Source organism: Adiantum capillus-veneris, chromosome 22, assembly GCF_014529385.1.
Source record: "Adiantum capillus-veneris isolate H3 chromosome 22, ASM1452938v2, whole genome shotgun sequence".
In the NCBI taxonomy this organism is placed as follows: Eukaryota; Viridiplantae; Streptophyta; class Polypodiopsida; order Polypodiales; family Pteridaceae; genus Adiantum; species Adiantum capillus-veneris.
Window position 1 is genome coordinate 108,743,604 of NC_140952.1, and position 144,179 is coordinate 108,887,782.

At 41.0% G+C, this 144,179-nt stretch overlaps 1 protein-coding gene across 11 annotated transcripts; it reads left to right on the forward strand.

The window, feature by feature from the left end:
• The first annotated feature begins 28,676 nt into the window (after window positions 1-28,676).
• On the forward strand, window positions 28,677-114,616 carry LOC147430000 (pentatricopeptide repeat-containing protein At3g09040, mitochondrial-like). Of its 11 annotated transcripts, none has more exons than XM_086496195.1 (3): window positions 28,677-32,197; window positions 59,317-59,497; window positions 114,321-114,616. In XM_086496195.1, exon 1 carries the CDS (start codon window positions 29,411-29,413, stop codon window positions 31,820-31,822), a length of 2,412 nt encoding a protein of 803 aa, XP_086352321.1. In that variant the 5' UTR covers window positions 28,677-29,410; the 3' UTR covers window positions 31,823-32,197; window positions 59,317-59,497; window positions 114,321-114,616. The 11 variants fall into 11 exon arrangements, with proteins under 11 accessions (XP_086352321.1, XP_086352313.1, XP_086352319.1 ...); XM_086496187.1 differs by having other exon boundaries at window positions 59,363-59,497; window positions 114,321-114,615; XM_086496193.1 differs by lacking the exon at window positions 114,321-114,616 and adding an exon at window positions 111,457-111,788 and having other exon boundaries at window positions 59,363-59,497.
• The last annotated feature ends 29,563 nt before the right edge of the window (window positions 114,617-144,179 follow it).

The window sequence follows — 144,179 nt, forward strand, 5'->3', positions numbered from 1 at the left end:
TCAATGCACCGCCTGAGCTGAGGAATGATAGGACTTTTTTCCCAACACCCCGAACTTATACTTACAGCCAACATAAAGCCTTACAAAGCAGAAATCCTACATGGCTGAACTATCCAGTATTGCAAGGGCCTGTCGAAGGAGAGAAAATATCCGGTTCTTACATGGTGAAAACCCTTCAGGGTGCCATCGCAGAATTCGGAGGCTCTCCCGACCTATCCTGCAAGATGCTATGTAAAATAGCTCGGACTTTTTTGGCCTGTCTCACAGTGTTCTCAGAAAACTGGACTTCAGAGTACATGAATACAGAAAGAAGCATATTAGAGCTATCATATGATCTAAGTGGGCCACCTACAGAGCCAGTTTTGTATGCCTACTTCAGACGGCTAATGTTTTTGCCCAGCTCCCATCTCCAAACATTCGAAGAAGCATTTTACACCGGCTTCTTCATGTACAAATCCAAAAAATTTGTCCCATTAATGGCGAGCGAGTCTATGCGATATGATATGTTTCTACATCAAATCAACCAGGAAGGAAGACATCGACATTGAAGACAAAGACAGTCATGTCGTGGTAGACATGAACTAGGAGGGGGGGAGTGTTGGAGCCCAACTTGTCCAACTGTTGTAATGAGCCCACCTTGTAAAGCCTATCAAATTCCCATTTTTATGTCAAAGACGTCTTATCATTTTGATCCACTTGTATGGGTTATGTAAAGATTAATCAGTCAGTCAGGACCCAGATGTGTTTCCACATTGTAATTATGATTAAGAGAATCCCATGTACATTTTTGAGCTAAGGTGACTAAAGTATAAAAGTCACCTTAGAACCATTTTTTGAACAAAATTTAAATATTAATCCTGTGCCGTACGAGTCTGAGAGAGAGAGAGAGAGAGTGTGTGTGTGTGTGTGTGTCTTATCCTCTTCGGTACGCGCTTCTCCCTCACCGGATTCATGACGTGACCACACCATTGCAGTAGCCTCTCCGAGAGCTACGCGCCCACGCCACGCATTCACATTTTCGAGCTGTTCGCAAGCAATCCTTCCTCAAGCTTGTTTTGCTTGTAAGTAGCACAAAGAGTGTCTGTTTTCAACAATCAAGTACTTTATGGAATGAGAGAGAGATTAGCTACACATAGATACTCATATACTTAGGTTTCTCACACTTGTAGATTATGAACTGGGAGTCTATCGCGACTGTATTCGAGATAACTAGGGTTAAAATCTGGTGAGATTAGACTTATAGGTAAATATATCCTATTGAGAGGATGGTGCCTAGCAAGTTTGATGTGATTCCGAGTTCATTTGATGTGTAAATGGTGTTGTGAGCGTTTCGGGATAGAGTGAGTTGCATTCAACAAGGGTTAATGATTGATGCATCATAGAAGTACGTATGTGTAGATTGGTCTCAACCTGACAAGCTAATGAGATTGCCTCTGAGCACCTACGAGTTAGTCGTGTCACCTGATGATAAGTATGTTGTCTGTGTCTTGCTTGTGAGCATGAACAAGGGAGTAGTTTGCCCCCAAAACACCGTGTCACCCAAGAGCAACAGGTCATACAACTTTTTGAAGTCTCCCATGACCTCTCTATTAGAGCCTTGACCATGTAGTTGTAATTTGAGGTCCAAAACAAATGCCTCCCCATGCTAATGTGTATGCATTTGGGCCCAACGTCTTTCCACAACTGTTTCTACTTGTGCCTTCTCTCTAGTAGTAAATTCGTTTAATTCTTTCGTTTGTCTGATAGCTTCAGACATCAACCAGCACATCAATTTTTTAGTGTTGAAAATAATTAGGAGCTCCACATATGGCTTCCTAATACCACGCACCTTCTCTTTATTGTGACCAAAAATAGGCGATTGGACAAGAGACACACATCTTTGGGCAACAACTTGATAACTTGGACACTTTGAGAGAGCCATCCCCTCCATCTTCGATCAATGACTATCTTTGTCAATGCTCTTTTAAGAGTTTGCAAACCATCCAAAACATAGTACACAATTGCAAAGCGGGTTTCATAGAAGATTTGGAGGGCCTTATTGATTGATTTCGTTCAAAATAGGACGTAGGTGAACTGATGCTCAAAGATAAATTTTACCACATTGTTTTCATCTTGCAAAACCTTCTTTGTAATTGGAATTTCTCAATGCCTTTCAAGAGAAAGTTCAATGTATGGGCCGCACATGGTACCCACATAAGCACATGGCACTTCTCTACACCCTGGAGAGGTTGTCAATAATAATTACTCTACAACTTTGGGGCCTCTTATGCAGTTGATGGCACACTCATACACCTTTGTTAAGAAGTTCATTGTCTTGTTTTTTTAGAGAGACATTGAGTCCAAAAACATTGAGCCTTGGCGCAAATTATCATATTGTTGATCAATGGTTTTTTCTAGCATCTGATCCACCCATAGAAAACTATGGTACAAACCAAACATGGTACAAAATCAAGCATTCTTTGCTTAAGTATTTCCTCTAGGGTGACCTTAGCCTTATCCACATATTCTATGCACATTTTGTAATTGGGTAAGACAAACCCTTTTTTGCAATGGACATCAAAGCATCGGTGCAAAGAAAGTTTCTACTAACGTTGAATGAAATTACACATGCCATGAAAACCTTTGTCCACTTTAGGTGCACTATGTATAGGTCCTGCTTTTGGAATTTGTCTGCAATGTTTGCAGGATGGTGGACTACTTCCTACACTTGGGCTTGGTTGTGTTAATCCTTTGACACTTGAAAAAGGATCCTCCAAACACTGGTCTCGTTGCCCTAGCATACTTATGTTGTCGTCTTTAGTGTCCTTGGATGCTTTCATCGAGGCTTAGTTAGAGGGTCCAGTTGTATTTGACCCAACTTTGCCCTAGCATAAGTTGTTATCATCTTCAGTGTCCTTGGATACTTCCATCGAGGCTTAGTTAGAGGGTCTAGTTGTATTTGAACCTTACATTTTTTAGGAAGCAATCCTTTCTCTCTGCACTGTTTTACGTATTCTGCAAAGTGATCCCAAATATCAACAGGAAATGCTCCATAATACAACACATTTGTGCCAACACCAACGAAGTGTTCCCTGATGCAAGTTGCATTGTCATTGAAACATGGTCACAAGTGTTGCATTAAAGCTCGATATACTTTTGCGAGGGTGAAGCTCTTGCACATATCTCCACTCCTTTCCTCGCACCATATTCTTTGAGTTTTACTACTCTTTGAGTTTTATTGATGCTCCCTACAATGTTTAGGGACCGTACAATTAATTTTTCCATCTATCAATGTGCTATAAGTAACCAAATACATGTAAAATTATAAAAGTACAATGCAATTTAGGGATACTAGAGTTTAGAGTTTAAACAAATTTCACCAATGGACATTGACATATGAGGCTAACAGCCTACTTGGAGATAAAAAGAGCTAACTCATGAACAACCAAGTAACACAAATTGACAATCCACTATCTATGTCTCTTCAAAGTAAGAGTGCAAATTTCAAAACACCCACAGACCCTAAAGACATAATTTTACGTGAATAAGAAGGTAAGAACCAAAGTTCAAACACAACCAAGTTACGCCTAATTTCACAGAGAGCAATTATTGCATTCTTGTTATTACAAAATCATTCTAAGGGAGTTAACTAACTTTCTTTCCTAATCCACAAAAGCTATTAAAATTTACTATCCTAATCCATGACACCCTAAACCTATATGATGTATTGACCTCTACCCCTAACACATGACCCTAATGCTTCAGTTATTATCAAAAATCAAGGGATTGTCTATGCCACAATTTATAACTCTAAAGAAAAAACCTTAAAATTTTACAGTTTATATGATGATGCACATATACACTAAAGATAGCAAAGCCATTGGTTATCAAATGAACATAAACTATTTTGATGTATTAAAAAGAAATGGAGGTATAAAAAAGTTTAGAGCTCATTTACTATTAACTCAAAGGCCAAAACCAATGTATCTTTTATTCACACTACATTTAAGCAACCTATTTAGGATCTTGCTATAAAAAACAATTTAAGGATATTTTTGGAATTAAACTCTACACCTTTCAATGCTTAGGTTAACCTTGCAATTTAGAGAAGATGAGAGAGGTTTAACCAACTAAAATCTAGGGTTTTTATACTCATTCATATCAATTAATACTTTTAACAATCAATATGTTTATTGATCGATAAACCTATCGCTCGATAATTGTATCGATCACTATGTAAGAGCATATACGAGATATTGAAAAATAATGACATGTCATCGTATAATACATTTGAATAATATGGCTAAACGTATTCTTCACGTTTAAAACGTTTCACAAATAACATATAATGCAACCTAACTTGTCAACCTTTGCAAGAATTACCGACAGTGGATTTGTCCAAAGACCATAGGCAAAGAGAATCCGAGAGCAAGTGTTTTGATCCAGCCAATTACTTGGGAGGACTTTGTTTTTAGACTATGTAGGTGTTTTTTTCTAAATAGACTACTTAAACACAAAAGAACATCATCTTCAAAAGACAGCCGGCTTTAGACATTAGGAAATTATTTGCACAAATATTCGAAACATCCTTAAATTTTTTAATCAAAGTGAAAATTAATTCCATGTATTCTATACATCAAGACAAGAAGTAATTCTATAGATGAATTAGGTTTCCCATCTTCAAGGTCGGACTATATCTATCCTTAACACCTTTAAGCAAGAATATGATCCTAACTGCAATCATATAACAAAACGATATATTTTTTAAGCCTTGAATACGCATCATAGGTGTCAAAGAACCTAGTAATTGTTATTCATGTCAAAATTAAAAAATTATTAGATTAACTACAATCCTGCTTAGTTCAAACTTAAGACTTAGTTCAAACTTAATGAGTTTAAAGCAAAACTCCAAAGTTGTCAAAGAAAAAATATGATATACAATTGTTGCGACACAGAGGTAGTGACATTCTTGATGGATCCCAAATTCCTTCTTTCTTGTTATGAAAAGGCCTTTTTTGCTAAGTGTTATGCTCAAGACTATGAAAGAGATTGATTGTAACTTGTATAAGTACATGTGTGTGTGTGTGTGTGTGTGTGTGTGTGTGTGTGAGAGAGAGAGAGAGAGAGAGAGAGAACATCAAAGAGAACATGATAGAAAAGAGCAGGCATGCCAAAGCTAGGCTATGGAAGTTGCAAGGCAACAAGGTGCCAATGCAAGAACGAGAGGGAGAGAGCAAAAGCGAGATGGACTTTGGAAATAACAAGGCATGGTGCCTTGTGTGTGTGTGTGTGTGTGTGTGTGTGTGTGTGTGTGTGTGTGTGTGTGTGTGTGTGAGAGAGAGAGAGAGAGAGAGAGAGAAGCTCGTGTCACGTTATGTTGTAATCGTCATAGGCCTCTTCCTACTTTTGATCTCATGGTGAAAGTATCGGAGAGTTTGAGTGGTGGACAATAATCATCATGCATGTTCTCAAGTGGGTGAGCATACCTACCCATATGTAAGTGTGTGTGTGTGTGTGTGTGTGTGTGTGTGTGTGTGTGTGTGTGTGTGGGTGTGTTATAGAGCTCGTCTATATACATGCACATCTTCGGGTAGAGATATTATTGTGTGTTAGCCTTTTAAAGTACACATTGGGTGAGCATGTGTGTGCGATGTGCATGTACGCACACACACACATCAATTTGTGTGTCCGTGTGTGTGTGTGGGTGTGTGGGTGTCGACATTCAAGTGTGCATTTGTGTGGATGCACAATAGAGCACTAGATGTAGTTTTGTGAGAGTCCATGCGTTGATTTCATTGCGTATGTGTTTGCATTTGGATTTCTGCACAATTTGTGGTTGCATTGCGCATTATTGAAAGTACATAAATGTGTATTTCATCGTTATATGCACATTTTTGCATGTGTATATGCATTTTTGTATGCATGTAGCATAAATTGTAGTATACAAAGCTATCTTATTTTCAATAAATTCAAAAAGAAGGACATCTCAACACCTCGTGTATAAGACATACCAACCATTCATGATTATTCACGCCATCTACTTTTTGACAGAGCTTATATTCATCATGCTCTTGTTTGTCAGTATGTGTATCTGACGATGCTTTTAAGAAGCTTGGGCACCGACAATGATTAAACTCCTACAAAACTCACAAACAAGAGCTATGAGTGACATGTGCACTATGTGCACACACAAACCAACACACATATTGTAGAGCTCTGTTTCAAATGGAAGAGAAAGGCTAGGTTGACACTCCAAAAGAGCTAGAGAGAGTAGGTGAGAGGGTGGACTAGAGCTGCAATATGAGAGGGAGGGAGTTGGTGAAGAAGAGAAAGATTGTTGCAAGAAAGCACTACAAAAGAACCCACAACCCAAAATTTATAAGCTTTGTAGATTGGCTACCAAAGGTTTCAATTGATGAATTCTTGTCTTCCACTATAAAAGAGCCAAGTATATGCATCTACATGGACACTGATATAAGCACCAAGAATCTAATGTTTAAATTTTTAGTCTTTTGCTCTTCCCTCTCTAAAAGTCAGCATACTTAGTGATGGATTTCCAGGTTAGATTAACCTTGCCAATGCACGATATGGTGGGAAGTTAAGTTCATATTCTATGCCATATTTGAGAGAGATTGCATGGGTGGGTGTCCCAAATCAAGAACATTTTAGCTTCCTTTGAACTTGCTTAGAAGTTGAGGTCTTTAGCACAATAAATTTATATTTGATAGGGAAATAGGCATAATGTCACTTAAGTGTGGCCATTTCTATCAATTAGTAAGTCACTATACATGTGGTCATGTGGCTCTCTACTTCATTAATTAATACAATATCCATTAGGAAAAATTGAAGTGCTTCATTAGGTGTCTGCACCTTGAATTTAGTACTTAGAAAGAAAGAAGAAGGGGGGGTGATATAATAATTGTCCTCGGAGGTCAAATATGTCCATTGTCACCAACTGTCTTTGGACTATGCATTCATCGATGGGAACAAATGGTGTTTGAGTTTATGCAACAAGAAGGCATTGAAGAGGTTACAAATTTCAATGTGGTAATCATCCTTTCGTTGTATACAGATGATGTAGTGCTTCTAGGGCATACTTTAGAGGATGCACAAACATATTATTGTTATCCTTAAAAACTTTGATTGTGAATGAATGCAAAACAAAGGTTATACTTGAAGTGGTTGAGAGCTTAAGCTCCTTGGCCTTGAGGTTTTGGCCGATCACAAGTGGCATGAATGTGCTATGTGTCGTTTGGAAGGAGGGAAAATAGCGCACAATACATTCAAGAACATGTGTAATGCGGGGGATGTCAAATGTTGGGTTCTCAAGAAGTACCTTTTTGACACATTGGTGACACCAGCTCTTCTTTATGGAGTTGAAGTGCGGAGTAAGAGAATCTCCAAGTCTACTAGGAAGGAGTTTGAGAATGTTCAAAAGTGCTTTTTCTACAAACTCTCTCCACATTGAGACACAAACACCATATATGCTCTTACTTAAGTCATTATCTCTTCCGATTGAGGATATGGACATGGACAAGATTGTGAATACATGATAAAGATGCATCAAAACCCCTCATATTGACTTCCTACAATTGCATGGGAAGCAAGCAAAACAATTCAAAAGGCATATGAAAGCAAGATCTTGAGCACGGGCTCAGCACAAGATGGATGGAAGACATACAGAAGTGGTTTGGGAGATGGATTCATTACACTTTCTACATGGTGTCTCAATAGGCTCCTAAGTGAATGAATCTTTTCTACAATGCCAACATATTATGGCTTGGAAGAAATTATATGGTTCATGCTTCATACATTACAGCACCCATATTGCCCCCAATTACAGTAGCATTTTGACGAAACTACAAAACCATGTTCTTCTCTAAAAGAGGAAATCGTACTCAGCCCTTACATGCTTGAGACATACCAATGACCATCCCTACAAGACGGTATATTCACAAAGCATGCATGTGCACAAATGCTAATCCACTGTGGCTTTGAATCTACATTCACATAGGTCACACTAAACTTAGATGCAAACAACAAAACCAGTCAACTCATCTAATCGAGAACTATTGATGCACATATATCAATATTGAGCCAGTTCATCCTCTCAAAAATTTTGATGCACTAAGATCAGTATCCAATCATTTCATCCAAATATAAGTCTTTGATGCACTAGGATCACATTCACAAATCATGTTTGCATTTTTGTCCACAACAACACCTAAGACATAAACTGTGAATTCAATATATCATTTAGTCATCACATCCAGATATCACTTAGCCAAATACCTATGGACCAGCTTACCCTTCACTTTCCTTTCCTTATCACTAGGACCCAATCATGTATAAGGATATCTTTAATTTCTTATGGCTCCGGTTGCTCTTCTGGCTCCTTGTCCTTTGGTACGTCACCTTTGAAAGGTCTCAACAAACTCACATGAAAAACATTGTGAATCTTCCAAGTATTTGGTAACCTCAATCTGAAGGACTCGTCATCTATCTTCTCCAAAACCTAGAAGGACCCATAGTATTGCATACTTAGCATTGAGGAAAACCTCTCCTTCTGCTTCCTCTTCTAAGGCATTGCCTTCTCACAATGAAGCACCCAATCATTCTCCCTAAACTGCAAGTCCTGTAGATGCTTGTCTGCCACCTTCTCCTACCAGGTCCAAGACTTCTGCAAAGCCTCCTTGAGCTTGGAAAATGTAGTTTCAATATCCTATACAACATAGTTTGCTTCAAAAAACTCCTTTGTCACAAATTACCCACACAAGAACAGAGCCCACCAACTTCTCTCTAAGATTTTTGGGGTGCTAACATGCTGGAAATAGTCTGCCAAGTGACTTTATGATATGTACATAGAAAGTTGATGTAAGTTGTGGGCTTGTGGTTGGGAATTCCTCAAGAACTTAAATGAAACATGTCCTCTTTCACTACTTGTTTTTGTTTATTTGCTAAAGATGAAATGACTACAACATTTTTTCTTATTGACGTGAATCCAGAGTGACAAGATTTAGTGCATCAAGATAGTTGTAAAAGATCAATGTGGCCTGGAATAAGTCATAAGTCATCACGATTCATGTCTAGGATCCCAACGTGGATGTTGAGGTGAACATGTGTAATAGACTAACAAAAGATCTACAACAACACGTGCGGAAACTGCAAACAATTGAACTGAACTCAGACGTGCGCACGCATGAGAGAGAGAGAGAGAGAGGGAGGGAGAGAGAGTTCCGCTTCTAGATGCACTAGCCCCAAAGATTGACGCCCCTTCTTGATATTTCTGTATTATTGATGCTTCACACGGTACAATGTTCAAGGGTCCTCTCTCTGCAATGCTCTCAAGCTAACCTGCTGAGAGAGAGGCCTTGGCTTTGCATTTAAAGGTACAAGGGTCCCAAAAGCTATTGCTCTCAAAAGTTGTTGCTCTCAAAAGATGTAGTTCAAAACGTTCTACACCCAAAAGCTCCTATTCTCAAAAGTTAGCACCCAACATGGTTGTTCATTAATCATCAAAAATCCATACAACGGCCATGTCAATAGCCTCCGCATATTACGGGTCGTCCATACGACACCCACGTGAGGAAAATTTGTGCATTGCTTTATTTGAAGGGTTTAGGCCCCTCGAATGGGCTGTGTAAGTTGGGTAGGTTTAGGTTTTAAAACTCTAATCCTCAAGTCTTCTCGTCCAAACTTTGTAAGTTGGGCATGCCACATCACCAAGTTGTGTCATACCCCCCTCGTGAAAGAATAGTAATTGCCCTCAATTACACTTGCAAAATAGACAACGGAAAATGACTAGCTTAGTACATAGTCAACGTAGATAGTGCTGATGTCCTAGACTGCACACATCCAACACTTGCACAAAGACGACAATCACTAAACATTCATATCATTATCCTTGTCAAGATCTGAGATGGGAATTATGATCATTTTAACTTATTTAGCAATCAAATTTAGACCGTGCTGATATTTTTATGGATGTCTTGAATTTTGATCTACTAAATACGATTTCTATCACATTCATATCACTCGCCGTCAAATGAACAAAGAAAATGTTGTAATCATTTCATCTCTCCACCATGTATTCAAACAATACACACATGAGAGAGAAAATGTAACAAATTCATTTTAGAAATTCCCATTTCAAATGTACATCTTTTCATAAATTCATTCAACAAAACATTTTCAGCCAGTCAGTATCCCTGATATCTCAAAGAGAAATTAGTGACTTTATTCCCATCAAGGTAACCTATGGCCAAGGAGTGGAGTGGCTTCCCTCTTGTGCAGTCCGCACCCACTAGATTCAACCTGCTGATTCATCAATGTCACAAAGTGATGTGGTGTGCCCAACTAGAAGAGAAATAACCGAGGGGACAAGAGGAACTGAACCTAGAAGATGGGTCGAGGGGCCTAAGGGAGGTTAGGGATTAAAAATCCTAACCCCTTTCTACTTAAAGAACTTATGAGCACCAGCCAAGGGGCCTAACCTAAAAATCTTAGGTTGGACCCTTGGGAGTTGTACTTTGTGAAGCATAATAATAAAAAAGTACAAAAAGGGGCACCAATATTTTGGGCCAGTGTGTTTTGGCTCAGCTTTGTCGTGTTGTGTCGACTCTCCTCTTCTCTCTCTCTTCAAGTTCAGTGATTTTGCAGTTTTTGTTTGTGTGTTGCTATTGATTTCTTTCTTGGAGTGTAATAGTTGTATCAGAGCTCAGAACGGTTCTTCTTCTACGTAGGATTCAATCCATTTTGCAATGCACATGGGTTCTCATGGAGAATCCAACAAAGACGACACTCCTTTGACTGTTGGTTGCCGAGGAGATGTAGAAAAGATAAAACCCAACATGGGAATAGAGGAAACCAACAGAGATTTTGGCAAATTTTTGGCAGGGAATCTCGACAAAGCATAGTTAAACGTTAACTACAGGTTGACGCTATGTGAAAAGATTGATCAAGTACTCCAGAGATCCGAAATATGTGAATGGATTACCCAATTGATGAGATTCAATCAAGATGGAAAGAGGCCATTGATTCTCCTCTCAAGAAGGTAAGGAAGCAGGAAGAAAATCCGAGTGCAGCAAAGCAAAAAATTTACTTGCTCTTGAAAAGAAGATGAACCGGTTAATGAAAGGCTTAAAGGACTTTTGGAAGAAGAAGAAAATAGTGGATTTCCACGGTTATTTGGATCAAAAGTCAACTTTGAAGGTGGTAAGCAGATCCAAGAAGCATGTTCGTTTCAAGGATGACCCAGATTTTTCTTTGTCTTCACAGAGTTTCGACAGTTCATCGTCCTCTAGTTCTAAACAGGATAAAAAAAGCTAGAAGAAGCGGAGAAAAAGCAAGAAAAGCGAGAAGAACATATTTTTGAAGAAATCTAGAAGGGACAAGGAGCCATCTAGCAGTCAGAGGAGACTCTGTCCTCTGTTGACATCTCAAACAGTGAGCAAAAGAACAAGAAGACCAAGGAGTTCAATGATGGGGGTAAGCAATCAAGTTTGACATGTTTTCAGGCTATCACGACACTGGTCAAGCCCTTGAGTTCATATAGCAGATTGATGTCGCCTTCTCGAGTCAGTTCTCGGAACGCTCTAAGGTGTGAAGAGCGGCATCTTACTTGAAAAAAAAAAAAGCACAAACACTTTAACAGCCTTGCACACTCCAAGCGAGAATGAAAAGCAACACACGAACAAAAACTTCAAAATCACTGAACTTTGAGAGAGTGAGAGAGAGAGAGAGAGAGAGAGAGAGAGAGAGAGAGAGAGAGAGAGAGAGATTTGTGTTTCTATTGAAACTGGAAAATGTGACTTAGTTGCACGAGTAAACTATATTTTTAATCCTTTTGTTCCATATTGGGGAAAACACTACTTTTCTTTTTGTACATTATTTGGCCTCAAGGGCTCTACCCCTCTCTTTTGGCAATGGAGATATGAGGAAGTTACCCTTTAAAATGCGATTTTCACATGCAATGGACCTTGTGGTCCATGACCCATATAGCTCTCAATATTGTCTTGAAAAAACCACTTTCCCAACCGTACAAAATTCCTTTTCACCAGTTCTCTTAAAGAAATTTCACTATTTTTACTCTATTTGCTGCAAAATATTTGAATGTCTTCGTAAGTCATCACTCAATCATCATAGTCCAGTCATCATCTTGGCTCACCCCCCTTTCCTTTCTTGGCATTTTCTATACGAAGCAAGAAAATACATAACGAACTTGATGTTGCACGCAAGTGGAGTTGGGAATCAACCTGTATCCTCTACATTGGTGGTGATGTGGGTAGCATTTCTTCTGCATTTTTGCTTATCAGTTGATGGACCACCTCAACCTCAGTTTAGACACTATCCTAAATTCTACTTCCAAGGTCGTGTGCCTCCATCTTCATTCCTAAGTTCTATTCCTAGGGTTTTATGTCTCCATCTTCGTTCTTCTAGTCGCATAATAGCTTCTACTAACCCTCAAAACGAGTCATCCACTCTCCCAAAGTGCTACTCACAGGCTTGGTTGCCCCAATATTCATTCCTCTACTTGAATAATAGCTCCTACTACCACTATCTCCCTATCAAACACCTAGCTCTCCTCCTTATGATGATGCATCACTGCATCCAAAATTCACTAATAACGTAGTACCTCCTGAACACATGTTCCAAGTTGTGAGCAATATCCTACTCCAAGTAAACCACATGAACTAGTCACTCATCAACTACTGCAAAGCAAGGGATACATAGAAAAACTATGCAAATAGCAAAGTTGGATTGAAGCCATTCTCTGGATCACTAGCCAAAGACATCCTCATGTGGCTAGATCTATGACAAGTTAGTTGGGTCTCATCAATGGGTTGATAACAAGGTGATGGAGGCTTGCACAATATTGAAGGATGTTTCCACTAGATGGTTTGTGCAACACCCAGAGGAGGTAAAAGCTGACTAGCCATCATTCAAAGCAATTTTGATTCACAAATTTTCTCACCAAAACATCACCCAAAACCAAAACAACATCTAATGAACCAACTGCCCAATTTGACATCAAATTGAATCAACTATTGCTATATGCAATCCTACCATGTTAGAGGAATTGAATCTTCTTTCCATTTGGCATCACCCATGGCACGACCTATCATGTTGGGTGCATGATCAAGACCCAACACTATTCCATACTCCCATTCAACTTGTTTAGTCCTAGCTACAAATGCCTACAAAAGAAATAGTCTCAGAGCTGCAAAGAACTATGGACATTGGTGCCTAGGATGCTCAAAACAACTCACGCCATAATTCAAAACGAGATGCACTGTTACCATATACATGTGGTAGTGATGTGTGTGAACACACTAGGACCGTCGGCGCATCTTTTCCCTCTTTAGGAGGTTTTTTCCCCCGTGCATGATATACACGCCCATCACTCTAGGGCTATCTATCTTTCCATTGCACACCAAGTAACACACTCTCTATTGTGTGCCTTGAGCTTCCTTCGTCTTCTCCAAGCTGTGTATGTTTCTCTGCAACCCTAATTCCAACAATTGGTATTAGAGCAGGTTATGTCCTCTCGGGCTTAGTCACCAGCTGCTCCAGCACTCGCCTGCTCACTTTCTTCGATTATAGTGAGGTTTGGCGAGCATTCGCAGGTCGAAAAATATTTCGGTTGTACTTGTAGAGCTTAGTCTACTCATATTTGTGATTCGGGCTCATTTCGGCCTTCGTTTCCACTACAGGCAGGTATGCACAGGTAATTTTGTCATTTTGTGTAGAATTTTTGTCAGTGCCGTTTTCTGCATAACAGGTGCCTTACAATCTTCTACGATTTGTGCTATATAGCACGTGTTGTTCCCACTCCATTTCTCCTATTTTCAGGCAGTTTTCACATCAGGTGCAGCATTTACCATGGCTGACAACAACACAGATGTCTTCAAGATGTTTGCTGTTGAGGACAGGTTGGATGGGGACAATTACCCTATGTGGGCTTATATGATGCAACACATTCTTGTGTCAAAAGGGCGTCTAGAATATTGTGCAGGGCATTGATATACGTCCTGGTTCTGAGGATGTAGGCGATGTTGAGGATGTTGCAGGTCTTGCTGCAAGGATTGCTGCTATTAGAGTTGTTTTGCCTACGGCAGAACAAGCTTGTTGGGATGTAAAGGATGCGCAGGCTCGTGCATTGATTGCGTTGTCTGTGAAGTGCACCATTGTTCCTCACATCCATTCAGCAAAATTTGAAAAACAGGCTTGGGATATTTTGGCTAGTCTTTATGCAAGTCGCAATGAGGCTAAAATTGTTTTGCTGCGTAAAGAGCGGGAGTCGAAGATTATGCATAAGGCAGATGATATGGACACTTTCCTTGCTAGTGTTAAGGATATCAATGAGCAACTTATTTCTGTAGGTGAAGTCATTTCAGAAAGTTCCCTTTGCAGACTGTTCTTGATGCCTTACCAGATTCTTACCAGACTTTTGCTAGTACTTGGAGACTTATGACCCAAGGAAATCTAGAAGTTGTCAAGTTTGATGCATTATGCACATTGCTGTTGCAAGAGTCACTTTCCACAAAAAAATAGGCCTAGATAGCGTGCAGTTGAGCGGGCTTTTATTGCTTCTCAAAGAAAGGGTGGTAACAGTAATGTAGCCACTTCTTATGGTTCTGCTGTGCGAGTGGCAAAACTTCTGTTCCCAATGCTTCTGCTGGTAGCACATCGTCTGGCAATTCTGGTGATAAGGGCAAAAAGTAGACACGTTGTCATTATTGTAAAGCTAATGATCACTTGATCAAGCAATGTCCTAAGTTAAAGTCCAAAGAGGCTAATAAGAAAGAGGGTGGTGCCACTGCAAATGCTGCTTCCACTACAAATGTAGCCATTGTTGAGTCTTCTGTAAAAGGAGACTGTAATGCTGACGTTGATGCAGAATGGAATTTTAGTGTAGAGTGCACTTACAATCCTGCTGTCCATGATGCATTCATGTCAGTTGCTGCAGATTCACATGTGTGGTATTTTGACAGTGGTGCTACAAAGCACATTACCTCACATCGTGAATTGTTCACCTCTCTCAAGTCTGTCCCTCATGGGAATTCAGTCACTTGTGCCAACAATGCCTCTTATCCGGTTCAGGGAGTTGGAAAGATTGTGCTTACTGCTGCTAATGGCAATTCTTTCACACTTGTTGATGCACTTTATGTACCTAGGATCAAGAAGAATCTTTTGTCTGTATCTGCACTTGCTAGACGTGGACTTGCAGTCAAATTTGTGGATGACAGATGTACAGTTCATGATCTCAGTTTTGGTGATGAAATCGTTGCATCTGGCCTTTTGTGCCATGGGATGTATAAGCTCACTTTGTATGACAAGTGTGGACAAAATTTTGTAAATGCAGTTGCAGATTCAAGGGCTATTTCAGATGCAAAACTTTGGCATGCAATTTTTGGTCATCTGAATTTTGCCAGTTTGCTGCGTTTGTAGAAATCTGATATGGTTGCTTCTTTGCTGCCTCTTGAAGCACCTGTCAAACATGTGTGTGAAGGCTGTATTTTGGATAAGATACAACATTCTAAGTTTCCAAAGGATGGTTCAGTTTGGGCCACATGCAATTTGCAGCTTGTGCATAGTGATGTTTGTGGGCCCTTGCAAACTCCGTCCTTGGGCAATTACCTTTACTTCGTGACTTTCATTGATGATTATTGCAGGCATGCACGGGTATTTCTATTTAAAGCAAAGTCTGAAGTTTTTATGTGCTTCAAACAATTTCTAGCTATGGCTGAAAATGTCTCAAAATGTATGGGCACCCTCCGTTTCGATCGAGGGGGGGAGTATATGTCTCATGAATTCAATGCATTTCTAGCTAGTCGTGGGATAAAACACCAATATACAGTGCCTTATACACCTCAGCAAAATGGTGTTGCTGAGAGGAAAAACAAGTCACTTATGGAAATGACACGATGTATGGTCAAATGTCAAGCTTTGTCGCATTCTTTTTGCCATGAGGCCATCATGTGTGCCACTTATGTACTAAACAAGTGTCCTACGAAAGCTTTGCAGTCTATTACTCCATATGAAGCATGGCATGATAGAAAGCCTTCTATTGAGCACATGCGTGTTTTTGGCTGTTTGACATATGCTTTGGTGCCACAAACACAACGCAGAAAATTGGATGATAAGGCTGTCAAATGTTATTTTGCGGTTATAATGTTGAAAGCAAAGGTTACAGGTTGTATCCCCCGCAAACAAAACGTATTCTGGTTTCACAGAATGTAGTGTTTGTGGAAGATTCTGTTCAGCCCTTGTTGTCATGTACTAGAGACAATAATGTAAGCTCATAGGACATTTATGACACTTTGTTGCCTCTTTTCAGTGGTGGAAATACGAATGTTAGTTCCAATGAGGCAAATGTACAACCTATGGGGGTTTCTGAAAATGTTACAGATCATTACTGATGCAAATGTACATGATGTACTTGATGAGGAAAGGGCTGAAAATGAGCAGGCTAGAGGTATGACAAAATGGATGGTGCACACTTTGCGTGACAGTAAATTGGATGCACCTTTGTCTAGTTAGTTGGGAATGGGATCGTGCTAGCTATGGTGGATGAAAGAGAAACATAGCGTCAATGTGTGAGTGTGTGTGTAAGCAAGGTTATCACTCAAGTGAATTAGGTTCCAAGATAGAATTAGCTTGGACTCATAGACACAATCTTGAGTATTGACTTAGCTTAGCACAAGCTCACCATAGACAAGCATGTAGTGCAAAATAGAGTTGTGTTTATTCATTCATGAAATGAGCTTTATATAGCTCTACATCCTTGCTCCACAGTATGTGGGATAAATCCACTCTCGTCTCCTTGACTCACACTTTACAATCCTCCCCTTGAGGTTTGGACTATGACAAGGTACTGAAGATGCAGAATCCACACAGGATGATAAGTTGCTATCCACAGAGGTTAACAAAATCCACAAAGGATGGTGATATCCACACAAGAAAATAAAATCCACAAAGGATGGTGATATCCACACAACAATGATAAAATCCACACAGGAAAAAGTTCTCCCCTACAAGTAGAGAGGCTGCATCTTCAAAATGGGTCTTCATAAAAGACAATGTTGCTCTCATCTTCATCTTCTTTGTCTTCTACCATGTGAGTTGATCCTTTGATAGGTCTCTTCCCTTCGTGACTTCTGCTACTGCTTCTACTGTTGTTGCTTTCTCCACTGCTACTGCCTCCATTTGAGTAGCACCGAGAAGGAGGGTGTCCCTTCTTACCACATTTGTTGCAAGGTTTGTTTGTGTAGTAGTCTTTCGCTACGTGTCCCATTCTTCCACATTCATAACACTTTCTTCCATTTGGCGATGTCGATGGCGAATACCTTCCCCTTGAGGATGTTGTGATAAAAACTCCTCCTGATGAGGTTAGTGAACCTCTTTGCTTTCTTTCTTTTGCTTGGACTAAGTTGATGACATCTTGGAACGGTGGCGCTGGTTCTTTTTCTTCAAGAATTGTGACTAAGTGGTCATAAGAAGGTGGAAGTGCACTCAATAGTATGGCCACTTTGTTGTCTTCTGGTACTTCGACCTGGATGTAAGTGAGCTGCGTGACAATGCTCTTAAGCCTATTTACTAGGCTAGCAATGTCCTCCCTTCAATCATGGTGATCTTGTAAAGTTGTCTTTTGAAACTAACTTTACTTCTTTTGGCCATGGCTCCAAAATTGCTTTCTAAAACATGCCAGGCATCATGTGCATGCGTACATTCGTCTATGAAATGCACATAATTGTCATGCAAGGAGGTGATGATGATTCCTAACGCTGGTTCGTCTTTGGCCAAATTCTGTGCACTTGCTATGAGTGTACATGCCCTAGTGTGCACTCCATCGGATTCGGCTTGTTGCTCTAAGGCAGTGCTGATGACAAACCATAAGCATTTCTTATAAGATATCCTCTTGATTTTGTTTGCCAGGTGTGAAACCCTTCCCCGTTGAATTTTTATATTCCCTTGTCCCCCATTTGTGCTAATAGAGGGGTCTTAGCTTAGGAGAATCTCCTAGCCAGTGTCTACCTCTTTACACAAGCACAAGTGATGATAGAAAATTTATTTGCAAAATTTTGTGCTTGGTTGCAAATTTTAAGATTTATTGCATGAGAGAGAGAGAGAGAGAGAGAGAGAGAGAGAGAGAGAGAGAGATTTCTTTAATTTTTGTGAAGCTCCTCTTCACAGAGTGAAGTCACTCTTCACAAAAATAAAAAATCTGTTCTTTGACTTCTTGGAAGTCTCGACTCGAAGCTCGATGAAAAGAAAAACCCCCTTTGAACTTCCGAAAGTCCTTTTTGTAGGAATGCTTTGATCATCTGGTGTCACTGCAGGTGGGAAAGGGCTCCAAAAGGAGGACCTTTTGCAAATCCCCTTGTGGTGCTCGGGGCCGTGTGAGCCGGTTCTTGTGCCAACGGGCAAGGCGGGTAGGGTCGGGCAAGTGGGGCAGAATTGGGCAGGCGGGGTCAGGCCGGGCGGCAGGCTTCATGCAGTCCGGGCAAGCGGGGCAGGTGTGGGCAGTCAGGCAGCCAGTCGAGGCAAGCGCCGAGCGACAGGTCGCCGGTCGGAGCGTTTATGCGCGCACGGCCATTCGCCAACAGGCAATAAGGGCCGCCAGACAGTGATTCCGATTTGCAGTCGGTCGTCCGGACCCAAATTCGGCACTTCAATGTAATTGACCGTTGGCCTCAGATCCGCCGTGGGCGCCCCAAGTGTGGCCCCTCAAAGAGCAAGTGTTGACCCTCGTTTATAGGGCGTTCCCACCTTGGTAGGGCCTGCTTGAACTGCTTTGGGGCTTATTTTCTACAATGTTTTGGTGAGCATTAAAGTCCTTTTAGGCACACACACACAATTTGGGCCTTGAATCTGCAGGGAAAACCAGAGAATGAGGGTGTACATGAGAGCAAGATTGAGCAAGCTTTAGAATAGGCAAAAGAGATGCGATTTTAGCATGGGTGAACTTGACGGAAAGCACTTGAAATGGGGCTACGCACACACACCAAATTGCAAATGCCAATTTGCTAAATAATGAGCAGCTATTGAATGCAAGATGCAAGTTCTAAATGGATAAATTAATGAAATCTTATGCTAATTAATCTTCCAATTAGCTAGTGAATAGTGGCCCAAGAGTCTTTAGCTCAAGAACATGCTCATGCTAGCCAATGGAACACTAATCAGGCATGCGGTATGCAATAGAAGAGCAAATCTAATGGATTTATCTAATGATGATAAAGGAATGCTAATTGTACTAACACACAAACGCATAACAACAATCCTAGCTAGCACACCATAGCTCTGATACCGATTGTTGGGAATGGGATCGTGCTAGCTATGGTGGATGAAAGAGAAACATAGAGTCAATGTGTGAGTGTGTGTGTAAGCAAGGTTATCACTCAAGTGAATTAGGTTTCAAGATAGAATTAGCTTGGACTCATAAACACAATCTTGAGTATTTACTTAGCTTAGCACAAGCTCACCATAGACAAGCATGTAGTGCAAAATAGAGTTGTGTTTATTGATTCATGAAATGAGCTTTATATGGTTCTACATCCTTGCTTCATAGTATGTGGGATAAATCCACTCTCCTCTCCTTGACTCACACTTTAGGACAAAGTTCACACTTTACATAGTCGTACTCGTTAAGGCTCTCGCCATGCATCATATTGTTATGCTTTGGCTGTGTCTAGCTTACATGATGTTGAGGAGCCTCTGTCTTTTGATGAAGCACAGAATTCAAAAAATCGGATGGCTGCCATGCAATCAGAATATGATATGCACTTATAGAAAATGACACATGGACTTTATGTGATTTGCCTCCTGGCAAAAAGGCCATGGTACGAAGTGGGTTTACAAGCTGAAATGCAGGCCGGATGGTGAGATCGATCGCCATAAGGCTCGACTTGTTGCAAAGGGTTATGCACAACAAAAAGGCATAGATTATGAAGAGACCTTTGCTCCCACTTCTTGTATGACTATTGTGTGTTTTCTATGTGCATTGGCAGCTCATTTTGGTTGGGATGTACATCAATCAGACATTGCTACTGCTTTCTTGAATGGTGACATATTTGAGGAAGTTTATGTAATGCAGCCTCGCGGTTTTGTCATAAAAGGACAAGAGGACAAAGTGTGCAAATGTAACAAGGCTTTGTATAGGTTGAAGCAATCTCCTCATGCTTGGTATGAGAAAGCTGACACTCATTTGGTCAAACAAGGCTTTCATAACAACCAATAGAAAGCACATTGTATGTAAAGCGTGAGGGTGATGTACTTCTCATTGTGGTTCTTTATGTAGATGATTTGTTGATCACTGGACCAAATGAGAGACATATTGTTGAATTTAAGGTTGATTTGAATGCTACTTTCAAGATGAAAGATTTGGGGTTGTTGCATCATTATTTGGGCATACACTTTAACCAGTGTGATGGTAGTATTGCCTTGTGTCAGAAAATTTACATAGAGACATTGCTATGTAAGTTTGGACTTGAGGATTGCAAACCTATTGCCACTCCCATGGAAACAGGCTTGAAGTTGAGTCTACATGATTCTGGCAATCCCGTTGAGGTCACTCTTTAGCAAACTGTTGTTGGCTGCCTCATTTATGTACGCAACACGAGGCCAGATATTCAATTTGCAGTCTTAGAGGTCAGCAAATTTATGCATAGCCCAGGGTCTAAGCATTGGCAGGCTGTCAAGAGTATTTTTCGCTACCTTAGTGGCACTTTACATCTTGGCTTGTTTTATCCCAAGGGGGGATCATTGCCGCTAGATTTACATGCTTTTTCGGACTCATATTAGGCTGGTTGTTTTGACATGCGAGTGTCCACAAGTTTTTTTGCTTCATGCTTGGCAGTTCATGTATATCATGGTTGAGCAAGAAGCAACCTACTGTGGCCACTTCGAGTTGTGAGACTGAGTACAGGGCAGTCTTCACAGCTACGATTGAGTGTGTATGGCTCAGACGCCTTATGGTTGATTTGGGTGTTGGACAGGACACTGCCAACACTATCTACACTGACAATCATAGCGCATTGGCAATTGCAAGGAACCTAGTTTTTCATGCTCGCTCAAAGCACATTGAGGTGCATTACCACTATGTCAGAGAGAGACTCTCAACATGAGAGATCAGCTTGGCTTGTGTGCCAACACAGGACAACCTTGCAGATCTTTTCACGAAGGCATTGTCTTGTGAGAAGCTCGAAGCTTTCCGCAAAGCTTTGGGCTTACTCCCCTTTGTGGACTGATCATGTCATCAAGGCATGGCACTTCCCTTCACTCATGTGCCAACTCCCGTTCACCGCATCACTCCAAGGGGGATTTGTTACCATATACATGTGGTAGTGATGTGTGTGAACACACTAGGACTGTCGTGGCATTTTTTCCCTCTTTAGGAGGTTTTCCCCCCCGTGCATGGTATATACACCCATCACTCTAGGGCTATCTATCTTTCGATTGCACACCAAGTAACACACTCTCTATTGTGTGCCTTGAGCTTCCTTCGTCTTCTCCAAGCTGTGTGTGTTTCTCTGCAACCCTAATTCCAACATGCACAAGGCCACCTAAAGTGTTTTTATTACCATATTAGAAAGGATTTCAACAACTAAAAGCTAATCAATAGTTGCAGAATACACAAGTCAAGGTTGTCAATGCTGCAAGTCTCGCCACTCTTTTGGCAAATATATGAACAAATAGTATGTGCTAGGCACCACTTGGTAGTGGTCAAGTTTCAGGCTGCTAGCCAATATGTAGGTGGATGTGACCGCGTGTATTGGTTACAAAAATTTATGGGGGGCTAGCAGCTTGTTGGCTCTTATCACCAACACACTATAGTATGCTTGCAAATGTACACATGCAGGTTTAGTGGTAAGGTGTTGGTCTTCGGAGGGGGAGGTTCACGGTTCAAAGCTTGCACGTCGAGACCACGCTGACTTTTTTGGTCAGTTGATGATAGCCGATTGCATTACAAACACGATGCACAAATATTGAAATAGCCACTTGCATGTAAGATATACAAAATTGACCTCAAATTGACTAACACAATTTCCACACATATTTTGAAAACCCCACAAACCATCCACAACAAATCTGCCAACACATCACAACGTAATCTGGTCAAGAAACATGGTGGCTATTATAGGATTTGTATTGACTTCAATCCATTAAACAAGTTACTATCCATGGTGTACACTCGCTACCTCGACAAGATGATCTCCTTGAACAATTAGGGAAGTCCAAATACTTTACCTCACTAGATCTCACATTAGGATATTGGCAAATCCTGTGAATCCCATAGATGCTCATAAAACCACCTTTATAATCCCTATTGGCATGTGTTAATTCAATGCCATTTGGCCTCTCCAGTGTTGGTAGTACTTTTCAATGGATGGCCAACACAATTCTTCAAGGCCTAATAATGCAAGGAGTACTAGTGGTCTATCCAGACATTATACTCATCTACACTTCTCAACACCTCCATGCCCTTGGGGAAGTATTACATAGAGTTCAAATAGTACAAGTTTCAACTCTAGATATGAAAATCCCATTGGGGGTCAGCAAAGTCAAATTCTTGGGCTTCCTCTACTCTTGGGCCTCCTAGTTTCAGTCAACAATAAAGCTGACCCTGCCAAGACCATAGCCACCTATAACTATCCATCAACCTTTACCATTAAGGACTTGCAAAGCTTCTTGGGCATGACCAACTTCTCCCCAACATTCGTGCCAAATCTAGCCTCTTTTACATTCCGTTCTTTGCCAGCTACTCAAGAAGGAGCCCAATATGTTTGGACCTCTACTTGCCAACCAAGCTTCTCACAAATCAAGAAGGTCAACCAAGACACTATACTTCTATCTCACCTAGATTTCCAAAAGTCCCTTTTGTTGCGAAAAAATGCTTCAAAGTATGGTCTACACATCACACTTTTACAGCAAGATAATCTCTCTTAATGTCATCCCATATCCTTCATCAATAGATCCCTCAACCAATTACTCCACCACAAAAAAGGAGCTTCTTGCCATAATGCGGGCTTCTGCAAAATTTCATCCCTACCTTCATGGCTCTAAAGTCTTGGTGGAAATTCACCATCATTCACATTCAATAATCCCCCTGCTACAAAAAAAAATCATCCACTTAGTCATCTCCTCAGATGGGCCCTGGATTTGCAAGGATATACCTTCACGATCCACTATCATAAAGGCATTACTATTGATGGTCTTTCGTGCACTGAAGTTCATGTAACTCAATTCACCACACCTCCGATAGAGGATCTACCAGTTCCATTAAGTAGACCTACAGATCCAAGAGCTCATTATAATTGACCATTTATTGTATTGCCAGGTCGCCGGGACCAATCCCCATCCCCAACCTTATAGACAAGATACTTCGGAGTATTACCTTGTTCAGGGCGGTCATCTTCGATCAACAAAGTTTTACAAAAACTCAAGATTAATGTACTATTGGCTAGGTATGAGGTAGTTGATCCCTCAATTCATACAAAGATGCAAAATTTGTTGAGAAAAAAAAAATCACATAAAAAATAGGTGATTTGTCCACTATTCAAGTATAGGAGCCTTTTGAGTTGGTCGGGTGGGACCTTCTTGGCCCCTTTCCTACCTTTCTCTATGGAAATCGCTACATTTTAGTAATCAGACAATAATAAGCGTGTGCCACAACCTCTATAGGTGCCACATGCATGGATGATGGTCCATGGATGCCCTCGTGTAGCCAACTTTTAAGACAAGTCCCCAGTAACATACCAAACTCTTGCTTCAACTGTCATGCTCAAGGACATCAGATCAAAGACTACCTAGAGATGGAAAAAAAGAAGGCCTCCCCTCAAGAAGCAGGACAAAAGCAGCAATTTCAACAAAGTGCCTAAGAAAAACACTATGAGGAACCCTAAAGCTCCTAAGACTAATGGACCCAAGCTAAACACTAGGTTTGACGCATTATTGGAGGAGGTATTTGACCCTTTGACTAAGCTTGGAGACATTGGTGTACAAAAGAACTCTACTTCCAACCGTGCTCCCTACCAAGATACAACGAATGGTGCTCAAGAAGGACCTTTTGAGGAGGCCATTCCTAATGGGATGCGTCAACCAAGTCAAGCTCCCCCTAGCCCAAATGATCAGACTAGGGGCTTCTCCTCTGAATCAAGCTCCTCGGACAGTGATAAAGAGGTCATCAAAAGTACTCAAGCTAACAAGAAGGAATCAGAAGAGCAAATGTTCATCAGTGAGCTTAACCAGCATGACCATATAGCCAAACAGTTTCTGCCTGCTTCCCCGAAAATGTCCTGCGACACCCATATGACTCAAGCTGAGGAAGAATCCTTGCCAACTCAAGGGACCTCCAAGAGCAAGAGGAAGAAGGAAAAGAACACAGACCCTGGGAGAGAGTCTATCTCTCTAGCCAAGCCATCAAAAACCAGTAAAAAATTAAGTGCCCAAATCTGAAGGGATTTTCTCTTAATTGTAAAGGAATCAATGATCCTTCAAGGGCTGTTTGCATCAAGAAATGGCTCTATGATATTAGTCTAATCCCCGACTTTATTTGTCTCCAGGAGCTCAAAGCTTCCAAGGATTCTTTGGACCGCAATCTAAAGAGAACTAGCACCAACCACCAGTGGTTCCACACTGATCAAACTGCAGGCAGAGGTGGAGCTACCATTGGTATAAAACAGGCTTATGCTTCTTTCATCTGATCCCCAAGGCTCTTGGGTGGCTGTCACTCTTGATGCCCCATTTAACTTCACGCTAGCTAATGTGTATGCCTCAAATTCTTCTACTGAAATGGGCTACTATTGGCAAGACCTATCTTCACTCTCTAATCCACTTGTGCTTGTAGGAGACTTCAACGTAGTAGAAGTTATTAACGATAGGTGGAACAACAGAGGTCAAATCATTTCGGGCAAGGAAAGGAACTTTGGGCTGATATGGCGAGCAAGTTAGATTTGATGGATATCTCAAATATAGTGGCTACACTTAGACCAACAAACAGCATGGGGATAATTTCAAGGCAGCAAGGCTTGACAGGGTGTATATGAGTACTACAGGAGCACTGGCAGATAGACTGTAAGTCTGACTCTTCTCTTCTCTTGTCAGATCACAAACCAATTACTTTTGACTTCAATAGAACAGAAAACTCCTCTAAAGCCGGGTGGATTCATTTGGACCAGTCTCTCTTCAAGCTTAAGTTCATAAGAGAAAAAGTCCATAACAGTTTCAAGCGTGCTTTGAAGATTTGTCACTCTCCTTTCGATGCTTGGGAAAAGGCTGTCAAAGATATTCAGAGAACTCTTACCACCTACAAGAGGATAGCTAAAGACCTTAGGACTAAGAGAAGAATGATGATAAGAGGTCAAATTCTTCTTCTTGAAGAATCCACTCCTAGCTTAGATCCTCCCCCCCTTGATCTCCTCGAGCTTAAGGAAAATCTTAGGCAGGAAGAGCTCCTAGAAGCTAGTAGTGCCCTTGTTTATACTAGGGGGTTTTGGGCTGGCAAGCTGGATAGACCTAATAAAAAAATGTTTGACTTGCTCGACAAGAAAAAGGCGAAGGATTTTGTGCCCTTCCTTAAAGCTTCCAATGGGAAGCTTGCTTCTTCTCACAAAGAAAACTTGAATATTGCTCACCAGTTCTTTGCCAATATCTTCTCCGCCCCCCAAAAGAAGCAAGGAAATCCAGGAGGCTAGGGCACTCATTGCTCTTAAGAGGAAGAAAACTTTGTCCATTCACATTGCTAAAATGATGGACCTTCCTATTTCTAAGGGGGAGCTCAAAGAAGCTATTAACAATTTGAAGCCTGGCAAGTCCCCTGGTCTTGATGATATCCCTAATGAGTTTTTTATTGAGTATCAGGATTCATGGCTCCTTTCATTCTTAAAGTATGGCAAGAAGCTACTAGGAAGGGAGCTCTTCTTGCCTTTGTTAATACTGGAGTCACTAAGCTCATTCATAAAAAAAAGGGGGTAGGGAGGATCTTAGTAATTGGAGACCTAGCACTTGTCTGACTACTCTGTATAAAATGTTTGCCTTGTGTCTAGCTAGAAGAATAAGTCCTCTTATGAATCAAATCATCCTTAAGGAGCAGAAAGGCTTTATCAAAGGCACGTTTATTTTGGATGCAATCATTACTTTGTGGGAATGCTTTTGAATTTACTTTGGAAACACGTCAGGACTTCTTTTCTTCAAGGTGGACTTTGACAAGGTGTATGATAGAATGGAATGGGACTTCATTCCACAATCTTTGGTAGATATTGGCTTTGGAAGAAATTTCGAAGAAAATTCATTAAATATGTCCTTATTCTTTTTGGTAGTGCGTATGCAAGAGTTGTTGTGAATGGTGAACTCTTAGACCCTATTTTGCTTATGAGGTCAATCAGGCAAGGTTGCCCTTTGGCTCCACTGCTCTTTGCAATTGCATTAGATTCTTTAGGTTGGCTCATTCAAGAAATGTTGAATGATGGTAAGATCAAGGGAATGCAGGTACCATGTGCTGACAAACCTTTATGTCTCCAACAATTTGCTAATGACACAAATGCTGTGATGCAGGTAGATCCTAATTCAGCTGACAATTTTCTAAAGTGTTTGAACACATTTTGTCTAGCCAGTGGTTCTTATATCAACCATTCTAAGAGAGGGTTCAAAGCCTCAAATGGTCTTATTCCCCCTATAGTGTTTGCTGCTGGATGCTAGAATATCCATGATGTATATGTCTTCAGGTTGTTGGGAGTCCCAATGGGCTTCAAGATCTCCCTTGAGCAGAGGTGGCAGTGGATACTTGAGAAATTCAAGAAGAAAGTCTTCTCTTGGCAGAATATGCAACCCAACCTGGCTGCTAGAGTCTTTGTACTTAATCACTATCTGCTACCTTCACTAATCTACTTCTTGTCTTGTTGGATGCCCTATAAGAAGAAAATCAATCAAGCAATTCAACTTGCTAGAAGATTTCTATGGGGTGGCAATGATATAGGTACCAAAGTCCCTAACGTTGCTTGGCACATTGCTGTCTACATAAAGCAAGAGGAGGGCTTGGCATTCTCAATCTTCACAAAATGGCACAGAAATTGGCAGCCAAGTGGATAATGAGATCCACCTCAAGCGATGACTTATGGACATGCTTGATCAGAAGAGTGATCCCCAAAGGTTTTCTGAAGGATTATAAAGCTTGGACCTGTCTATCTCAATGGGACCTAATTACCTCACCTCTACAAATCAAACTCCCACCTAACTTCATCTCTGCAAGATTTTGGATAGCCTAGATGGAGACCAAAAAGCAATGGAAGCCATCAAGGAATGTCATTTCTAACCCTCACTTCTATTTGCAGGACTCTATATGGTATGGACATATACCTCACGAAGCTGGCTTGGGACCTACTAAAAGAGGCCACAAGTGCTTCAAGCGAATTAAAACTTGGAAAGATGTTCAGTGCCAAGGGGTCCTTATGTCATTTACAAGAAATATGCAACATGCCAATATTCAAATACAGGTCCTTCAGTGATAAGCACATTGTCATGATCCGTATCAACAGGTTGATGCGGACATACACAATTTCCAAGGACAATATCAGAGAGTTCATCGCCTTCAAGAATCAACAACATCTTTGCTTTCCAACCTGGAAATCCTTGGCCTTGGAAAGGAGGAACAGAACACTGGCCAGAAGGAAAACCGTTGACGAGAATAGTCATAGCCATATCTCGTTATGAGAAGACGTATAAGATAAGATCGTAGAATGTGCACACCATATATGGTGAAGGCTGCAATTGAGGACGAGAGAAATATGACGACTTTGTTCTGTCAATGATAGACACAAGAAGGATGCTCAATAAACGTCAAAATATGTGAGCAACGTCACCCAAAGCATGCAGGATTTCTGTGCTTCAAAATATCCTCCAGTCGAACATTGGATACAGAAGAAGCTCCAATCTCTTGGCTTTGGACTACTATAAGTATCTAGAGCTCACTCCAAAGTTTGAAGACTCTTTGAAGAAAAGACTCAACCAAAAATGGAAAGTATGTTGGAGCAGTAAACAGTGGATTTTCAGATTTAAAAGCTTGTGGAGCTTTTCAATCCCAATTAAGCAGAGCTTTTTGAGCTGGTTACTTCTACATCAAGGTCTTTGGACAGGACACATAACACTTAAAGCAAGAATTGGTGACGATTTATGTCCCAGATGCAAGCAACATGAAGACACAATTCATTTGTTTATGACTTTCCCGAAAGCCCAAGGTCTTCAAAAAATCTTGCACTCTGCTTGTTTGTCACTTCATCCTCAGCCCTTTACCTACTTAGAACTGTTTTGGTGGGCGAATGTAGAAGCCTGGACATTCCCTTGTGGAATCTGTGGAGGAACACCTACATATGGCACACCCAAATTCAAAAAATTAATGCTCTTTTCAACAAGAACTCAGTTTCTACAGAATATATGTTGCTTCATGATCTTAAACAGCTTGCTAAGCTGAGCTTGGATTCAATTAAGGATGCTTCTGATGAATCACTATACATGCTCTAGAGAAGAACTCCATGGAAAACTTGGAGAACCATGCTTCTTAAAATGTATTCTAAGGATAGACACTTCAGATTCAACTCTGTATGAAGTTGTAATTCCTTGTTTGGGACTGCCTCTTTCCCTTCCTTTGACGTGTATTTTTTTATTTCCTTTTTAATTATACAATCTGTTCTTCAAAAAAAAAGACAGGGTCTCCAATTGAAAAGTAAGGGTGTTCGCCATTGCTCCGGGCAAGCTCTTCACCAAACGTGGAATCAGGTCTTTCCGTCTGCTGTGCACGCAAGCTTCCACGTCCTTCAGGGATGTATGGCACACAACCAAGCAAGGTGCCATTGATTGGCTCCACCATACGCAACACATGCGGCGCACCCTGCGCAAAGCTTTCCATTACAAACTGGAACAGTAGAAGCTACACTCTCACACTTACGGATTGCAGCGTCAAAGCAATGGCGCCATTACCGCTGCCCATGTAGTACCCATGAAGCCGTATCATCAGCCCACCCAGTCAGTCGACATCTTGGTTCGCTATCTTGGCATCTGCTATACGAAGCAAGATAAATACAGAACGAACCTGCTGTTGCAGGCAGGTGGAGTTGGGGATCAACCTGTGTACTCTACTATATAGATGGGATTTTCCCTTTCTTGCTGTCAATCAGCACTTTTGTATCTTAAAGGGGCATGATTGTAAGCTGAGACGCGCTTTTCCCAAACGCTGGCTTTTTGCATCACGAACAGTCAGACGAAAGTAGCTCCCCATGACCAGACATCATGTCTTGAAAATGATGTCGCCACTGTTGTGGCCACCTTAAGGACTTGTGCCAAGAAGAAGGATCTGCCCCGAGGCACTAGAGCCCATGCAAATGCTTTGAAATGGGGGCTCCTTGAATGGTGCTCCAATGTGGCCAACACTTTAGTGAGCATGTATTCAAGATGTGGCAATTTTGCGAAGGCACACCAAATGCTTGAGGAGCTTTGTATTGAAGATGTCGTTGGTTGGTCTGCACTCATTGCTGGTTATGCTCAACAGGGACATGGACAAGATGCCTTGAATTGTTATGATAAGATGCAGATGGAGGGCGTCTTCCCCAATGCCGTAACCTTCATCTTTGCTTTGAAAGCTTGTGGTATCATAAGAGCAGAGGGCAGGGGGAAACAAATTCATGAGGAGATTGCCAAACATGGAATCCTAGAAGGAGATCTTATGCTTGGCAATGCTTTGGTGAATATGTATGCCAAATGTGGTGCTTTGTCAAAAGCACGACAAGTGCTTGAGGAGCTCCCTGCACGTAATATCGTCTCGTGGTCTACATTAATCATAGGATATGCCCAGTATGGGCAAGGGCACAATGCTCTTAAATGTTTTAGACAGATGCAGGAGGAAGGCCTAACCCCTAATGATGTCACCTTTATTTGCCTCTTGAAAGCTTGTGCAAGCATGGGAGCAGCTGACAAAGGGCAAGAGATCCATTTTGAGATAGCTAGACATGGGTTATTGGGAAAAAGTATCGTACTTGGCAATGCTTTGGTGGACATGTATGCCAAATGTGGCGCGCTTTCTAAAGCTGAACGGGTGCTCGAAGAACTTCCCACACGAGATGTTGTCTCTTGGTCAGCATTAATTTGTGGTTATGCTGAACATGGGCAAGGTGAAGATGCTTTGAACTGCTTTGAAAAAATGCGGTGTGAAGGCGTACCTCCCAACATTGTCACTTTCATTTGCATTTTGAAAGCATGTGGCACCACAAGTTCAATTCACAAGGGGGAACAAATCCATGATGAGATTGCCAGGCAGGGGCTACTCGAGAAAGATTCTACACTTGGCAATGCTTTGGTGGATATGTATGCAAAATGTGGTGCTCTTGCAAAAGCACGTGGAGTGCTTAATGAGCTTCCTGTACGAGATGTTGTCTCTTGGTCTGCGCTGATTGCAGGGTACGTCCAACGAGGGCAAGGCGAAGATGCTCTTGATTGTCTGAACAGTATGCAACGGGAAGGCCTCTCTCCGGATTATGTCACCTTCGCTTTCGTTTTGAAAGCCTGCAGCAGCATAGGAGACATCAAGAAGGGGGAAGAGATTCATGATGAAATTGTAAGGAAAGGGTTGCTGAAAAAAGATGTTACTCTCGGTAATGCTTTAGTGGACATGTATGCCAAGTGTGGTGCACTTGCAAAAGCCAAACAAGTGCTCAAGGAGCTTCCTGTCAGGGATGTTGTCTCTTGGTCTGCGCTCATTGCGGGGTATGCTGACAAGGGGCAGGGTCAGGATGCTTTGGACTGTCTTGAGCAGATGCAGTCTGAGGGTCTCTCTCCCAACTCTATAACTTACATTTCCATCTTGAAAGCCTGTGGCAGTATAAGAGCAGTTGACAAGGGGGAACAAATACATGCAGAGATTGCAACAAAGGGTTTGCTGAAAGACAACATTAAGTTAGGCAATGCTTTGGTGGACATGTATGCCAAAAGTGGGGCCATTGCTAAGGCACAAGAAATAATGGAGGAGCTCTCAATCTGTGATGCAATTTCATGGAGTGCAATAATCACAGGATACGTGCAGCGGGGCCAAGGTGAGGAGGGGTTGAGGTGTTTTGAAAGGATGCTCTGCAAAGGAAGTCCTCCTGATGAAGTAATCTTTGTGTGTGTATTGAAGGCTTGTGCCAGCATGGGAGCAGCTGATAAGGGGAAGCGCATTCATGATGAGATCAACAGGCAGGGACTCCTAGGGAAGGACTTGGTACTTGGCAATGCTTTGGTGGACATGTATGCCAAATGCGGAGCGCTTGCAAAAGCCCAACAGATCCTAGACGAGCTCCCTGTTGAAGATGTCGTGTCGTGGTCTGCATTGATCACTGCATACGCCCAAGAAGGGCAGTATAGCAATGCTTTAAGCTGTTTTGAGCAAATGCTGCTTAGAGGCATTCTTCCAGATAGAGTCGCATTTTCTTGTGTGCTTAATGCATGCAGTCACTCAGGTCTTGTCGATGAGGGCCAAATGTACTTCACAAGTATGAGTCCTGAACATGGAGTACCTCCAGATTTGGAGCACTTTACTTGCATGGTCGATCTTTTTGGACGGGCAGGACATCTGGATAAAGCGATTTCAATGATTCAAAAGATGCCATCAACCAACTATCCTGCAGCTTGGTCTGCTCTTCTAGGCGCTTGCCAGAAATGCGGCGATGTTATTGCAGGGAAATTTGCTTTTGATCATGCAGTATGTGTTGACAAAAAGGATCCCGCAACTTATGTTGCTATGATCAATATGTACACAGCTGCTGGTATGCATGAGGAATCGCGGAGCATCCAAGCCTTACAAATGAAAAATACAGCTTAGAAGAAGCTGAGTTGCCTAATATGACTTTGCTCTCTATGGGAGCATTTGTTCAGTTCTGTTGACTTGCAAGCAGTAGTCATGCTGGTGTGAAGAGTGAAGATACTTGTTACTTCGTTAGCCTAGAGTCCACGTTCAAATTGGAGGTTGCTCAATGCATCCGCTTGGCAGCTTGCGATCGGTTGTGTGGAAGTGGTGCTCTCTCTCCTCTATCGAAAGTTTAGGTTTGCGATTTCCTACAGCAGCTGTAAATCAAAAGCAGGACAAGAGGAACACAGGGAGTTGACGACAGAGAGTTGGCAGGGAGTCGAGGATGGAGTCTAGAGACATCGGATCGCGCACTTTGTAGCCTTTGCAACAAACGACTTGATAACTGAGGTGCTTTCTCTCTCTCTCTCTCTCTCTCTCTCTCTCTCTCTCTCTCTCTCTCTCGGGATAGTTTCCTACAACGTTATAAATTCTCATCTTCTTCTTCTTCTCTTTCTCTCTCTTTCTCTCTCTACAGTTTCTCTTTTCAAGTGAAGTGAAGTAACCTCGAGTTTGTGCAGAGTACTAGATTTGAGCTAAATCCTTAAACACTTCCCTGCACCTGACAATTTCTCCATTCTCTCATTTCCTTCTTTATTGCCGACATCCTTTTCCCTGTCCTCATGAAGGAGGCTTTGTGGGCGACCAGCTAGGTATGCGTCTTCTTACATGTGGGGGAAGCCATTGGCACTTCTCCGATGCTTCCCATGAGAGAGAGAGAGAGAGAGAGAGAGAGAGAGAGAGAGAGAGGTGGGCGAGTATCTGGCCAATAGCACACCGTATCCCGTGAGATAAGTGGGTGTCCATGTATCTAGGCCTCACTACAAAACCATCTTCAGTGAGTTGGAGAAGATGCTCCCTATAGAAAGCCATCTTCGTGCCTAACTCCTATGTCGGCTGAATCCAAGTCCTTCTGGTAACCAGCTGAGTCATGTCCTGGCGAATGAGCTTGGTGATCTCGGACTGTGTAAGAGTCAGAGAGGGGGCATCCAATGAGTGTTGGAAGGGGGGTAGTCTGTCCATGCTGAATCCATGTAGCTCAAACCATGACGTCATCTCTCCATACCAGTGTCAGAAACTGGTGACGTGGCATGGCCCTGGACACACTTACAAAGTGGGGCAGCAGAGCACACACACACACACACCCCGGCTTGTTGACAATCCCGGAAAAACCGTTGACATGTTGACGTGGCATATCGTACGGTCCTCCGTGAATTGCGGCACGAAAAGCGGGACAGGCTGTACGGAAATTTGCTTTTGCGATGACCAACTGATGACTTGGCAAAAGCGTACGGAATTCCTAAAATTATGCTTGATAGCTTTTTTTGGACCTGTTGCTTTATTATAAGAAGCTTTTAAGTTACAGCTTTTAGGGCTCTGCTTTTGGGCATCCCTTGTAACGTATAAATAAGTGGGCTGGGCCCTCACTTCTCAGAGCATCTCGACGCAGAGTTTGAGAGTGAGAACCCTCCCACTCTCTTGTACTTTGAACACAGATTAATACAAAAGAAATACCGAAAGGGGCGCCAGTCTTTGGGGAAAATATCTTTAGGCACGGAACTCCGTCGGGCCGTGTCGAATCAATTGTGAATTGTGAATTGTTTTGAAGTAAATCTCTGCTGTGTCGCGGTAGAATCTTGACTTGGAGTGTCCAAGTTTGTTACAATGGTATCAGAGCACAGAAAGATTCTTCTTCTATGGAGGATCCGATCCTTTTTGCAGCGCGCACAGCTTTTGGGAAAGAATCTTCGTGGCCCAACCCCGGACTTATTAGCCACTCCCACCCTTCATACATCGTGCATCAGGCGCGCTCCCGTCTTCATCGCTCTGTCTTACAGGGCATAAAGCCATTAAGAATCCCAAATTATACATGGGTTCTCGTGAAGAACCTGACAGAGACGACACCTCTCAGTGGGAAGGCAAAGAAAAGTTGAAAATCCGGCGCGGGAACTGAAGAAAAGAATGAAGATTTGGGCAAAAAAATATTTCAAACAAGTTTGCCAGAAAGGAGTACAAACGTCAACTGCAGATTGGCATATGTGTGGACAGATTGATTAAGTACTCCAAAGACCCGAGATTGGTGAAGCGCCTGAAGAATAACCCGATTGTAAGATTTACTCGAGATGGCGTATAGCCATTGCTTCTTCTCGTAGGTAGGGAGGAAAGCCGAAAAGACAGACGAGTGCAGAAGTGGAACCTGTACTCGTAGAAAGACATGGACAAGCACTCTTGAAAAGAAGCACTTCTACAGAGCCAATACATATGACTTCCTCGAAGACAAGAGCAAGAAAACAACAGAATTTAAAGAAGGTGGACAATCGATTTGAATCCTTTTCTGGGTTCCGTAATGCTCGAACATGGTGGTCCACTCTTCTTCTGACGAAGGAAGCTCCAATTAAATGGTTGAAATTCAAAAGGCTCTTTATTTCTTCTCGGGAGTACGAACGAGATATACGAACCGCTTGGAATCATCTTTGGATGATCAAGGAAGATTCTTTGGACGCTTATTGCGAGAGATTTTGGAGCTCTTTTCTACTAGCTTCTTCATTTAAGGTCTCTTTTAAAGAATAGATTGAGCAGTTTTGCTGTGGACTCCCTACAGAGATCCGAGACAGTAAAGATCCGAGACTACTGTCTGGAACAAAAGTCGAATTCTATTCAAGAATTGATGGGTCTTGCGAAACGGGTTTTTGCGATACATTTCGGAAATTTGACTGACCCCACTGATGAGATCTTGACTCAAAGAACCCAACAGACCTCTCACAATGAAAGTAGAAAGAAGAAGAGTCCCCAAGAAAAGAAAGATAAGGATGCACGACTCCGGCTCACTCTTCGGGAGAGGGCCAGCTACATCAAAGAGGGGAAGTGTTTTGGATGCGGGGAACATGGGTACATCTCCGCGAAGTGTCCTAAAAAGGCACAGAAAGAACAAGATGAAGAAAGGCCAGAGAGTTCGAAAGCTGCTGAGGAACGTGGACGAAAAGGCAAGATGAAAGCAGGACTGGTTCTAGATTGCATGGGTACTGACCCAAGCACGATTAATGAAAGTACAGAACTTTGTCGAGCTTGGGGCAAAGTGAAAGATCAAGAAGCCCTGATTTTCTTTGATGGAGGAGCCAAGGCCAACTTCATTTCACCTGAATTGGCGGCGTGGCTCGAGATTATACCCGATCGGATGGGACCACAAGCAGAGGCAGTTCTAGCAGCACTCGGCAGGTGCATTGTCAGGGGTATTTGGGGCACAAGGACTTCTACATAATGCCCTTGGAAGGTTGTGATGTCCTCTTGGGAGAGTCTTCGTACCATAAGAACAATGCCGTGGTCGATTATCGGGCGAAGAAAGCGACATTGACTTCTGAAAAGGGCCGAAACATTGTGCTTGATGTGAAACTTAAGGGCGAGTCTGTCCCTATTGTATCGGCTTCGGCCGTTTCGAAATTAATGAAATCCAGTTTGTTTGTTTACTCGATTTTTTTGAAAGAGTTAAATGATGAACATAGAACAAATATGTCTGAACTTGATAAAGAACGCCAAGATTTTCTCCACACTCATGCCGATTGCTTTTCTGAGGGCCTGCTAGGCGACTTGCCACCAACTCGTCTTGAGGATCATACCATTGATCTGATACCTAGAAGCACACCACCGAACCGGCCACCTTATTGTGTGAGCCGAGCCTAGAATGAAGAGATTATGGACCAAGTGAAAGACCTCTTGGAAAAGGGTCTTATCTAGTTGAGTACTTCACCAAACTGCTCTCCGGTGTTGTTGGTTATGAAGAAAGACGGATCTTGGAAAATGTGCATTGATTATAGAGCTCTTAACAAAATCACCATCAAGTACATATTTTCGATTCCTAGGATCGATGATATTCTAGACCGACTACACGGATCCTCTTGTTTCAGCAGGATCGATTTGAAGAGCGGATATCATCAAATCCGAATTGCGCCGGGAGATGTCTACAAGACAACTTTTCGGACTACCTTCGGTTTATTTGAATTTTTGGTGATGCCTTTTGACCTTAACAATGCTCTAGCGACCTTTAACCGAATGGTAGACAGGATTTTCAGAGAGTACAGATCTTTTGTTGGCACTTTCTTTGATGACATTATTGTCTTCTTACAAACTTACTCCATTTACCCTACCTACTTTCCAACAAAAGTCACTTAAATTAATAAGTGAAATATGTCAAAAATAGGGAAAATAGGTTAAATGCACTGGAAAATTCCCTTGAAGGATTTTGATGGATTCCGATGGGAATGCTTATGATCATGATGGGTACAACCAGAGGATATGCATCTACACTAAGTGCCTGGGCATGCATGGTCTACGAACAGACTCACAAAAGTGCCAGAACACTCCTAAATCTAGACTGACTGGACTGACTAAACCCTTGTCGTGTTGTAGCTTGTCCACGGACACATAGGGTTGGATGTGTCACGTGACACTTTTCCTTGAGAGTATGAAAGGCTACAATCTCTGACAGTCCTCGAGTGAAAGGAACCCCTTTCTAAGTCAACACATGCAACGGTGAAGCTATCTCTGCAAATTTTCGAATGGACCGTCGATAATAGGAGCAAAGGCATTATGAGATCACAAGTTGGTGATTAATGCAAAGAAGAGTGAATTTTTCCTATCAGAGATACACTTTTTGAGACACATTGTCTTAGCAGCAAGAGTGCAAATGGACCCGGTCAAGATTGAGACTATACGTGATTGGCCCGATTTGAAGAATATCCATGAAGTTAGAAGCTTCTTGGGCTTATGTTCTTACTATTGGCGGTTCATTAGAAAGTTTGCAGAGGGTGCTTCCCCTTTGCATATCTTGACACAAAAAGGAGTCCCTTTCTCGTGGGGACCCACAGAGGTGACTGCCTTTCAGACATTGAAAGAGAAATTGACTTCAGGACCAATTTTGACTTTGTCGGATTTGCAGAAGTCATTCGAAGTATATTGTGATGCTTGTGGTCGTATCTGGGTGCGGTCTTAATGCAAGAAGGCCATGTCATTGCCTATGAGAGCCGATTGTTTTCAAGGCCGGAATTGACAGCACATATATATGAGAAAGAGCTTTTGGCGGTTATCCATGCTCTTACTCAATAACGACATTACCTACTCGGAGCCGATTTTACGGTCTTCACAGATCACCAAAGTTTACACTACTTCTTGTCACAGAAGCAGCTATCGGAAAAGCAGATGCGGTGTGCGAACATCTTGTCACAATTTCACTTCCAGATTGTCCATGTGCAGGGACACAAGAACTTGGTGGCAGATGCTTTCTCTTGGAAGCCGTTGGTTCTGGCTATTTCCGCGATACACCATAGAAGCTTTGAGGGCATGGTTGATCAGTACACCACAGATCGAGATTTTGCAGATGTATTCGGTCGAATACAGAATGGGAAGGTAGTAGCGGGATATTCCATTCATGATGGCTACTTGATGAAGAAAATGGATGTTGTGCGTTACACAGCCGTTGAGAGAAAAGGTTCTAACCGAATGCCACTATCCACCATTTACGGGTCACCGCGGCATTGATACCACCTTGAAAGGTGTGGAGAGATACTGCTTTTGGTCGAGACTCAAGAAGGACGTGGACGATTTTGTACGCAGTTGCTTGGTATGCCAGAAGGTCAAGTTTGACATGCATAAAGCACAGGGATTGTTACAGCCTTCAGCCATTCCCACACGCCCTTGGGAAAGTATTGCTATGGATTTCATTTTTGATCTCCCGAAGACACAGTTGGCATGATGGTATGTGGACTGTTATTGACAGATTTAGCAAGCAAGCTCATTTCATTCCAGTGAAGAAAACAGTCAAGCCGGATCACTTAGCAAGATTGTTCATTACTGAGATGTTCAGATTACATGGCATTCCTGAGACAGTTGCCTCTGAGAGAGATCCCCGATTCACAAGTTTTTTTTGGAAGGCTATTTGGGATAACATTGGGACGCGGTTGTAGCTCTCGTCATCTTTTCACCCGCAGACTGATGGGCAATGTGAGATTGCAAATTCAGTTGTATTGGATTTATTGAAGTCTTACATTTCGGATCAAAAGACTCAATGGAAAAAGTATTTGCCCTTGGTGAAATTTGCCTACAATAACATGATTCACTCTTCGACGGGGTGTAACAATGTCGGACTTTGTAAATAATTAATTTATTTAGGAGGGAATAATTATCTAATAAGTTGTGTGCACATCAGAATAGATCTAGTAGTTCTAGGGCGTCAGGTACGCCCAAATTTGGGCCAGAGCATCTCAGGGAGACCCTAGCAAAAAATACCCTGAAGCCCTAGTAAATCGGGTCTTCAATAAAGGGGCAGATAGTAGCCTCAGATTTCAGGCTCAGACAATTACGTGCGTCAGTGCTAACACAGGAATGAGATGGGGTGCTTAGAACAACAGTAAACCTAAGGCCTGAATTATTTTTACGGCCTTAGGATAAGTCAGTTAAATTATTTTAAATGGTTTGTGCCGGACCAAATGGCCGGACAAGTGCGAACAGGTAATGCCAGAGCAATGTCTGTACGGCATTGTGCTTGGGAGCAGCTAACATTTCATTAGTAGCATCTATGTGTGCAGTTGTGAGTTAATTTGCACATTTCATTAATATCGTAGGGATTTTTTAATGTGAAAGTTGAATGGTTTTAAAGTTATTAAGTAAGTCTGCCACTTGGCACACTTACCAATAATAAGTGGCTCTCTCACTCTCACTCTCACTCTCTCTCTTCTTCTTGCGCCCCCTCTTCCTGCTGGCTTGATAAGAGCACTCCCTCCCCCACTTCTCAGTGTTGGCAGTGCTCCTACCTCCCCTATTGTGAGTATGCTCTACGCATTGGAACCCTCCATGGAAGCTTGAGAGCAACCCCTTGCGACATATGTGGTGGCCTCGTGCTCCCATTGTCGAGAACAAGGGTTCTCATAGCCATAGCCAGCTTTTGGTGAAGTTTCATCGCAAGAAGTTGCAGCAAGCACTCTCTTCGTAGAGTGTGGTGGCTGTAAAATCTCTGTTTTCAGCCCTTAATCACCTCTTTTAGGGTGAATTTCAGCAGAGTACTTATAGAATTTAGTTTTTCTCTACCTACGCTACGCGTACACTAAGTTTGGTGTGATTCCATCGTGAAAAAGGTCTCTATTTCGGCATTGGAACGTGCTCAGGTAATATTTTTAGGTTATGTGCAGAAAATTACAGCAAGCATGCGTGTATGCTTCTTGCGTGTTTCTCCCTTGTTTTTATTGCGGGAATGATTATGCATAAAGGGGCACAGTTAGCGGAAGGTAGACTCTCATTTTTGAGAGCTTCCGTTAAGTTTTGTGGAAGATAGACTCGTTTTCGAGAGTTTCCCAAAAGCTCATAGCAGAGGGAAAGTCCTCTCAGTATTTAGAGAGTAGCTTTCGCACTCTCTTAGTCAGAAGCAGAAAAGAAAGAATAGAGGACGGGCTACCCGTTCCTGTGCTTGTAAAGATTCTACCTTAGTAATAAAGATAAATCTCTTTATGGGGGGGGACCAGCCCATCTTGTGGTCCCCAATGAAGTGTCAAGCTTTCTCTCTCCCTCTCTAATTCTCTTGAGTATTTGAAGTACAATTAAAAGTCAGTTTACGCTTCCGTCTTTTTTGTGACAGTGGTATCAAAGCAAGGTAATCTCTCTCTTTCTTAAGGGATTGACGACTCTTGGCAGACTGTAGAAATGAAAGGATGCGAGATAGAGTTCTCTATCCTTCAGCAGCAGGTGGCAGAGTTGCAAAAAGCTCTCTCCCATCCAGAAGTCCAGAAGATTCTCCATACCCTTGAGAAAGGGAAGGAGAAAGTGTAGATGGGGGCCGGGAGAAATTCCGCAGAATCCAAAGACGCAAGAATCAAAGAAAGATCCTTTAATTGGAACCTCCCGCATGTACGAGAGGCAGAGGAAACCTCCAGAACGTCATGTGCGGTTTAATCCAAAGATTCAAGAGCAGGATCCTCCTGATTCTCCTCAGTTTTCTTTCATGAAGGATCTGGATGACAGTTGCTCCAGAAGACACGTTTCTTGACGATCCGTTGCAGCGGGAAGTGCATTCAAGGGAAAGGACTCCTGTCCACAAGGAGTCTAAGCATAGAAAGAAGGAGCACCATAAGAGGAAGCACCACAAGCAGAAAACATTCAAGTCAGGTGACAAAGATGTAAAATTCGACACCTACAATGGACGGCGTGATAATGACAAAGCTTTGGCTTTCATCCGCCAATTTGAAGTTGCATTTGCAGAAGGGAACTTTAAAGAAAGATCCAAGCTTCGCCATGTCAGTATGTACTTGAAAGGCACCGCCTTCAGTTGATGGTTAACCCTGACCCTAGAAAAACGCAAACTCCAAGATTGGACTGCTTTCAAGAAGGAGTTCTACGCATAGTTCCTTACTCCAAACTATGAAGAAGAGGTAAAGAAAGAATGGGATCGACTCTCACAGTTAGAGAACGAAACTGTTCCACGCTATGTGGATAGGTTTTGGGACGTTCTCTTGAAAGCATAGTAACAGGGGACGCCCTTTTTCGGGCTTCCCGTCCCCACTTTTCCGTCCCCACTTGCCGTCCCGCTCTCTTTTTTACACTAAAAATCCATTTCAGCCCCGTCCCCCGTCCCCCGTTCCCCGTTCCCCCGTCCCGGAATGCGTCCCTTGTGACTGCTTGAAAGTCACCCCATTCAAAAAGATTGAAGATTCGGAAAAGATGCGCAAGTTTGAAGCTGGATTGCATGAAGCCTTGCAAAAGGCTGTGAAGCTTTATCCTTGAGGTAACTTGCAGATACTTATGGAATCAGCTCGCATAGCTGATGGAATACATGACAAGGGTACTCCTAGGAAGATGGAGCAAAGCACCTATCATGCCAAGCAGAAGGCTCTCCATGAACAATCTACCTCTACTTCTTCTTCTCAAAAGAAGAAAAGAACCGCCTCCGATGCAGAAGCAAACCCAAATCAGCCCAAGAAAGGGAAATATCTCTTGTGCTGAATTGAGAACCTACATGAGCGAAGGAAGATGCTTCAAGTGTGGACAAATTGGACATATGAAGGGTGATTGCCCTACCAAAACCCCGCAACCACCTTCTTCCAATGCAGTCCCAGATGTACGGGGAAATACAACCAAGGATAGAAAAGAAAGAGCTCTTCTCAAAGCATGGGGTAGCATCAACAACCAACGGGCTCTTATTCTGTTTGATCCTAGCAGTACAGACAATTTTATCTCTACAAAGCTAGCTGATGACTTGAATTTACAGCCCAACCGTTTTGGAGTTTCTATTCAAGCACAATCTACTTTCAGGTAGAACTCCAGCTCTACTCCAACCATAGGGAAGCTGAATTTAAAGGTTGACAACTACAAAGATCAAGAGTCTTTCTTACTAGCTTCACTTGAAGGGTGTGATGTCATCTTGGGGATGCCTTGGCACTACAAGATGCATCCCATTCCTGACTATGTTCAGAAAACTTTATCCTTTGATCATAAAGGAAAGCAATATCTTGTACTTGCGGATGCAGATGATTGGCGTATCCCCATCGCCAATCACACTGCAATCAAGAAAGTAACGAAAAAGTGTGTTTCAGCGTACTTAATTTTTGCAAGAGAGAGAGAGAGAGAGAGATGTGTCTGTTTCACAACTTTCTTCCTCTTTAGAGCAAAAAAGAATTAAGTTGTTAGAAAAGTTTGCAAATTGTTTTGCAGATGAACTTCCAAATGAACTCCCACCTTCTCGACCTGAGGATCATACAATTGATTTGATTCCAGGAAGTTCTCCTCCAAATCAGCCCCCTTATCGCGTTGTTTAATGCAGCAAGAGGAAATCCTCAAGCAGTTTAATGAACTTTTGGAGAAGGGTCTAATAAGGCTTAATACTTCTCCATATTGTTCACTTGTCTTGCTAGTACAGAAAAAGGATGACACATTCCGTATGTGCATAGACTACAAATCTTTAAACAAGATCACAATCAAGAATCGATTCCCAATTCCTCGGATTGATGACATTCTTGATAAGCTACAAGGAGTAAGTGTCTTTAGTCGTATAGACTTGAAGAGCGGGTATCATCAAATCCGCATAGCTCCTCAGGATGTGCATAAGACTTCATTTGGAACAACCTTCCGATTGTATGAATTCTTAGTGATGCCTTTTGGACTCACTAATGCACCAACCACATTCAACAAAATGATGGATAGAATCTCACTCATATAGAAAATTTACAGGAGTTTTCTTCAATGACATCTTAATCTTCTCAGAGACGGAAGACGAACACTATAAGCATCTCGCATTAGTGTTTGAAGAGTTACGCAAACACAAATTATTTGTGAATGCTAAGAAGAGTGAGTTCTTTCTAAAAGAAATTCACTACTTGGGCCATGTAGTATCTCACAACCAAGTGAGAATGGACCCTGATGAGATTCAAGCAGTTGTAGAATGGCCTACGCCAACTACAGTACATGACGTAGGAAGTTTTCTCGGCCTCTGTCCCTATTATCGGCGTTTCATTCGTGTCACGTGACACATCCAACCCTATGTGTCAGTGGACAAGCTACAACACGATAAGGGTTCAGTCAGTCAGTCAGTCTAGATTAGAAGTGATCTGACACTTTTGTGAGTCTGTTTGCAGACCGTGCATGCCTAGACACATAGTGTAGATGCATATCCTCTGGTTGCACACAGCATGATCATAAGCATTCCCATCAGAATCCATCAGAATCCTTCAAGGGAATTTTCCAGTGTATTTAGCCTATTTTACCTATTTTTGACATTTTTCACTTATTATTTTTAAGTGACTTTTGTTGGAAAGTAGGTAGGGCAAATTGAGTAAGTTTGTATATAAGCAAACCTAGACTAGCACTAAATGACAGAAGAGGCAACAGGAGCTTGGCTCAACAGGCACCTTCTCAGCAAGACCGGCAAGATCCCATAGCGTTTCTAGCCATCAAGACCAAGCTAGCGTTTTCTGCAGCAGACAGGCCTTGGCATTTTTGCAGCAGATCATCTAGCGTTTGCAGAATTCCCAAATCAACCTGGCGTTTTTGCAGACAGCAGACCAGCCTAGCGTTTTTGCAATTGCAAGCCATCCGGCGACAACAGAAGATTTTTCAGCCCTAGCGTTTTTGCATCTGCCAGACACCTCGGCGTATTTGCAGATCTTCGCGACAGAATCAGCCCATAGACCAGCGTTTTTCAGTTTTCAGCAGTCAGTACCCGCAGTAGAACCCCCAAACCTCGCAGATCTCACCTTCCCGCAGCAGATCCTCGCCGCACGGTTAAATCCCGCGAAGTTTGCAGATTCAGCCCGGAAAACGCAGATTTCAGCATCTGCGTTTTCAGTGCGTCGTCGTCGCATCGTCGCCATCGACATCGTCATCGACATAGAGTCAGAATTCAACAGATAGAAGATTTGCAGATTTCAGCCATTAGCGTTTTCAGATTTCAGCCGTCTCATCGTCGTCGACATCGTCGGCAAGTCCAAGCATTGTAGAGATTTGTGCAATCATAAGTAGACCGCTCTCGCCATAGAGAGTGGGGCCTTCGGAGGAGGGTTTTACAATAGTCTCTGGTGTCGTATTCTCTTCTCTCTCTCTCTCTCTCTCTCTCAGTCTCATACACTTGCACGCACAGTGTCCATTCACTTTGTTTGTGATCATTACTCTCTCATTAAGAACGGAAGGCTCTCCCTACCATAAGAACAAAAAGGAACCTTGAGCACAGTTCGGAGCACTCATCTTGAGCAAAGTTCAAACATTCATTCCGCTGCACCTTACAATTCGAGCCTTTGCCGCCATAGCGGGTCCTCTCCATGATTTGACGAAGAAGCGGATTCCATTCCATTGGGGGACCTGGACAAAAACAAGCTTTTGAAAAGCTTAAGTATCTACTTAGTCATGGACCTGTTCTTTCCGTCCCTGATCTTCGCAAACCTTTCGAGGTGTACTGCGATGCATTTGGAGATTGTGTAGGAGCAGTTTTGAACCAAGAGGGTCATGCCATAGCTTATGAAAGTTGGCGACTTAGAGATGCAGAGTTGCATGCTTCCATATATGCGAAAGAGCTAATGGCAGTAATTCATGCTCTTTCCATTTGGAAACATTATGTGCTAGGAGCTGATTTTATAATCAAAACAGATCATCAGAGTCTTCGCTACTTCGCACACAGAGAAAGTTATCAGAAAAGCAGATGAGATGGGCCAACTTTTTTTCAATGTTCCATTTTCAGATTTTACACACTTCTAAAACAAAGAATGCAGTTGCAGACGCTCTATCCAGGCGTCCAAAGATCAATGCAATGACAACTATCTATCATGAGGAACTAGAATCTCTCTGTGAGATATATCCTCAAGATCCAGACTTCGCTACAATTTGGGCAGATCTTCAAGCTGATCACTCAAGGCCACCTTATTCCATTCAAGATGATACACTATATCGTCAACAAGCAATATGCATAGCTCAGTCCTTACGATAGAAGGTGATGGATGAAGCACATAATTCTCCTTATGCCGGGCATCGGGGAATTGTTGCTACCACTAATGCCCTCGAAAGATATTTCTTTTGGCCTACACTCCGGGCGGACATTGAAAAATATGTACGCGAGTGTTTAGTATGCCAAAAAGGGAAATATGACAGACATAAAGTTTATGGCAAGTTTCAGCCACTCCCTGTGCCTAACACGCGATGGGAAAGTATTGCCATGGATTTTATTACGGATCTTCTTAGATCTAAGAACGGAAATGATGCAATCTGGACGGTAGACAGATTCAGCAAGCAAGCACATTTCCTTACAATTAAGAAGACGATCAAGGCTGATCACATGGCTAGAATATTTCTAGCTCAGATTTTTAAACACCATGGATTGCCAAAGACTATCGTCAGGGATAGAGATCCTCGCATGACTAGTTTTTTTGGCAATTGTTTGAGAACTTGGGAAGTAAGCTTGATTTTTCATCAGCTTATTATCCTTAAACAGATGGTCAGAGCGAAATCGCCAATGCCACTGTTTTAGACCTCCTCAAGTGCTATGTTTCGGAAAGACAATCCGAATGGGAAGAGTACTTATCGTTAGTTGAGTTTGCGTATAATAATACCATACATTCCTCAACTGGTAAAGCTCCCTTTGAAATTATTTATGGGAAGCCACTCTTACTTCCTATTATGGTTACCAAAGAAAACATCTTTGCCGCAGATGAATTTGTGCGCAATACTCATACTGCCTACCAACAAGTAAAGCAAGTGATTCTTCGTACTCAAGAGCAACAAAAGAGAAAAGCAGACTAGCACAGAAGGAATCTCAATCTTGAGAAAGGACAATATGTCCTACTTAAGTTCGACAAAGCTAGATCAAAAAAGTGGGTCGGAAAAGGGAAAGTTGTTAAACTTTCCCATAGATGTTACGGCCCTTTCAAGATTATAGATAAAGTCAATGACATTTCTTTTAGATTGGATTTGCCTTCTCATTGGCGCATCCATAATGCTTTTCATGTAAGTCTCCTCCGACCACATGTTTGACCTCCTCCAGTGGCGCCAGTACAAGAAGATCCTCCAGAAGTCGAAGAGACTGAGGAAATCCTTTAACCTGAACAGATAATACACCACTCTGAAAGACAACTAAAGTCTGGGAGTCTACATCGAAAGTATTTAGTTAAGTTCAAGAATTACACCCCTTTAGATGCAAAGTGGATGACTGAGTCCGATCTCAAGGACTACCCAGACATCTTGCACAATTATGTTGACGCTCTACAATTGAGGTCAACTGTTTAGAATCAAGAGGGATGTAACAATGTCAGACTTTGTAAATAATTAATTTATTTACGAGAAAATAATTATCTAATAAGTTGTGTGCACATCAGAATAGATCTAGTAGTTCTGTGGACCTCAGGTGCGCCCAAATTTGGGCCAGAGCATCTCAAGGAGACCCTAGCAAAAATACCTTGAAGCCCTAGTGATTGGGAAATCGGGTCTTCAATAAAGGGGTAGATAGTAGCCTCAGATTTCAGGCTTAGATAATTACGCGCGTCAGTGCGAGCACATGAATGAGATGGGGTCCTTAGAACAACAGTAACCGTAAGGCCTGAATTATTTTTACGGCCTTAGGATAAGCACTTAAATTATTTTAAATGATTTATGTCGGACCAAATGGCCGGACAAGTGCGAACAGGTAATGCCAGAGTGTCCGTACGGCATTGTGATGGGGAGCAGCTAACATTTCATTAGTAGCATTTGTGTGTGCAGTTGTGAGTTAATTTGCACATTTCATTAATAGCCTAGGGACTTTTTAATGTGAATTGAATGGTTTTAAAGTTATTAAGTAAGTGTGCCACTTGGCCCACTTACCAATACTAAGTGGCTCTCTCACTCTCACTCTCACCCTCTCTCTTCTTCTAGCGCCCCCTCTTTTTGCTGGCTTGATAAGAGGCACCCCTCCCCACTTGTCAGTGTTGGCAGTGCTCCTACCCCCCCTATTGTGATTATGCTCTACGCATTGGAGCCCTCCATGGAAGCTTGAGAGCAGTCCCTTCTGACATATGTGGTGGCCTTGTGTGCCCATTGTTTAGAACAAGGGTTCTCATAGCCATAGTGAGCTTCTGGTGAAGTTTCATTGCGAGAAGTTGCAGCAAGCACTCTCTTCGTATAGTATGGTGGCTGTAAATTCTCTGTTTTCAGCCCTTAATCATCTCTTTTAGGGTGAATTTCAGCAAAGTACTCATAGAATTTAGTTCTTCTCTACCTACACTACGCGTACACTAAGTTTGGTGCGATTCCATTACGAAAAAGGTCTCTATTTCGGCATTGGAACGTGCTCAGGTAATATTTTCAGGTTATGTGCAAAAAATTACAGCAAGCATGTGTGTGTGCTTTTTGCGCGTCTCTCCCTTGTTTTTATTGTGCGTGTCACAAAGTGATGACGTGGCGGATAGCAGAAACCCTAATTTCTGCCAGAAACCCTAAAATTCCTGCAAACCCTAATTTTTGCTAGAAACCCTAAATTTCGGAAATCGCGGAGGCGGATTATTATTATTATTATTATTATTATTTTTTTTTGGAAAATGATGAGCGACGCGAATTTTGCTTTTGCTTTTTTTTATAAAAAAAAAAGAGAAAAGACTCTCTAAGAGAGAGAGAGAACTGATGCTTTTGATTTTAAAAGCTTTTGGGGCTCTGCTTTTGGGCATCCCTTGTAACCTTTAAATTAGTGGTGAGGGCCTCACTTCTCAGAGCATTTGGACGCAGAGTCTGAGAGTGAAACCCTAACCGCTCTCTTGTACTTTGATGATTGATTAATATAAAAAGAAATACCGAAAGGGGCGCCAGTCTTTGGGGCCAATATCTCTAGGCACGGAACTCCGCCGGGCTAGTGCAAATCTATTGTGATCTGTGAATTGTTTTGAAGTGGTTATTTGGTGCTGTCGCGGTTGATTCTTGACTTGGAGTGTCCAAGGCTGTTACAGTGGTATCAGAGCACGGCCGATTTCTCTTCTACGGGAAATCCGATTTCCGAATTTTTTTCCGCGGCACCTATGGCTTCAGGCAATGATCAGTCGACTCCCTCTGCATCTGGAGATGCGGGCTGGGATCACAACGAAGATTCAGGCAGAGAGTATGGCCCGCCTTGGTCTACTTAGGCGGAGCGGCGAGAGATAGAGCGTCGCCAGTTGATCGGCGATGCAACAAAGATGATGCTCAATTTTGCCAAAGACCCGAAGATGGCAAAATATATGAACCAGACCTCTTTGGAAGAGGTACAGATGGAGTGGCAGAGAACCACAACACCACTCCCGAAACCAGCTCTCAAGAAACCTTCTGCCTCCAAGAAATATACGGAGAAGGAACTGGAGAACGTGGTTGATGCACGGATTGCTTAGCTTTTTGACACGCAAAAGAAAGCCAAAAAGCACGGCAAAAAGCAGAAGAAAGGGCAAGAGAAAGGCAAAGAAGGCTAAATCTCGCCAGAGACTGACAGTTCTACTGAGGACTCGTCTACAGACAGCTCAGATTCCGATGACGGAAAGTTTTATGCGAACAAGAAGAATTTTTACAAAGCCAACCAGTATGACTTTCTCGAAGATAAAAGCAAGAAAGTCCGAGAGTTTAAGGAAGGTGGCCACTCGATCAAGTTTGATACTTTTCAGGATACTCAGATGTTTCGAAGGCTTTGTCTTTTATACAGCAGTTTGACATCGCTTTCGCGGGAGGACGCTATTCAGAGCACTCCAAGATTCGGAGAGCTGCCTCTTACTCTAAGGGGAATGCTCGTACTTGGTGGTCCACGCTTTTATTAAGCAAGACTGTGCCAGTTACATGGCTGAAATTCAAGAGGCTTTTTATTTCTTCTTGGTTGACTCAAGAGTTTGAGCGAGATATACGAGCTGCTTGGAACCATCTCCGGATGACCAAGAGCGATACAGTGAATTCTTATTGTGAAAGATTCTGGAGCTCTTTTCTACCCGCCTCTTCATTCAAGAAGATCTCGTTCAGAGAACAGATTGAGCGGTTTACCTTGGGTCTACCTATAGAGATTCGAGACCACTGCTTGGAACAGAAGTCAGCTTCTATTCAGGAGTTGATGAGTCATGCGAAGCGGGGCTTTGCAATTCACTCTGACAGTCTGACCTACCCCACAGATGAGGACATGACACAACGAGCCGAACAGACTTCTGGGAATGAAAGTAGAAAGAAAAAGAGCAAGCCAGAGAAAAAGGATGCACAACCCAAGCTTACTCCTGGGGAGAGAGCTCGCTTCATCAGAGAGGGGAAGTGCTTTGGATGCGGGAAACATGGACATATTTCCGCAAAGTGCCCTGATAAGGCACAGAAAGAACAGAATGATAAAAACGACGACAGGTCTGAGAGTTCGAGAGCAGCTGAGGAATGTGGCAGAAAAGGCAGATAGAAAAGCAGAACTGGTACCACATGGCGTGGGACCTGCACCGAATCTAATGAATGAAAGTACAAACTTTGCCGCTTTCGGGGCAAAGCGAAGGATCAGGAAGCTCTTTTGAAGGAGCCAAGGCCAACTTCTTTTCACTTGGAATTGGCGGCTCGATTTGGAACTACGCTCGACAGACTGACGCCATAGGCGGAGGTAGTTCGACTGGCACCCGGATGGGATGTTGCCATTACACCGAGCATTGGCAAACTTCGTTTGCAATGACAGGGGTGTTCAGGGCACGTGAGTGACGTTCTACTCGGGATCCCTTGGTACCACAAGAACTACGCCGTGGTTGACTACCGGGCCGAGAAAGCGACTTTGATAAATGAAGGGCTTAGAGATTGTACTTGATGAACTTCAGTTTTCTTACTCATTCTTTTGGGAGAACTGAACGATGGATAAAGGTTGAATATGTTTTGACCTGAAGAAAAGAACGCCAAGATTTTTTTCTCCACGCTCATGCCGATTGCTTTTGAGAGGGCCTGAAGATCATACCATTGATCTGATATCTGGAAGCATGCCACCGAATCGGCCACCTTATCGTGTGAGCCGAGTACAGAATGAAAAGATTATGAACTCAGTGAAAGACCTCTTGGAAAAGGGTCTTGTCCAGCCTAGTACTTCACCGTATTGCTCTCCAGTGTTGTTGGTTTTGAAGAAAGACGGATCTTGGAGAATGTGCATGGATTATAGCACTCTCAACGAAATCACCATCAAGAACAGATTTCCGATTCCTAGGATCGATGATATACTCGACAGGTTACAGGGATCCTCGTGCTTTAGCAGGATTGACTTGAAGAGTGGATATCATCAGATCAGGATAGCGCCAGGAGATGTCTACAAGACAGCTTTTCGGACGACTTTTGGGTTATTTGAGTTTTTGGTGATGCCTTTTGGCTTAACCAATGCTCCTGCGACATTTAACCGGATGATGGACAGGATTTTTCGAGAGTACAGGCTATTTGTTGGCACTTTCTTTGACGACATCATTGTTTTCTCCAAGAATGAGGCAGAACACAGAGATCATCTGCTTCAAGTCTTTCAGGCATTACGAGATCACACGTTAGTGATTAATGCAAAGAAAAGTGAATTTTTCCTACTAGAGATACACTTTTTGGGACACATTGTGTCAGCAGCAGGAGTGCGAATGGACCCGGCCAAGATAGAGACTATCCGTGATTGGCCCGTTTTGAGGAATGTCCATGAAGTTAGAAGCTTCTTGGGACTGTGTTCGTACTACAGGCGGTTCATATGAAAGTTTGCAGAGGTTGCTTCCCCTTTGCATATCTTGACACAAAAAGGAGTACCTTTTTCGTGGGGACCCACAGAGGTGACTGCCTTTTAGACATTGAAAGAGAAATTCACTACAGGACCAGATTTGACTTTGCCGGACTTGCAAAAGTCATTTGAAGTATTTTGTGATGCTTGTGGTCGTAGTTTGGGTACGGTCTTGATGCAAGAAGGCCATGTCATAGCTTACGAGAGCCGTTTGTTCTCTAGGCCGGAGATGACAGCACAGATCTATGGGAAAGAGCTTTTGGCGGTTATCCACGCTCTTACTCAGTGGCGGCATTACCTACTCGGAGCGGATTTTACTGTCTTTACAGACCATCAGAGTTTGCGCTACTTCTTGTCACAGAAGCAGCTTTCGGAAAAGCAGATGCGGTGGGTGAACATCTTGTCACAGTTCCACTTCCAGATTGTCCATGTGCAGGGACAGAAGAATGTGGTGGCAGATGCTTTGTCTCGAAAACCGTTGGTTCTGGCTATTTCCGCGATACATCATAGGAGCTTCGAGGATATGGTCGATCAGTGTGCCACAGATACAGATTTTGCAGATATTTTCACACGGATACGGGATGGGGAGACAGTAGCTGGATACTCCCTTCGGGAAGGCTACTTGATGAAAAAGACTATGTTGTGCGTTACACAGCCGTTGAGGGAAAAGGTTATGACTGATTGCCACTGTCCACCTTTTACGGGTCACCGCGGCATTGCTACCACCATGAAAGGGGTAGAGAGAGATTTCTTTTGGCGGAGACTGAAGAAGGATGTGGAAGAGTTTGTGCGCAGTTGCTTGGTATGCCAGAAGGTCAAGTTTGACAGGCATAAGGCACAGGGATTGTTACAGCCTTTACCCATACCCACCCGTCCCTGGGAAAATATTGAAATGGATTTCATTTTTTTTGATCTCCCGAGAATACAGAATGATCACGATGATTTTCCGATTACATGGCACGCCTGAGACGATTGTCTCCGACAGAGACCCCAGATTTATGAGTTTGTTTTGGAAGGCAATTTGGGAGAACATTGGCACGCGGTTGCAGTTCTCGTCATCGTTCCACTTGCAGACTGACGGGCAATTTGAGATTGCCAATTCAGTGATTTTAGATTTATTGAAGTCTTGTATCTCGGATCAGAAGACTCAATGGGAAAAGAACTTACCTTTGGTGGAATTTGCCTACAATAACACGATACACTCTTCGACGGGGAAGACGCCATGTGAGATTGTTGAAACTGCTGCGAAGGTTCCATCCTTCCTGAGCACGAAAGATTAGAAATTTGAAGCGGATGAATATTCGCGAGACTTGGATACGGCTTTTGCCAAGGTTCGCGAGACTTTGCAGAAGTCTCAAGAACGACAGAAAAAGGCAGCGGATCGCCATCGTCGCGACATGAAATTGAAGGAGGATGATTGGGTGCTCTTACGTTTTGAGAAGGCACGCCTACGAAAGAACAAGGGAAAGGAGAGGCTTTTTCCAAACCTTAGTATGCGATACTACGGCCCTTTCCAGATTACTGAAAAGATAAATGAAGTCTCCTTCCGACTGAAACTGCCAGATATTGGAGGATTCACAATGCATTTCATGTGAATCTCTTGAAACCTTTTAAAGGTGATGTGCCTGATGATGGGGAGCTTGATGAGCAACCCGAAGTGGAAGAAAACGAGGAGATCCTTGTTCCTGAACAGATTTTGGCACATAAGGATACGAAGAATAAGGGTAAAGTCCGAAGGCGGTTCTTGGTTAAGTTCAAGAATTATCCTGCACTTGATGCGAAGTGGATGGAGGAGGAGGACCTAGCAGATACCCCTCAGATTGTGAAACTTTACCTCGATGCTTTTGGTTTAGCATAGTCTACTCCAAATGAAACCCAGAATTCAGCCTGGCCGAAGATCTGGTGCAGTGGGATGCACAAGAGAGGAGTTACTCCACTCCTTTGTCAACAGATGCCTCGATTTTGATACTAAAGTCACTGAAACATCCTCTTTGAGCTTCAGGGATACTGAGAGCTAACAGTATTCTGCTGGATGACTTTATGAAATGGAATTCCTGATTATGATACTGATTTGTTCTTGACTTCTTGTAAGTGCAAAAACTGATAGCCGAAATGACTGCAGCATTTTGGTCTGATTGATCTCGAATAGACATGGTTGCAATAGGGGTTAGTCAATCGGACATCGATGAGGTCCCGATTGGACCTAGATGTGATTGCTAGCTACATTGCCGATAAATCATGGTCTAAGATCTCAATGAATGTTGAATGTCATGTGATGTCCTGTGATGTCTGGTGATGTCCTGTGATGTCGTGTGATGTGACTATCGATTTTGTACATGTGCTAGATGTGTGTTCCTAGTACGTAGGTACTAACAGTCAGTATCTGCTAAGACGGTTTATGGCTTTTGTCGGTTTTGCAGGCGTAATCGCGGTCGATTACAATGCTTTCAAGAGGGGGGTATGTCACAAAGTGATGACGTGGCGGACAACATAAACCCTAATTTCTGCCAGAAACCCTAAAATTCCTGCAAACCCTAATTTTTGCTAGAAACCCTAAATTCCGAAAATCGCGGAGGCGGATTATTATTATTATTATTATTTATTTTTTTTGGAAAATGATGAGCGACGCGAATTTTGCTTTTGCTTTTTTTTATAAAAAAAAAAGAGAAAAGACTCTCTAAGAGAGAGAGAGAACTGATGCTTTTGATATTAAAAGCTTTTGGGGCTCTGCTTTTGGGCATCCCTTGTAACCTTTAAATTAGTGGTGAGGGCCTCACTTCTCAGAGCATTTGGACGCAGAGTCTGAGAGTGAAACCCTAACCGCTCTCTTGTACTTTGATGATTGATTAATATAAAAAGAAATACCGAAAGGGGCGCCAGTCTTTGGGGCCAATATCTCTAGGCACGGAACTCCGCCGGGCCAGTGCAAATCTATTGTGATCTGTGAATTGTTTTGAAGTGGTTATTTGGTGCTGTCGCGGTTGATTCTTGACTTGGAGTGTCCAAGTCTGTTACAGCGCGAATGATTATGCATAAAGGGACACAGTTAGCGAAAGGTAGACTCTCATTTCAAGAGCTTCCGTTGAGTTTTGTGGAAGATAGACTCTCGTTTTCGATCCCAAAATCTCATAGTAGAGGGAAAATCCTCTCAGTATTCAGAGAGTAGCTTTCGCACTCTCTCAGTCAAAAGCAGAAAAGAAAGAATAGAGGATGGGCTATTGCCCCGTTCCTATGCTTGTAAAGATTCTCCCTTAGTAATAAAGATAATCTCTTTATGGGGGGGACCAGCCCATCTTCTGGTCCTTAATGAAGTGTCAAGCTTTCTCTCTCCCTCTCTAATTCTCTTGAGTATTTGAAGTACAATTAAAAATTAGTTTACGCTTCCGTATTTTTTATGACACGGGGAAGACGCCATTTGAGATTTTTGAAGGTGCTCCGAAGGTTCCACCCTTCTTAAGGACGAAAGATAAGATTTTTGAAGCGGACCAGTACACGAGGGACTTGGACATTGCTTTTGCCAAGGTCCGGGAGGCTTTACAGAAATCTCAAGAAAGATACAAAAAGGAAGCAGATTGACATCGTCGCGATTTGAAATTAAAGGAGAATGATTGGGTGCTCTTACGTTTTGAGAAGGTACGCCTCAGAAAGAAAAAAGGAAAGGAGCGGCTTTTTCCAAAGCTTAGCATGAGATACTGTAACCGGCCTGTTCAATCCAAAAAGGGCGGTAGACTTTACTCTAAACCTTGATTTAGCTTTCACCCATTATTAGTCGTCTATTTTACCTGTACTTTCAAGACACAACCAAGGGGAGAGGGATACAGGCTGCTAGATTGCACCTGTATGAGTAGACGGACACCAGATTGGCCCCTAACTTAGGCGCCCCTTTCGGTATTTCTTTATTATTCAAAAGAGGGAATAAACGCTGTGGTTCCTACAAGCTGCCCCGCACAAACTCGGCTGAATTTCCACTGTTCCAGCCCGATTTCGGCAGCATAACTGTACTAGAACCCTTCACGGTCAGTATTCCCACGCATTGACTGACTTTCCCGACGCATACGGGCACTTTGCAAAACCTGGCGAGAATCTGCAGCACGCTGAATTCTCTGTTTTCAGCCCTGAAAAATGCGCCAGATCGCCTGTACAGCGGTCCCCTTGCGTCCCCGAACCTCCTGGGGGTATTAGGGTCCGTTTAGGGCCAAAACCCTAAACCTGCAAAAATACACAGCAGGCTGTAATTCACTGTTTCGGGCTCCGTTCCGCGTGCCGGTCGCATCCCTAGCAAGTCCTCGAGCTCCCGCACCTGTAGGGCTACTTGCCCTTTGAATCGGACGAGATTTCTGGCGTGAAACCTCTCCGAATTCACCTGTACCTGCGGGGGGATTAGCCGCTAGCTAATCCAGTACCTGTGCAAGAGGCTCTTGCCTCGGCAATCGCGCATGAACCCACACAACTGTACATTGGTCAAATGAAGAGCCCACTAGAGGGGCATAACATACTGCCAAAGGGGAGAGAGAGGGCAGTGCGTAGCGTGCAGGGCATCACTCCTGGCACCGCACTGTGCATAAGAGGGAAAGCAAGCACTCCATAGCTCTTAACCTGTGACCAAAGCTGCAAATGAGCCTCTCCCAGCTTAAAATTCAGCGCCAACTCTCTCTTGCATTAGAAACTGCACCAGAATGTGCCACTTGGCACATTTACAAGCATTTTCCCGTTTCGGGGTTGCCGCCTAAAAATATCCCAACCGGTTGCCCAGTTGACTTCACGGCAGAATAAGAAAATGTTCCCTTTGTCATTCCGGAGGTAATGACGCCAACACATTTTCAGGTCCCAAAATAGCAGTTCCCTAATTTTTAGGAGATGCTGCCATTGTATCTTTCTAGGTCATCCGACCCTCTTTGTACACTGCGGCCACATCCAGAACTGAAATGTAGCCTCTGTAGCAAAGGATTCCACTTTGGCTAGTCAATGACCCCACTTGGCTAACCATAGTCCTTGTCCAACCTTAGTGCTCTCTTGCCCTCAGGCCTGGACTCCCTCTGGACAGTTCCACACTAGCTATGCAATGCAGGGCAGTTAGATTTCCCGAGGGGTGTTTCCAAAAAGTGAAAGTAAATAGATAATAAGAAAGAAATCAACAAAAAGGATAGATAGTAGTCACACGCTGGTGACAGATACTATGGACCTTTCCAAATAAAAGAAAAGATAAATGATGCCTCCTTTAGATTGAAGCTGCCCGATACTTGGAGAATTCACAATGCTTTTCATGTGAGTCTCCTGAAGCCTTTGAAAGGCGATGTGCCCGATGATGGGGAGCGAGATGAGCAACCCGAAGTGGAGGAAAGTGAGGAGATACTCGTTTCAGAACAGATATTGGCACATAAAGATAGAAAGATAAAAGGTAAAGCGATAAGACGGTTCTTGGTTAATTTCAAGAACTATCGCGCATTGGATGCGAAGTGGATGGGGGAGGAGGACCTGGCAGATACTCCTCCGATTGTGAATCTTTACCTTGAAGCATTCGGTTTAACATAGTCTACTTCGATAGAACCCCGATTTCAGCATGGGTGGAATTGGGTGCAACGGGCTTGCATGAGAGGGGAGTCACTCCGCTCCTTTGTCAATAGATTGCCCCGATTTTTGATTATAGAGTCATTGATGTCCCTATTGGGTTTCAGGGATACACAATATTCTGCTGTAATGACTTTAAGATTTGGAATTCCCGATAATATGATACTGATTTGTACTTGACTTGTCTAAGTGCAGGAACTGATAAACAAAATGATTGTAGCATTTCGGTCTGATAAATCTCTATAGACATGATTGCAATAAAGATTAGTTAATAGGGCATTTGATAGGTCCCGACTGGATCTAGATGTGATTGCTAAATACGTTGCCGATTAATCGTGGTCTGAGATTGGAATGATTTTTGAATGTGATTTGTCATGTGATGTCCTGTGATGTGACTGTTGATTGGTACATGTGCTAGATGTGTTGTTCCTAGTGCGTCGGTACTAACAGTCAGTGTATGCTAAGACAGTTTATGGCCTTTGTCTGTTTTGGAGGCGTAATCGAGGGCGATTACAATGCTTTCAAGAGGGGGGTATGCCACAAATTGGTGATGTGGCATAGCCTTGGACACACTTACAAAGTGGGGCAGCAGAGCACACACACACACCTCGGCTGACAGACAGTCCCGGAAAAACTGCTGACATGTTGATGTGGCATACCGTACGGACCTCCGTGAATTGGGCGCAAAAAGCGGGACAGACTGTACGGAAATTTTCTTTTGCGATGACCAGCCGATGACATGGCAAAAGCATACGGAATTCTTGAAATTACGCTGGACAGCTTTTTTTTGACCTATTGCTTTATTTTAAGAAGCTTTTAAGTTACAGCTTTTGGGGCTCTGCTTTTGGGCATCCCTTGTAACATATAAATAAGTGGGCAGGGCCCTCACTTCTCAGAGCATTTGGACGCAGAGTCTGAGAGTGAGAACCCTCCCACTCTCTTGTACTTTGAACACAGATTAATACAAAAAGAAATACCGAAAGGGGCGCCAGACTTTGGGGCCAATATCTCTAGGCACGGAACTCCGCCGGGCCGTGTCGAATCAATTGTGAATTGTTTTGAAGTGAATCTTTGCTGTGTCGCGGTAGAATCTTGACTTGGAGTGTCCAAGTTTGTTACAACCAGCATGTTGTGTCTCCCTGCAAAGCTAACTGTCGAGAGGACTCAAGTGCTAAGCGGGCATATCTGTCTATGGGAAGGTCCCACAAACGGTGTATAAAGAAGAATGATCTGGTAAGCGCCTCAACCGCTTGGGGGGGGGGGGCTAGCTCTGCTCGAATAATGTCATGTGGTACTGAAGCCTTGGCTCTAATAAGCCGTGCAAGTAGAGACCAAAGGCTTCTCCATACCTCCCCATCCATCAGTGCTACTTTTCCTCCCGTGGTGGTCCACGGAAGGCCCCCATATTTGAACTCCGTATAACAATGCAATTCCATCTTTAACCTTGTCCTTGCACAACATTTCACAACCTAAATTGTGTGAAAAAATGGGTCCTGTTTTTGGCTTTTTTCAACTTTTTGCAACTATATCACTCTAGAATTCATGTTTGTGAGGTCTATAATGCTAGAGAACTATCTTTAGTAGTCCTCAACATGTCCTGATGCTTCTAGGGAGAAATAAATGTTAAAGTTGTAAGTTATGACCAAATTACAAAAATTATCAAATCTTGTTTTTAGCCAATTTTAGCTCTTCTATGATTTTTTTGGTGGCTTTCATGATATCCAAATGCAGTTTTGATTTTCTATGTCGCATATTGTAACATAAAGCTAATATTCCTTGAGTTTTGGGGCACCTAATACCCTATTTTGCATAGTAGACAACGATGGTTGATTTTTTCAATTATAGAAGAAAACGAAACATTCTAGTATATCAAGTATAGCTTTTTCAATATTGTTAGTTTCTTGTGACAACTACATGCATTTTGTAGGTAGTAACCATATCTAGTCATAAGGATCAAATTTGATTAGATATTGAATAGTTTCTATGGGATTCTACAACTCATAATGTTGAACCCAGTTTTTTCATGTTTGCTGTATTTAGCACTTCATCTTTGTCCCCAAGATTCCCCTTGGTAAGAGATGTATTATTCTTTTGACATGCTCCATGGCTCCTTATGAACATAAAGGACAATAGGGAACTAAGAAAACATGCATATATTATTTGTATTGAGCGTGGCTATAGAAACTTTGTGATAGGTTTGCAGAATGGTAAAAATTCAACTTTTTTGTACCTATTTCTTTTGGCAAAACAAAAAATAGTGAGTGAGAAGCAATCATATGTTCTGATCACCAACACATTGAAGTTAACTAGGGAATTTATCTCAAGTCCTACAAAAATCCCTAATCTTATTTTTATGCAACAAAATGTAAGAAATGACTGTTTTGATGAAAATGTACTGGTCCATCAACTTTGGAGGCTTGGTGTGACCAAAAGATGAAAAATTTTACAAGTTTCTTATTTTTTCCATGTGTAGTAGGCCTTGAACTATAACCTCATGAAAGGATTTTACAAAATGAGTGGATCTACTATGGTTTTGGAGGTTTTTTTCAAAACCCTGAAAGGACACTTTTATGTCCTGTTAGGTTACCAACCTAGTGTTAAACACCATAACCTTGGTTTTCCAAAGGTTGACAGACAAACCACTATTATGAGCAAACCTGTGCAATGCATCCAATTGATGTTGCATCCCCTCTGGAGAGTCAGAAATCGGGGACATCACTTGATAGAGCTGTCCAGCTAGGACGAGCCAGACGCCCCAAGCGACGAGGATCCTCACATTGCTAGAGATGCATATATAAGCGGATTAGGATCCTCATTAGTCAATATCGAACATGACCTTCTTCTCATCAAGGACATTGACACCCTACAACGAGCCTACAACAAAGACCAATGCTTGATCTCTTGAGATGAGCTATTGTACACCTTGAGCCTCTACCCCCTATTCCCCCACTCCTCCAGTGTATTGATGTATATGATAGTCTCTAGCTCTCATCTGCCCTACCCTATTCACCATGTTTATTGTCCCCTCCCACCTACCCATCGATCTATGAAATACCTAGACTTTAGATTTTCTGTTTAATTTCTATTTTCATAGCTTTCCAAACAGAGTATCAGATTCTATTGGGATGCAACTTTTGGTCTCATAGGTCATTTTTGCCTTTTGAAGACATTTAATATTTTATTTCATTTCATTTCATCTCTCTCTCTCTCTCTCTCTCTCTCTCTCTCTCGTTTGTGCACAGCTGTGTCCTCATGTTTACGAGGATGAAGGCCTTGGTTCATGCTCATGCTCATGCAGGATATGCCCAACAGGTCAGGGCCAGAAAGGTTGGACTGTTTTGAGCAGATGTGACGCAAGGGTATCTCTCCTAATGTACTCTTTGGGGATGTATTTATAGAAGGATATGGCAAATGCTTTGATCAATATGTATGCAACTGGTGGGGTCATTGCTGGTCCCTTGTTGGGCATATCCTACAATCAATGCAGTTCAAGAGACAGCATCCCCAACAGTAAGCATTTGGTGGGGTCATTGCTTGTGGTTCCTGCAGGGAACTTTTTTGGTGGGGTCTTCCCTTCTTGTCTATTATTGGCATAGTTTTCACCATCATCCTCAATGTGGCCTCACCACAAATCCCACTAGTGTAGAATTTGCCTTACAAGAGTTTCGCTTTTCATTACGATCATCACCTCATTTCAGAGTTTTTGATGTAGGTTCAAGTTGCATGGGTGATGGTAAAGAGGCTCTTTCTGTTTGCAGATTGCTTTGTATGAGAGCTTGTTGTCTAGTCTACAACGAATACTATTTACTGAGGAGGCTGATTTTTCCTACGTGCGAGTCATGGGTGCTTGCCTAATTGCACGTGCTGATGAGACTCCTGATCTTTTTATGAAGGTACACTCCCTCTTTATTCTGTCAATTTTGCTATGAAAAAGCACCTTAACTTACACACGAATTTTGAGGGGTTTTTGTTGTGAAAGGGCATTTGGATTAGTTGAGTGCTTCTTCAATGCTTATCCAAGGGAAAAAGTGAGACATTGAAAGGGGGAAATCAAGCAAAATGTTGTTTGTCATGGTTGTTTTGCCCCTAGAAAGCTTACATTCTGACCACTAGTTATCCCAGGCCGAGCAGCATCCCATTACATATTTCACTTCTGACTTCTTTTTTGCAGCTTACGATAACCTTACCGATAGGCCAGCATATGCGCTTTTTCCATGCTCCCATTGAAGAGGGAAGATAGTGCTTGTTTGTGCTCCTGAGCCTACAATTTATTGCTTATTAGAATATGTCGTAGCCAGTTCATGGTTCGTCTTTGTGTTTTAGCACCAGTGTTAAAGTGTGCGTCTTGCTTACAACCTTAGATGAGTGCTTTTTTCTCTTGTGGAAAGTTGATACAATAGAATGCCATTTACAAAGTAGTTCTATTGGCTTTGCCTTGTGGGCACCCTGTGTTACACTATTTGCTAGTTTCTTGTGGCAGAATGTCATAAGTGCAGGAGCTATAATGTGCTTGACTTTTATAGAAGAGCCTATTTTTATAGTTTCAGAGCTACCCTTATTGATATTCGATCGATTGGGCATGATTATATTTGGGTAATGTTAATGGTTTGGTAGCAAATATCTTCTGCTTTGTTTTGTTTCTTTTTGTCTTCAGCCTTCTGGGACAGACTTAGGGTACCTTTGTCTCTAGGATACTTTTGTGGACATGGAGGAGCATTCTTTGCACTCAAAGAGATCTAGAACAGCATGATGCTTACATTGGGGCAATATAAACATCAAACACAACTATTCAAGGACAGGTTACTTTGGTGATTGCTATGATCATGTATGAATCTTAAATGCCCGTGTGGACCATCAAAAGGATCAGGTTTTGTTTTCATGGTAGGCCCCAACTCTTGCTCTTATTACAACAAGATTCTGGTGATGCAATGACTAGTTATTGTTGGAAATGTTACCATATTATGGTAGTGATGTGTGTGAATGTGCTTAGTATGACCAGTGCATTTTTTTTGTCGCCAAGATTTTTTTAAAACCCCAACTTGTATTTACATGGTACACCCATCAATGTAGAGCAAGCCTTATCTTTTGTATTATGATACTCAATACTACTATTTCCTATGTTGTGGGATGTTGAGCTTCTCCTTCATCTTATCCATCTTTGCGTGCATTTCTGCAACGGTATTTTCAACAATTGGTATTAGAGTGGGCTTTGGTATCCTAGGTAGTATCGGTAGCACCTTTCCGGCTCACATTCTTAGATTAAGGCGATTTTTGGTGAGCATTTGTAGGGCGACTTAACCTTCGGGCTCATTTTGGCCTCAGTTTCTATGACTGGCACTTTTGCGTAGGCAATTTTGTCCTTTTGTGTAGGTTTCCTGACATTGCAGATTTATGCAAAATAGACACTTTGTAGTTCTGTATGGATTGGTGCTCTATAGCACATATTAGTTCTGACATTTGTGGAGCTTTTCTTCTACGAAGACAACTTTTACATTATATCTAGCCACCGGCCATGGTTGACAACAATGATGTTTTTTGCATGCCGACTGCTGAGGACAAACTAAAAGGGGACAACTACCCACTTTGAGCATGCATGATGCAACATCTCCTTGTTGCAAAGGGTATTTGGACCACTGTGTGTGGTTATGATGTTATGTGGATATAGGTTCCGTGGATAATGGTGCAAGCTCTAGAAGTTCTACTGCTAGGGTTGCTTTGCCTATTGTTGAGCACGCATGTTTGGATGCTAAGGATGCACAAACTCATGCGTTGATTGCACTTTTTTTAAGTGTTGCGTTCCTCCACATATTCACTCAACACGAGTAACAGAACAAGCATGGGATAGACTAACTTCTTTGTATGCAGTTCTAATTTGGCAAAAATTACTTACTTGCAAAAGGAGCTAGAGTCCAAGGTTATGCACGAGGAGGATCATATGAGTGTATCTCTTACTGTCAAAGTTGACAATGCGGAAGTGATGAACCAAGGAGAGAAGCATGAGAGAGAGAGAGAGAGAGAGAGAGAGAGAGAGAGAGAGAGAGAGAGAGAGAGAGAATTCTGAACCAACCAACCTTGGCAATGAATTAGTATATCTTTACAATGGTGCACCTTAGCAAATTGCCCTACCCAAGATTTGACAAATAAGTAAAATAAATACTTACAAGTCAAAATAAATATTGGGATCACATTATGCTATTTACTTGAGATGCTACAAATTTTAACACCTTCTTTGCAGCTCATAGTGGACATAAATAGTGAGACCAAGTCGATCAATAAGCTACCATAGACACTCCAGCAACAACTGCCATGTTGATACACCTCAACGGATTTGCTATTATCAACGTGTCACTTGAGAAGAATGCCATAACCATGTTCAAGCATTTCCTTTGAAGAAAGATGTAGCCCTCCTAATCTTGGAGTGCTCTGAGTAATGCCCTCTAGAGAAAGCTATGTCAAACTGCAGAATGAAGGCCAAAGCCCTCGGAGCATCTCAGAACCCAGAAAAGGATTCATGTTTAATCGATTGTCCACCTTGTTTGAGTTTATTTTCTTGCTTTTGTTCTCGAGAAAGTCATATTGGTTGGCTTTGTAAAAATGCTTCTTTGCATAAAACATGTAGTCGTCGGAGTCCGAACTGTCAGCAGAAATTGGGCGAAATGTGGGTTTCTTTGCCTTTTTCTTGCCTTTCTGAAGCTTTGCCTTTTGCCTTTTCCATCTTCCTCGCTCGAGTCAAAAGAGCTAGAAGAACTGTCAGAAGAAGAAGAACTGGGTAGTCTTTTAAATCGTAGACACTTCTTTTGCTTTCTTGCCGATGCAAAAGAAGATTGACGACCCAAATAACTCGAGAAGTCAATCCCTTTCTTGTGCTTTTTCTCTTGCTTTTTGGATTTGTTGTTTGTGTCCAAAAGCCGACTGATCTGTGTCTGAACCACCTATTGTAATTCTTGCTCTGTAAACATCCTCGGAGAAGGAGATTTCTTGATTGCCGGTTTGATGGGTGGTTCTGTGGCTTTCTGCACTGTGTGTGCATTTCTACGATGGATTGCTGAGACAATTTTTTTAAAAACTACGGATCCTTTGCAATTTCAATCATCTGCTTTGTGCACTCGTCAACCTGCTGTCGACGTTCCATCTCTTCAAGTTCGTATTGAGTAGGCCGAGGTGGCCTGTACTCTTCCTCTGCTTGATCATCAAAATCTTCTTCGTGATCTCCTCCTGCATTAGCAGATGCAGAAGAAGTCGATTGATTCTTGTCGGAATTCATAAGTGTCGCGGGAAAAGGATCCAATTTTCCAATAGAAGAGAAATCGGTCGTGCTTTGATACCACTGTAACAAACTTGGACATCCCAAGTCAAGATTCTACTACGACACAACAAAGATTTACTTGTGCGTATCTGTCGCACGTGTCAAAGTAAGGGACTTGCTGTACACTGTGTGCGAGCCACAAATGGCTACAAGTATACAACCAGATTAATCTAGCAAGCTCAAGAGAGCAAGGGTGTGTCACTCACCGCCCTACGCTTGCCTTCGTGGATAATCCTCGCCGCGAAGAAGAGGGAGCTACCGCTGTCCCGCGCTCAACCGCCTCGCCGCCGTCGTGCCGTCGCAATGCTCTCTCTCTCTCTCTCTCTCTCTCTCTCTCTCTCTGTGTGACGCGCGCGCGCGCACACACACACCTACACACACACACAAGGAGATGAAGAAGAAGATGGAGATGGAACAAGAGCACTCTTCAATTGCACAAATGAGAGAATGAGTGATTTTTAGGTTTAGGTGACTTTTATATGAGCTCGCTCACTCACACTTGGGCGTCCATGCTTAGCCAACTAACCCTTGAATGTTCCAGTTAGAGTGCGTCTCTTATCGGCGATCATTCTTACCCTTTTCCTATTGGACCAACAAGCCCGGTCTATGACTACTAGAATTGGACAGCGGTGGTTAATATGCGTCCTTTCCTGATGTAGATTCCATCCTCGGAATATAACAGTGCAGCATCAGGATCCACGATAGTATTTGTAGCAAAAGAAAAACAACATTGTGAAAGCTCAACGACGTATGTGTAGGCGTGCAATAAGTGAGATGCATACATGATATTTTAGGAAATGAAAAAAAAAATCATGAATTGTAACATTGTCAACTAGAACAAGCGTAGTACTTGAATAAAATGCAATTGAGTTAAGGTCTATTAGGTTGACTTTAAGAGAGTACACAAGAGCTAGGGCTAAAGTAAGTACTAGATTGACCAACGTTAATTAAAAAATATCGACTAAAGAGTAGTTAACTTTAGGAATGCTCGTCGGTGTCTAAAGACTAGTGATTTTGTCACTTATACGACTTAAGTGTGATCAACTTAAAATATAAGGAAGTTTGTGCTATTTACTTTCTCTTTTTTTTTTTTTCTTTTTTTGTTGTCATAGTTGTTACAAGTAGCTGAGAGACTCGAGGTCTCAAATAGCAGCTTCAACATAAACTAGCCGGGAGACTCGAGGCCTCAAATACCAGCTTAACACATTGACTTCCACAACACAAGTCACACTTAGGTAGAATAAGCTAAAGAAAACTATATCATCTTAGCTTAAAACATTACTAAAGTTACTACAATTAATAAACTATATAAGAATTAAAGTTAGCAATGAAGTGGCTTAGTTTAGCCTAAGGTGCTGATACCTACTTAAAGCCAACTAATGGACAAAATTCAAAGAGAAGAACAAGGTACTAGAAGTTTGGAAAAATTATAGCATCTGAATTGGCAATGTCACAACTTCATAAATTTTATGCATTGTTAGAAACTCAAATGACAAGATGCAAACATGTAACTGTGAAAAGCATAGATAAAAAAAAGTAGTACACATGATATAATAGAGAATATCCGTTGTAACATGTAAACATCCATTGTCGTTGTCCTTCGAAGACATCCTTATGTAGTCACAAACTACACAATAGTCACCACCAAACATCCACCTTCTAGAGACACATCAATGGGGAAAAAGAACTTTGCTAATCACTAAACTCTAAAACAGAAATACTCCTGTCGTAATAATCCTACCTACCCTCCATCACTCGAGTGATGAGGATCAAAGTAAGTGGAGGTTGGAGAGCTCGGTCGGTAGCTCTAAGGCTAAACCGCCATCCTCATCATCAACGTAGGTGTGATCCTTTTTGATAAGGCTGTGTGTCTCGTCTGTCCAATCACCATTATCGTTCTCGTCCTCTTCCATGCAGAATAGTATGAGGAATGTGACGAGGCGTGCATACTCAGCCTGGGCAAAAGGGTAAACTTGGGCAATTGGGCGAACTTCCTAGATAGAATAGAAATCCGTCGTAGTCAAGAGGCGGATCAACCACTCTAACTCCTCAACATTTCTCTCACAAGCGACTTTTTCAATCGAATCTCATTCAAAGGAAATATGAGGATAACATAAATGCATTACTTGGGACAGGTAAAAAGAATATTCGTAAGAATCAGCCATATGTGTAAACACAAATAGAGGATGATTAGGTGTTTGATGACATAGGTTTCTGTTTCAGTGTACCTGATGTGACATGTGTAGGTCTGGGTCAATGATTTTGACTAGTATTGTGCACACTCGTTTGCTAATTGCTCTTGCTCTTTTCTTTTTTATAAAAAAACTAGGGTGGTTAGTTACTATATATCTATATATATACAATCTCTAAAATTGGAAAGCAGGGAAAGAAGGGTAAGAGGGAAATAATTCAATAGGCTGACGTGAATGAAGACTCCCCTTCCTTGGGTAGATCATACTTTAAAAGGATGTCGTCACCTTTTGGAACCATTTACTCTAATTGGTAATATGTGAGGATTTTAGCCAAAAGTTCTCTATTACCTTGGGTGCCTCATGGAGTTGCAAGGGTGGTAATGTACTCGTCCATGATTTTATTTTCAACGTTGTTGTAGGTGGTGAACTTACAACGGGAGGTGTAAATTCTGATTTGTTTGTATGGATATGCACAATGGTAGGTGGAGGTTGTGTCAAAGCTTCTATTTCTGTATATGAACTACATGAAGAGCAAGAAGCTTCATTTCACTTCCTTGTTTTTGAGCTAGGTGGAACAAATCGTTCTTTCTTCAGGACCAAACTAGCTCTGGAGTGGGTGTGTAGCATTCTGTGATTTTTTCCTTTCCACGATCTTCAATTCGTTTTGGAGATACAGGACTGGGCTCACATCGGTCACGTGTTAGGTAAGAGCACAATTTACGTTTTGACACCCATATTTGATCATTTCCTTCATAGTAGCCTTGGGCTTCCAACAATTTTTTAGGAATCCAACGTAGCGTTTCTTTACATTTCTTGGGGCGATTGGAACGTCTCTTACCGGGCTCCTGTCTTTTAGCACTAGCTATGGTCACTAAAGAAGCTTTAGGGACCTACTTGTATGTTTTATTTGTTATATCAGGATGGGTCTTGTGTGTCTCATGCTTTATTTCAACTATAGAAGTTGAAGCTCTAGACAGTTTGGCTATGTGGACATATGGTTCAATCTCCTGGACATGCAATTTTGGGTTTTATTTTCGTAAGAGGCAATATCTAAGGGACTATGGCTTGAGTAACATGCTAAGAGTTGGTTTCTGTGTTGTGACACCCCCAATCTCCCAATCAATAGTGCATTTGGTGGCTATTATCCACGTGTGTCCCAGGTTTATATTACCCTCCATAGTTCCAACAGGCATGACCAAAAAGTCTTGAGTTGAAACCCCGTTGTCATATAGCTAACAGAAGTGTGTCAGATTCCAAAAATCGTGGTTTTTTTCTTGTTGACACCCTTGACTTGGATAATACTCTCAGATAGAGATGGCTTTCCTAACTGACACCACACTCTATATAAGAGCAGATTATACTTAGCACCCGTGTCCAATAAGGCGTTATATAGCACCTTTCCATAGACGTTATTTAGCTCAATAGGGTATTGTAGAGGTGTGTCAGTCAAGCCTTCATCTTGTAGGTCAACATAAGCTATATACATTGCTTCTATCATATTTAAAGGCACGAGTGGTGGCATTTCATCCCCCTCAGGTGTTACCCAAGTCGTCCCCTTGTTTCCCCAAGTGTCTATGGTTGCTGCTAAGTGTTTCAAATCCGCATTGTCCGACAGTCATCCCAGGTAGTACATCCATATAAGGAGAATCTTCCCCAACATTAGTGTCCACTTTACATTTGTAACAAAACTGCAATGGGACCCAGTGAATTGTGCTGTCAGATCTATGATCAATTTTAAACTTGTTTCCTAGAAAATGTGCTCGATCAGTTACAAGATCCACTCAAATGATAGAATCTTGGAACTGCAAGTAGACATGGTTTTTAGACTAGCCATGCATCATTTTTGCTTCCCTCATGAAAGGACGTCCTAAGATCATCTCAGATGTCATAGTGTGTTTGGAGATCCATAACATTGAAGGTATTTCTTATTTATGTCTAAAGACCTTGATCTTGAGATCTTCTAGCATCCCAATAGGTTTAACAATAGACCCATTGACAATCTTTACTACTATGGTTGTGGTCCCAAGATATGAGGTCTTCCCATAGTTTCCCATCAATTTTTAGTCACAATGCTAACCCCAACGCCACCATCAAGAATTCCCTTCACAGTTAAACCCTTGGTAGTGATTGGTATGGTTGCGTTGGCTTCATCGCTCTCAAAGTATTGTTCCAACTTATTAACATGTATTTCTACAACAGGGTTCTCATCTAGGTTGGGTTGTGGATCTAAGTGTTTCTCCTCTATTGGCATCTCCCTCGCTCCATCCATCTGTGCAAATTGTGATAGCCCGACCTTCAGTTCTCCATTGAGGAAAGCTTGAAGAGCTAAGAATAGCTCAGGGTCTCTATATAGTTTGGACATGATGGTGGTTCTAACCTTTGAAGCCATGAAATCCATCAATTTGGCAATATTTAACGGCATTTTTTGGGCTTCAGTTCCTTGACGTGGGAACATTCTTTTCAACAAGAAGTGAGTACGCTCACTTTCCCATGACTTTTAAGTCACTTTCTTCTTGAATGACAATAGGTATGGCTAGGGGTGCATGGACCTTGTGAGGTTGTTGTTGCGTAGGGAACAATGTTTCTCTAATCTGGATCTGCCTAGGTGCTGGCTCTAGATGGTGTACGACGTGGTGGTCCAAAGTTCATAGGTGTGGCCCTAGGCATAGCCGATGCCGGATACGACATGCTATTGCTAAATGGTATGGCCCCACTTGAATAAGAGCTCGGATAATGCCGTTGTGGAGTGTAAGCCCTTGGCATAATTGGGGGTGTGGGAGCTACGTGGGCATGAGGTGCGATAGGTACATGGGCTTGATGCATACCTGTAGGTATTGTTGGGGGCACTGTGCTACTAGGTAGCGGTGCAATGCTAACAAACGAGGTCCAAGGTTCACTGTAGTAGGTATCGTAGCCGTAGTGTCTCCGAGAGAGATGAACTAGATTTGGAAAAGTAAAACTACTACTTGTGGGTTCAAACTGTAGCGAAACTCCAGGCGACACAATATATGAAGGGTCCATTGGACTCACTGAAGGAGTTTCCATCTGTGATAGTGTCGATTGTCTGGCCTTGCACGTATCCAAGAATCTCATAAGGCCCGTTGAAGGAATGTGAATCCCTTGGTTTAACCTCTCTGATTGGATGATGTTATGGGTGATATTGCAGACTATCTGTTGCCGCTCCTCTAGACTTGTGGCGCTAGAAGTAGATTGTACAACTTCTAACCAACCTATATGGTATGTGTAACCCGTATATAGGTCAATCAAGGTTTCAGTTTGTAGGTCATATTCCCAATTTTCGTTGAAAAATAACCCTTCTAGACTTGACGTACTAGAGGTTTCCCTTGAGGTGGAAGCATTGTTGTTCCCCACAGTTTAACTCATGAGCACTCGATTGCTCGATTGCTATGCCTGTTGTCCCAGGGGTCTTTCTCTTCATGGCTCGACGTTGTTCTAGGAAACTGTCCATTTCCTCTCCCTAGCAGCTTGCATATAGCGCTCAACTTCTTGCACGTCCGTAAGACTCCTACCATCGGGTAGTAGAACTTCGGGAGGTGATTGCTTTGCAGGTTCTTCCATGAAAGCAGGGGGCAGGATATCGACGTGGATACTCTTGGGGAGTATAGGCTCTCCCTGAGATACCAAAGGCGAATCTACCTCTCTCTCACCTTTGTTAACTTCACTAGCCGCAGGTTCAGAGTGAGTAGCTCTACTAAAGGTTTCTATAAAGCAACTAAACACACTAGATCCAGGTTGTGGGGTCCAAACAAGTACGTTTTCGATTACTTGCTCTAGGTTTGGTGTAGGATGCCCTTCCATAATATCGTAGTCAGATGAAGAGTCACTAGCCGCTATGTTTGGGTCTTGGGTTATACTACCTTGGGTCCCCGCCGAGGGCTTAGAACCTAAGGTAGGTGGATATTGAGAACCCGTGTAAGTCGAAGTGCTTGCTATTTGCTCGGCCTCTAGCACACGACCAGAGCGCAGATGCATGTGCCTTTGGCACCCTACAACCGTCGACGGATATCCTCGGAGGTTATTCGCTTGATTTTTTGGACGTTTTGCACTCCGTTTTCACTCGTTTTTTGATGTTTTTTAATGTCTTTTTATGATCGGTTTTTGGATTAGAGTGTATGATAGCTCAAAACGAGCGTATCGTTCACGGGGTCATGGTGTGCTTTACAGCACAGGGGTCATGGTGTGCTTTACAACACAACGTTCGGTTACCCGAAGCTCCGATCATCCTCAAAAGGGTCGATTTTTACTTAGGCGTGAGGCTAAAATAAGTAAGTCCAAAGGGTGACTAAGGCATGAGCTTGGGCTTGAGCTTGGGCTTGGAGAATGTCCCGATCCCGGTTCTTCCTTTTAAATAAATAATAATAATAATAATAAATTTTAAAAAAGATAAGGTCGTCACGATCGCGCCGTGCGCGCGCACACCTAATTTACCTACTTGTAACTAACGGAGCTACTGTTATACATTGTTTAACACAATACTACAACAACTAATTAACTAACATATCTACTTATTGTACCTTACAGATCTAACATTATAAATCTAATACCTTATCAATAGAAAATAGTACTTTGCAGCAAAAAAATTTAACACCTTATTAACAGAAAACAATAGTGTAGCAAAAACAAAGTTCATAAATCGTTCTCAACAGCCTCACACCTTCTTTCTCTACCTTTTCTACATCTCACATTGCACCACAAAGCAGCATAGAGTGCTATTCAAGCTTAGTGCAAGGCATCTCGCCGGCAACGGCTCCAAAAATGTGCGCATCTGTTGCACGTGTCAAAGCAAGGGATTTGCCATACACTGTGTGCGAGCCACAAATGGCTGCAAGCACACAACCTGATTAATATAGCAAGCTCAAGAGAGCAAGGATGTGTCACTTACCTCCCTATGCTCGCCTTCCTGGAGGATTCCTCGCCGCGAAGAAGAGGGAGCTACCGCTGTGCTGCGCTCAATTGCCTCGCTGTCGCCGTGCCATCGCAATGCTCGATCACACACACTCTCTCTCTCTCTCTCACCCACACACACACACACACACACGCACAACACACAAGGAGATGAAGAAGAAGATGGAGATGAAGCAAGAGCACTCATCAATTGCACAAATGAGAGAATGAGTGATTTTTAGGTTTAGGTGACTTTTATATAAGCTCCTCCATTCACACTTGGGCGCCTATGCTTAGCCAACTAACCCTTCAATGTTCCAGTTAGAGTGCGCCTCTCATCGGTGATCACACTTGTCCTTTTCCTATTGGATCGACAAGGCCGGTCCGTGGACGTCGGTGGTTAACATTCTCTCATTTGTGCAATTGAAGAGTCCTCTTGCTCCATCTCCATCTTCTTCTTCATCTCCTTGTGTGTGTGTATGCGTGAGAGAGAGAGAGAGAGAGAGAGAGAGAGAGAGAGAGAGAGAGAGAGAGAGAGAGAGAGAGAGAGAGAGAGAGCATTGCGACGGCACGACGGCGGCGAGGTGGTTGAGTGCGGCACTACGGTAGCTCCCTCTTCTTCGCGGCGAGGAATCCTCCACAAAGGCGAGCGTAGTGCGGTGAGTGACACACCCTTGCTCTTTTGAGCTTGCTAGATTAATTTGGCTGTGTGCTTACAGCCATTTGTGGATCGCACACAGTGTACGACGAGTCCCTTGCTTTGACACGTGCGACAGATACGCATATTTTTGGCGCTGCCGGGGAGATGACCTGCACTAAGCTTGAATAACACTTTATGCTGCTTTGTGGTGCAATGCGAGATGTAAGAAAGGTAGAGAAAGAAGGTGTGTTGCTGTTGAGAAGGATTTGTGAACTTTGTTTTTGCTGTAGTGTACTGTTTTCTCTTAATAGAGTGTTAAATTTTTTTGCTGCAATGTACTGTTTTCTGTTGATAAGGTGTTAGATTTAAGGTATTAGATCTATAATGTTAGATCTGTAAGGTGCAGTAAGTAGATATGTTAGTTAATTAGTTGTTGTAGTACTGTGTTAAACAATGTGTAACAGTAGCTCTGTTAGTTGCAAGTAGGTAGGTAGGTGTATGTGTGTGTGCGCGCGCGTGCAGCGTGACTGCGGCGACCTTATCCTAAAAAAAAAGGTTAATTTTTATGTATTTATTTAAAAGGAAGGATCGGGATCAGAAACATTCCCCAAGTCCACGCCCAGGCTCAGGCCTCAGCCACCCTTTGGACTTACTTATTTTAGCCTCACGCCTAAGTAAAAATTGATCCTTTTGAGGACTCGGGTAACCGAACGCCGTGTTGTAAAGCACACCATGATCCCGTGAGCGATACGCTCGTTTCGGGCTAACACACGCTCTAATCCAAAAATCGATCATAAAAAGACATTAACAAACATAAAAAAACGAGTGATGTGCGCTCTGGTCGTGTGCTAGAGGTCGAGCAACTAGCGAGCACTTCGACTTACACGGGTTCTCAATACCCACCTACCTTAGGTTCCGGGCCCTCGACGGGAACCCAAGGTAGTACAACCCAAGACCCAAACATATCGGCTAGTGACTCTTCATTTGACTACAATATTATGGAAGGGCATCTTACACCAAACTCCGAGCAAGTAAACGAAAACGTATCTGTCTCGGTCCCGCAGCCTGGATCTAGTGTGTTTAGTCGCTTTCTAGAAACCGACACTATCACAGATGGAAACTCCTTCAGTGAGTCCAATGGACCCTTCATATATTGTGTCGCCTGGAGTTTCAACACAGTTTGAACCCACAAGTAGTAGTTTTACTTTTCCAAATCTAGCTCATCTATCTCTCGGAGACACTACGGCTACGATACCTACTCCGGTGATGAGTAGGTGTGCATCAAGCCTATGTACCTGTCACACCTCATGTCCATGTAGCTCTCACATTCCCAATTATGCCAAGGGCTTAACTTCCACAATGGCATTATTCGAGCTCTTATTCAAGTGGGGCCATACCATTTAGCAATAACATGTTGTATCCGGCATCGGCTATGCCTAGGACCACACCTATGAACTTTGGACCACCACGTGGTACACCACCGTACGAGGTATAGGACCCGAGGGCCGCGTGTATGCCAAGGCCAAGGCAAACTCTCATCCCACATGTAGTTCCAGGAGCGCCGCACCTGTGGCCACTATACCTGCTTATTTAGGAGATTTGGCAGCATTTGCTCAAACCATCGATTGATCTATTGCTGAGAATATGCGTAACACGCCTGATAGAGAACATAGAAGTAAGGCAATACAAATAGCCAAGCTCACACAAAAAATTTAGAGGAGACAGGGATGTGAGGAAGCATATCGAAGTGTTTGAACAAATATGCGATTTTCTAGGAGAACACAATGGCCTGTATAAGAGTAATGCTTTAAGCCTAACCTTAGAGTGGAAAGGATGGGGATTGATATAAAGCCCTAAGGATGGAAGAAAAAACGATTTAATCTACTCTTAGGAGACTGTCCTTGAAAGAATACATACGAGAGAAGTGCTTTGGGGTGTAGCCTCTCAGCTCCAGAAAGCCCAACGAGAGGAAGGAGAGTTAATGAGAGATTTTATTAGTTGCTTGAAGCATTTGAATTCTCGTTGTAATCCAAATGAGCGTTTCAACAATAATCAATTGCTTGATAGATTCATTAGGGGATTACGACACGAGGATATCTACAATGACCTAGTCATTAGAGGTATCACCACTTGGGAAGCAGTCACCACCAATGCATTCTAATTGGAGGATAATTTAATGATTCAAGGAGAAAGAGTGTCTGTTGAGCCTAAATCTATTAGCTCGCAAGCATCGGGGCATCAGCCAATGACCCTAAAGCCTATTGCTAAGGAGCAAAAGATATCTGAGATGACTTTAGCAAATATCTTCAAGGCCATTCAAAAGAGTCTTAGAGACAATCGTGCTCCGCAAAACAATCATATGTATCCAAGAAGGGAGCAACAATGGTGCTCAATATGCTATGGTCCGCATAGTACCAATGAATGCACTACTTTTAGAGTAAAATTCAATGGGAATTGCAATGCATGTGAGAGGTATGTCATCAAGCTAAGGATTGCATAGTATTTAAGCGCGCGATGGCCAATAGACCAACCTTAGCATGGACAGACACACCTCGAGTGCCTGCATTGATGCTGGCCCCACCTCTTGAACAAACGTCACTACACAATGGTCCCTAGGGCCCAAAATGTTGTTCAAACAACACCCTTACCACCTACACTGCTAGGACTGGAACCACCACATCCAAGTATAACTTCTGTGAATCAAGTGGGTTGTGAGTCATCTATTGCTTGTTTGGAAGGCTGTGAGGAAGATATAGACCCTAATATTGCCTATGGGATTGATGCGCTTGAAGAAAGTCCACAATACTACATGGAGGACTATTGGGGACAAGTAGAACATGTCTATCAAGTAGCTGCTCTTGCTGCAAGAGGCCAAAATATCAATTACACTGCCAAGAGACCACCTCTTCAATGCTATGAGTGTGGAGGTCCACATCGTATGGCCGAGTGTCCTATTAGGCTACAAAAGATCGCCACACTAATGCAAACCAATCCGGCGAGCATGTTAACCCTCACGGCTCACAGACACCATATCACCTACGACGTACGTTGTATTATTCACTTGGTAGAGTCAGGTACCGGGCTTGTCGGTCCAATAGAAAAAGGGTAAGAGTGATCGCCGATGAGAGGCGCACTCTAACTGGAACATTCAAGAGATTAGTTGGCTAAGCATGGGCGCCCAAGTGTGAATGGGGTGAGCTCATATAAAAGACAACTAAACCTAAAATTCACTCATTCTCTCATTTGTGCAATTGAAGAGTGCTCTTGCTTCATCTCCATTATCTTCTTCTTCATCTCCTTGTGTGTATGTGTATGCGTGCGTGTGTGTGTGTGTGTGTGTGTGTGAGAGAGAGAGAGAGAGAGAGAGAGAGAGAGAGAGAGAGAGAGAGAGCATTGCGGAGACACGACGGCGGCGAGGCAATGGAGCGCGGCGTAGCGGCGTCTCCCTTTTCTTCGCGGCGAGGAATCCTCCAAGAAGCAAGCGTAGAGCGGTGAGTGACACATCATCGTCATCTTTGAGCTTACTAGTTTAGGCTTGTTGTGTACTTGGAGCCATTTGTGGCTCGCACGCGGTGTATCGGCAAGTTCCTTGCATTGACACGTGCGACATACGTGCACATTTTTGGCGCCGTTGCCGGGGAATGCCATACACTAAGCTTGAATGGCACTCTGTGCTTCTTTCGTGGTGCAATTTCAATTGTAGGAAGGGTAGGGAAGGAGTGTGTGTGTGTTGAGAAGAGAGATTTGGTGTTATACTGTGTGTTTTTTTGTTAATGGAGTTTTCAAAGGTACTGTGTTTATTCTCTGTGTATTAAGGTTGTTAGTTTTCTTTGTTAATGGAGTTTTCAAAGGTATTGTGTTTATTCTCTGTGTACTAAGGTTGTTAGTTTTCTGTGTACAGTAAGTAGGAAGTAGATCTCTGAGAGTTAATAGAGTGTGTTAGTGTGTAACACTAGGTGTATTAGTTAGAAGTAGGTAGATAGAGTGTGTGTGTGCTCTCGTGCAGGCCGCGGCGACCTTATCCTTAAAAAAAATAAAAATAAAAAATTATTTTTTTTAAAAAAAAATAAAAATTTTAAAAGTAGGACCGGGATCGGGAATATCTCCCAGACCCAAGTCCAAGCTCACGCTCAGGCCCAGGTCTCAGTTGCCTTTTAAAATTACGAATTTTAGCTTCATACATAGCTAAAAATCAATTTTTTGAGGACCAACGGGACTTCATATGCCCGAAAATTGTGTTGTAAAGCACACAACGACCCTCTAAGTGATACGCTCGTTTCGAGCTATCACACTTAAAAAAAAAATCAAACATTAGAAAAACGTAAAAAAACACGAGTGAAAACGGACGCTTAAAAAAATGTAAGCGGTTAACCTTCGAGGTTATTCGCCGACGCTTGTAGGGTGTCAAAAGCACATGCATCTGTGCTCTGGTCGTGTGCTGGAGACGAAGCAACTAGAGAGAATTTCGACTGACGCGAGTTCTCAATATCCACCTACTTTAGGTTCCGGGCCCTCGGCGGGGACTCAAGGTAGTACAAACCAAGACCCGAACATAGCGGCTAGTGACTCTTCCTCTGACTACGACGTCATGGAGGGTTTTTAAATGCCTAATCCCGATAGCTCAAGCCAAGACATGTATGCCATGGGTCCGCGGTTCGGGTCGAGCGTGCTTAGCTGTCTGAAGGAAACCTTTAGTAGAGCCACTCGCTCCGAACATGGAGCTAATGACGTAAATGAGGGAGGTGGGGAAGTAAATTCTCTATTCGTGACCAACGTAGACCCTATGTCCTTAGAAAATGTGCATGTGAATACTTCATTCACTGCACGTCCTGACTCTTCAGAGTTATTTCCCTCCGAGGTCATATTACACGATGGTAGAAGCCTTGCTGAAGTGCAAGAGGTTGAGCGATATATCCTTGTAGCAAGGGAAACGGAAATCGAGAGCTTACGCAAGGCGGAGCAACGAAGAGAGTTAAAAGCGAAAGCCCCTATGTCAATATCCTTGCAAAGAGAGCAATCAAGTGCTCCTGACTTAGCAACCGCTAAGGGCCAACCCCTAGAAAGGAACATTGCATCTAGCACCTCAATCCTAGATAAAGTGTTCTTAAATGAGAACTGGGAGTACGAACTACAAACGGAAACTCTGACCGACCTATACACAGGTCACACCTATCACGTGGGTTGGTTAGATGTCCTAATATCCACAATGGGTGCTACTAGTGTGGAGGATCAACAACAAAGAGTTTGTGAGGTCATCCATAGGGTCGTTGAGTTAGAGAGACAAAACAAGGGGATCAACATGCCTTCAACGGGTCTCATGAGATTCTTGGATACAGGAAAGGCTAAACAACTGACCTTATCGCAAATGGAGACTCCCTCGGTAAGTCCGATGGATCCTCCATATGTTGTTTCTCCAGGGGTCTCAGTGCAATCTGAGCCCACAAGTGATAGCTTCACCTTTCCAAGTCTAGCTCATCTTTCCCTTGATGACACCACGGCTACCATGCCTACCCCAATGATGGGCATGCCGAGAAACACGCCATGGACCTCATTTGTTAGTAAAGCACCACTACATGGTAGCTCAATGCCTGCAACAACAGTACCTGCAACAACAGTACCTACAAGTGTGTACTAATCGTATGCACCTATGGGTCATCGTACTCATGTAGTCCCTACCCCTCCCATTGTTTCAACTACCTATGCTCCACAACCACAACACCCAAGTTCGTATTTCCATGGGACTATACCGGCTAGCATTAGCATGTCACATCCGACGACTGCTATGCCTAGGCCCACACATATGAACTTTGGACCACCACATGGCACAACATCGTACCCAACGTGGAACCCCAGGGCTTCCTATGCGCCAAGCCCAATGCTAATACCTACTCCACATGTAGTCTTTGGAGCATCTCCACCCACGCTGCCTGCTCACTTAGGTAACTTGGCAACATTTGCTCAAGCTATAGGTCGATCTATTGCTGAGAATATGCGTAACATGTCTGATAGAGAGCCTAAAAGTAAGGCAGTACAAATAGCCAAGCTCACACAAAAATTTAGTGGAGACGGGGATGTGAGAAAGCATATCGAAGTGTTTGAACAAATATGCGATTCTCTAGGAGAACACAATGACCTACATAAGAGCAATGCTTTAAGCATAACCTTAAGTGGAAAGGCAGGGGATTGGTATAGAACCCTAAGGGTGGAAGAAAAAACGATTTACCCTACTCTTAGGAGACTGTTCTTGAAAGAATACATACGAGAGGGAGTACTTTGGGGTGTAGCCTCTCAGCTCCAAAAAGCCCAACGAGAGGAAGGAGAGTCGGTGAGAGACTTTATTAGTCGCTTGAAGCATTTGAACTCTCGATGTAATCCGAATGAGCGCTTCAACAATAACCAATTGCTTGATAGATTCATTAGGGGGTTACGACATGAGGATATCTACAATGGCCTAGTCATTAGAGGTATCACCACTTGGGAAGCAGTCACCAACAATGCGATCCAATTGGAGGATAATTTAATGATTAGAAAGAGTGTCTGTTGAGTCTAAATCTATTAGCTCACAAGCATCGGGGCATCAGCCAATGACCCTAAAGCCTATTGCTAAGGAGCCAAAGATATCTGAGATGACTTTAGCAGATCTCATCAAGGCTATTCAAGAGAGTCTTAGAGACAATTGTGCTCTGTAAAACGATCATATGTATCCAAGAAGGGATCAACAATGGTGCTCAGTATGCTATGGACCGCATAGTACCAGTGAATGCCCTACTTTTAGAGTAAAATTCAATGGGAACTGCAATGCCTGTGGGAGGTATGGTTATCATGCTAAGGATTGTATAGTATTTAAGCGCGCGATGGCCAATAGACCAACCTTAGCATGGACAGACACACCTCGAGTACCTGCATTGATGCCGGCCCCACCTCTTGAACAAACAACACAACACATGGTCCCTAGGGTCCAAAATGTTGTTCAAACAACACCCTTACCACCTTCAGTGCTAGGACTGCAACCACATCCGAGAATCACTTCTGTGAATCAAATGGGTTGTGAGTCATCTATTTCTTGTTTGGAAGGATGTGAGGAAGATATGGATCCTAATATTGCCTATGGGATGGATGTGCTTGAAGAAAGTCCACAATACTACATGGAGGACTATTGAGGACAAGTCAAACCTTTATATCAAGTAGTTGCTCTTGCGGCAAGAGGCCAAAATATCAATTACACTGCTAAGAGACCACCTCTTCAATGCTATGAGTGTGGAGGTCCACATCGTGTAGCCAAGTGTCCTATTAGGCTACAAAAGAAGGCCACACTAATGCAAACCAATCAAGAGAGCACGTCTACAATGCCCATACTCATGTGTAATCGATGTGACATAGATCATTTGATTGCGCAATGTCCAAATAATCCAAATGCACCGAAGATCACGCCATTAAACTTGATTGAAGCTACCAAGGAGCCATCACCAAGTACACCTATGGTACCAGTAAACGTACTCACACGATCGATGCTCGAAAAACAAAATTATATTCTTGAGGAAAGAGACACGGCATCAATTGCCCAATCTCCAAAAAAGAAGAAAACATGAATGAAGAGATCGCAAAAAGCAGCGAAGTCAGACCCCAGTTCAAAGACCAACATAGGGACTGGTGATGACCCCGTATATATGAATGACGCTGAAGAGGATACTGATTCAGGTGAAACCATGGAGACCAAAACGACCACTAAGATAGAAACCAACAAGGAATATCTTCATGAGCCACAATGGCCAGGATCCAAGAAGAAGATAAGAACTTATCCAAACCCTACAGAGGAGATTGAACGAGTCAAGCAATTAAGGAGTTTGGTAGAAGATACCCAAAGGGATCTAGAAGCAGCACCTAGGCAGATCTAGATTACAGACACTGTATTCCCTACGCAATATCAACCTCACCAAGTCCATAGATCCTTAGCCATACCTAGTGTCATCTAAGAAGAAAGTGACTTAAAGTCATGGGAAAGTGGGCGTACTCACTTCTTGATGGAAAGAATGTTTACGGAGGGATTACTTAATCCTATCGAAGAAATGGAGATTCCATCTTCTCCACGTCAAGGGACTGAGGTCCAAAAGGTGCCGTTAAACATTGTCAAATTGATGGATTTCATGTCTTCAGAAGTTAGAACCACCATCATGTCCAAACTATATAAAGACCCTGAGCTAGTCTCAGCTCTTCGAGCCTTCCTCAATGGAGGACTAAAGTTTGGGCTACCACAATTTGCACAGATGGATGGAGCTGGGGAGATGCCATTAGAGGAGGAACACTTAGATCCACAATCCAACTAAGATGAGAACCTTGTTATAGAAATACCTGTTAACAAGTTGGGACAATACTTTGAGGGTGATGAATCCAATGCGACCATACCAATCACTACTAAGGAATTAACTGTGAAGGGAATCCTTGATGGTGGCGATGGGGTTAGCATTGTGACTAAAAGTTGTTGGGAAACTATGGGAATACCTCACCTTGCGACCACAACCATAGTAGTGAAGATGGCCAATGGGTCTATTGTTAAACCTATTGGGATGCTAGAAGATCTCAAGATCATGGTCTTTGGACATAAAATAAGGATTACCTTTATTGATTTCTCCAAACACATTATGGCATCGGAAATGATCTTAGGACGTCCTTTCATGAGGGAAGCAAAAATGGTGCATGACTGGTCTAAAAACCATGTCTACTTGCAGTTCCAAGATTCTGTCATTAGAGTGGATCTTGTTATTGGTCGAGCACATCCTCTAGGAAACAGGTTTATAATTCATCATCGATCTGACACCACAGTTAACTCGGCCCCATTGCAATATTGTTACACGTGTAAAGCGGACACTAATGTTGGGGAAGATTCTCCTTATATGGATGTACTACCTGGGATGACTGAATCGGACAATGTGGATTGGGTCCACCTTGCTGCAACCATAGACACTTGGAGAAACAAGGGGACGACCTGGGTAACACCTGAGGGGGATGAAATGCCACCGCTTGTACCCTTAAATATGGTAGAAGCAATACATATAGCTTCTGACAAGACTCAGTCTAATATAACAAAGCAAACATACAAGTGGGTCCGTAAAGCTTCTTTAGCGACCATAGCTATCGTAGAAAATAGAAGCCTTGTAAGAAACGTCCCACTCGCTCCAAAAAATGTAAGGAAACGTGGCGTTGGATTCCTAAAAACCTATTGGAAGCCGAAGGCTACTATCAAGGAAATGACCAAATCTGGGTGCCAAAACGTAGATTGTATTCTTACCTGTCACCTAACCCATGTAAGCCCAATCCTGTAGCTCCAAAACAAATTGACAATCACGGAAAGAAAAAAATTACAGAATGTTACACACCCGCTCCAGAGCTAGTTTGGGTACCGAAGAAAGAACGATTTGTCCCACCTAGCTCAGGAAGGGGGAAGTCCTATGAAGCTTCTAGCTCCTCATGTAATGCATCCATAGAGGTAAAAGCTTCTCCACAGCCTCCACCTACAGTAGTGGACCTCCATGAAGCTACAAAAGAATCCACACCTCCCAGTGTTCAAGAATCACCTGATGAACCACTTCAAGTTCGATCCTGGGAGAATACCTTGCCACCGTTGCAACTCGATGAAGCACCTAAGGTAAGAGAAAACTACTGGCAAAAGTCCTCACCTATTACCAACTGGAACGATTGGTTTCAAAAGGTGACGACATCATTCCAAAAAGTATGATCTACCCAAGGAAGGGGGGAGTGTTTGCTGACATCCTTCATTCACTTGCTTCCCTCTCAACCTTCCTCCCTGACCTCTTAATCTCCAATCTTAGGGAATGTATATATAAAGCCTTATACTCACAAAAACAAGATAAAAAGTAAAAGAGCAAGAGCCATAACACAAAATCATAAAACACATTATGCACAAGAACACGACCCTTGTAATATTTGCACTCTAACCATCATCTATTTGCGTTTACAGATATGGCTAGTACGCTAGAGTCATCCACTCCTGACTTGGGTGAGAGGTACCTTCGTTACTTTTCACAAATCTTTCACATGGTCTTTCCGGTGCTTGCATGTGAATGGGATTTGGTAGGTATGCTACTATGTAAGAGGAATTTTGAGGAGTTAGAGTGGTTGATACGTCTCTTGACCACGACAGATCCATACTTAGTAGAGAGCGTTTCTCCCATTGCATAAACCTACTCTTTTTTTGACCAAGATGACTATAGGCGTCTAGTGACCTTCGTAGTGAACATGGGTACCTATGATGAAGAAGAAGATTTACATGACTACACAGATGACACATATGGTCTCATGGATGATGACTTTGTTTATCTCGACGACGAGGATAGGGGTTTAGCCTTAGGGTTTCCCCCCAATCTCTACAATATCCTATTCCCTTGACTCTTTAGGGAGAGTGCAAATAATTAGGTTAGGGTTTGTAATGGAATTGGCCTATTTAACTTGAGAGTAGCGGAAAATAATGAGAGTACTTTTGAGAAATAACTTTGTGAGCATAACGGGTGAACATAATTGAAGATAGCAACATAATAATAGCAATTAGTTAACTTGGCATGAACAATACTTTTGCAAGAGAGAGAATTTAGAGAACATGACAACAGTTGAGGACCGGATTTATGTGGAGCCGGTCCCCCCTCCAATAGGCATTTGTATTATGATTTCTCCCATTAAGAGAGACTTGTTACAATACAGTCTTTGTGTTCCTTGTGACCTAGGTGATGCAATGAAGATGGAAAACTTCATGCATCACAAACATAACATAAACTTGAAGAAAGCTTTAACTATCCAAAGCCTCAGTCCCAAGACCTCAAACACCTTCGAAGATGGAGAGAGCTAGCAGGGAATGAGGGTAGGGAAGAGGAAGAAGAAACATTTCGTAGGAGAAAGAATTAGTTCCTCACTTATCATAACTCTTGTTGCTAGCATACATAATAGCATAGTAATGAAGAAGAAGGAGATGTCAAGCTTAAGCATTGAAGCATGGCTCTTGGTTGGATTTGCACTCCATAGCCAAGAGTGTTGGTGTAGGCTCTCAACCTCTACTTGCTTGAAGAAGGAGAGGGAGCTCTTGCACTTTGCATAGCACACAATGAGAGTGTTTGTGAGTGTGTGTGGGTGAGTATACCCCCTAAGAAACCCCCTAGCTTGCTTGGGTCAACCCCCCCTTGTAGCTTATGCTTGAAGCTCATTGGACCCCTCCACGCCTAGCCAATCATAAGCAGGAGGCATTACAAGCAGTAGGGGTAGCCTTGAGACAAGTGTCCCCCTTTCCCCTTTGAGAGAGAGGGCTAGATAAATGCTAAATCAATTACTTAAATGGGGTGAGCTCATATAAAAGTCAACTAAACCTAAAATTCACTCATTCTCTCATTTGTGCAATTGAAGAGTGCTCTTGCTCCATCTCTATCTTCTTCTTCTTCATCTCCTTGTGTGTGTGTATGCGAGCGAGCGAGCGAGAGAGAGAGAGAGAGAGAGAGAGAGAGAGAGAGAGAGAGAGAGAGAGAGAGAGTGGGATCGAGCATTGCGACGGCACGACGGTGGCGAGGCGGTTGAGCGCGGCGTAGCGGCGTCTCCCTCTTCTTTGCGGCGAGGAATCCTCCACGAAGCAAGCGTAGAGCGGTGAGTGACATACCATCGTTATTTTTTAGCTTACTAGATTAGGCTTGTTGTGTCCTTGGAGCCATTTGTGGCTCGCACGCGGTGTATCGGCAAGTTCCTTGCATTGACACGTGCGACATACGTGCACAGAGCACGTCTACAATGCCGATATTTATGTGTAATCGATGTGGCATAGATCATTTGATTGTCCAATGTCCGAATAATCCAAATGCGCCGAAGATCACGCCATTAAACTTGATTGAGGTTACCGAGGAGTCATCACAAAGTACACTTGTGGTACCAGTAAACGTACTCACACGATTGATGCTCCAAAAAAAAAAAAAAATTTGTGAAGAAAGAGACACAACATCAATTGCCTTATCTCAGAATAAAAATAAAACACGAAGGAAGATTGCAAAAAGCAACGAAGTCAGATCCCATTTCAAAGACCAACATAGGGACTGGTGACGACCCTGTATATATGAACGACGCTGAAGAGACTTCTGATTTAGGTGAAACGATGGAGACCAAAACGACCACTAAGAAAGAAACCAACAAGGAAGATCGTCATGAGCCACAATGGCAAGGACCCAAGAAGAAGGTAGGAACTTACCCAAACCCTACAAAGGAGATCAAGTGAGTCAAGCAATTAAGGAGTTTGGTAGAAGATACCCAAAGGGATCTAGAGTCAGTACCTAGACAGATCCAGAGTACAGACACATTGTTCCCTACGTAACAACAACCTCACAAGGTCCATAGGACCCTAGCTATACCTAGTGTCATCCAAGAAGAAAGTGACTTTAAAGTCCTGGGAAAGTGGGCGTACTCACTTCTTGTTGGAAAGAATGTTTACAGAGGGACTACCTGACCGTATCGAAGAAATGGAGATCCCATCTTCCCCACGTCAATGGACTGAAGCCCAAAAGGCGTTGTTAAATATTTCCAAATTGATGGATTTGATGGCTTCAGAAGTTAGAACCACCATCATGTCCAAACTATATGGAGACTCTGAGCTATTCTTGCTCTTCGAGCTTTCCTCAATGGATAACTGAAGGTCGGACCAGCACAATTTGCACAGATGGATGGAGCTAGATAGATGTCAATAGAGGAAAAACACTTACATCCACAACCCAACCTAGATGAGAACCTTGTTAACAAGTTGGGACAATACTTTGAGGGCGATGAATCCAATGCAACCATATCAATCACTACCAAGGGATTAACTGTGAAGGGAATCCTTGATGGTGGCACTGGGGTTAGCATTGTGACTAAAAATTGTTGAGAAACTATGGGAAGACCTCACCTTGGGAACACAATCATAGTAGTAAAGATGGCCAATGGGTCTATTGTTAAACATATTGGGATGCTAGAAGATCTCAAGATAAAGGTCTTTGGACATAAAATAAGAAATACCTGCATTGTTATGGATTTCTCCAAGCACACTATGGCATCTGAGATGATCTTAGGACGTCCTTTCATGAGGGAAGCAAAAATGGTGCATGACTGGTCTAAACTTACCATGTCTACTTGCAGTTCGAAGATCTGTCATTCGAGTGGATCATGTAACCGATCGAGCACATTTTCTAGGAAACAGGTTTATGATTGATCATAGATCTGACACCATAGTTCACTCGGCTTTATTGCAGTATTGTTACACATGTAAAGTGGGCACTGATGTTGGGGAAGATTCTCCTTATATAGATGTACTACCTGTGATGACCGAGTCGGAGAATGTGGATTGGGTCCACTTAGCAGCAACCATAGACACTTGGGGAAACAGGGAGACGACTTGGGTAACACGTGAGGGGGATGAAATGCCACTACTTGTGCTTTTAAATATGATAGAAGCAATGCATATAGCTTCTGTTGACCTACAAGATGAAGGCTTGACTGACACACCTCTACGATACCCTATTGAGCTAAATAATGCCTATGGAAAGGTGCTATATAATGTCTTATTGGACACGGTTGCTAAGTATAATCTGCTATCATATGGAGTGTGGTGTCAGTTATGAAAGCCATCTCTATTTGAGAGTATTATGCAAGTCAAGGGCGTCAACAAGAAAAAAACCACGATTTTTGGAATCTGACACAATTCTGTTAGTTATATGACAATGGGGTTTCAGCTCAAGACTTTTTGGTCATGCCTGCTGGAACTATGGAGGGTAATATAAACCTAGGACGCACGTGGAGTCTTACCGAAAAGGATTACACCTACCTTGATGACGAGGATGGCGGTTTAGTCTTAGAGCTACCGACCGAGCTCTTCAAACTTCACTTACTTTGATCCTCATCACTCGGGTGATGGAGGGTAGGTAGGATTAGTATGATAGGAGTGTTTCTATTTTAGAGTTTAGTGATTAGCAAAAGTCTTTTTTCCTACTGATGTGCCTCTGGAAGGTGAATGTTTGGTGGTGACTATTGTGCAGTTTGTGACTACATAAGGTTGTCTTTGAAGGACAACAACAATCGATGTTTACATGTTACAACGGATGTTCTCCATTATATCAGGTGTACTACTTCCTTTTATCTACGCTTTTCACAATTATATGTTTGCATCTTGTCATTTGAGTTTCTAACAATGCATAAAATTTATGAAGTTGTGATATTGCCAATTTAGATGCTATAATTTTTCCAAACTTCTAGTACCTTGTTCATCTCTTTGAATTTGGTTATTAGTTGGCTTTAAATAGGTATCAGGACTTTAGGCTAAACTAAGCCGCTTAATTACTGACTTTAATTCCTAAATTATCTATTAATTGTAGTAACTTTAGTAATATTTTAAGCTATGAGGATATAGTTCTGTGTAGCTTATTCCACCTAAATGTGACTTGTGTTGCGAAAATCTATATGTTAAGTTGGTATTTGAGACCTCGAGTTTCCCAGCTGGTATTTGAGACCTTAAGTCCCATAGCTACTTGTAGCAACTATGGAAAAAAAGAAGAGAAAGCAAATAGCACAAACTTCTTTGTATTTTATGTTGATCACACTTAAGTGGTATAAGTGATAAGATCACTAGTCTTTAGATCTCGACGAGCATTCTTAAGGTTAACTACTCTTTAGTCGACATTTTTTAACTAACATTGATCAATCTAGTACTTACTTTAGCCCTAGCTCTTGTGTACTTCTCTTAGAGTCAACCTAATAGACCTTAACTCAATTGCATTTTATTCAGATACTACCTTTGTTGTAGTTGGCAATGTTATAATTCATGTTTTTTTTTGCATTTCCTAGAATATCATGTATGAATCTCACTTATTGCATGCCTGCACATGCTGCCTTTGAGCTTTCACAATGTTGTTTTTCTTCTACTACAGATACTCATATCGTGGATCCCGATGTTGCACTGTTATATTCCGAGGGCGAAATCTACATAAAGAAGGGGGACATGTTAACCACCGGCGTCTACTTCTAGTAGTCTTGGGTTGGGCTTGTCGGTCCAATAGGAAAAGAGTAGGAGTGATTGCCGATGAGAGACGCACTCTAACTAGAACATTCAAAGGTTAGTTGGGTAAGCATGGACGCTCAAGTGTAAATGAGAGAGCTTATATAAAAGTCACCCAAACCTAAAAATCACTCATTCTTTCATTTGTGCAATTGAAGAGTACTCTTGCTCCATTTGTATCTTCTTCTTCATCTCCTTGTGTATGTGTATATGAGAGAGAGAGAGAGAGAGAGAGAGAGAGAGAGAGAGAGAGAGAGAGAGAGAGAGAGAGAGAGAGAGAGAGTGCGCGATCGAGCATTGCGATGGCACGGCAGCGGTGAGGCGGTTGAGTGCGGCACGACCGTAGCTCCCTCTTCTTCGCGGCGAGGAATTCTCCATGAAGGCAAGTGTAGGGCGGTGAGTGACAACCCTTGCTCTTTTGAGCTTGCTAGATTAATCTGGTTGTGTGTTTGCAGCCATTTGTGACTCGCACACAGTGTACGGCAAGTCCCTTGCTTTGACACGTGCAACAGATGCACACATTTTTCACTTCAAATAAGTTCACAAAGACGACACGCTCGGCATAGTGCCGTGCCAAGAGGTATTGGCCCCAAAGATTGGCGCCCCTTTCGGTATTTATACTAATCTGTGTGCAAAGTACAAAAAGAGTCGGCGGAGACTCACACTCAGACTCTGTGTCCAGATACTCTGAGTAATGAGGCCCAACCAACTTATTTATTGGCACAAGGTGTCACCAAGAGGTGTATTTTTCTTGTTGCCTTCAATAAATAAGTAATATATATTTTTATTTATTTTTATTTTTACTTGTTTCTCCGGGACCCTTGAAAAGGTGCAAGTGGACATTGCGTGGCCAGTGTGAAACGATTACAGCCGAATAGGTTTCTCACATCGGAAGTCTGGGTTGGTCAGTCTGGGACTGATCGGGCCAGTTAGCATTGAATTGTGATGAGTATGGAAGCCTGTGCCCGCCAAACGAAGTCTGGGCCACTCGGAAAGTCACAAGTTTATAAGTCAGTGGGAACTAGAGAATTAACTCAAAGGGGCAAACTGGACACTTGGCAAAAGGAGAGCTGCCTGCAGGACACCTCAGCTAGAGGAGGCCCCCAAGAGAGAGAGAGAGAGAGAGGGGCTGATTTTTTACTAACAAGTGACCTACAGAGTGTGTGTGAGTAGTGGGTGCAGGTCTACAGCTTTAATGGAAAGCTTGCCTTCTCCTATGTCTCATGTAGCGCGATGACTTGCTCTCGTGCATCTCTCTCTCCCCTTTGGCACATATGGTAATGCCCCACTAGTTGGACTACTCATATGAACATGTACAGTTCTGGGGGTTTATGCGCGATTGCCAAGGCAAGAGCCTTCTGAACAAGAACCGGATTTTAATTGCTAATCCCTCACAGGTACGCACAGTTCCATCGCTAAAGACTGCGAGTTCGGAGAGTTTTCTCGCGTGAAAAATCGTCCAATTCACAGAGGAACTGTCCCTTGCGTGCGAGAGCCCTTGGGACATGCTTGTCGTTATGGCAGAGAAGAGAGACCAAGTACCTAAAGAGGGATCTTCCTCACATGGCAAGGAGAAGGTTCCTTCAACTCTTCAAGAAGAGGACATGTTGTTTAGAACTCAACTGCGTTGCTGCATGGACATGTTTCAGCAGTTGGCTAACAACCCAAGGATGCAGGAGTTCTTACAGGCTCTGACACAGGGTTTTCAGCCTCCTACACAGGGCATGACTGAGCCATTGCAGGAAAAGGAGATTTCCAATGCGCAGAGGATTCATGATGCTCGAGGGAAAGCCCATGTGGTTGAGCAACTAGCGGTGTCCAATGATCCAAAGCAACTTGCTTTAGCTGGACAGGAACCGTTTGTGAATGGTCAAGGGAGTAATGAACACGCTATGTGTTAGACCCTTCTATTACCTAATACTTATCTTGGTTATTTTGGAGGTGGTTTAGTGTTTCAAGCTATGGCTGTGTAACAAACTTGGACACTCCAAGTCAAGAATCAACCGCGACAGCACCAAATAACCACTTCAAAACAATTCACAGATCACAATAGATTTGCACTGGCCCGGCGGAGTTCCGTGCCTAGAGATATTGGCCCCAAAGACTGGCGCCCCTTTCGGTATTTCTTTTTGTATTAATCAATCATCAAAGTACAAGAGAGCGGTTAGGGTTTCACTCTCAGACTCTGCGTCCAGATGCTCTGAGAAGTGAGGCCCTCACCACTAATTTAAAGGTTACAAGGGATGCCCAAAAGCAGAGCCCCAAAAGCTTTTAAAATCAAAAGCATCAGTTCTCTCTCTCTCTTAGAGAGTCTTTTCTCTTTTTTTTTATAAAAAAAAAGCAAAAGCAAAATTCGCGTCGCTCATCATTTTCCAATTTTTTTTTTTTTAATAATAATCCGTATCCGCGATTTCCGGAATTTAGGGTTTCTAGCAAAAATTAGGGTTTGCAAGAATTTTAGGGTTTCTGGCAGAAATTAGGGTTTCTGCTGTCCCCCACGTCATCACTTTGTGACATACCCCCCTCTTGAAAGCATTGTAATCGACCGCGATTACGCCTGCAAAACCGACAAAAGCCATAAACCGTCTTAGCAGATACTGACTGTTAGTACCTACGTACTAGGAACACACATCTAGCACATGTACAAAATCGATAGTCACATCACACGACATCACAGGACATCACCAGACATCACAGGACATCACATGACATTCAACATTCATTGAGATCTTAGACCATGATTTATCGGCAATGTAGCTAGCAATCACATCTAGGTCCAATCGGGACCTCATCGATGTCCGATTGACTAACCCCTATTGCAACCATGTCTATTCGAGATCAATCAGACCAAAATGCTGCAGTCATTTCGGCTATCAGTTTTTGCACTTACAAGAAGTCAAGAACAAATCAGTATCATAATCAGGAATTCCATTTCATAAAGTCATCCAGCAGAATACTGTTAGCTCTCAGTATCCCTGAAGCTCAAAGAGGATGTTTCAGTGACTTTAGTATCAAAATCGAGGCATCTGTTGACAAAGGAGTGGAGTAACTCCTCTCTTGTGCATCCCACTGCACCAGATCTTCGGCCAGGCTGAATTCTGGGTTTCATTTGGAGTAGACTATGCTAAACCAAAAGCATCGAGGTAAAGTTTCACAATCTGAGGAGTATCTGCTAGGTCCTCCTCCTCCATCCACTTCGCATCAAGTGCAGGATAATTCTTGAACTTAACCAAGAACCGCCTTCGGACTTTACCCTTATTCTTCGTATCCTTATGTGCCAAAATCTGTTCAGGAACAAGGATCTCCTCGTTTTCTTCCACTTCGGGTTGCTCATCAGGCTCCCATCATCAGGCACATCACCCTTAACAGGGTTCAAGAGACTCACATGCAATGCATTATGAATCCTCCAAGTATCTGGCAGTTCCAATCGGAAGGAGACATCATTTATCTTGTCAGTAATCTGGAAAGGTCCGTAGTATCACATACTAAGCTTTGGAAAAAGCCTCTCCTTTCCCTTTTTCTTTCTTAGGCGTGCCTTCTCAAAAGTAAGAGCACCCAATCATCCTCCTTCAGTTTCCAGTCGCGACGATGGCGATCCGCTGCCTTTTTCTGTCGTTCTTGAGACTCCTGCAAAGTCTCGCGAACCTTGGCAAAAGCCGTATCCAAGTCTCGCGAATATTCATCCGCTTCAAATTTCTAATCTTTCGTGCTCAGGAAGGATGGAACCTTCGCAGCAGTTTCAACAATCTCTCATGGCGTCTTTCCTGTCGAAGAGTGTATCGTGTTATTGTAGGCAAATTCCACCAAAGATAAGTTCTTTTCCCATTGAGTCTTCTGATGCGAGATACAAGACTTCAATAAATCTAAAATCACTGAATTGGCAATCTCAGATTGCCCGTCAGTCTGCAAGTGGAACGATGACGAGAACTGCAACCACGTGCCAATGTTCTCCCAAATTGCCTTCCAAAACAAACTCATAAATCTGGGGTCTCTGTCGGAGACAATCGTCTTAGGCGTGCCATGTAATCGGAAAATCATCGTGATCATTCTGTATTCTTGGGAGATCAAAAAAATGAAATCCATTTCAATATTTTCCCAGGGGCGGGTGGGTATGGGTAAAGGCTGTAACAATCCCTGTGCTTTATGCCTGTTAAACTTGACCTTCTGGCATACCAAGCAACTGCGCACAAACTTTTCCACATCTTTCTTGAGTCTCGGCCAAAAGAAATATCTCTCTACCCCTTTCATGGTGGTAGCAATGTTGCGGTGACCCGTAAAAGGTGGACAATGGCATTCAGTCATAACCTTTTCCCTCAACGGTTGTGTAACGCACAACATAGTCTTTTTCATCAAGTAGCTTTCCCGAAGGGAGTATCCAGCTACTGTCTCCCCATCCTATATCCGTGTGAAAATATCTGCAAAATCTGTATCTGTGGCACATTGATCGACCATATCCTCGAAGCTCCTATGATGTATCGCAGAAATAGCCAGAACCAACGGTTTCCGAGACAAAGCATCTGCCACCACATTCTTCTGTCCCTGCACATGGACAATCTCGAAGTGGAACTGTGACAAGATGTTCACCCACCGCATCTGCTTTTCCGAAAGCTGCTTCTGTGACAAGAAGTAGCACAAACTCTGATGGTCTGTAAAGACAGTAAAATCCGCTCCGAGTAGGTAATGCCGCCACTGAGTAAGAGCATGGATAACCGCCAAAAGCTCTTTCTCATAAATCTGTGCTGTCATCTCCGGCCTAGAGAACAAACGACTCTCGTAAGCTATGACAAGGCCTTCTTGCATCAAGACCGCACCCAGACTACGACCACAAGCATGACAAAATACTTCAAATGACTTGTGCAAGTCCGGCAAAGTCAAATCTGGTCCCTTAGTCAATTTCTCTTTCAATGTCCAAAAGGCAGTCACCTCTGTGGGTCCCCACGAAAAAGGTACTCCTTTCTGTGTCAAGGTATGCAAAGGGGAAGCAACCTCTGCAAACTTTTGTATGAACCACCTGTAGTACGAACAGAGTGCCAAGAAGCTTCTAACTTCATGGACATTCCTCAAATCGGGCCAATCACGGATAGTCTCTATCTTGGCCAGGTCCATTTGCACTTCTGCTGTGCTGCTGACACAATGTGTCCCAAAATGTCTATCCATGGTAGGAAAAATTCACTTTTCTTAGCATTAATCACTAATGTGTGATCTCGTAATGCCTGAAAGAATTGAAGGAGACGATCTCTGTGTTCTGCCTCATTCTTGGAGAAAACAATGATGTCGTCAAAGAAAGTGCCAACAAATAGCCTGTACTCTCGAAAAATCCTATCCATCATCCGGTTAAATGTCGAAGGAGCAATGGTTAAGCCAAAAGGCATCACCAAAAACTCAAATAAGCCAAAAGTCGTCCGAAAAGCTGTCTTGTAGACATCTCCTGGTGCTATCCTGATATGATGATATCCACTCTTCAAGTCAATCCTGCTAAAGCACGAGGATCCCTGTAACCTGTCGAGTATATCATCGATCCTAGGAATCGGAAATCTGTTCTTGATGGTGATTTCGTTGAGAGTGCTATAATCCATGCACATTCTCCAAGATCCTTTTTTCTTCAAAACCAACAACACTGGAGAGCAATACAGTGAAGTACTAGGCTGGACAAGACCCTTTTCCAAGAGGTCTTTCACTGAGTTCATAATCTTTTCATTCTGTACTCGGCTCACACGATAAGGTGGCCGATTCGGTGGCGTGCTTCCAGATATCAGATCAATGGTATGATCTTCAGGCCCTCTCAAAAGCAATCGGCATGAGCGTGGAGAAAAAAAATCTTGGCGTTCTTTTCTTCAGGTCAAAACATATTCAACTTTTATCCATCGTTCAGTTCTCCCAAAAGAATGAGTAAGAAAACTGAGTTCATCAAGTACAATCTCTAAGCCCTTCATTTATTTATCAAAGTCGCTTTCTCGGCCCGGTAGTCAACCACGGCGTAGTTCTTGTGGTACCAAGGGATCCCGAGTAGAACGTCACTCACGTGCCCTGAACACCCCTGTCATTGCAAACGAAGTTTGCCAATGCTCGGTGTAATGGCAACATCCTATCCGGGTGCCAGTCGAACTACCTCCGCCTGTGGCGTCAGTCTGTCGGGCGTAGTTCCAAATCGAGCCGCCAATTCCAAGTGAAAAGAAGTTGACCTTGGCTCCTTCAAAAGAGCTTCTTGATCCTTCGCTTTGCCCCGAAAGCGGCAAAGTTTGTACTTTCATTCATTAGATTCGGTGGAGGTCCCACGCCATGTGGTACCAGTTCTGCTTTTCTATCTGCCTTTTCTGCCACATTCCTCAGCTGCTCTCGAACTCTCAGACCTGTCGTCGTCTTTATCATTCTGTTCTTTCTGTGCCTTATCAGGGCACTTTGCGGAAATATGTCCATGTTCCCCGCATCCAAAGCACTTCCCCTCTCTGATGAAGCGAGCTCTCTCCTCAGGAGTAAGCTTGGGTCGTGCATCCTTTTTTTTTCTCTGGATTGCTCTTTTTCATTCTACTTTCATTCCCAGAAGTCTGTTCGGCTCGTTGTGTCATGGCCTCATCTGTGGGGTAGGTCAGACTGCAAGAATGAATGGCAAAGCCCCGCTTTGCATGACTCATCAACTCCTGAATGGAAGCTGACTTCTGTTCCAAGCAGTGATTTCGGATCTCTGTAGGTAGACCCAAGGTAAACCGCTCAATCTGTTCTCTGAACGAGATCTTCTTGAATGAAGAGGCGGGTAGAAAAGAGCTCCAGAATCTTTCACAATAAGAATTCACTGTATTGCTCTTGGTCATCCGGAGATGGTTCCAAGCAGCTCGTATATCTCGCTCAAACTCTTGAGTCAACCAAGAAGAAATAAAAAGCCTCTTGAATTTCAGCCATGTAACTGGCACAGTCTTGCTTAATAGAAGCGTGGACCACCAAGTACGAGCATTCCCCTTAAAGTAAGAGGCAGCTCTCCGAATCTTGGAGTGCTCTGAATAGCGTCCTCCCGCGAAAGCGATGTCAAACTGCTGTATAAAAGACAAAGCCTTCGAAGCATCTGAGTATCCTCAAAAGTATCAAACTTGATCGAGTGGCCACCTTTCTTAAACTCTCCGACTTTCTTGCTTTTATCTTCGAGAAAGTCATACTGGTTGGCTTTGTGAAAAAAATTCTTCTTGTTCGCATAAAACTTTCCGTCATCGGAATCTGAGCTGTCTGTAGACGAGTCCTCAGTAGAACTGTGAGTTTTGGGCGAGATTTAGCCTTCTTTGCCTTTCTCTTGCCCTTTCCAAAGCGTTGCTTCTTGCTTCGCTTTTTACCTTTTCTGTCTTCTTCGCTCGAATCCGAGGAGCTAGAAGAACAGTCAGAAGAAGAAGAAGAAGAACTGGGTACTCCTTCAAATCAAACACGCTTCTTCCATTTCTTTGCCTTGTCAAATGTCAACCAACGACCCAAATATCCCGGGAAGTCAGTGCCCTTCTTCTGCTTTTTGCCGTGCTTTTTGTCTTTCTTTTGCACGTCGAAAAGCTGAGCAATCCGTGCATCAACCACGTTCTCCAGTTCCTGCTCCGTATATTTTCTTGGAGGCAGAAGGTTTCTTGAGAGCGGGTTTCGGGAGTGGTGTTGTGGTTCTCTGCCACTCCATCTGTACCTCTTCCAAAGAGGTCTGGTTCATATATTTTGCCATCTTCGGATCCTTGGCAAAATTGAGTATCATCTTTATTGCATCGCCGATCAACTGGCGACGCTCTATCTCTCGCCGCTTCGCCTAAGTAGGCCAAGGCGGGCCATACTCTCTGCCTGAATCTTCGTTGTGATCCCAGCCCGCATCTCCAGATGCAGAGGGAGTCGACTGATCATTGCCTGAAGCCATAGGTGCCGCGGGAAAAAAATTTGGGGATCGGATTTCCCGTAGAAGAGAAATCGGCCGGGCTCTGATACCACTGTAACAAACTTGGACACTCCAAGTCAAGAATCAACCGCGACAGCACCAAATAACCACTTCAAATCAATTCACAGATCACAATAGATTTGCACTGGCCCGGCGGAGTTCCGTGCCTAGAGATATTGGCCCCAAAGACTGGCGCCCCTTTCGGTATTTCTTTTTGTATTAATCAATCATCAAAGTACAAGAGAGCGGTTAGGGTTTCACTCTTAGACTCTGCGTCCAGATGCTCTGAGAAGTGAGGCCCTCACCACTAATTTAAAGGTTACAATGGATGCCCAAAAGCAGAGCCCCAAAAGCTTTTAAAATCAAAAGCATCAGTTCTCTCTCTCTCTTAGAGAGTCTTTTCTCTTTTTTTTTATAAAAAAAAAGCAAAAGCAAAATTCACGTCGCCTGCAAAATGCAAGAGTGGCCAAAATTCACGTCGCCTGCAAAATGCAAGAGTGGCCTGCAAGAGTGGCCAACAATTTGTCGAAGGGAGATTCCGATGGATTTAATAGCCACAAGAAAGGGTCCCAGGGAAAACAATTTTCAGCCAAGGGCAATGTTGCAGCAAAGCCTTTTGAGCCTCGCACAAAGAAGCCCTCCATTGAAGAAGGTGATACGTCCAAGAAGCAGTCAAAGTCTTCTTCGGGACGAGGACAAGGACAAAAGAGGCATTTTTCTGGCAAAACTTTTGAGGAACGGAAAGCTCTTAGGGAGGCCAAGAAATGCTACATTTGTGAACAGAAAGGACATTTTGCAAATGAATGCCCACAGAAGAAGTCACAGGATAAGGATGACAAGTCAAACCATAAAGGGAAGAAGCCAAAGCCAAGTGCAGGACTTGTTCCAGATTTGGTTGGAGACCAGCCAAACACAGATGCCACGGAGCTGTGCAGAGCTTGGGGCAAAGTTAGAGACCAGACAATGCTGGTTTTCTTTGATCCAGGAGCTCGTGCAAATTTCATATCACCAAAATTGGCATCAAAGTTGGGCATTCGTGCAGACGAGATGGGTATGACAGGGGAAGCAGGTTTGGCATGCCCAGGTCATTCAGAGCCCGTTACTCCCATTTTGGGGAAGCTTCGTCTGCACATTCAGAGTTATGTGGATGCGGAAGAGTTTCATATTATGCCACTTGAGGGCTGTGATGTGTTACTGGGTATCCCATGGTGTTACAAGTTGCATGCTAGAAAAAAGATTACCCTTGTACATAGAGGAAAGACTCATGTCCTTGATGTAAAGAAGCTCAGTATGCGATATTATGGTCCTTTTCAGATTTCAGAAAAGATCAGCGATGTAGCTTACAGAGTAAAGCTACCAGAAGGCTGGAAAATACATAATGCTTTTCATGTCAGCCTTCTAAGACCCTTTGTTGGTAATGTGCTAGAGAATATGCTTGATGAGGAACAACCCGAAGTGGAAGAATTGGATGAGATCCTTGTTCCTGAACAGATATTGGCACATAAGGAAAGAAAGGTTAGAGGAAAAGTTGCAAGACGCTATTTGGTGAAGTTCAAGAACTATCCATCGTTGAATGCCAAATGGATGAAAGAGTCTGAATTGCTTGATTCACCTCAACTATTGCAATTGTATCTTGAAGCCTTTCAGATGGAACCCACAGTGACTTGATGTAGCCTTTTTGGAGCAAGGCAAGAGCATGGTTCACAATGCTCAAGAGAGTAGTTAAGCAATTGTATCTACTCTTTCCATACAGAATTTAGCTAGAGAAGTTTGTGCTTCAGAGTACACTAGAAGGCTTCTATGCTTGATATATGTGTCATAGCCAAGTTGGTGGGATTGTTTAATCGTCCAATGCTACATTTCCGGAAGCATGTGGACTCCCATCATAGAATATATGTGATATCAGGAGATATCACATGTATTATTGGCATGCAAGCGAGGTCGCTTGCAATATTTTAAGGGTGGGGTGTGTCACCAGGAGGTGTATTTTTCCTGTTGCCTTCCGTAAATAAGTACTAGATATTTTTATTTATTTTTATTTTTACTTGTTTCCCCGGGACCCTTGAAAAGGTGCAAGTGGACATTGCATGGCCAGTGTGAAACGGCTGCGTCCAAATAGGTTTCTCACATTGGGAGTCTGGGTCGGTTAGTCTGGGAGGACTTATCGGGCCAGTTAGCAATGAATTCTGATGAGTATGGAAGCCTGTGGCCGCCAAACGAAGTCTGGGCCACCCGGAAAGTCACTTACAACTTTATAAGTCAGTGGGAACTAGAGAATTAACTCAAAGGGGCAAACTGGACACTTGGCAAGAGGAGAGCTGCCTGTAGGACACCTCAGCTAGAGGAGGCGCCAAGAGAGAGAGGGGGTTGATTTTTTACTCACAAGTGACCTACAGTGTGTGTGTGTGTGTGTGTGTGTGTGTGTGTGTGTGTGTGTGTGTGTGTGTGAGTAGTATGTGCAAGTCTACAGCTTTAATGGAAAGCTTGCCTTCTTCTCTGTCTCATGTAGCGCGATGACTTGCTCTCGTGCATCTCTCTCTCCCCTTTGGCACATATGGTAATGCCCCACTAGTTGGGCTACTCAGATGAACATGTACAGTTCTGGGAGTTTATGTGCATTTGCCAAGGCAAGAGCCTTCTGAACAGGAACCGGATTAGCTAATTGCTAATCCCCCACAGGTATGCACAGTTCCATCGCGAAAGACTGCGAGTTCGGACAGTTTTCTCGCGTGAAAACTCGTCCAATTCACAGGGGAACTGTCCCATTGCGTGCGGGAGCCCTTGGGACACGCGTAGGCGTGTTTGCTCTGCTAAAAACGATTCAAAACAGCGAATTACAGTCTGCTGTGTTTTTCTGCAGGTTTAGGGTTTCACACCTAAACTGCAAGGGAACCCCGGGGGAGCCTCGTGAGAGCCTTGGGATGCGTGTACAGGCTTTTGGACACCCGGTAGTGAAAAACAGGGAATTACAGCCTGCTGAATTTCTGTGACAGCTCACCAGAAAGCTTCCAGATAGCGAGGGAATTCGTCCTAGACAGGTGCTTTTGACCTACAGGGGTTTTTGCGCCGTTATGTTGCCAAAATCAGGTCGAAAACCTGCGTTTTCAGCCCTCGTCAGGTTTGGACAGCTTTGTGAAAGCTTGTGCTAAGTGGTTGGATCGTCTACCTTAATTTGAATAAAGAAATACCGAAAGGGGCGCCGGTCTTTGGGGCCTACAGGGTGTCGGTCTCGTGTGCGCAGTGACATTCTAGTCGTTGGACGCAACTGTGTTCTCTTCCCTTCTCAGTGCTCTGTGTAAAGTTAACAGGTAATTGAAATAGTACCGCCCTCTACGTTGGACAGGCCGATTCCACAAGGGATACCCAAAAGCAGAGCCCCAAAAATCTTAAACTCAAAAGCAAAGTTTTCAAAAGCTGCTAATTAAAAACAACCAACATAATTTCCATACAGCGTACAGACTGCCAACACAAAATCCGATGGGATTTTTGGGCCTGCTGCTACGTCAGCATATAGCTTGCCGGTGCATTTCATCAAGGGGCCCTCGTTCTATGACCAGTTTGTGACACATACCTCGTTAGAAAAAGAAAACTGTACTCTATATTTCCTCAAATATGTAACTTTGATTGAAGACATGCCCTCTCACTTAAAGTTTGAGGGTCTTCTGTTCAAAATCTCAAGGGTTAGCTTGAATTCTTTTACTCCAAATCTTTTTCCGGATAACAACATATCCTTTGAGGAGAGGCAACAAAAATTTGTTGATTCCGTGTTCAATGATTCCCATTCCACTATAGGGATTAGAGTCTTCGTGCACTGAAGTCTACACTTTTGGCTTGCATAGTTGACCGCACCACCCATTGCAAAGTATCTTGCGGATATATTTGCATGTGCCTATGAAGTTTGGGTAAAAATCTGTTGAATTTCTTCATGTTTTCGGCATTAGAGAGGTTCAAGAATAGAGCTACCTTTGAAAGAGTGAACCAATACCTGTTCACATAATCATTGACTTGCTCATGCTTCTTTTGGTAAACCCGATCCCAATCTTCTTTGATGCCTTCCTCGGAGTGTAGAGGAAAAACATTTCTCAGAAAATTCGGCCTTGATTTGAATGCAAGTCTTGTTTTGAATTCCTTGCAAAGCTTTGGTATACCACTAAGTACTTGCAATCCCCTTGAGGTGTTTGGTCACATGCCTCATCTTTGACTCTTCTGAGAAATTGCCGTTTGCAAAGGCAACTTCAAACTGTAAAATGAAAGCAATGGCTTTCATGCCCTCCCTTCCGTCAAAAGTATCTTACTTGATTGTAGTGCTCTGATACCATTGTCACAAACGTGAGCGCATAACAATGTAAACTATACTCGGATAAATAGAATTTATCACTTAATATTAAAGCCAATTGATATAGAGAGAGAAATAGAGAGAAAGAGTAAGAAGATCAACACAGTACTAGGGACTAGAAGATGCACTAGTCTCCCCTTCCCTTAAGAGTATCTTTTTTTACTAAGGAGAAGTCTATACAAGCACTTGAACCGAATGTATTACCACGTTCATTCTAGAATCAGACTCGATGGTACTCAAAAGCCTCAACTTCCTATTCTCAAGGAAAACCCCTATTCCAAGGACCTTCCGTTCCTTATTCTGAATCATTGAGAACCAAAGTTCTCACCTCGGGATCTCACCGGTTTGGCATCCCTGCAACTCTTTTCCGGCTCTCTTTCCAGAGTCCTCTTCCATAGAAATCCTAGCAGCAACTCTGCTTTTGTGGATGCAAAGTCCTTGCTTGGGAATCAACTCCCTGATCCCAACTCCGGAGTCTAGCGCTGTCACATCCGTGGGTCTACTCCCCAAATACTAGGAAAAAACCCTTGGGTTGATCTGCTCTAGTTCCTCAATGCGGAGGCTCACGCCTTCCTTTGCTCCTACTCCCTCGCAGAGAGGAAGTACTCATGCAAACAAATACTCAAAGACAACATTAAAAACGTTACCTTTGAAGTCTCGACACTTGGAACGCAACTCGGTTCCCCAAAAGCAACTTCTCAGAAAAGATCTCTACGCGGAGAATTCTCTCTTCCGATCCTACACACAGAAGAGGTGTGTTCTTGAGCTGCTCCTCGTAAATCAACCCCGTCTATGACATTTATGGGATGAAAACAAAGAAAAACAGCAACTTGTCGCGATGGAAACACTCTCCATAGGCACTTCTTCGCGATGCTACCCGTCCACATGGTCTTGGTGACATCTGGTACACTTGGGGCAGCCATAGGCATCAGTGATGCCGTCTTCTCCGTGGTTGAAATTTACGACAACACCTCCTTACATTTTGCGTTGGCTGTTGCTTCTGTCTGAGAGAGAGAGAGAGAGAGAGAGAGAGAGAGAGAGAGAGAGAGAGAGAGAGAGAGAGAGAGAGAGAGTTCTCTTTTATAGCTCCTCGCAGTTGGCGGGAAGAGAGGCGGTCTCGCCGGCAGGAATAGGGGAGGAAGAGGAGCGCCAAAGAGAGGGAGAGAGGGATCTCTTGCACTCATCCACAAAGAGGGGGGGAGGAATCGTGCGCTGCAAGAGAGAGATAGCATTGGGTGTGAGGATTAGTGGTGCTATTCCTATAATTAAGACTTAAGACCTAAGATCAAAGTGAGACTCAAGAGACTGAATGTGTGTTTGATTGATTGAATGAATGCTTGAAAACTGAGTACAATAGGCTCCTTATATAGGAGACAAAGAGACACAAATGAAAAGACATGTCTCATGGTGAAGAGACAACTTTAAATATAAAGCCACATCCTTTCGGCGAAGAGCTGCAACCATTGGACGAAGAGTCGCAACCGTAGAGCGAAGGGGTGTGATCAATCGTCGAAGGAGTGTGGCTTTTGGCAAAGAGGCATGTCTCTTGAGCGAAGGGTCGTGACCATCCAAGCGTAGGGGTCCTCCTTGGCATGACACTTTGCGTATCTGCAACTAGGAGTAGATGTAATATTCTAACATAGTCACAATCGTGACATTCCCTCCTATTTAAAATGAGAGCCCGTGTCAAAAAAATGACTTCTAATGTTGATAGAACTCTGGAAAAGCATTGAATCTCCGAATATCTTCAATCTTTGAGTTATCCGAAACCTTCGTCTTGAACCTTTGCTTCTTGCGAAACCTTTTTGCTTTGACTGCTAAATCCCATGTCATTGCATTGTACAGATACTTTTGAGAAGAATTTGGCTTAATCAGGTTGATTGCAAGAAGAGATTGATCTTCAAAATTCTTCATGCAATGTAAGAATTTTGGTTCAAAATCTTCTAATAACTGTGAAATATTTGGTGAAGAGGAAATCTTCTCAAGGCATTCTTTAGAGAGAGTAACTTTATCTTTACGAATCACTAGAAAGAATTTTGGATTGAAACTGCAATCATCTTACAATAACAAATCTCAAAATTCTTCAGAAACTGCCACTTCATGACTTGCAATTGGCATATCATCATCCAACAAAGAATCAAAGAAAGCATAGTCGTCTTTAGACTCGGAATCTGGAACTATTTCCTTATGTTTGTCTGGTAATGAAGTATCACTTGGAAAAACTTCTTCATCAATAATAATTTTTGTATCTGCATCAGAAATCATATTCGCTTCATAATCCAGTATATCATGCTGTTTGACTTGTACATGTGAGTCTTCAATCACTCGTTCCGCATGATAAAGCCTGTGTAAAATCAATTCACGTCCATCTTTGAACAAATTGATAGTATGTCCTCGAAAGCTAATTGCTAGAACATATTGGAATAACCAATGCTGACCAAGAATATGTCGTAATAAGATAAAGGCATGACTTCAAAATCCAGTTGATTTGCATAATTTTGAATACCGAACTGTAACTGTCGAACTGTCTCATCACAAGTTAATATTGATCCATCTGCTAATTCCACATCATATAAGTGAGATGTCTTTTGAGTTGGTAAGCCAAGCTGTTGAACTATTTGAGTGCTGACGAAATTATTCAAGCATCCGTTGTCTACCAAAATATTGATGGAGCGACCATTGAGAGTTCCAAGAAGTCTCAAAATTTGCTTTGAAAGAGGCTTCAAAATTGAAGAATTGTACTGAGCATGCTTCATAAGAATAGTCGTATCCTCTGAGACACGATTTGTATTGACCACAGATTTTCCTTTATCTTGAGCAGAAGCTGGTTGTTCAGAATTCGATGATGTTTCTGCATTGGAATTTCTTTTCAAATTAGACGGATTTTGTCTCTTTGGACATTGATACCATCTATGGTCACCACCGCAAATTGTACATAAACCATCCTTCTTTGAAGTCGAATATGCATTTGACGAAGAGCCTTGCTAAGTATTGGAACATCGATCTTGAGAAAATCACGTCTTTTACCACAATCAAGTGAAGGATATTTGAGGAATTTCTGCTTTGAGATTGTTGATCTTGAGAATAGAACTTTGAAGTTGAATAAGGTGTTGTGGCTTGCTGTCTGAACTGAGAGTGATGTTATTGACTTTGGCTAAAGCTTTCTCTGCGATCGCGGTGTGAAAAGCGACCGCTGTTTAAAGATGTATCACTAGGGAAAAAATTCCGTGTAGGGCGCCAAGATGCTCCACATAGGAAATTGCAGCATCCAAGGTGATAGGGTTGTATTTGTGCACATCGTCCTTTAGGTTGGGTTCGAGGCCGTCGACAAAATTGTGAAGTTGATTAGAGGGACTAAGGGTCTCTATCTTCAGAGTTAGCCTTTGAAACTCTGTGATGTATGCGGCCAAGGAACCTGTTTGGCTCAGGCGGCGAAGAGAGAACCGAGCATGAAAATCTGCATTGGCAGGCTCGAACGCCTTGCGTATAGCATGCCAGACTTTATCCCAATTTGGTGTGTGTTTACCATCAACAACCCATCGTTGTCACCAAAGAAATGTTGTGTCCTTGAGCAGAGAACTAGCAAGTGCAACTTTTTTACTTTCTACTAAGTCCGTGTTGGACAAGTAGACCTCCATTTTGAATAGCCATTGGTCCAGCACGCGCTTGTTGTGACGGCCATTATACGGCTCGGGCAGTTTAACATCCAGTTTCTTCTTCTGTGCAACATTAAATTTTTTATAAAGTAATTGAAGTTCGCGATTGTCTACCTCATCCATTGGATCTGGTACGTTTGGTTCGTCCATTGAAGCTTCGGAAGAAGGTGGTGAAGAAGCAGCATTAGTCGTCCGAGAAGTCGTAGGACGCTCCGAGACGCTCCGAGAAGTGTTTTGCGTTTGCATCTGATCCAAATGAATGTGAAGTAATACGAGACTTATGGAAAGTGTGGCCATCTGCTCCTTAATAAGAGTAAGGGCATCATGAAATTGACCACCTCCGTTCTGAGAGTTCGGCATGCTTACGCCTCAAAGACAGGCATAAAGCACAGGGATTGTTATAGCCTTTACCCATTTCCACCCGTCCCTGGGAAAGTATTGCTATGGATTTTGTTTTTGATCTCCCGAAGACACAGAGTGGGCATGATGGCATTTGGACTGTCATCGATAGATTTAGCAAGCAAGCTCGCTTCATTCCAGTGAAGAGAACAGTCAAGCCGGATCATTTAGCAAGACTATTCATTGCAGAGATTTTCAGATTACATGGCATGTCTGAGACAATAGTCTGTGACAGAGATCCTCGATTCACGAGTTTGTTTTGCAAGGCTATTTCGAAGAACATTGACACACGGTTGCAGTTCTCGTCATCTTTTCACTCGTAGACTCATGGGCAATCTGAGATTGCAAATTGAGTCGTATTGGATTTATTGAAGTCTTACATTTCGGATGAGAAGACTCAATGGGAAAAGTATTTGCCCTTGGTGGAATTATCCTACAATAACACGATTCACTCTTTGACGGGGAAGGCGCCATTTGAGATTATTGAAGGTGCTCCGAAGGTTCCCCCCTTCTTAAGGATGAAAGATAAGATTTTTGAAGCCGACCAGTACATGAGGGACTTGGACATTGCTTTTGCCAAGGTTCGGGAGGCTTTACGGAAATCTCAAGAAAGATACAAAAAGACAGCAGATCGACATCGTCGCGATTTGAAATTAAAGGAGAACGATTTGGTGCTCTTACGTTTTGAGAAGGCACGCCTCAGAAAGAAAAAGGGAAAGGAGCGGCTTTTTCCAAAGCTTAGCATGAGATACTATGGACCTTTCCAGATAAAAGAAAAGATAAACGATGTCTCCTTTAGACTGAAGCTGCTCGATACTTAGAGAATTCACAATGCATTTCATGTGAGTCTCCTGAAGCTGTTCAAAGGCGATGTGCCCGATGATGGGGAGCCAGATGAGTAACCCGAAGTGAAGGAAAGCGAGGAGATACTCATTCCAAAACAAATATTGGCACATAAAGATAGAAAGAGAAAAGGTAAAGCAATAAGACGTTTCTTGGTTAATTTCAAGAATTATTCCGCATTGGATGCGAAGTGGATGGAGGAGGAGGACGTGGCATATACTCCTCGGATTGTGAATCTTTACCTTGAAGCATTTTGTTTAGCATAGTCTACTCCGATAGAACCCCGATTTCACCATGGGTGAATCTAGTGTAGCGGGCTTGCACAAGAGGGGAGTCACTCCGCTCCTTTGTCAACGGAATAGAGTCACTGATGTCCCTTTGGGTTTCGGGGATACTGATAGGCTGACAATATTTTGTTGTATGACTTTATGAACTGGAATTCAAAAAATGAATATGAAAATGATTGATTTGTACTTGACTTGTTTGAGTGCAGGAACTGAAAGACAAAATGAGTGCAACATTTTAGTCTCATAAATCTCTATAGACATGATTGCAATAAGGATTAGTGAATCGGGCATCTGTAAGGTCCCGAATGAATCTAGAAGCGATTACTAAATACGTTGTTGATTAATCATGGTTTGAGATTTGGAATGAATTTATATGTGATTTGTCCTGTGATGTCTTGTGATATCCGGTGATGTGACTGTCGATTTGTACAAGTGTATCAAGGAGTTGATTCCCAAGGAGGGGCTTTGCGTCCAGAAAAGCAGAGTTGCTTCTAGGATTTCTACGAAAGAGGACTCGGTGAACAAATCTGGGAAAAGAGTTGCAGGGATGCCAAGCCCTGAGTCTAGAAGGTGAAATTCAAAGGCGAAAACCTTGGTTCTTGAAGATTCAAAATAAGGAATGGAAGGTCCTTGGAATAGGATTTTTCCCTGAGAATAGGAAGCTGAGGCTTCCGAGTACCATTGAGTCTAATTCTAGAATGAACATGGTAATACGTTCGGTTCAAGTGCTCGTATAAACTTCTCCTCAGTAATAAAGATACTCTTTATGGGAGAGGGGGGGGGGGGGGGGGGGGACCAGCCCATCTTCTGCCCAATAATGTGTTGATCTTCTCTATCTTTCTCTCTATATATCTCTCTCTACATTGAGTATATTTTATATGGTTATGCGCTCCCGTTTATGATAGTATCCCAAAACCTCTGGCAGTAGTCATCCAAAGTGTCTTTCTTAGTTATTCTCAGATGATGCTGAGTTGTGATGACATCTTCTTCATATTCTTCCATTATCCATGTAGAAGTGAAAACTCTCTTGAATTTTATCCATTTTTTAGGTTCTTCTCTGTGTAACAACAAAGTAGACTACCATGTCACAAAATGATGTCCACCCGGAAAACAAACAGATTTCAAAAGATTATAAGTTATAAGTTGTTCCAACTTATAGGGTACCCATGCGATGGGACCTTGGGGACACTAGAATAAATAAAAACTCCAAATCATGTGGACGTGCTGACGTGGCAATGTACGGGATTCCGCGATTTGCGCTTGCAGCTTTTGGCCCCAGATTTTGGACTAGATGCTTTTGGAACTTGTAGCTTTTCATGTGGCTTCTTTTGGGGCAACCCTTGTAAGAATAAAAGAGCCCTTGGGGCCTCACTCTGCAAAGCATCTGGACGTAGAGTCTAAGAGCAGAGGTCCCTCGGGAGTTGTGCTTTGCAATGATTAATGATAAAGAAATAGCGAAAGGGACGCCAAGCTTTGGGACCAATACCTCTGTGCACGGAACTCCGTCGGGTCATGTCGACTCTCTCTCTCTCTCTCTCTCTCTCTCTTTCTCTGTTAAAGTTCAGTGATTTTGAAGTTTTCGTTCGTGTGTTCCTATTCATTCTCGCTTGGAGTGCCCAAGCCTGCTACAGTGGTATCAGAGCTTAGAAATATTCTTCCCTCTAAGGAGGACCATATCCATTCTGCAGCGCACAGATTCTCAAGGAGAACACGACAGAACAGTCGAAATTTTAACTGTATGTGCAAGAATTTTTGTGTCCGAAACCCGGACTTATTAGCCATTCCCACCCTTACTTCATCGCGCATCGGGTACGCTCCTATCTTCATCCCTCTATTTTACAGGGCATAACTCATAAAGAACCCCAGATTACACATGGGTTCTCTCGGAGAATTTGGCAAAGATTATGTCAACCTTTAGTTGAAATCTGGTGCGGGAATTGAAGAAAACAATGAAGATTTGGACAAATTTCTGGTGGAAAAGTTTGTAAGAGCAGAGTACAGACGTCACATGTGTGAAAAGATTGATAAAGTACTCCAGAGACCCAAGATTTGCGAAACACTTGAAGGATTACCTGGTTGATGAGATTTACTCGAGATAGCAAAAGGCCAATGATTCTCCTCTTAGGTCGGGAGGAAAGCTGAAAGGACATACGAGTGCAAAAAAGCGAAACCTGTACTCACAGAAAGAGATGGACAAAATTCTTGAGAAGAAGAACCAGAGGAGCACTAGAAGACAAGCGAGGGAATTCAAGAGTAGCCGAAGAGCACGGAAGAAAAGGAAAGATGAAAGCCGGATTGGTACTAGAGTTTGTGAGGACCGACCCCGATCGGATGGACGGAAGTACCGAACTTTGCAAAGCATGGGGCAAAGTGCCAAACCAGGAAGTCCTTATCTTCTTTGATAGAGAAGCCAAGTCCAACTTCATTTCAACCAAAATTGGCGGCTTGACTTGGAATTACGCTCGAGGAAATGGGGCCACCACCCGAGGCTGTTCTAGAGGTACCCGTACGGTATGTTGCCATTACACCTATCATTGGGAAACTATGTTTGTATTTCCAGGGGTGTTTAGGGCACAAGGACTTTTACATCATGCCTTTAGAAGGGTATGACGTCCTCTGAGGAATCCCTTGGTTACCCAACAACAGCACCGTGGTCCATTATAGGGCAAGGAAAGCCATCTTGAAGAATGAGAAGGGCAAAGAGATTGTACTTGATGTAAAATTGAAAGGCGAGTCCATCCCACTTGATGCTATCCAGTCTTTTTGAAAGAGCTCAATGATGATCAAAGGTCAAATATGTATGACTTCGAAAAGAAACGACAAGATTTATCGGCAAGCTCAAGCTGACTATCTCCCTTAGGGCTTACCAGGCGAGTTGCCCTTTTTCACGTCTTGAAAATCACACAATTGATTTGATTCCCGGTAGTACACCACCCAACCGGCCACCTTACCGAGTTGGCCGAGCCTAAAATGAAGAAATAATGAACTAGGTAAAAGAACTTTTTGAAAAGGGTCTCATCCAACCTAGCACTTCACCTTTTTGTTCACCGTTGTTGATAGTACTAAAAAAATATGGATCTTGGAGAATGTGCATTGATTATAGAGCTCTCAGTAAAATCATCATCGAGAACATATTCCCTATCGCAAGTATGGATGATATTCTCTACAAACTTCCTCTCTCTCTCTCTCTCTCTCTCTCTCTCCTTCCTTCACATCCAAAAGCATAATTGCTTCAATACAACAACAATCATAGAGGAATCTTATGGCAAACTTATTAAATCCGTTCCTATACACAAAGTGGGAGATTACTGTGAAGGGAATGTGGGAAACACAACTCTTTCCATGGAATATAATGATGTAAAAAACCATAGCTTTACTAAACATTGGGCCAGGAATTGCCATAGCCAAAAGCAATTTGGAAAGCATGGGGTAAACTAGTAATCAGGCAAACAAAAATGAAATTATAATTGGTAGATGGTCACATTGATGAGCGACCAATGCGTTTTCTAGAAAATGTGAGAGTCATCTCATGCTGGCTTGACTACCAACATACATTTGTCATTGTAGACTTTGGAAAGAAACTCAACTACCACAATGGGTTCTACTTGTGTTGGCACTGTTGATATGGTTTGCTCGAGTCTTTCGTATCGCTTTCTTCAATAAAAAATTCATAGTTGTCCCCCAAGTCCATTGTATCTAGGGGGCATGCTTCTAAGGTAGTGTGTTTCTTGCTATACAATACATCATGCAACTCTTTGTTGAGTAGACCTTCAATGAACAATGAGACAAGCCTCTCCTCATTTGGACTCTCCAAGTCTGGACATTTGTCAATGTACTACCTCATTCTACTAACACAATCTATCAGAGACTCTTTTTTGTGTGTGTTTAAAGCTATAGATTTGAGGTACCGTACTATGCTAGATTCCCATCTTTGAGCATGCATCAAAAAATCTTTTAGCCAACGTTTGCAAATATGAGATGAATCTCGGAGATATGGTTTGAAACCAAGTCAAAGACTTATCTTTTAGGGTCATTCCAAATCCTTTAAATTGAGTATGGAAGTCAAGTATTCTTTCCGCTCTCAGCACTTGCCTGAAGCTTGCTAAGTGGTCATATGGATCCTCCGATCCACTGTATTGCTTGACCCATTTCTGAACATCGATTGGTCTGACTCTCCAATTATGCTCGACATCTGCTCTTCTAGCTAGTGGTCCTACATCCAAGCCTTCAAACCGGTTGCTTGGTAGTGGTTACCATTTGACCCACTTTTGGTTTTGGTGTCACTCGATCTTTCTCGTTTTGTGGTGGGCTCCGTACATCTCGCCCAATTCTCATCATTGAGATGGGTTCCTTGGGTTGCACTGTCCCATTCATTAGCCATGTTGCCAAAAGATATTTTTGTTGATCCAAATTTTCAGTCCATGTCAGGTCCTATTTCCATGATCATGTCTCTAATCGAGTAGCCTTGGTATTTGGTCTGTTCAACCTCTTTTGGAGTCATCATAACAAAGTTATTGTTATAGTAATCCCTCAAGAGGTGTACGGAAAAGTTTGCTGCACCTTTCTCCTTGATCTTGAAATAATACATAATCTTCAAGGGTGTTGAATGCCCTGGTTTGATGTGAGCCATCCATAATAAATTTGTCACATTATTGTCTTCCCAACAATATACTCCTAGTCTCGGTTTTTCAATCGGTATACGCTTTAGAGGTTTTATATCCATCTGATCAAACCCTTCTGACTCTAACGCAAGTGGTCCCTCTCCTTGGTGGTCATGAATGTATTGACTTCTAGTTCCCATCCGTCCATCGTGTCAGGGTTTACGATCTTTAAGTATTGCATTCCATATAAATATGAGTCCCATGATTGTTGGTCTTGTAAAAGATCAATATATGCTTGAACGTGAGCAATGTCCCAATACCGAAGTGAGGGCTATCATTGCCACAAGAAAGGCCATTTAAAGAACGATTGTCACATTTTGCAACGTGAAAAGAGTAAAGCCATTGTTAAATATGACCCTCCTTAGATCAATTCAATATTGAGGAGCTCAATGTACTTGAGTCTCCACCAGTTGAGGTTGCTCCTAATGTGTCACAGCAATCAGATGTCCTTATATTCACTGTTGATTTGAGTCCACATGCAATATTGGATTTTGATTTGTATTATGCACAATCAGTCAAGCTAGGTGACTCTTATTAGCTTGAAATTTGTGGCATTGGATATGTGAAGTCAGGCAAGAAGCTCAAGGGTTTACGCACTGACAACGGGAGGAGAGTACGTCTCCACTAAGTTCAAGAAGTTTTGTATAGCAAAAGAGATATTAGGCAATAGTTTACTGCGATGTACACACTTTCTCAGAATGGTATTGCTGACGTATGAATATGACAATTCAAAAGAGAGTCACAACCTTGTTTTCTATAGCAAAATTACCGCATCAATTTACATCATCAATCGATCACATTGTATGCCATTGAACTTTAAGATTCCGCAGCAGATGTGGATTGGCAAGAAGCCAAACTGTGATAGATTATGTGTATTTGGGTGTGAGGCATTCTCACATGTCGCTAAAAAGCTACACAAGATGCTAGATCCCAAATCACACAAATCTGGTGCAGATGGAGAGATGGGCTATTGTCTCTAGCATTCAGAATCTAGAAAAGTTATTTGTAGCTCACAAGTTATCTTCAATTAGTCAAAGATGCATTAAAAGCATGCCAAAGAGGTTGAGTATTGTAACGTCAGATTTGAGGATGTAGCTTCAAGCGAGATCAAACAAACTCCTCAATCTACTCAATTAGTCGAAGATGCATAAAAAGCATGTCAAAGAGGTTTGAGTATTGTAACGTCAGATTTGAGGATGTAGCTTCAAGTGAGATCAAACAAACTACTCAATCTACTAGTGATGTTCCTACCGCTAGTAGTGCTCCAGAGAGAGAAAAGTCCAACAATTAGGCAGTTGAGGAGATCTACGTAGGTCTCTTGTGTCCCTGAGCATTTTCAACTAGGGTTCATTGTTTGTTGGTCGTTGACTGCAGAGAGCTTACCTGCTACCAAGAGGCTATTCCGATAGAAGATAGCAGAAGTGGGAGCAAGCAATGCAATTAGTAGAGTATAACTTGATTATGGCAAATGAGACTTGGGAACTGACAGAGTTGCCAGAAGGAAAACAAGCCTTGCCTCGCAAATGGGTGTATAAGAAAAAATACATGGATGAAGATCCCGAGCATAAACTTTATAAGACTAGATTTGTTTCTAATGGATTCAAGCAAAAGAAAAGTGTGGGTTTTGATGATATTTTCTCTCTAGTATTCAAGATGACTACATCACGTCTTGTGCTTAGACTAGTAGCCATTGAAGAAGATGTCTATATGAAACAGCCAGAGGGTTCTGAAGTTGAGTTGGAAAAGCCTACAAGAGCAAAACTGGTGTGTAGATTGTGTAAGGCATTGTATGGCCTAAAGCAATGGTACCAGAAGTCTAACAAATATATGCAATCTCAAGGTTATCTATAAATCCAAGAACGCCACTCCTTGTATACTCAGAAGTTGAACAATGGTTCACTTATCATCTTGATACTTTATGTCGATGACATGCTCATTGCTAGAAGTCTAACAACGAGATTGACATCTTGAAGAAGTCACTTGTGTATCAAGAGGGATATGAAACGTGGAATATTAGTTATCTCAAGAAACGTATATCCACAAGGTCTTGCAATGTTTTAATATGTTGGGGAGGAAGGTTACATTGAGTACCCCAATTTAAGCATACATTGAGTATTTCAATGTAAGCATATGCAAAACTTAGCAAGAATGATGCTCCCCTGATGCTGAGAAAGCAAAAATGGCAAAGGTGCCATGTTCTTTAGCAGCAGGCAATCTTATGTATGCCATGGTAGCCACCAGACCAGACATCGCATTTGCAGTGGGAGTAATTAGCAGATTTATGAAAAATCCCGGTAAAAAGCAATGGAAAGTAGTCAAGCACATTCTGAGATACCTTAAGGGTACAACAAGCAAGTACTTACGCTTTGGGAACAGTGACATATCCATCGTGGGTTACACAGATGTGGACTATGTGAGTTGTGTGGATAGTTGAAGATCATGTAGCCTTGATTGCATAGTCCACATATGTCCACAGAGTTGTATTTCTATTTGTTGGAGTAGCCTTGTCATGGAGATCATGTATCCATGATTGCACTTCTTCTTCCATCATGGAGGTAGAATACGTTGTAGTTTTTAGTGCTAGCATGGAAGATGTATGGTTAGCTCATCTAGTAGGAGATCTTGGCATTTATCAGACTCTAGTGGTACATTGTGATAGTCAGAGTGCTATTGCATTATCGAAGAACCCTGTGTTTCACTCCAAGTCGAAACACATCGAGGTCAGATATCATGTGATACAGGACATCTTGACTAGCAAGCATATCAAGACAGTCGAGGTCCATAGAGATGAAAACCTTGCAAATGGGCTCACAAAGAGCGTAGACTCATAGTGGTTTGCACATTGCATTGAGATAATGGGGTGTAGAGTGAAGCCACTTGAATGTTTCACGATTATACATGTTGTACATACATAGGCCACTTGGGCCATGTTGGCCTTCAAGTGGGAGATAGTTGGGGTTCAGGCCAACTGTCCGGACCCATTACTAACCTATCACTAAACCTAACCTTATTCGTTGATGGTTAACAGAATAAGGAGCTTGAACTAGTATTATCCTCACTGTGCTCTCCACCCACTCTAGAACACTTCAAGCATGCATGCATCCGCACACGTGCTCTTCACACTTGGTTGGGAACAAAGAAGAGACGCTTGTCCTTAAGCTTGATTGTACTAGGCTGATACAAAGTGAAAAGCATAGAAGTATGTCTGCATTCTGTAATAGAAGAGCTACAACTTTGGGAAGGTATAGAAATAGCAGACATGAGCTAACATGCAAGTTGTGGTAGTGTCTTGATCAAAGGTTACTTGAATGTGAATGCATGACTTTTTGGGCTATGAAGAATGGTAAGGTAAATTGAATATATTGCAGCACAATAAAAAGTGTACCCATTCAATGTGCTTGTACAAAATTTAACAGTGGTTGCAATGCATGGTCTGTGTGTGGGCCAAGGTGGTGTCCTTGTCAATTGCTATCGCTCAGAAAAATGACTTATGAACATCCGAAATTTTCTTAAAGAGTTCCATGACATACATGAGGGATTTCTAGGGTAACAACCTCAATGGAGTGGAGTAAAAGTGTCCACATGATGAAGGTATTTTGCAATGGATGAACAAGATCTCAATGTTGTTCATGTTGCCCTACTGAACAAGATTAAAAATCAACCATTTGTCAGATATGATGTACATGTTCATGACTATGGGATCATCTCATTGGAAAGAAAGATAAGCTTTGTGCAAGGGTGGACTTGTGGTATGTTGAGCGGATGGAGCATTATTGGCTACACACTATGCAAAAGGGGGGATGAAGCTACTTCAATCTCCTTGAGTTTTGTTCAAGGTCCAAGACTGTAGGAAGGTGAAGGATATCATACGGCCCTTACGAACAACAACTTTCTTAATGTACTACTCAAAGTTTGACCTAATACTGCATCCTTTGGATTCAGTTGATTTGATTATTTCATTGATGATTATCATTCATGCGTATAAAACTACAACTTATCTTTTATCCTATATTTTCTAGACTTAACACACACTTGTGAATTAACTACATTTATGGCTTCACTTGTGATCCATCATGCCACTTTACATTGAATTGTATGCTATATGTGTCTACTCATTGACTTACCTAAGCACATGTGATTATATTTTCTTGACCTTAGTGGAATTCGTTTGTGTTTTTCTTGCTTTGGAGATTAGGTTATCATGATTTTAAGTGGTAGGCAGATAACAATGGTTTTTGTTTCTTCTCCCAAGTAAAAGTGAATCATGATCATGACATATTAAATCAAGTTGTACATGATATGAAAGTAATGACGATTCTTTTGGAGATGCCATTTCATAGTTTCCAAGTTATTACATTTAACAACGTGTTCTCTCAATCTATTTTAAAGATCCTCAAGGTTTTACCTTTAAGAAACTATCCTTACAATTTATTGATGGACACTCACACTTTGAACTCCCTCTCATTGGTATGCCATCTTAATCTTTAGAGTTTTCTCTCATTAATCCTATGATTCCAACTTTCTTAAAGGTTTTGCAAATCTTTCCATAGATGTGCTCCTGATGTTATGGTGCATTGAATGGATGTTGAAATGATTGATTGAAGGTTTTTCACATCTAAAGTTTGCGTTGCTCGGTTCAGTTTTGTGGTCTTACATACCAAGGATGGTTCTTCATTCTCTCCCAAGTATGAGGGTAAGGTTTTGAGTATTTGGGTTTTAGAAAAACTTGATTGATATGATCCCTAATCTCCATAGAGAAATTGTCCGTTCAATTCCATGGGTAGATGTCCTAGCCATAATTTTTATATTAGAGCTGATTTCAATGTCAGGCTTCCATCGTTCACCTCTTTAACTCTTTTCGACAAGTGATTCGGCCAATCTTCTTCCATTAAGAGGATTCCTTTTAGCCTGTCGTCACTACCTAATACAATGATTTCATGTTTGTCATTTTCAACTAAAGAATCCCTCAATTCTTTAGATTCTTTTACCTCCATTGGTTTTTGTCTTGTTTCATCCTTTAGTAGATTCCCAATTGTTTCCAGTTTTGACATCTATGTCTCCGATATTGTTTGTGTGATCCTCACTAATTTTTGATAAACTTTTAGCTTTGCGTCTCTCATTTTTTATTTTTATTTTTATTGTTTGACTTGCTTGAAAAGCTTCCAAGGCTACACTGATAGGTTCATGAATTTTATCTATTGATATTGAGCCTTCTGATTTTGGCTTTGGTTCCTTGAACTCAATTGACATTGACTTCGTTCTTTCCTCAAACAAGCTTTTTCTCTTTGATTTCTCTTCGCTATTTTTGCCTCTTAAGGATATAGCATTGTTGTTTCTCTTTTTTTGGAGTCTTCTTATTATTGTATTAGAGGTGTTTTTTTTTTCCTTTGTTTGTGCCCTTGTCGGGACGACCTTCGTCACAAAATAAAGTTGATATAGACTCCTTGACACAAACGTCCATGGTAGTCAATATTTGAGTCCATTCAATGCCTTGAAGAAGTGTTCAAGAAAAGGTTCATGTATATATTCAACATCATTCATTTCTCAATCCAAGATGAAATCCTCCCGCTTTAAACTGCCATTCTGTGAAGCCCCACACATCTAACTAAGAGTGTCTTTGTTTAACCATGATGATAATTTAGTGTCATATGATGTTTCGAAATCAAAATCTTGGATAAGTGTTTTTAGCATATCCTTGTAAGAGTGATCTTTTAGGTTTATTCGTGTAATTGATTCGACTTGTTTAAGATATAGTTAATCATTTTTCCAATCGTGGATTAATAATATTTGTCTCATGAAGGGCTACCACATTGTTTCAATCTAAATGGTAATTAAAGTGTCATTAGATGATGTCACGAGATTGGGCATCCTCATTTTGTATGTGGTTAACTACAATTGGGATAGGTGGCGTGTAATGACTAATTATTGTGTTGTCTTTCTATTTTTACTAACAGTGAGTTGATGCTGTGTAAATTGAAATTCTAGGAGTTGAAGAGAAGGTGTCGGCATTAAAATCATTATCGGCCATTTTATTTGCATAGTGTTATAATTTATTTTTTCAATAAGCCACTATGACTCGCTTCTAAATAATTAGAGAAAACTCACCTAAAGAGGGTCACACAATAAGTAGTAGCCACCACACAAAAACTAAAGTGGAACTAAGTGTAAAGAAGGACCTCCAATTTTTGGCACCAATAAAAATTTACAAGATTCCTCTCTCTCTCTCTCTCTCTCTCATGCTATGCTATGTACTCTCTAATCTTATCTGCATCATCTTTCCCTTATAATATTTCACTATATTTTGTATGTATGTGTATGTGTGTGTGGTATCATAGTCTAGATTTGTGTACTTAGGTATTGGGAGGAGAAGGAGAGAACGATTTCTTCCACAATTCGAATTGCTCATATACTTAATGTTACAAGATTATGTATCCTTCTGTTATATGTGATTAACTACAATTGGGATAGCTGACGTGTAATGGTTAACTATTATGTTGTCTTTATATTTTGACTAACAATGAGTTGATATTGTGTAGATTGGAATTATGGGAGTTGAGAAGAAGGCGTCGGTAATAAATTATTTTTGGCAATTTTTATTTGCATAGTGTTATAGTTTTTTTTTCCACCAAGACACTATGAATCGCTTGTAAATAATTAGTGATAACTCATCCTAAAGAGGGTCATGCAATAAGTCGTAGCCACCGCACAAAGACTTAAGTAGAACTAAGTATAAAGAGGAGTCTCCAATTTTTGGAATCAATAAACAATATCAAATACTAAACTTCACAAGAGGTGCCGTGGAGTTTAAGGATACAATCTTTAGGCCATTGATTTGCAAGATCTCTCTCTCTCTCTCTCTCTCTCTCTCTCTCTCTCTCTCTCTTGCTATGCTATGTTGTGTACTCTCTAATCTTGTTTATATCATCTTTCCCTCACAATCTTTCACTATCAAGTCTATATTTTGGATGTGTGTGTTGTAGTGTCATAGTCTAGGTGTGTGTACTTGGGTGTTGGGAGGAGAAGGGAAAAACGGTTACTTTTATAATTTCAATTGCTCACATACTTACCTGTCAACGATGTTATGAAATTGGGTACCGTTCTGTTGTATGTGGTTGACTACAAGTGGGATAATTGGCATGTAATGGTGGTTAAATATTGTCATGTCTTTCTATTTTTACAAACCATGAGTTGATGGTGTGTAGATTAGAATTTTGAGAGTTGAGGAGAAGGCATCGGCAATAAATTATTCTCGATCATTTTTATTTGTATAGTATTATAGTTTATTTTTTCAATAAACCACTATGGATCACTTGTAAATACTTTGTAAGAACTTACCTTAAAGAGGGTCATGCAATAAGTGGTAGCCACCACACAAAAACTAAAGTGGAACTAGTGCAAATAGGAGTCACTAATTTTTGAAACAAATAAGCAATATACTAAACTTTACAAGAGGTGCTGTGTAGTTTGAAGCTACAATCTTTAGGTCATTGATTTGCAAGATCTCTCTCTCTCTCTCTCTCTCTCTCTCTCTCTCTGTCTCTTTTACGTTGTGCATGTTGTGTACTCTCTAATCTTGTTTACATCATCTTTCACTATCAAGTCTATATTATGGGGGAAATGTGTGTGATGTCATAGTTTAGGTGTGTGTGTGTGTACTTAGGTTTTGGGAGAGATGGTGAGAGGTTGACAGGTAAGTGTGCGAGCAATTGAAATCGTGGAAGCAACCGTTCACCCCTTCTCCTCCCAACAGTGGTATCACAGCTTTTGTTTCGAGAAAAATTGATAGCAATTTGTGAATATGCAGCATCAAGTTCACAAATCAAGGCCCATCGAGAATTAATTGACCATTAATCAAAATTAATTAGCAATTTTTGCTTATCTAGAGTCAAAATTTGGTATGTGTAGCATTTAATTCCAAGCAACAGCTAAATTTCCTTGGATTTGTGAAGTTACGAACAAGAAAATGAGAGAAGGATTTGAAGAAAGAGATAAACGAGACGATGAATCCGACTCGACATAAGAGAGCTTTGAAGGAGTTTTAGAAGGCATGTACTTAACATCATTAAAAAAAAGAAGAAGAAGTAGAGTTATAAGGAGAGGAGAGACGTCGTAAGCATTAAATCACTCCAAGAAAACGTTGATTGTGGCTATTTATAAGAGGTACGAGATCAAGCTTCTTTAATTCGAAGTGGGAAAGAAGAAAATCGAGGGCCATCTCAAGATTACTCCAAGGATTGAGACCTTCAGCGGGTTCGAGCTTACATATAAGACTTCCTCCTCACAAGGACCACAGTGGAAGTGACCTCTTGTAATCCCTACGGCTGAATTTTAACCACGGCCAAACTGCAAAAGACTTGCATTGAAAGGGACGTCCCTAGACTTTTGAGTTCTTTTTCCTTTTTTCTCGCGGCCTGACAAGGCCTCTGCTTGACACCATCTTTTCTTTTCATCGTGGGTCGTGGCGCTGTCGCTCTCTTGCTCTTACTGGTTGCTTGTGATGTTGTAGGGCCTTTTCATGAAAATTTTACCACTTAAAATGTGTGGTCATAATTTAACATCCTTAGTTGACCGCCCAAGGACGTTTAGTCCTTAAGAGGTTAGTCACTCCCTCCTTGCTTCAAAGTTTTTGGTTGGTCATCCATAAAATTAAATTTTTGTCTAGCATTTTCGGACTCGACATCATCATCGATTATCGAGCTAAGTTCAACTTACACCCTTTATTTCCTTATTATTTTGCATATCAATCATTTACACCTATATATATAGCCGTAAAAAAATATATGTATTAAAAAATATAAAAAAAGAAAAAAAATATAAAAGAAGAAAAAGAAGAAGAGAGAAAAGCACGCCATCATGATCCATTTTTCACAACCACCCACTGTTGTTGAACAGCTCGCAAACTGGCATCGAACCTGTCGGTCGCGCAGGAAACTAAAGCGTATGTATATATTTGGGTTAGCACTGCAAATCGGTGCTAAAATAGACATGTGTGAGCTACCTGCACTGTCAAAGGCCATCAATTTGATATTCATTGTGGAGAAAAAGAAAGGCGGACATCAACTCTACTAACACTAAACGTAACAAGAAAATTCATTTTTCTCCGAACTTTGACAAGAACAAAAACCAGAGTCGTACTTTCCTCAAGAAACACATATTTGACAACTGTGCTACCTCTTCTCAATCTCATGGCAACAACCACCACCACATGCAGCAGAGTGGCAACCAAAATCCTTTCAACAATCAATGCCCTAATCAATCTCCCAATGGTAATAAAAAGGTGAAATGTTTCAAATGTTTTCATTTTGGTCACTATGCAAATAAGTGCGCAAAAAAACCTGCTAACATCAACAATTATCCCAATGCCCAATCCAATGGATTCGCACACAACCACAACCAAAGACCATTCAACAACAACCGCCCAAACTGTGTGCAAATTAACCTCATCAAAGATGCTAATCCCGATGACCATGAAGTTAAAAGGTCTATTATGGTGAGGGCTATGATCCTGAGTATGATGCCAATGAAGAGCCTTCTTCAGGTATTCCTATATCTCCACACACTCTTCTCAAAGTGAAAGTCATAGTTAAAGGTGAAGATATCACAATTCTTTTAAATGATGGTAGATTGTAGTAACCATGATTTCATCTAGACTACATGATTGGCACAACAACTTCTCTTTACAACTCTCTTCACCTCACAAAGTTTTTTTTTTTAATAATCAACGTTTTAACTGTAAAACTGAAGTCACTGTTGAACTTTGCATTGGTAAATTTTCTCACACACATACACTTATAGTCGCATCACTGCATGGTATTGATATGATTTTGGGGAGGTCTTTTTGACATGAATTTAATCCACCAATCAATTACAAACACACGCACTTTAACTCTCACCCATGAAAACAAAACCTACTCCATCCAAGCAATCCTAGAACATAAAAAATTTACACTACTTTCTCACACTAAAGCCAAACGAGCAATTCAAAAGCAAGAAAAAACATTTCTAGTACTTGTAAACCAACTCTCTGCTCAAACTGAAATTCCTTAAGACTCTTTATACGATGAATTTCTCTCACAATTTAAACATTGTTTCATGCACAATCTACCTGAAATACCACCAATGTGTCTTGAAGACCATAAAATTGATATTATCACGGGTAGTGAACCTCCACACATAGCACCATACCACGTAAACCCACCAACACATAGAGAAATGCAAAATCAAAGCATAGATTTATGTGATCGAGGACTTATTAGACCTAGTAGTTCACCTTACAGAGCTCCAGTAATTCTTGTTAAGAAGAAAAACGGAACCTTTTGTATGTGTATTGACTACATGGCTCTAAACAAGATCACCATTAAGAATAGATTTCCTATTCCTTGAATGGATGATCTACTAAACAAACTCAAAGGGAAAAACATTTTCAACAATATATACCTTAAATTGGGGTATCACCAAGTTAAAATGTATGAAGAAGATGTCTATAAAACTACATTTAGAACACAAACGGGGCACTATGAATTTCTTGTCATGTCATTTAGTCTGACAAATGCACCAGCTAGTTTCACTCATATGATGAATCAAATTTTAATTGACCATCAAAACTTTGTCATTGTATTTTTTGATGATATTCTTGTGTTTAGAAAATTGGAGCAAGAGCATTTAACAGGTGTTTTTTATCTTCTTTCACAAAACCACCTACATTAGGCAAAATTTGGACTCACAAAGGGGCGCTTTAAGGAGTTTGACTTTACCTCTCTCTACCAAAACGGGTACATGGATAAATTTTTGCAAAAAAACTCCAAAGTTGGTGGAGGGTTGACAGTTAGAATGTCCTCTTCAAGCTCTATCTACTGATATATAGCACGCCATGAGATTCCTCATATTTTAAAAGATTCTTTTTTTGATTCACCTATGTCAAAATCTAAATGAATCAAAAAACGAATCTTCTAAAATATGAGGAATCTCATGGCGTGCTATATATCAGTAGATAGAGCTTGAAGTGGACATTCTAACTGTCAACCCTCCACAAACTTTGAAGTTTGTTTGTAAAAATTTATCCATGCCCCCGTTTTGGTAGAGGGAGGTAAAGTCAAACTCCTTAAAGGGCCCCTTTGTGAGTCCAAATTTTGCTTAATGTACCTAAATCCCGAAAAGAGTTTATTTTTCCAATATGAAATTGAGTATTTGGGACATATTGTATCAGAAAAGGGAATACATGTAGACCCCAAGAAAATTAAAGCTATACAATCTTGACCTAAACCCAAAAACCTACATGAGCTACGTTTTTTCATTGGTCTATGTAGTTATTACAGGAGGTTTGTTCATGATTTTGCTTACAAATCTCATTATTTGACTCTCTTGTTAAAGAAAAACACCCCATATGTATGGACTCACTTACAAAAAAGCTCATTGACTGCACTAAAGAATGCTTTAACTAATGCACATGGGTTATAATTGCCTGATTTTTATTCACCATTCTTTGTCGTAGTCACTGTCAGTGGAAAAGGCATTGATGCAGTTCTTATGCAAGATAACCATCCACTTGCATTTGAAAGTCGTAAATTTAAACCATCTAAATTTAAATTTAGTACATGTGGTAAATAATTGAATGTTGTAGTGCATGCTCTAATAATTTAGAAACAATATCTATGGGTGATGACTTAAGAATTAAAATTAATCAGCAAAGTATCAAGTACTTCTTATCTCAACCCCTAATAGACAATATACACATTAAGTAGACTACTTTTATCAAATTTCCATCCAACATTCAATACCAACGTGGCAAAGAAAACGTTTAGTTGATGCTTTGAGTCTAAGACCCTCTCTTAATAATCTATCAGTTATTATGGATACTTCTTTTGATTCTATGCATGATACTTATGTACAAGTCGATGCCTTTAAAACCACTTAGTTGCATATGCTCGAAAATTTAGTATACACATTTTTTGAATACACCATACAAAAAAAATTCCTTTACTTCAAACAAAAACTGTGTGTCACAAAACTGTTTCGTGTCTTACTCATCAAAGAATTACATAAACCACCTTATGCTGAACATAGAGGTTTTGCTGCTACTTTTCAAAATTTATGTTGTGATTTTCATTGGCTTGCTATGAAAAGTGACATTAAACAGTATGTTTCATTTTGTTTGATTTGCCAAAAGATTAAAGGAGTGACAGATATGAAATTAGGTCTTTACACCCTCTCCCTATTCCTAAAAGACCTTGGAAACACATTTCTATGGACTTTATTACTGATTTTTCACTCATTGCTCACAAACACGATATAATTTGAACTATTTTTTATCGTTTTCCTAAGCAAGCATATTTCATTTCATGCAAAAAAACTCTCACTACACATCAAGCTGCACTTCTCTTTTCAAAAGCTATTTTTCTCATCACGATTTGCCAAAAGTAATCATATCTAATAGAAATTCCAAAATTTGCAGTGCTTTTTGGACTAGAATTTTTAAAAATTTTGACACTACACTTGATTTCACTTATGCATTCCATTCTGAGTCTAGTGGTCAAACAAAAGTTATTAATTGCACTATCATTAATTTATTGAAAGTTTATGTATCTTCTCAACCCAAGAAACTGAATGATTACTTGCATATTTTTTTACAGTTTTCTTATAACAATACAACTCACTTTGCTACAGGTAATTCTCTATTTGAGATTGTGTATGGTCATTCTCTTCCTACTCATGCTTCAAGAGTTTCTCACATTGTGCCTGCTGCTGATATTTTCACTGCTAATTTTCATAATATTTATGAGAATATACACTTTTCTATTACGCATTCACAAGAATTGTACACTAAGCATACTAATAAGCACTATAAAACACATGAATTTAAGGAAGGAAATTATGTTATGCTTTGAATTGAAAAGAGAAGAATGAAAAGTGTTGATACCAATATTTTTTTAAAGCTTGCTCTTTGTTTTTATGATAAATTTAAATTTTTTATTGTGATAAATGATGTTTCATTTTGCTTACAATTACCTTCACACTAACACATTCACAATGCATGTCACATTAGTTTATTATGACCCTTTCGAGGAACCCTACCTACACATTATATATTTCAGGAACCACCTATACGTATAGATCAAGAAGAGCAACTCATTCTTGACCAAATAGTTGATCATGAGAATGCCACTACACACATTGAATGGTTTATAATTGTTATCTTTTGAGTTTTAAAGGCCACTCTAAAGAAGATGCTAAATGGATGCTTGAAAGTTTTTTTTGAACTTTTCAAATCTTCTCTATACTTTTTATCGCTCACGGTCCAGTTGATTCTCTATTGAACAACTGAGGACAATTTCTATCCTTAGAGGGAGGATGTTATGAGATTGGGCACTCTCTTGTTGTATGTGATTGACTACAATTGGGATTGTTGGCATGTAATGATTAATTAATGTGCTATCCTTCTATGTTTACTAATAGTGAGTTGATGCTGTGTAGATTGAAATTTTGAGAGTTGAAGAGAAGGCATCGGCAATAAATTATCCTCGACCATTTTTTATTTGCATTGCATAAATTATCCTCAACCACTATGGTTCGCTTGCAAATACTTAATGAAGTCACCCTAAAGAGGGTCATACAAAAAGTGGTTGCCACCACACAAAGACTAAAGTTGAACTAAGTGTAAAGATGGGCCTTCAATTTTTGGCACCAATAAACAATATCAAATATTAAATACCAAACTTCACAAGAGATACCTTGAAATTTGAAGTTACAATCTTTAGGCCATTGATTTAAAATATTCCTCTCTCTCTCTCTCTCTCTCATGATATGCTATGCTATGTTGTATACTCTATAACTTTGTCTACATCATCTTTTCCTTACAATCTTTCACTATCAAGTCTATAGTGTGTGTGTGTGTGTGTGGTGTCTACATCATCTTTTCCTTACAATCTTTCACTCTCAAGTCTATAGTGTGTGTGTGTGTGTGTGTGTGTGTGTGTGTGTGTGTGTGATAGTTTTGGTGTGTGTACTTGGGTTTTGAGAGAGATGGTGAGAGATTGACAGGCAAGAGTGTGAGCAATTAGAAACATAGAAGCAACCATTCTTCCTTTCTCCTCCCAACAAATGATCAACAAATTTTCTAGATCATTATTATGATGCTATTGATGAGCTAGAGGAGAAGATTCTTACCACAGAGGAATCCAATTCTAAAAAGGAACATATAAGAGCAAAACTATTGTTGTGAGGAGGAGAGAAAAAGTTCTTTGAATTTTCCAATCAACATCGAGGACAAAAAAAGAGGTACATAAGAAAATGAGAGAAAAAACAAAAAAAATAACCAATTTGTGTCAAAAATCAAAGGCAAGATGAAATTTTTGATGATGATTGATGCATAAGATTGTATCAAGGACAAAATCACCATCAAATATTCCATCCCAAAAAAAGAGAAATAAACAAAATGATAGATTGAAACTAAATGAAAAGCTCAAAAAGTAGACCAAGTTAAAGAGAAAGAGCCTTCTATGACTAAAACAAAAGAACTTAAAAGAACCTTGAAAGACGTTCGAACCACTGAAATGGAAGCAGAGAGTGACAATCAAGGGGCTATAAGTGTTCCATTGCATTACAAGAAGTACGCTCTGCAGTATCAAAGGATGATTGTAGAGCAACCCATGAGATAGCTTAGGGAACCTGGAAAATCCTACCAAAATCTAGAAAATGCCAAAAATATTGACCTAGTGGATCCTGGGAAAGAAGCAAGGCTGGCTTACATAGCAACTGACCTATTTCAAGAAGAAGAGGAGACCCTTGTCCGAACCTTAAAGGAATATATGAATGCCTTTGCATGGTGTTATAAATATCTCAAGGGAGTGGATCTTGACATTTATCACCATATTATATCCATGTTAGATGATGCTTAGCCAAGCAAACAAATATCCTATATTTATAATGAGACCTTTATAAAAAAGATCAAGAAAGAGATTGAAAAACTCAAGAAAACAAAATTCATTTATAAAATAGAACACACTAATTGGGTATCTCCAGTTGTGGTGGGGCCCTAGAAAAAGGAAAAATTGGGAGTGTGTGGAAATATCAAGAAGGTGAGTGTTGCGACTATTATCACTAGATTGGTAACATGACACTTCTAGGTCATCTTAACTCAGCAACTTCCTAGAGTTATTGCTTGAAACACCATATTAGAGAGTTTGAGACTTTAGAGCCAATTTGTGAATCACCAATGTCTTAAATATTTGGCCATATGGCCAAAACTAACGCTATTTTTTAAGGCCAAATACTTCCACAAGGTAGTATTTGAAAAGCTCTTCCGAGCCATGCTCTCAAAATTTATGTTGAGATTTAATCATGTGGACAAATTTTAAGCTCATTTTGAAAGTGGAAATTGGAATATTCCAAATTCACTAATATGGTGTTTTGAGATACCAAGGAGGTTTTAAAGTGCTCTATATCCACAAAGCTAGTTTATGACCTAAAGAAAACTTGATTTTTTTGGGGATATTGATCCACCTTTAGAATTGGGTTTAAATAAAAAATTTAAACCTAACTCGAGCCAAAAAAGAGAAAAATGTGTGTTGTTTTTGGCCAATTTGAATGAAATTGGCATTAGATCATCCTAAAAACAACTTAGTGATCTCTAAAGTGCTACATAGCTAGCATAGGTAGTTCTCAAGGTGTCTTTGTGCTTCTGTTAAGTGGAAATCCTATTATTGGATGCCATGGCCCATTTACAAAAAATTCTCTATGCTGAATTGCTATTAAAATTTACATTTTGATGAATATTTTGGAAGCGTTTTTGTAATAAAAAGGTAATTTTGAATGTGTTTATGGAGTTCTCACTATGTAACTCTTCTTCCTTGAGTTTTTGGACACCTTATATCTTAAATAGCAAACAACACAAAGGTAGAGTTATTTCCATCTTACTAGACTCATTTTGAGTTAATAGTATGTTGTCTTCAAAAAATTCACTCAACAAACATGGAACATCTCAAGCTTAGGTATAAATATAAGTGTACAATGTCAATTTGGTGCCAAGTTGATATGTTTATATGGCATAGAGAAGGCCATATTGTGAAAGCCAATTTTTTAATTCGTGAAATTTTTGTACTTCATAGGTCTGATTCAAATTCTTAAAAAAATATGTTTTGCTGGTTTTTGTGCTTGAACATAAAAGTAAGGAATTGAAATAAAAAAGATAATGGTACATCCAAGTTCATCTCCTTGTTTGTCACCTGTGCTTTTCCAGTAAAAGCTTAGGGAGTTGCACTACTGAGAACCCTCCTACATAACCTGCATTCGAGGGATATTTTAAAACCCCTATTTAAACATGCTTGAATAAATTAATTGACCCCTTATTTTAAGATATTTTTTCAAAGCTAAACTCACGTGATTGAAAAACTCAGGAAAGCGAAATTCATCTACAAAATAGAACACACTAATTGGGTATCCCCAATTGTGGTGGTGCCAAAGAAAAAGGGAGAATTGAGAGTGTGTGTTAATCTCAAGAAGGTGATTGATGCGACTATCATCACTAGACTGATAACATGAAACTTTTATGTCATCTTAACTCAGCAACTTCCTAGAATTATTGCTTGAAACACCATATTAGAGAGTTTAAGACTTTTGAGCCAATTTGCAAATCACCAAATCTTAGAGATTTGGCTATATGACCAAATTTAAAGCTATTTTTTAAGGCCAAATACTTCCACAAGGTAGTACTTGAAAAGCTCTTTCGAGCCATGCTCTCAAAAATTTGGTTGAGATTTGGCCATGTGGACAAATGTTAGGCTCATTTTAAAAGAGGGAATTAGAAAATTCCAAATTCACTAATATGGTATTTTGAAATACCAAGGAGGTTTTAAAGTGCTCTATATCCACAAAGCTAGCTTATGACCTAAATAAAACTTAAATTTTTTTGGGGCTATTGATTCCACCTTTAGGATTGGGTTTGAATTACATTTTTAAACCTAACTCGAGCCAAAAAAAGAAAAGTGTACTGTTTTTGGCCAATTTGAATGAAATTGGCATTAGATCATCCTAAAACACAACCTAGTGACCTCTAAAGTACTACATAGCTAGCATAGGTAGTTCTCAAGGTGTCTTTATGCTTCTGTAAAGTGGAAAGCCTACGTATTGGATGCCACGGTCCATTTACAAAAAAAAAATGTTGAATTGCTATTGAAATTTACATTTTCATGAATATTTTGGAAGCGTTTTTGTATTAAAACGACAATTTTGAATGTGTTTATAGAGTTCTCACTATGTAACTCTTCTTCCTTGAGTTTTGGAACATCTAATATCCTAAATAGCGAACAACACAAAGGCGGAGTTATTTCTATCTTACCGGACTCATTTTGAGATTAGAGTATGTTCTCTTCAAATTTCTAAATTTCACTCAACAAACATGGTACATTTCAAGCTTAGGTCTAAATATAAGTGTACAATTCCAATTTGGTGCCAAGTTGATATGTTTATATGCCATATAGAAGGCCACATTGTGAAAGCCAATTTTTAAATCCGTGCAATTTTTGTACTTCATAGGTGTGTTCCAAATTGTCTTAAGAAGACATATTTTGATGGTTTTTGTGCTTGAACATGAAAGTAAAGGATTGAAATTAAAAAGGTAATGGTACATCCAAGTTCATCTCCTTTTTTCTCACCTATGCTTTTACAGTAAAAGCTTAGGGGGTTGCACTAATTAGAACCGCCCTATATAATGTGCATTTGGGATATATTTAAAAATCGTATTTTTTAACATGTTCGAATGTATAAATTGGCCCCTTATTTTCGGATATTTTTCCAAAATGGAATATAAAATAACTTTTGAAAATGTATCTCTATTAATTTGACTAAAACTATTGCATTAAAGAACCCCTCCTGCTAAACTCACGTGATTGAAAAACTCAAGAAAGCAAAATTCATCTACTAATTAGAACACACTAATTGGGTATCCCCAATTGTGGTGGTGCCAAAGAAAAAGGGATAATTGAGAGTGTGTGTTCATCTCAACAAGGTGAGTGTTGTGACTATTATCGCTAGATTGGTAACATGACACTTTTATGTCATCTTAACTCAGCAACTTCTTAGAATTATTGTTTGAAACACCATATTAGAGAGTTTGAGACTTTAGAGCCAATTTGAGAATCACCAATTTCTTGGAGATTTGGCCATATGGACAAATCTAAAGCTATTTTTTTAAGGACAAATACTTCTACAAGGTGGTACTTGAAAAGCTCTTCCGAGCCATGCTCTCAAAAATTTGGCTGAGATTTGGCCTTGTGGATAAATTTTGAGCTCATTTGAAAGTGGGAATTGGAAGATTCCAAATTCATTAATATAGTGTTTTGAGATGGTAAGGAGGTTTTAAAGTGCTCTAGATCCACAAAGCTAGCCTATGACCCAAGGAAAACTTGAAATTTTTGGGGGCTACTGATTCCACCTTTAGAATTTGGTTTAAATTATATTTTTAAACTTAACTCGAGAAAAAAAATGTTTGTTGTTTTTGTAATGAGAAGCTCTTCTGAACCATGCTCTCAAAAATTTGGTTGAGATTTGGCCATGTAGACAAATTTTAAGCTCATTTTAGAAGTGGGAATTGGAAAAAAAAAGGGTGCTATTTTTGGGCAATTTTCATGAAATTGGCATTAGATCATCCTAAAACACAACATAATGACCTTTAAAGTGCTACATAGCTAGCATAGGTAGTTCTCAAGGTGTCTTTATGCTTCTGTAAAATGAAAAGTTTATATATTGCATTCCATGACCCATTTACAAAAGATTCTCTATGTTGAATTACTATTAAAATTTACATTTTCATGAATATTTTGGAAGCATTTTTGTAATAAAAAGTCAATTTTGAATGTGTTTATGGATTTCTCACTATGTAAGTCTTCTTCCTTGATTTTTGGGACACCTAATATCCTATATAGCAAAAACCACAAAGATGGACTTATTTCCATCTTGCGGGACTCATTTTGAGTTAATGGTATGTTGTCATCAAATTTCTCAATGTCACTCAACAAGCTTGGTACATTTCAAGCTTAGGTCTAAATATAAGTGTACAATTACAATTTGGTGCCAAGTTGATATGTTTATATGCCATAGAGAAGGCCACATTGTGAAAGCTAATTTATTAAGCCGTGCAATTTTTGTACTTCATAGGTGTGTTCCAAATTGTCTTAAGAAGACATGATTTGAGGGTTTTTGTACTTGAACATGAAATTAAAGGATTGAAATAAAAAAGATAATGGTACATCCAAGTTCATCTCCTTTTTTCTCACATGTGCTTTTACAGTAAAAGCTTAGGGGGTTGCACTAATGAGAACCCCCCTATATAATGTGCATTTGGAGAATATTCATTTTTTACCATGTTTGAATGAATAAATTGATCCCTTATTTTAGGAATTTTTTTTCAAAATGGAATATAAAATTTCTTTTGACAATGTATCTCTATTAATTTGACTAAAAGTTTTGCATTAAAGAACCCCTTCTATGAACTCACGTGATTGAAAAACTCAGGAAAGCGAAATTCATCTACAAAATAGAACACACTACTACAGTACCCCCAGTTTTGGTGCTGCCAAAGAAAAAGGAAAAATTGAGAGTGTGTTTAATCTCAACAAGGTGAGTGTTGTGACTATTATCACTAGATTGGTAACAGGACACTTTTATGTCATATTAACTCAGCAACTTCCCTAAAATTATTGCTTGAAACACCATATTAGAGAGTTTGAGGTTTTAGAGCCAATTTGCAAATAACCAATGTCTTAGAGATTTGGCCATATGGACTAATCTAAAGCTAGTTTTTAAGGCCAAATACTTCGGCAAGGTAGTACTTGAAAAGCTCTTCCGAGCCACGCTCTCAAAATTTTGACTGCAATTTGGCCATGTAGATAAATTTTATGCTCATTTTGAAAGTGGAAATTGGAAAATTCTAATTTCACTAATATGGTGTTTTGAGATGCCAAGAAGGTTTTAAGGTGCTCTAGGGTAAAGGAGCGTGTTTAGAGCAAGGAAAAAAGTGTAATTTAGCGAGATTTTGCAAATTTGGTCACATTTGAATTTTGAAAATTGCATGAGATTCCTCATGCAAAGGTGGATCAGATATACCCAAAATGATATTTTTTTGATTTAGTTTGGGCAGTCAATTTGAGAAAGTTTAAATTTTGAGGTCTTTTAGGGTTAGAGACACCCAAGACCCAGTAGTGGGACAGTTTTCAACAAATCACAAGTTGACACATAAGCAAGATTCCTAGTATATTCCAAAGTTTTTGTCTCTAAATTGAGGCGTGTATGAATTTTAAAAGGCACCCGTGTTACAACTGGCTCGTTTATCCTATATCCACAAAGCTAGCTTATGACATAAAGAAAACATGATTTTTTTGGGGGCTATTGACTCCACCTTTAGAATTGGGTTTAAAATACATTTTTAAACCTAACTTTTTTTTTAAAAGTGTGTTGTTTTTTGCCAATATGAATGAAATTGGCATTAGATCATCCTGAAACACAACCTAGTGACCTCAAAAGTACTACACAGCTAGCATAGGTAGTTCTCAAGGTGTCTTTATGCTTCTATAAAATGGAAAGTCTATGTATTGGATGCCATGGCCCATTTATAGAAAACATCTCTATGCTAAATTGCTATTGAAATTTACATTTTGAATAATATTTTGAAAGCGTTTTTGTAATAAAAAAGGCAATTTTGAATGTGTTTATGGAGTTCTCACTATGTAACTCTTCTTCCTTGAGTTTTGGGACACCTAATATCCTAAATAGCAAACAACACAAAGGTGGACTTATTTCCATCTTACCAAACTCATTTTGAGTTAATAGTATGATGTATTCAAATTTCTAAATTTCACTCAACAAACATGGTACATTTCAAGCTTAGGTCTAAATATATGTGTACAATTCCAATTTGGTGCCAAGTTGATATGTTTATATGCCATAAAGAAGCCACATTGTGAAAGTCAATTTTTAAATCCGTGCAATTTTTGTACTTCATAGGTGTGTTCCAAATTGTCTTAAGAAGACATGTTTTGATGGTTTTTGTGCTTGAACATGAAAGTAAAGGATTGAAATTAAAAAGGTAATGGTACATCCAAGTTCATCTCCTTTTTTCTCACATGTGCTTTTACAGTAAAAGCTTAGGGAGTTGCGCTAATGAGAACCCCTCTATATAATGTGCATTTGGGGAATATCCCTTTTTTACCATATTTGAATGAATAAATTGACCCCTTATTTTTAGGTCTTTTTTTCAAAATGGAATATAAAATCCCTTTTGACAATGTATCTCTATTAATTTGACTAAAAGTTTTGCATTAAAGAACCCCTCCTATAGAACTCACGTGTTTAAAAAACTCAGGAAAGTGAAATTCATCTACAAAATACAACACACTAATAGGGTATCCCCAATTTTGGTGCTGCCAAAGAAAAAGGGAAAATTGAGAGTGTGTTTAATCTCAACAAGGTGAGTGATGTGACTATTATCACTAGATTGATAACATGACACTTTTATGTCATCTTAACATAGCAATTTTTTTAGAATTATTTCATGAAACACCATATTAGAGAGTTTGAGACTTTAGAGCCAATTTGTGAATCACCAATGTCTTAGAGATTTGGCAATATGGATAAATCTAAAGCTAGTTTTTAAGGCCAAGTACTTCGGCAAGGTAGTACTTGAAAAGCTCTTTCGAGCCACACTCTCAAAAATTTGGCTGAGATTTAGCCATGTGGACAAATTTTAAGCTCATTTTGAAAGCGAAAATTGGAAAATTATAAATTCACTAATATGGTGTTTTGAGATGCCAAGAGGTTTTAAAGTGCTCTACATCGACAGAGCTAGTTTATGACCTAAAGCAAACATGAATTTTTTGGGGGCTATTGATTCCACCTTTAGAATTGGGTTTAAATTACATTTTTCAACCTAACTGGAGCCAAAAAAAAAAAAAAGTGTGTTGTTTTTCACCAATTTGAATGAAATTGGCATTAGATCATCCTAAAACACAACCTAGTGACCTCTAAAGTACTACATATCTAGCATAGGTAGTTCTAAAGGCGTCTTTATGCTTCTGTAAAAAGGAAAGCCTATGTATTGGATGCCATGGCCCATTTACATTAAAAAAAAAATGCTCAATTGCTATAGAAATTTACATTTTGAATAATATTTTGAAAGAGTTTTTGTAATAAAAAGGCAATTTTGAGTGTGTTTATGGAGTTCTCACTATGTAACTCTTCTTCCTTGAGTTTTGGGACACCTAATATCCTAAATAGCAAACAACACAAAGGCGGACTTATTTCCATCTTACCGGACTCATTTTGAGTTAATAGTATGTTCTCTTCAAATTTCTAAATTTCACTCAACAAACATGGTACATTTCAAGCTTAGGTCTAAATATATGTGTACAATTCCAATTTGGTGCCAAGTTGATATGTTTATATGCCATACAGAAGGCCACATTGTGAAATCCCATTTTTAAATCCGTGCAATTTTTGTACTTCATAGGTGTTTTCGAAAGTGTCTTAAGAAGACATGTTTTGATGGCTTTTGTGCTTGAACATGAAAGTAAAGGATTGAAATTAAAAAGGTAATGGTACATCCAAGTTCATCTCCTTTTTTCTCATCTTTGCTTTTACAATAAAAGCTTAGGGGGTTGCACTAATGAGAACCCCCCTATATAATGTGCAAGTGGGGAATATCCATTTTTTACAATGTTTAATGAATAACTTGACCCCTTATTTTATGATTTTTTTCAAAATGTAATATAAAATTCCTTTTGACAATGTATCTCTATTAAGTCGACCAAAAGTTTTGCATTAAAGGACCCCTTCTTTAGAACTCACGTGATTGGAAAACTCAGGAAAGCGAAATTCATCTACAAAATAGAACACACTAATAGGGTATCCCCAATTTTGGTGCTGCAAAAGAAAAAGGGAAAATTGAGAGTGTGTTTAATCTGAACAAGGTGAGTGCTGCGACTATTATCACTAGATTGGTAACATGACACTTTTATGTCATCTTAACTTAGCAACTTCTTAGAATTATTTCTTGAAACACCATATTAGCGAGTTTGAGACTTTAGAGCCAATTTGTGAATCACCAATGTCTTAGAGATTTGGCCATATGGACAAATCTAAAGCTCATTTTTAAGGCCAAATACTTTGACAAGGTAGTTTTTGAAAAGCTCTTCCAAGCCACGCTCTCAAAAATTTGAATGAGATTTGGCCATGTGGACAAATTTTAAGCTCATTTTGAAAGCGGAAATTGGAAAATTCTAAATTCACTAATATGGTGTTTTGAGATGCTAAGAAGGTTTTAAAGTGCTCTATATCCACAAAGCTAGCTTATGACCTTTAAACAACATGATTTGTTTTAATTCCACCTGTAGAATTGGGTATAAATTGTATTTTTAAACCTAACTCGAGCCAAAAAAAAAGTGTGTTGTTTTTTGCCAATTTGAATGAAATTGGCATTAGATCATCCTAAAACACAACCTAGTGACCTCTAAAGTACTACACAGCTAGCATAGGTAGTTCTCAAGCTGTCTTTATGCTTCTGTAAGAAAGGAAAGCCTATGTATTGAATGCCATGGCCGATTTACAAAAAAGATCTCTATGCTGAATTGCTATTCAAATTTACACTTTGAATAATATTTTGAAGGAATTTTTGTAATAAAAAGGCAATTTTGAATGTGTTTACGGAGTTCTCACTATGTATCTCTTCTTCCTTGAGTTTTGGGACACCTAATATCCTAAATAGCAAACAACACAAAGGCGGACTTATTTCCATCTTACCGGACTCATTTTGAGTTAATAGTATGATGCCTTGAAATTTCTAAATTTCACTCAACAAACATGGTACATTTCAAGCTTAGGTCTAAATATATGTGTACAGTTCCAATTTGGTGCCAAGTTGATATGTTTATATGCCATACAAAGAAGGCCACATTATGAAAGCCAATTTTAAAATCCGTGCAATTTGTGTACTTCATAGGTGTGTTCCAAATTGTCTTACAAAGACATGTTTTGATAGTTTTTGTGCTGAAACATGAAAGTAAAGGATTTCCAAGTTCATCTCCTTTTTTCACACCTATGCTTTTATAGAAAAAGCTTAGGGGGTTTCACTAATGAGAACCCCTCTATATAATGTGGATTTGGGGAATATCCCTTTTTTACCATGTTTGAATGAATAAATTGACACCTTATTTTAGGATTTTTTTTCAAAATGGAATAAAAATCCTTCTTGACAATGTAGCTCTATTAATTCGACTAAAAGATTTGCATTAAAGAACCCCTCCCTTAACAACTCATGTGATCAAAAAACTTAGGAAAACGAAATTCATCCACAAAATAAAACACGCTACTATGGTATCCCCAATTTTGATGCTGCCAAAGAAAAAGGGAAAATTGAGAGTGTGTTTAATCTCAACAAGGTGAGTGCTGCAACTATTATCACTAGATTGGTAACATGACACTTTTATGTCATCTTAACTCAGCAACTTCCTAGAATTATTCCTTGAAACACCATATTAGAGAGTTTGAAACTTTAGAGCCAATTTGCGAATCACCAACGTCTTCCAGATTTGGCCATATGGACAAATCTAAAGCTAGTTTTTAAGGCCAAATACTTCGACAAGGTACTACTTGAAAAGCTCTTCCGAGCCATGCTCTCAAAAATTTGGCTGAGATTTGGCCATGTGGACAAGTTTTAAACTCATTTTGAAAGTGGGAATTGGGAAATTCTAAATTCACTAATATGGTGTTTTAAGATGCCAAGAAGGTTTTAAAGTGCTCTATATCCACAAAGCTAGCTTATGAGCTAGAAAAAACATGAATTGTTTTGGGGCTATTGGTTCCACCTTTAGAATTAGGTTTAAATTGCATTTAAAACCTTACTCGAGCCCTTTTTTTTTAAATAATAAGTGTGCTGTTTTTGGCCAATTTGAATGAAATTGGCATTAGTTTATCCTAATACAAAACCTAGTGACCTCTAAAGTACTACATAGCTAGCATAGGTAGTTCTCAAGGCGTCTTTATGCTTCTGTAAAATGGAAAGCCTATGTATTGCATGCCATGGCCCATTTACAAAAAAAATTATCTATGCTGAATTGATATTGAAATTTACATTTTGAATAATATTTTGAAAGCGTTTTTGTAATAAAAAGGCAATTCTGAATGTTTTTATGGAGTTCTCACTATGTAACTCTTCTTCCTTGAGTTTTGGGACACCTAATATCCTAAATAGCAAACAACACAAAGGCGGACTTATTTCCATCTTGCCGGACTCATTTTGAGTTAATAGTATGTTGTCTTCAAATTTCTAAATTTCACTCAACAAGCATGGTACATTTCAAGCTTAGGTCTAAATATATGTGTACAATTCCAATTTTCTGCCAAGTTGATATGTTATGCCATACAGAAGGCCACATTGTGAAAGACAATTATTAAACCCGTGCAATTTTTGTACTTCATAGATGTGTTTCAAATTGTCTTAAGAAGACATGTTTTGATGGTTTTTGTGCTTGAACATGAAAGTAAAGGATTGAAATTAGAAACGTTATGGTACATCCAAGTTCATCTCCTTTTTTCTCACATGTGCTTTTACAATAAAAGCTTAGGGGGTTGCACTGATGAGAAACCCCCTATATAATGTGCATTTGGGAAATATCCCTTTTTTACCATGTTTGAATGAATAAATTGACCTTTATTTTAGGATTTTTTTTCAAAATGTAATATAAAATCCCTTTTGACAATGTATCTCTATGAATTCGACTAAAAGTTTTGCATTAAAGAACCCCTCCTATAGAACTCACATGATTGAAAAAATCAGGAAAGTAAAATTCATCTACAAAATATAACACACTAATAGGGTATCCCCAACTTTGGTGCTGCCAAAGAAAAAGGGAAAATTGAGAGTGTGTTTAATCTCAACAAGGTGAGTGCTGCAACTATTATCACTAGATTGGTAACAGTACAATTTTATGTCATCTTAACTTAGCAACTTCCTAGAATTATCGCTTGAAACACCATAATAGAGAGTTTGAGACTTTAGAGCCAATATTCGAATCACCAATGTCTTAAAGATTTGGCCATATCAACAAATCTAAAGCTACTTTTTTAAGGCCAAATACGTCGACAAGGTAGTACTTAGAAAGCTTTTCCGAGCCACGCTCTCAAAAATCTGGCTTAGATTTGGCCATGTGGACAAATTTTAAGCTCATTTTGAAAGTGGGAATTGGAAAATTCTAAATTCACTAATATGATTTTTTGAGATGCCAAGAATGTTTTAAAGTGCTCTATATCCACAAAGCTAGATTATGAGCTTAAAAAAACATGAGTTGTTTTGGGGCTATTGATTCCACCTTTAGAATTAGGTTTAAATTACATTTTTAGACCTAGCTCGAGCCTTCTTTTTTTTAAGTGTGTTGTTTTTGGCCAATTTGAAAGAAATTGGCATTAGATCATCCTAAAACACAACCTAGTGGCCTCTAAAGTACTATATAGCTAGCATAGGTAGTTCTCAAGGCGTCTTTATGCTTCTGTAAAAAGGAAAGCCTATGCATTGGATGCCCTGGCCCATTTACAAAAAAAAACTCTATGCTAAACTGCTATTGAAATTTACATTTTGAGTAATATTTTGAAAGAGTTTTTGTAATAAAAAGTCAATTTTGAGTGTGTTTATGGAGTTCTCACTATGCAACTCTTCTTCCTTGAGTTTTGGGACACTAATATCCTAAATAGCAAACAACACAAAGGCGGACTTATTTCCATCTTACGGAACTCATTTTGAGTTAATAGTATGATGTCTCTAAATTTCTAAATTTCACTCAACAAACATGGTACATTTCAAGCTTAGGTTTAAATATAAGTGTACAATTCCAATTTGGTGTCAAGTTGATGTGTTTATATGCCCTACAGAAGGCCACATTGTGAAAGCTAATTTTGAGATCCGTGCAGTTTTTGTACTTCATAGGTGTGTTCCAAATTATCTTAAGAAGACATATTTTGATGGTTTTTATGCTTGAACATGAAAGTAAAGGATTGAAATTAAAAAGGTAATGGTACATCAAAGTTCATCTCCTTTTTTCTCACTTGTGCTTTTATAGTTAAAGCTTGAGGGGTTGCACTAATGAGAACCCCCTATATAATGTGCATTTGGGGAATATCCCCTTTTTACCATGTTTGAATGAATAAATTGACCCCTTATTATAGGATTTTTTTTAAACTGGAATATAAAATTCCTTTTGACAATGTATCTCTATTAATTTGACTAAAAGTTTTGCATTAAAGAACCCCTCCTATAGAACTCACGTGATTGAAAAACTCACGAAAGTGAAATTCATCTAAAACATAGAACACACTGATAGGGTATCCCCAATTTTGGTGCTGCTAAGAAAAAGGGAAAATTGAGAGTGTTTAATCTCAACAAGGTGAGTGTTGCGACTACTATCACTAGATTGGTAACATGACACTTTTATGTCATCTTAACTTAGACACTTCCTAGAATTATTGCTTGAAACACCATTTTAGAGAGTTTGAGACTTTAGAGCCAATTTGCGAATCACCAATGTCTTAGAGATTTGGCCATATGGACAAATTTAAAGCTAGTTTTTGAGGCCAAATACTTCGACAAGGTAGTTTTTGAAAAGCTCTTCCGAGCCACGCTCTCAAAAATTTGGCTAAGATTTGGCCATCTGGACAAATTTTAAGCTCATTTTGAAAGTGGGAATTGGAAAATTCTAAATTCACTAATATGGTGTTTTGAGATACCAAGAAGGTTTAAAAGTGCTCAATATCCACAAAGCTAGCTTATGATCTTAAAAAAACACGAATTTTTTTGGGGCTATTGATTCCACCTTTTGAATTGGGTTTAAATTACATTTTTAACTCAAACTCGATCCCTTATTTTAGGGTTTTTTTCAAAATGGAATATAAATTCCCTTTTGACAATGTATCTCTATTAATTTGACTAAAAATTTTGCATTAAAAAACCCCTCCCTAAAGAACTCACGTGATTGAAAAACTCAGGAAAGAGAAATTCATCTACAAAATAGAACACACTAATAGGGTATCCCCAATTTTGGTGCTGCCACAGAAAAAGAAAATATTGAGAGTGTTTAATCTTTATAACAAGGTGAGTGTTGCGACTATTATCACTAGATTGGTAACAAGACACTTTTATGTCATCGTAACTCAGCAACTTCCTAGAATTATTCCCTGAAACACCATCTAGAGAGTTTGAGACTTTAGAGCCAATTTGCGAATCATCAATGTCTTAGAGATTTGGCCATATGGAAAAATCTAAAGCTAGTTTTTAAGGCCAAATACTTCGACAAGGTAGTACTTGAAAAGCGCTTCTGAGCCATGCTCTCAAAAATTTGGCTGAGATTTGGCCATGTGGATAAATTTTAAGCTCATTTTGAAAGTGGGAATTGGAAAATTCTAAATTCACTAATATGGTTTTTTGAGCTGCCAAGAAGGTTTTAAAGTGCTCTATATCCACAAAGCTAGCTTATGACCTAAAGACAACATGAATTTTTTTGGGGCTAGTAATTCCACCTTTAGAATTGGGTATAAATTACATTTTTAAACCCAACTCGAGCCTTTTTTTTAAAGTGTGTTTTTTTTTTGCCAATTTGAATGAAACTGGCATTAGATCATCGTAAAACACAATCTAGTGACCTCTAAAGTACTACATACCTAGCATAGGTAGTTCTCAAGGTGACTTTATGCTTTTGTAAAATGGAAAGCCTATGTATTGGATGCCATGGCCCATGTACAAAAAAAAATCTCTATGCTGAATTGCTAATGAAATTTACATTTTGAATAATATTTTGAAAGAGTTTTTATAGTAAAAAGGCAATTTTGAATGTGTTTATGGAGTTCTCACCATGTATCTTGTCATAATAACTAATATTTAATTCTCCTAAATGATTTTCTCATGTTAAACTGATCATTTAATATGGGGAAGTGCCAGGGGAGAAAAAGCTAGAATATTGGTTAAGCTGGGAGACCGGCCACAATAGGGATCCAAAGGGGGGACCATCTGCAAAAGATCAATGTGCAACAATGGGCTTAAAAGACCCTAAGGTTCAGCCCATTAAGACTTCCAAAATGCTAAGGTTCCAAAATTCAAAGGTTGTGTCCAAAGGTCAATCACTAGGAAAATTGGATGCTTAGTGTGTGTGCCAAAAAGCCTTCAAAGAGTCCTACTTAGGAGGGGGCAAGCCTCGAAAATAGGGGATGAGAGAGAAACACACACACACACACACACACACACACACACACACACACACACACACACACACACTCACAAGCTTCCTTTACACAAGGGGAAAGAGGGACACATGTCAACTCCCTAGCCCACATGCCCACAAGGTGTACTCAAACCCTATTGGATAGCCATGGAGGTGGACCAATGAGAATTAGGCTAGATTAAATCTAGTTTAATTAATTAAAAATACTTGATTAAAGAAACAATAAGAATTAACCTCTCTAGAAGACTATTGGACAGTCTCCCAAGGGGTCCAATGAGCATTCAGCAGCCCAATGGTTTGCCTGATTCCTATTGGCCAAGAGGCAAAGGGGTCCAAGGAGAGTTTAGTTGCATTTATTAATTACCTAAATCTCTCACAAAAGGGAAAAGGGGGACACATGTCAAAAGGCTATCACTTATGCTGCTTTATTTCCATTGGCTGAGCATGAGCAAATAGCAAGAGGGGTCGACCAAGAGAGAGAAGGGGCTGATTTTCTCAAGGCATTATTGCATACATACTCACATTAGTCCATGTGTGGAGTAAGAAGGCTCTCTCTCTCCTTCTCAAGCTTTAATGGAAATCTTATCACCTACTCCAAGCTTTATTGAAAAGCTTATCACCTACTCCAAGCTTGTGAGAAGGGGGGCCTACACCAACAACTCTTGGCTTTATGATGCAAATCCAACCAAGAGCCAAGCTTCAATGCATGCTCATCTCCTCTACCATGCTAATTACTAAGCTAAGCTATGCTAATATGAGTGATTATGTGAGGAGATGTATATCTTTCTTGTAAGACTACTCCTTCTTCCTCTCAATCTACTCTCATACCCCGCTAGCGCTCACCATCTTCGAAGGTGTGTGAGGTCTTGGGTCTGAGACCGTGAGGGAATTGATGTTGTGTTTAATAAGTTTTCTGCTTAGTGCTTGAAGTTTCCATCTTCATTGCACTAGCTAGTATTGAAGGAACACAAAGGATTGTATTGTAAAATGTCTCTCTTGATGGGAGAAACCATAATACAAAGCCTTTTGGAGGGGGGACCGCCTCCATGTAAATCCGGTCCTCAATTGTTGTCAATAGCTTAATTTCTCTCTCTTTTGAAGTATTGTTCATGCTATCTAACTAGGTGTTATACTTTTTTTTGCTCTCCACCCAAGCACTCTTGTTACTGTCATTAGGAATCTATTCTAATGAAATGCTCACTATGTTCATGCTATTTTCTGCTACACACAAGTTACTAGTCCATTAAATATTAGGAATCTATTCTAATGAAATGCTCACTATGTTCATGCTATTTTCTGCTACACACAAGTTACTAGTCCATTAAATGTTACAGTGGTATTAGAGCACAAGGTTTCTCTTTTCTTGCTCAAGAAGGGAGGTCCTCAAGCTAGCTATAAATGGTTGGTACTATTAATTGTATTTGAGTAAGTAGAATAGGGATTTTTCAGCCTTGCAGTGCGTCTGTCTTCGTGCAGATAATGAGGCATCACCGTCGAGAGATATGGTCTTAATAGTGGAGTCCTACGGGGCTTGTCTACGGCTTAACCACTATTGAGCTATTAGAAGCTTGATAGGAGCCGGTGTTGTTTTGGTGTTGAACGACCCTCTCTTCTATTCCTTGCAATTAATGGTATTCGAGCCACGAGTACAGTAGTTTGAGTGCTTTTTCTAAAGGGGTATAGAGGAGTAGCAACTAGGGCTTGAAGTGCCAAATAACACCTAAAACGTTTACACCTAAAAGTTGTTAGAATGGCTGACAATAATAAAGAGAGTGAAATTAATGTTGATAACTTTGATTTTGCTAATGAGAAGGCTACTAATGATGCCCCTATGCTTGTTAACTACCTTGTTTCTAGGCTTCAACAAGCCATGGGAAATCCATCCCTTCAAAGTGAAGTGCAACGGAAGCTTTGTGCTCATGGGATTCTCCAAGCTCCCCACCATGACGAGAGAGTACCTAGGAAGCCTCCTTGTGAGACTTCCAAAAGAGGCCTCTCTCCGATTCTGGAAGAAGAAAAGGATCCATACAAAGGGCTCAAAAATTTGCTTCTTGATGACGCATCTCCTTCTCAAAGGAGAACTCAAGAGCCTCCACTGAAGGAATGAGAAAGAAGTGAGTCTCCTGCAACCTCGGCGGAGATGGCTCCATGAAAACGGCAGGCTAAATGCTCTCCATCACCTCCAAAATGGAGAAGACCATCGCACACTTCTCCACACCATAATTCAAAGAGGGATGACAAAAAGCAAGAGAAGGAAAAGGCAAGAAAGAGGACACCCTCTTCTCCAACTTCTTCATCCTCTTCCTCTTATTAAAGTGATGGTGCAGACAACGAAGATCAAGGCAAGAAAAAGGCGAGAAAGAGGTCACCCTCTTCTCCATCTTCCTCAAACTATTCATCTTCTAAAGGAAGTGATGGTGCAACTTTCGAACAATCAAAAAGAAGAGGCCATTGGAAATCCTATGCCACGTGGAAGAGGTCGTCCAAGCTCAAGAAGTTCAAAGAGGGAGGAAAGAGCATCTCTTTCCTTACCTACGATGGCACCTTTGGTGCTACGGACAAAGTCTTGGCCTTTATCCAATAGTTCGATACGGCGTTTGGAGATGAGGGATTCATGGAGTCCTCTAAGCTACGCCATGTAGCTATGCACTTACAAAAGTCTGCCAGGCAATGGTGGTCTAGCCTACGGGCCAACGGTGAAGCTCCACAAACATAGAAATATTTAAGAGCTTCCATTATGAAGCAGTTTTTGGCCATCGATGCCAAAGACAAAGTACTCACCAAATGGCAAAGCCTGAAGCTCTCTCCCTACGAATCCATTCACAAATATGTAGACAAGTTTTGGGACCTACAACTCAAAGCCACAGTCTTCAAAAAGTCGAATTTTGGAGAGTAAAAGCAAAAATTTTGTGTGGGCTTAACTGAAGAAATGGTGGAGTATGTCAACTCCCAAAGGAGGCCACGTACCATATCTGCGGTTATGCACCATACTATGGTGGCTTATTGAATCATTTTCCAAACAGGGGCTAAAAGAAATTCTACACCCATGGAAAATCTACAACTCCATTTGCAAAATTTTCTCCACACTTGTCATACAAAGTGAGCTTATACAGCCCACGACACAAAAGGCTAGATGCAACAATTTCATCCCAAAACTGAGATCATGAACTGCACATCTGTCATCCGCAAATTTGACTACAAGTCCAAGTCTAGCAAGTGCAGATACAGACAAAATATTCTTCTTGATCCCAAGTACATAAAGTGCATCAACAAGTGCAAAAGAGCTACCATTTGCAGCAGCAAGCACAATCTTTCCAACCCCTTGAACCGGATAAGAGGCATTGTTGGCACAAATGACTGAATTCCCATGAGGGACAGACTCAAGAGAGGTGAACAATTCACGATGTGAGGTAATATGCTTTGTAGCACCACTATCGAAATACCACACTTGTGAATCCAAGATTCTTCTTGATCCCAAGTACATAAAGTGAATCAACAAGTGTGAAAGAACTGCCATTTGTAGCAGCAAGCACAATCTTTCCAGTCCCCTAAACCGGATAAGAGGCATTGTTGGCACAAGTGACTGAATTCCCATGAGGGACAGACTCAAGAGAGGTGAACAATTCACGATGTGAGGTAATGTGCTTTGTAGCACCACTGTCAAAATACCACACATGTGAATCTACAGCAACCGACATGCATGCATGATGGATAGTAGGATAGTAAGTGCACTCTGCACTAAAGCCCATTTAGCATCAACATCAGCATCACAATCTCCTTTCACAGAAGACTCAACAATGGCTGCATTTTTGGAACTAGAATTTGCAATGGAACGAGCCTCTTTGGCCTTCAACTTAGGACACTGCTTGATCAAGTGATCATTAGCCTTTACAATAATGGCAACGCATCTTCTTTTTGCCCTTATCACTAGAATTCTAGAAAAATTGATGCCAGTAGAAGCATTAGGAATAGAAGTTTTGCCACTCGCAGTAGAACTATAAGAAGTGGTTGTATTGCTATTACAACCCTTTCTTTAAAAGCAATAAAAGCCTGTTCCACTGCATGCTGCCTAGTCCTGTTTTTTCTAGAAAGTGATTCTTGCAACAACAATGTGAATAATGCATCAAACTTGACAGCTTTGGGATTTCCTTGGGTCATAAGTCTTCAAGTACTAGCAAAAGTCTGGTAAGGCATCAAGAACAATTTGCACAAGGGAACTGTCTGGAATGACTTCACCTGCAGAAATAAGTTGCTCATTGATATCCTTGACATCATCAAGGAAAGTGTCCATATCATCTTCCTCATGCATAATCTTTGATTCCAGTTCTTTATGCAGAAAATCAATTTTAGCCTCATTGCGACTTGCATAAAGACCTGCTAGAATATCCCAAGCCTGTTTTGCAGATTTCGTTGAACAAAAGTGAGGAGTAATAGTGCACTTCACAGACAACGCAATCAATGCATGAGATTGCGCATCCTTTACATCCCAATAAGCTTGTTTTTTCGTAGGCAAAACAACTCTAATAGTAGCAATCCTTGTTGCAAGACCTGCAACATCCTCAACATTGCCTACATCCTTAGAACCAGGACGTACATCAATGCCCTACACAATATTCCATACGCCCTTTGACACAAGACCATGTTGCATCATGTAAGCCCACATAGGGTAATTGTCCACGTCCAATCTGTCCTGAGCAGCAAACATCTTGAACACATCTATGTTGTTGTCAGCCATGGAAAATGCCTGCACCTAATGTGAAAACTACCCAAAATGAGGAGAAACTGAATGAGACCAACACGTGCTATATAGCACAACCTGCAAACAGACTGTATGGGACCTGTTATGTAGTAATTTGCACGGACAGACATTGTGCACAAAATGTCAAAATTGCCTATACAGACCTCGTTGTAGTGGAAACGGAGGTCCGAATGAGCCCGAATCAGAAATTTGAGCAGACTTGAGAATGCTCGCCAAAGCTCACAGAAATCAGAGAAAGTGAGCATACGTGTGTTGGAGCTGCTGGCGACTATGCCCCCAAGGACGCAACCTAATCTGATACCAATTGTTGGAATTAGGATTGCAGAGAAACGCACACAGCTTGGAGAAGACAAAGGAAGCTCAAAACACACAACTGAGAGTATATTACTTAGTGTGCAATTGAAAGATAGATAGCCCTAGAGTGATGGGTGTATATACAATGCACGGGGAAAAAAACCTCCTAAAGAGGGAAAAAATGCCCCCGCAATCCTAGTGTGTTCACACACATCACTACCACATGTATATGGTAACACAATGTTTGAAACTCTTGAAGTAGGAGTAGGCACAAAGTAACCATACACAATCTCAAATGGAAACTTACTTGTAGTAGAGTGAGTTGTGATGTTATAAGAGCAAACTATAAAATATGCAGGTAATCATCCCATTAGCTTTCAATAAATCAATAATAGTGCAATTAATGACTTCTGTTTGACCATTAGATTTAGAATGGAATGCAAAAGTGAAATCAAGTGTAGTGCCAAGGTTTTCAAAAACCATGATGAGGAAAAATAGCTTTTTAAAAGAGAAGTGCAACTTGATGTGTGCAGTGAGAGTTTTCTTCATGGAATAAAGTATGCTTGCTTAGAAGTACGTATACCAAGATGGAATTGTTTATAGGAGTCTTCAAAAGGATGAATCAGATAGAGTATAGACTATCCATCAATGCCTCCCATGTTTCAAAGAAGAGGAGAATTAAGCAATAATGTGGAACCATTTCCAACTCAAGAGCCTCAATATCAGGCTCAAGGAGAAAGGAAAATCAAAGTTGCAACAACTGAGGTCAAGGTTGATGGTTAGCAGCTTCATCAAGTGACGACGAGTTCTTCATTGCCAAGGCTCGTGAGTACAAGATAATATTTTTTTTAGTTCTTATGAACATCAGGAGAGACCAAAATGACTTGAAGGTTTCCATAGTAAGTAGATCTCCATCTAAGAAGGTCATGGTTGTACAAATCAGTCATCCTCAAATGCTAAAGAAAGTCTATGTAGGACAATACAAAAAATATTATTGAATCATCTTTACTTTGCAAGAGAAGTTTTCAAAAGAGGTACAAGTTACCTTTGATAAGGACTTAGAAAATGGAGAAAATGTAATTGGTGATGAACAAGGAAACATTCGTGAGAGTTCTTTTCACCAAGGAAAGAAGTTGATTCAACAACTTCTCTTGTAATTTCCACACCAAGAGAGATCCAGGTGGAGACAAGAACATTGCAAGAAAATTTTATACACATCTCCACAACCAAATCTCGCACAACGGACATAAGCTCAACCTTTCCTACAATGTATATGTTCACTCTATAGGTACTGATAGCCGTTTTTCGGCTCTCCGTAATTGCCATAGTGAGTTACCCCACCCACTAAAATCACCTAAACACTGTGGCTATTCTTACCTTTTCATTGTACATAGGCGTGTGTGAGTTAGCGGACTTTTCCCATATCTTCTTAAAACCCTCAGCTAGCTAGTCATTGGGCTAGTGCAATGAAGATGAAAGTTTCATGCACTAAGCAAAACACTTAGCAAACACAACTTGAATTATCCCCGTTCTCAGACCCAAGACCTCACACACCTTCGAAGATGGTGAGAACTAGCAGGGTATGAGAGTAGATTGAGAGGAAGAAGGAGTATCTTACGAGAAAGATGTACATCTCCTCACATAATCACTCATATTAGCATAGCTTTAGCTTAGTAATTAGCTTGGTAGAGGAGATGAGCATGCATTGAAGCTTGGCTCTTGGTTGGATTTGCATCCACAAGCCAAGAGTATGTTGATGTAGGCTTCTATCTCACAAGCTTGGAGTAGGTGATGAGCTCTCCATTAAAGCTTGGGAAGAGATAGTCTTCTCTTTCTTCACATGTGAGATTGTGTGAGTGTGTGTGTGATAATGCCTTGCAAAAATCAGCCCCCTCTCTCTCTTGGGCGAGCCCTCTTGCTATTTGCTCCTTGCTGAGCCCTCATGGCTCTCCCCAAGTCAAGCCATGACTATTAAAGACCATATTAGGTAAAGTGGGAAAATCTCAATTCCCAGGGTGGACAACTTTCAATATATCATGTGTACAAAATATAGAGATTTTGTCAAAAATTTGAGTTTTCTTAAGGTCTCATTCCAC

Bases quoted from the DNA above. Each gene is read 5' to 3' on its own strand.
- LOC147430000 (XM_086496195.1), top strand. From the start codon at position 29,411: ATGTATTCAAGATGTGGCAATTTTGCGAAGGCACACCAAATGCTTGAG.